The sequence below is a fragment of the Erithacus rubecula genome, assembly GCF_903797595.1.
Source record: "Erithacus rubecula genome assembly, chromosome: 11".
Lineage (NCBI taxonomy): Eukaryota > Metazoa > Chordata > Aves > Passeriformes > Muscicapidae > Erithacus > Erithacus rubecula.
The window spans coordinates 229,365-363,276 of NC_136663.1; the positions used below are offsets into that span (position 1 = coordinate 229,365).

General features: G+C 52.5%; 9 protein-coding genes across 9 annotated transcripts; 3 read left to right on the top strand and 6 right to left on the bottom strand.

Annotated features, from left to right (window-relative positions):
• Positions 1-36,437: 36,437 nt before the first annotated feature.
• TSC22D2 (TSC22 domain family member 2) lies at positions 36,438-61,259 on the top strand. The gene is given in 10 exon segments (XM_079315109.1): positions 36,438-37,752; positions 37,755-37,847; positions 37,850-38,650; positions 38,653-38,705; positions 38,707-38,779; positions 38,782-38,814; positions 38,817-38,874; positions 51,224-51,295; positions 58,362-58,413; positions 59,770-61,259. Coding segments are annotated over 10 exon segments (2,238 nt in total). The 5' UTR covers positions 36,438-36,962; the 3' UTR covers positions 59,983-61,259.
• A 2,113-nt stretch (positions 61,260-63,372) lies between these two features.
• On the bottom strand, positions 63,373-66,030 carry SERP1 (stress associated endoplasmic reticulum protein 1). The gene is made up of 3 exons (XM_079315142.1): positions 65,849-66,030; positions 65,685-65,760; positions 63,373-64,661 (listed from the first exon to the last, which is right to left on the bottom strand). Exons 1-3 carry the CDS (start codon positions 65,930-65,932, stop codon positions 64,621-64,623), a joined length of 201 nt encoding a protein of 66 aa, XP_079171268.1. The 5' UTR covers positions 65,933-66,030; the 3' UTR covers positions 63,373-64,620.
• Positions 66,031-66,069: 39 nt separating this feature from the next.
• EIF2A (eukaryotic translation initiation factor 2A) lies at positions 66,070-77,744 on the top strand. The gene is made up of 14 exons (XM_079315111.1): positions 66,070-66,171; positions 67,107-67,176; positions 67,433-67,507; positions 68,119-68,237; positions 68,842-68,941; positions 69,292-69,374; positions 71,023-71,096; positions 71,233-71,377; positions 72,358-72,474; positions 72,780-73,342; positions 75,320-75,436; positions 76,246-76,374; positions 77,157-77,222; positions 77,306-77,744. The coding sequence occupies exons 1-14, from the start codon at positions 66,144-66,146 to the stop codon at positions 77,369-77,371; spliced, it is 1,752 nt and encodes a 583-aa protein (XP_079171237.1). The 5' UTR covers positions 66,070-66,143; the 3' UTR covers positions 77,372-77,744.
• Positions 77,745-77,846: 102 nt separating this feature from the next.
• SELENOT (selenoprotein T) lies at positions 77,847-84,313 on the top strand. The gene is made up of 6 exons (XM_079315137.1): positions 77,847-78,061; positions 79,144-79,254; positions 80,134-80,260; positions 81,475-81,562; positions 82,234-82,385; positions 83,593-84,313. Exons 1-5 carry the CDS (start codon positions 77,901-77,903, stop codon positions 82,356-82,358), a joined length of 612 nt encoding a protein of 203 aa, XP_079171263.1. The 5' UTR covers positions 77,847-77,900; the 3' UTR covers positions 82,359-82,385; positions 83,593-84,313.
• An 848-nt stretch (positions 84,314-85,161) lies between these two features.
• ERICH6 (glutamate rich 6) lies at positions 85,162-90,813 on the bottom strand (the record flags this gene model as incomplete). Its single annotated transcript, XM_079314634.1, has 10 exons — positions 85,162-85,426; positions 85,821-86,046; positions 86,314-86,466; positions 86,852-86,937; positions 87,069-87,155; positions 87,246-87,616; positions 88,411-88,475; positions 89,406-89,563; positions 89,637-89,863; positions 90,576-90,813. 10 exons carry the CDS (start codon positions 90,811-90,813, stop codon positions 85,169-85,171), a joined length of 1,869 nt encoding a protein of 622 aa, XP_079170760.1. The 3' UTR covers positions 85,162-85,168.
• A 3,850-nt stretch (positions 90,814-94,663) lies between these two features.
• Positions 94,664-97,211, bottom strand: SIAH2 (siah E3 ubiquitin protein ligase 2). Its single transcript, XM_079315135.1, has 2 exons — positions 96,764-97,211; positions 94,664-96,281 (listed from the first exon to the last, which is right to left on the bottom strand). Exons 1-2 carry the CDS (start codon positions 97,142-97,144, stop codon positions 95,724-95,726), a joined length of 939 nt encoding a protein of 312 aa, XP_079171261.1. The 5' UTR covers positions 97,145-97,211; the 3' UTR covers positions 94,664-95,723.
• Positions 97,212-98,513: 1,302 nt separating this feature from the next.
• Positions 98,514-105,010, bottom strand: MINDY4B (MINDY family member 4B; the record flags this gene model as incomplete). The annotated part of the gene is made up of 11 exons (XM_079315277.1): positions 98,514-98,721; positions 100,009-100,189; positions 100,914-101,072; positions 101,508-101,577; positions 101,716-101,786; positions 102,316-102,381; positions 102,687-102,864; positions 103,118-103,209; positions 103,997-104,116; positions 104,754-104,879; positions 104,927-105,010. 11 exons carry the CDS (start codon positions 105,008-105,010, stop codon positions 98,579-98,581), a joined length of 1,290 nt encoding a protein of 429 aa, XP_079171403.1. The 3' UTR covers positions 98,514-98,578.
• A 3,498-nt stretch (positions 105,011-108,508) lies between these two features.
• CLRN1 (clarin 1) lies at positions 108,509-113,183 on the bottom strand. Its single transcript, XM_079315136.1, has 3 exons — positions 112,925-113,183; positions 109,761-109,940; positions 108,509-109,018 (listed from the first exon to the last, which is right to left on the bottom strand). Exons 1-3 carry the CDS (start codon positions 113,175-113,177, stop codon positions 108,753-108,755), a joined length of 699 nt encoding a protein of 232 aa, XP_079171262.1. The 5' UTR covers positions 113,178-113,183; the 3' UTR covers positions 108,509-108,752.
• An 8,183-nt stretch (positions 113,184-121,366) lies between these two features.
• On the bottom strand, positions 121,367-124,378 carry P2RY14 (purinergic receptor P2Y14). The gene is made up of 2 exons (XM_079315134.1): positions 124,289-124,378; positions 121,367-122,631 (listed from the first exon to the last, which is right to left on the bottom strand). The coding sequence occupies exon 2, from the start codon at positions 122,611-122,613 to the stop codon at positions 121,600-121,602; it is 1,014 nt and encodes a 337-aa protein (XP_079171260.1). The 5' UTR covers positions 122,614-122,631; positions 124,289-124,378; the 3' UTR covers positions 121,367-121,599.
• Positions 124,379-133,912: the final 9,534 nt, after the last annotated feature.

Sequence of the window (133,912 nt, forward strand, 5' to 3'; positions counted from 1 at the left end):
TGCTGTGACCGTGGAGAGGCTGGCAGGTGAAGCCCTGCAGGTAGGGCTGTCCAAACTGCATCTGCAACACCCTGCTGCATGTGGGGAGAGAGCAGCAGCACCAGGGAAACACCACGGTGTGCATGTGGGATTGCAGCACAGCAGAAACATTATCCCCTGCCTTAGGATGAGCATGGCAAGGCTAGAAAAACACTGAGAGTGGCACAAATCCAAGATTGAGCAAACCTGCTCTGTTTATCTACAAGATCTGGTTGTGAATCTGGGTTGATCTAATTTTGCATTTAGAGTTTAGCTTCTTCACATGAATTTGAATTGTAAAGCAGTGACTGATACTTATTTAATTTTACTTTGAGATAATTTGAATCTGCATCTCAGCAACAACTTGGGTTTTTGGACAGCACAAGAGACACTGCACTGTACACTTCTGTAACAGAAGTGAATAGAAATGCATTGCACCAACTGAGGTAGAGTTGTTTCACCTCTCAGCATGGAAAATGTCCCAGTGCTGCCATTGCATCCTACTGTGCCACCAACCCTGTGCTGGGCTCCATGGGGCCAGGCTGGCAGAGAGGTGGGGAGCAGGGAGAGGAGCCCTGGCTCTGGATGTTCCTGCCAGGCTGGCACATCTTCCACTTGCTAATGCAGCTGTGGGCTTTGGCCCATAGCATCTCTGCTTGTGAAGCTCTGCTTTACTTGCACAGTCAGAAAGGCAGAGCAGTCTCTGCTCTCTCTGGAGTGTGAGTCAGGTTTGCACAATCCCAAACCAGGCTGGCCCTGCAGTGCCTGCCTGTGGAGACAGGCCAGCAGCTGTCAGCCATGAGTGCAACAACTGGTGCTTTACACGAGAAAAGATGCCTTGCTTTTACTTGGCTTTGTCTGTCTATTTTCTGCCATTGAGTGGTTTCAGCCCCAGTTTTGGGCTCTTTGCCCTGGTCAGCCTGACAGCAGCAGGACCAGCAGCAGGGGTCTGTGGGGGTTGTTTGTGCCTCCAGTGGGATCCCCAGAGATCCCCCTGTGGCAGGAGCACTGCACAAGCACAGAGCAGGCACGAGGGCCACGGGAGGTGTCTGTGCACTGTGGTTTGCTCCCGGGCTGAGTGCAAGGCTGTGCTGATCAGACTTGTCCTGCAGCAGCTGCTCGTCTGGTTGTGCCTTTCCATCATCAACAAGCAGGTGCTGCCCATAGGAACAGGCTGTGCTTCATTGCCAGTTCCCTAAAAGCTGCCCCCTGAAAACCTGGGTTTGTATTTTAGCCATGGACTTACCCGTTGTTGGAAAAGAAAACGGGTACAAGTGCATGTCCCCCAGCTGGGCAGACTCGAGTGTCCCTGTTTGTTTTTCTGCTGCCCTGTTCATCCCATACTGTCCACAGAGCATTTCCAGCTCTTGCAAAGGGTCAGGGATGGAGCACAGATCAGCATTGACTGAGGGACGAGGGCTCAGTGTTTGGAATACACAAAAGGAGATCTTCACCTAACTTCCCTGGCTTCTGCACAACAGTAGGGACGGTGTTGGAAGAAGCACCTCTTCCTATATTGAAGATAAATTTATTAAGAAAAATATAGACTAAAATGAAGGAACACTTAAAAATATGAAAAAGCGAACAACTATGGAATCAGTGAACAGTGTATGCCAGGGCTTCAAAGGGTGGTCCCTTTGTGCAGCTCCTCAGTCTGGGTGAGGTACTCCAGTGGAGTTAATGGTGTGAGTGGCTCGTCAGAGAGCTTGTCCAGGGTGTTTGGTGACTGATCAGGGGTCAGGTGAGAAGATCTGAGGCTGCTCAGGGGCAGAGGGGAGAGTGAGTCACTGACATGTGCTCGAGTGGGATTAACGCGGTAAATGGAGAGCAAACACAAGTGATTATTGGCATTCAAAAGCAGCTAATCTTGGAACGTGCCAGTCTGCATCTGCCGTTTTTGCACCCTTGTCTCCCGCAGGGCTTTATTCTGTCTGTAAGATGGTGATGGCAGTCCCTGCTCAGCAGCCTTGCCATGCCCTGTGTTAGCAGTTCACTGCCCGTTTTGACGTGACTCGGCACCCTGGCTTTCCTTGGAATTGCAGCATTCCTGCTCAGCAAAGGCAAGCTAACCTAGAAGCAAAGGAGAGGAATCACCCATGTGAGATGATGTGGGGCACAGGAAGGGGAGGCAGCACATTCAGTGGAGCATGCAGTGGCATGTCGAGGTGGAGCTGTGAATCCAGGATGCAGTCTGGGATCTGCGGGGCTCTGTGGCGACTGAACGGCTGCCGTGTTCCCTGGGCTGTGGCTGGCAGTGCTCAGAAAAACAGCTTTGACACAGACATGCACAGTGATGACAATGGGCTTGTGAATGTGGATGCAAAGCAGCCAACCCCGAGCCCAGCACACAGCTGGTTTCAGCTCCTGCACACTCCCGTTTGCGGCAGGGAGGGCTGAGAGCAGTCTTACAGACCCACTGAAGTGTTAAGGTTGCAAAATTCTCTAGGATTAGATAGGCAGTTTCCAGGTGTGATCTGCAGTGTTCTGATCCTGAAGTGGGAGTAAGATGTGCAAACTGGAGCCTTCTGTGACAGAGGAAGGAGATCCTGCTGCGGCAGCAGAGCCAGGGGCTTCCCAAAGGAAAGCGCTTGTCTCTGGGCAGCGGCCGGGGCGATCCTGAGTGGCTGGCATGGTCCCGGGATAGCATTGCCCCGGGTTAGCATTGCCCCGGGCTGGGATTGCCCCGGGATAGCATTGCCCCGGGATAGCACTGCCCCGGGCTGGGATTGCCCCGGGTTAGCATTGCCCCGGGATAGCATTGTCCTGGGTTAGCATTGTCCTGGGTTAGCATTGCCCCGGGATAGCATTGCCCCGGGATAGCATTGCCCCTGGTTAGCATTGCCCCGGGATAGCATTGCCCCGGGCTGGCATTGCCCCGGGATAGCATTGCCCCTGGTTAGCATTGCCCCGGGATAGCATTGCCCCGGGCTGGGATTGCCCCGGGCTGGGATTGCCCCGGGTTGAGGTTTCTCTCGCCCCGCCGGTGTTTCCCTCGCCCCTCCGGTGTTTCCCTCGCCCCGCCGGTGTTTCCCCCGCCCCGCCGGTGTTTCCCTCGCCCCTCCGGTGTTTCCCTCGCCCCGCCGGTGTTTCCCCCGCCCCGCCGGTGTTTCCCTCGCCTCTCCGGGCTCTGTCCTGCTGTCGCGGGCGGAGCTGCGGTGACACTGCCGTGCGCATCCCCCGGTCTGTGGGAGTGTTCTACAGCAGCTCCAGACCCAACAGCGCTCAGCCGCCTCCTCCCCGTGCGGGGATGCTGGAGGACGGATCTCATCGGTACAGCAGCACCCAGACACCTCTCAGGCGTTCGATTGCAGCAATATCTGCCTCCTTCAATGCCGCAGGGATCAAATAACCAAGGGGATGCTGCTCCTTTTTGAAGCATTCTATTCTCTTTCACTCCGCGGGTTAGAGCCTTTGTTCCGAGCGCCCTTTGGAATCAGCAGTGTGACCGCATCCTCGGCGCTGCATCATTCCCTTCCCTTCCCTTTCTTGCCTTGCCTTGCCTTGCTTTGGCCAGCCCTGGCTGCGCTCCGCTGCCGCAGGAGGCTCGGGGTCGCCCCCACAGGCTGCCAGCGCAGCCCCCGAGGGTCCCGGCGCCCCGGCCCCTCCTTGGCGAGCGCGGCTGCTCTGCTGCAGCCCTGCCTCCTGCAGCCGCACAGATTGCAAAGGCTGAACCCCAGAAATTATATTTAACGGCTTATCTTATCTACAGATAAGTTATAAAATGCACTGACTGGTTAAAAATAGGTTTAAAAGTTCTTGGCAAACATCTCGGCCTTTTTATTCTTTGGTTTTTGCTGCAATACAAAAATACTGTTTCAATTATTTATTGGCTTTTTCTGGTCTTTTTGGAAAAGGACCAAATTATTGATGGGTGTTTTTTAGCTTTTAATTGTGCCTCAAGTGCTAAACTTATTCCTGCTATTTGTTTGCAATATGTTTAGGCTATGTTTAGGCAAATGCAAATGTAAGTGGTTATTCAGTGCCTTTGGCACTCTGAACAGAATGTACCGAACTCCTGGGGCTTGGTACAAAGCCTCAGCCTCCAGCACTAACAAAGCCTGTGCAGGCAGCAGCTAAAACGGGAGAACTACCTAGGCTTGGCAAGGGGGTTCAGAAGATCTGGGAAGACCATGAATCATTCTCCAGCTTTTGTCCTGTGGACTGGGTAGATGAAATAAGGGCGTTTTTGGCCGTGTCCTGTTGGCTGAGGATGCTCTTGGGCTCTGGCCGTGCTCAGCCTGTGGGGCTTGGGCTGTGCAGGGCTCAGCCTGTGGGGCTGGGGCTCAGTCTGTGGGGCTGTGCAGGGCTCAGCCTGTGGGGCTGGGGCAGTGCAGGGCTCAGTCTGTGGGGCTGGGGCAGTGCAGGGCTCAGCCTGTGGGGCTGGGGCTCAGTCTGTGGGGCTGTGCAGGGCTCAGCCTGTGGGGCTGGGGCAGTGCAGGGCTCAGTCTGTGGGGCTGGGGCAGTGCAGGGCTCAGCCTGTGGGGCTGGGGCTCAGTCTGTGGGGCTGTGCAGGGCTCAGCCTGTGGGGCTGGGGCTCAGTCTGTGGGGCTGTGCAGGGCTCAGCCTGTGGGGCTTGGGCTCAGTCTGTGGGGCTGGGGCAGTGCAGGGCTCAGCCTGGGGGCTCTGGGTCCTGGCAGCAGACAGGTGCTCCTGAGGCTCTGCAGCTTTCCCTGGACAAAGGCCAGCCCTGGAGCCAGCACTGCTGCCCTCCCACTGCCAGCAGCTCGGGACTTTCACATTTGTTTGCCTGTGACCCAACCTATTTCAAGCTGTGATGGAATAAGGATGGCATTTGATCACAGTGCAACTGCTTGGCTTTTATAACCCCTGGTTTAAATGGGAGGTTTTCCTATGTGTGCTTTTGTCTTCAAATAACTCCAGGCTGGTAGGTTTAGGCTTGGTGCTCTCTGCTGGCCTTTGCTGTGACTCTCACTGCAGAGGCTGCTGGGTTACTGAGGTGACAAACACCCAGAAAGGGCAGTGGTGCCTGTGGGGACACAGAACAGACCCTCCATCCTGGCCCTGGGTATCATGATGGAAATTAAGGAGGTCTTTGTAACTCTTTTAATTGGGCTTTATCTATCCTCTCTGCAGGTGTGTCTGTGTCTCCTGATCCTGGGTTTGTTGGGCAGGTGGCATCTTCTGTAAAGACTTTGACACCTGGTGCTTCAGGGCGAATCTGTCATGGCAGTGATCAGCTGCTACTGCTGGGTCTAACACAGTGCCATGGGGTGTGAGGCTTGCTGCTTCCTGCAGTGAGTGCAGCCAGGAGATGCGTGTTTGCCACCTGGGATTGGCACAGCAGGTAGTCAGACACTCATGAGGAAAGGTAAAAAGAGCATGTGGTGGAGGGAGGGAGGGAGGGAGGGAGGGATGAAGAACAGAGGCAGGGATCAGTCACAGATGTCTTTTGTCTCCTTACATCATAACCTGAGAAACTCTGGGAAGAAATGACCAGAGCTGCTGCTTTAGGCTGCCTTTGGGTGAAAGGAAAACCATGGGACATCCCTGCTTTACTCTGAGAGTTTTTCAAGGCCTCTGTAGGTAACTGACACCCATAAAGCAAACGTGTAATGGTTGTCATTTGAAATTAGATTTCTGCCCATATATTCTTTTGCTTTCCTGTTTCGATGGCCAAGTTTTAATAAATTCTCTGCCTTTTGATTTTATGTTTCCAAGCTGCACATACAAATACCAGATTTGGGGCAGCTGTGTGCCCCATGCATACACACAGACATCTGATAGCAGTGACTCCAGGGCTGGAGCCCTCTCAGCCTTGCAAGCCAGAGCCAGGGGCTGCTGAGCTGGGGCAGGCTGGTGCTGCCTGCCTGAGACAATCCCTTCTGCAGGAAGAGAGGTGACAGCTGGGGAAACCTCCACCTGTGTGCAGTGTAGGTTAGAAGGAAATCTGGAATGGCTGCTGTGCTGGATTGTTCGTGCTCGTGGGCCCCAGGGATTGCTCCTTGCTGCAACTGCTGTTTCCCTGGAAAACCTTCACTGGAAGCAAAGAGCAAATTGTAGCAATTTGGCCCAATGCAAGTACACCATGCCCCAAAATCTGACTGCAGCCACTAAAGAGAAGGCTGCTTGATTCAGCTTTTAGTGAAAAGCATACAAAAATTTGATCCCTAAAACATCTAGCTAATTCATTGTCTGATTTTGGAGTACAGCTCTCTACTACAGATGCTCTCTGGGGGACAGCTCAGAGCCATGAAGCCAAGGCTGACATCCCATCCTATCCTGGTTTTACTAAATCAGATTTAGGGCCAATAAGACTCAAAGGGTCTTATTCTTACATGTACTTAATTGCTGTGTCCTTTCTGTTGATTTCAGGGTTATGAACCTTTCTGCAGCAAGATTTGAAGCAGCCAGATTCCAGTTTAGATTAAAGTCCCTAGGATTCCCTTGTGATTTCTGGTAAGGCTTCTTTATGGTATTCCTGATTAACACTTTGAAGTTATAAGGTTTTATTGTGTCTGAAATGTCACAGGAACTTTCTGCTCTCAAAAACTTGTTACACTTCAGTGCCTTTTGCTTGTAATTTCCAAAACAACCTGTGTCCTGTGAAAGCAATTCTTCTCAAAGCTTTGGATGTGTTTTCCAGCACTTCCTGACGGTGTCCTTGGTCCAAGCTCTGCTTTGGTGTGAATTCATGAGAAGCTGAGAGACTGATTGCTTTCTGCAGCTCACCCCCATTTTTCTTCTTGTGTTAAGGGCCATAAAGCAGAAAAGTAATTGAGAAATGGGAGCATAAGATAGTGCTGTGCATGTACTTGTGGGAGCTGGTTGCTCTTCTTCTTCCTTGCCTCTTTACTCACTTGTTATGCATTTGGACTGAAAATGAGGATTTTTGTCTGGCTGAGGCTGGCTGGCAGCTGGTGGCCACTGCTGGCCCAGGGGCTGCTGGCCCTGGACAGGCCCTTGTCCTGCAGCCACTGGCTCTGGGTGGGCAGCTTGCTTTGCTGAGCAGGCTGATACCCCCATGGGCTGTGACACATAAACTGAGCAGCTGAGCACCTTGGAGCCTGCAGAGACAGCACAGGGTTGAGTTTTGTTGCATTTTGAGCCTGTGCAAGGCACAAGTAACACTGGCATTCTTTATTCATGTGGTCCCACTCATGTATGTGATGGGAGCAGACAATGTCTGTGCTGAGAGCAGAGGTTGAAATGTTTCCTGTCATGGAAAAGATGAACAAGCCAGTTCCACATCAGCTTTCTTTTCTGAGAGTTATGAGTACTGCCAGTGTGGCTGCTATTTCAGTTCCTGTGTGGGATTAACAGCCTTGCTCTGCATGGCCAGTGTCACCTTCCCAGGGATGGGTGAAGGAGTCAGGGGGTCCCTGCTCCTCCCCCTGCCCTCCACAGCCTGCTGTGCTGGAGCTGCCAAGGTGCAGCCCAGGAGAGCACAGAGGGACCAGGGAGACAGGAAATGCATGAGCCACAGATAGAGAAGGCCAGGATGCCATCCTTGGTGCCAAAATTCTGTATTTTGGCAATGGTCAGCCCCCTGTGCTGAGGAAAGAGCTCAGAGGTGCTCCCTGTCATGCCTGGCCACAGTAATCCTCACCTTGTGCAAGGAAAAAGCCATCCCTTCCTCTGAAGGTGGGAGAACCTGGCCAGTCCTGCAGGTGTCCATCCCAGGTGTGTTCCCTGCAGTCAGCCTGTTTTGGGGGAGTAAAGCAGTGTGTGCAGGGTTCTGCTGAGGGACCCTCCCTGTGCATGTGGCTGCAGCTGGTCCCCAGTGCCACCCTGCAGCTTGTCCCAGTGCCACCCTGCAGCTGGTCCCCAGTGCCACCCTGCAGCTTGTCCCAGTGCCACCCTGCAGCTGGTCCCCAGTGCCACCCTGCAGCTTGTCCCCAGTGCCACCCTGCAGCTTGTCCCAGTGCCACCCTGCAGCTTGTGGCTGTGCTGAGAGAGGATGAGCAGCTGGCAGGAAGGTAGCAAGAATGTGCTACTTAACCATGGGTTCAAATGGCTGTTCCCAGTCTGCAGGTATGGCTGCTCTGGGATGCTGGGCTCCCTCTGTGCTGTGCAGACAATTCCATTATTAGCTCAGTGGCAGCTTTCCAGATGCCAACACTCCTGACTGCAGGACTGTTTAATTTTCACTACTCTGAAGTATTTAATTTTGCAGCTGTTGGCTTCTGCTTTGTGAAGATCAAATGCCCAAGTCCTCACCTGGATTTTTGCTCAGGGCTGGGACATGGATCCTGTATGAGCAGACCATTATGTCTAGTCAGGATCAGAGGCAGCATGAGGTCTTGAATTCAGCAAGTCAGTCACTTCTAGGCTATTGAGTAGAAACCCCCTGTCTTCAGGGATGGATGTCTAATCTCCCTTCTTCTGTTAATTTCTATTTGGGGGAATGAAAAATCAGTACTGCTGGAAACACTGCCCACTCACATTTTGAAGCTGGACTGTGCAGATGAGGTGTGTGGTTGTGAGTGCCTGGATGAAGGTTCTGGTCCCTCTCTAAGGTGGAGAGCTGCTGCTGTGAGCAAATCATCCTGCAATTCACTGCTGGGGGCCTCTCTTTAATTATTGAGTGCCAGAATAGATGTATATTGAGTTACCTGGCTGGCAAAATATAATCTCCAGCATCTCATGTAACTCTACAATATTCTCAGTTTTCTTACCTGCATAACATGGTCTTTTCCAAAGAATTTAAATCAGGACAAAATGTAGTTTTATCTGCTGCTTGTCTAGCAGTGCCTGTTTCCAGAGAACAGCAGGTTGTGCCCTGGCTTTGAGGACAGCCTTCCCTGCAGCATTGGTTGCTCTTATTTACAGCCAAGCCTGCACTTGGCTGTGCAGCAGAATGGACCAGGATGTGCATGTGCATTTTTAAACCAACCAACCAAAACTAAAAACCAACCTTCAAAAGATTCAAAAAAAAGGGAGAGCAGTCTAAGCCAGCACAGCTTTGTGAAAGTCCTGCTTGCCAACCCTGATTTCCTTTTATGACTAAGTAACCCCCCTAGTGATGGAGGGAGCCACTTGATGTCGTCTTGGAGATTGCAGGAGAGCTTTCAGTTCTGCTTCTCATAATATCCTTCTGACAGACTGCCCATCTCACAGCTGCCTGACCATGGTAAATACTTTGGTCAGTCACAGTTTCAGCCAGTTCCATGAGCCAGGCAGGAGCTGTGAGCCCGGGTCCCCCTGTGGCCCCCAGCCCTGTCCCCTGCAGCAGGGCTGCCAGGTCCTGGATCCAGGATCTGCTGCTGCATGCCTGTGCTGGCAGAGCAGGGGAGCAGGGCTCCATCTACTGCTGTGCAGGGAGAAGGCAAAAATCCCTGTGCTGGCATTGCTGAGCAGGGAAAGCTGCTGCACACGGTGAGCAGCATGTGCTCTACACACTCTTCTCTCTCTCTTTTTATTTTTTTTTTCTTTTTCCTCTCTCTCTCTCTCTCCCTCTCTCTCTCTTTTATTTTTCCCTTTTTCTTTTAACTCTCTCTCTTTTTTTTTTTTTTTTTTCTCTTCTGTTTGTTTTTTTTTCCCCTGGCTCCCAGAGCCCTTCACATCCCATCCAGCTCCCTGACTGGGACATTGTGCAGGTCTGCAGCTGTGGACAGTCCCCATCACCTCATGTGAGGCTGGAGAAAGCAGCAGGGAAACAAAGTGACTGGCAAACACACACAGAGAATTGGAAGCAGAATCTGAAATGAACCCTGATTTCCAGTCAGTTTTGCTGACAGGATGGGGTTCATGCTCCAAAACACCTTGAGCCCAGAGAGTTCTCGGAGGGCTGCAGGAGCAGGGTCAGGACAGTGCTCAGCTCTGCAGCTTCTTACTTGATGTGCCAGGGCTCTGTTCATGAACCTCCTGCACCTGTACAGCCAGAGATGGTGGGTGTTTCTGGTCAGCACACCTGTACAGCCAGAGATGGTGGGTGTTTCTGCTCAGCACACCTGTACAGCCAGGGATGGTGGGTGTTTCTGCTCAGCACACCTGTACAGCCAGGGATGGTGGGTGTTTCTGCTCAGCAACCTGTGCAGCCAGGGATGGTGGGTGTTTCTGCTCAGCACACCTGTACAGCCAGGGATGGTGGGTGTTTCTGCTCAGCACACCTGTGCAGCCAGGGATGGTGGGTGTTTCTGGTCAGCACACCTGTACAGCCAGAGATGGTGGGTGTTTCTGCTCAGCACACCTGTGCAGCCAGGGATGGTGGGTGTTTCTGCTCAGCACACCTGTACAGCCAGAGGTGGTGGGTGTTTTTGCTCAGCACACCTGTACAGCCAGGGATGGTGGGTGTTTCTGCTCAGCACACCTGTACAGCCAGAGGTGGTGGGTGTTTCTGCTCAGCACACCTGTGCAGCCAGGGATGGTGGGTGTTTCTGGTCAGCACACCTGTACAGCCAGAGATGGTGGGTGTTTCTGCTCAGCACACCTGTACAGCCAGAGGTGGTGGGTGTTTTTGCTCAGCACACCTGTGCACAGGCATTTCTATGGGAATGGAGCTCTGCTCAAGCCATGGCTCCTCTCCTGCCAGGCCTGGGCATGCATGGGGGCTGTGAGCCTGCACCCAGGCCTGTGTGCAAGTTCTGCACACAAATTCAGCTCTCAGTACTTGCAGTAAAATCCCATCCTTGCCCTGCAGGCTGAGCAGGGAGCAGGTTCCCCAGGGTGGCTGCTCATCCCTGGCTGTTCAAGGCCACAGGGTTTGGGGCAGCCTGATCTGGTGGAAGTGATCCTGCTGATGGTGGGCTTGGTGGGCTCCATGGATTTTAAAGGCCTCTTCCAACACAAACCAGTGAACATTCAGTATTTTCCCCTGTCCTTGATCTTTGCAATCACCTGAGTTAACCCTGCTGTGCTGGGTGAGATAATGTTTCATATAGCTGGTCCTGCCCAGTTTGAATATCCTGGAGGATAATGTGTACAGTGTTGTTCTAGAAAAAAACAGATTTTAGGATTTAGAATACTAGAGAAGGTGCTAATTTTCCTTTGCAAGGGGTTTGCTGGCAGTGAGAACCCATCATTATTCACACTCACAGGGAACATGGGAAGTGTCTGCATTCCACAAAAAGCTGAACTGGGAGTTCTGCACTATGGCAGGAAGAGCTTGAGCTTACATTATTTGACTGGGAGAGCTTGTCTCAAGTTATATGAACAGATGTTTCAGATTTGAGTTCAGCCTGGCAGAAAAGGGAGATTAATCTAGTCCCCTGCATTTCCCATCTTTTCTTGGGAAAAAAAAATTCAGAAGTGGCTTTTTTTTTTTTTTTTTTTCTGTATTTTTCTTTACTGTGAAACCAAAATGCAAACTCCTGGAAAGGAGGAGAGATGCACTTTTATCCAACCCAGCACTTAAAGCTTTTCACCTGTTTGCTCAGCTGCCTTTTATTTGTCAGCATTTTCATGTGTGGAGCTGCAATTTTCTCTGAAAAACATCACAAACAGTTAAACCCCCAAAACCTGCCCCTCAAAGACATGGTCTGCTCTCCACATTTTGGTGCACGACACAGGCAGGCAGCCCTTTGTGTGGTAGCTCGTGTGCTGCAGCAAGAGGAACTAAAGGGATTCTTCTGACACAGCTGTCAGCAATTAAACTGTATGAAGCTTTGCTCACAGGGGTCAGGGAGAAGCCCAGGGAAATCTGGAAAACCTTTCAAGAGAAAGCTCTGAAAGCACTTGCCAGAAATCAAGGACTAGATTACAGATGAGAAATGCACATCCCCACAGCCTGGGAGGGAAGGGTTTGTCTGTCAGGGGCTGTGAGCTGTGCTGGGTCGGGCTGGACGTGGCAGGGGTGCAGATAATCCAGGCAGATGAGCATGGCCAGTGCTGGCTGCATGGGAGAATTCACCCCTGTGTTTGATGGGCAGACCCCACAGAGGGCTGGGGGTGCAGGGCCCTGCAGGGACAGGGCAGCAAAATGATCTGTAGGGGCTGGAGAGCAGCAGGAGGTGACAGTGCAGTGACACGCTGTGAGTGCCAGCCCTTGGCAAACCCCTGGAGGAGAGCAGCTCTGTCATGAGCAGGGGATGAAGAGAGAAAAGAGAGGAGCACACATCACCCTGAGAGCCACAGGGAGGCTCTGCTGTGGGCACCCCAGCTCTTGGCACTAGGAAATCCCAGGTTTGGGTCCAGCTCTGACCTGTGCTTGAGCTGCTGGCTCAACGTGGCCTCAGAGCCTCTCAGAGACCAGGAAACCTTTGGGGCTGGAGGGGGCAGAGCTCAACACCTGAGTGTTCTGCTTGGAGCCCCCTCAGGCAGTGCAGCAGGGCTGTGCCCATCTCTGCACAGCCTGGACCCACAGAGGAGCTGGTTTGTGCTCCCCTGTCCCCAATCTCTGCACAGCACAGAGGAGCAGGTTTGTGCTCCCTTGTCCCCACACCCTGCACAGCACAGAGAAGCAGGTTTGTGCTCCCCTGTTCCCCATCCCTGCACAGCACAGAGGAGCTGGTTTGTGCTCCCCTGTCCCCAATCTCTGCACAGCCTAGAACCACAGAGGAGCTGGTTTGTGCTCCCTTGTCCCCGTGGTAGCAGTCAGGCTGTGTGCAGACCCTGCAGGTTTGCTGCTGCTCCTGCTGCAGTGTCTGTAGCTCCTGCCCGCAGCTTCCCAGGGATTTTAGTGCTGTGCCATGTGGGACGGAGCTCACCCTTTCCTTGGTCACCCCTTTTTCTCACAAAGTGCCTGCTGAACTCTGCCAAATTAATAATTTGTTCAAGTCTCACTGCAGCCCATGGTGATGGATCCCATTGGCAGCAGCAGCTCTGGGGCTCCCCAGGTCCCAGGGGGAGGCTGGAATTGTCCCTGGGGAGAGGGGTGGGAGTGGGAGATGGGGATCTGCAGGGCACAGTGGGAGTCTGAAATCACATCTGAAATAGCTGAAATAGCTGAACTGTGACATTTTCTCTTGACAGAAGTGCTGAAAGGCCACAGACGGTTCCTTTCTGTGACTCAGAAGCTTGCAAATCTTTGATTCACACCTTATAAGTAAAATTAGCCTGTGCCTCACTGCTGCCAAGCTCCTTCAAAGCAGAGATACTTGTACAAAGGAATGCAGCAACAGAAATGCAATTCATTGTGGATAGATTACTGCTGTTTCTGACCTGAAGCAGAACCAGAAACGCTTGCAGGGATTTCCACTTTTGCTGTGAAAAGATGTGCATATTGTTGGTGGGAGAATAGCTGTTAGGGAGGATAATTGAGGCATGAGGGGCCAGGGAGCCCCGTGGAGCTGCTGTGCTGAGCAGGAGCTCAGCTGTGGCTGCAGCATCCAGACTCTGGAGCAGGGACCTCGAGCTGCAGCTCTGCTGCTCAGGGGACACTGCCAGCCTGGGGCTGGACGGGCTCATCCTGGGCAGCCAGAGAGTGCTGGGCACATTCCTGCACGTTGGGATTCCTCAGGTGGAGCTTGAAGGACTTCGCTAAGTCTTAAGGCAGCGATTGTCTGTGACACTGATGAGTGTGGAATAAAGCCAGGAGTGCTGTGATTTAGCCTGAAATACTGATATAAATAGGAAGGAATGGATGTCCGTAGTGTAATGCAGAGGAAGATCACATCTCTGGTACAATATGTATAATATACATGCAGACATTTTTCTTCCTGGCACACCAAGATTTTTAACCCAATTGAGTACAAAACCTATTTACTTAAGAAAAAGTTAGGCATGTTGCACAGGAAATAGAACCAAAATAATGTACTTGATGTCTTTGGGTGCCAAGTGAAGCCTTTCTGAACAATGAGGTGTTTTTGTGGCCATCCTGACCAGGTTTGTTCTTTCTATTGATGAGCTGTGCACAGGGAAGTGGATTTCCAGATTTCCATGGAGTGGATTTTTTTGCCCTTTGGAAATGTGTGCGGAAGGACAGCAGCATATGGTGTTGGCATGGCCCAGGCATGGCTGTGGGAGCCTGGGAACACCCTGTGCCTGCAGCAAGTGCAGGAAGGAGCAGCAGGAGCTGTGGGGATGGCACTGAGGTCCCCAGAGCAGCAGCAGAGGGACAGCCCTGACCCAGCTCAGCTCAGCTGAGTCTGGCACAGCCTCCTGCCCTGCTCCTCCCTGCCTCAGGGTCACAGCAGAGCTGGGAGAGCCTCATGAGGAGCCACAGGCAGACTGAGAGTGCCAACAGCATTGCCAGCCACAGGCAAGGCAAGGCACAAAAGAGGGGCTGGCTTTGGAACTCAGCTCTGCCAGCAGTCAGAGACTTCAGCTGTGAGTGGGGCAGAAGCATGCCATGGTTTTTCCAAATGTAGCACTGGAGCTTTTATGGATTAGAAAATGCACATGTTGTACAGAACAACGAACCAAAAAGGAGAGCACAGAGCTCTTGCACAAGCTGCAGGTGAGCACAGGGCAGGTGGCAGGGCACAGAGAGGCTGGGAGAGGCTGCAGGGGTGACACCTGCACAGCCCTGTGCATGCTGCCTGAGGCACAGGCACAGCAGTGCTGCCTGCAGCTCTCAGTGCTTTGGGTCCCTATGGATCTTGGGGAACAACCCCCTCAACCTGGAAACAGCATGTGCAGTTACAGGTGTGCTTTTCTCTGCCCAGATGTGTGAGGTGCAGGTGCCTTTTGGAAGGTGTATTGCCCACCCAACAGGAGATGTTCTGAATTAGCAGAAGTACTGGCAGAGGCTGGGCCTGTGACACTGACAGCTGAGCAGGAGATGCTCTCAGTCCCTCCCTTTGTGACCCTGGTGTGTCCCTGTCTGCTGCACTGAGGGAGGGGCAGGGCTCCACAGCTCTCACAGTTCCACTGGGCTTGTCCTGTGTGTGTTCAGGTCTGCTGCTGTGCCTGGCACTGGACATCCCATGGCTGTGAATGGTGCTGATCTGCAGACACACCACCCTCTCTGCCTGGCCCCTGGCTGCTGGCAGCCCCCAGGCCCTGCCAGAGAACTCCCCTGTGCCCGGCGTGCCAGGCTTGCTCCTGCAGCAGAGAGGCATGAATGGCAGCAGATCTGGGTTTATTCAGTCAAGGAAATCCAGGGATCTTAGTTACTGAGCTGTCATCAATTTCAGTGACTGCAGAACCCAATCAGCCTCTAATTTTAGTTTCATGCTAATGCCTTTTTCATCTCTTTCTGTACCTCAGGTAAGGCAGTTTTTGATGTGGCTCCACAGCTGCTTTGTGTGGGTGGCTGCTTCCTAGAACCTGACACCCAGCAGGGAAATTGGGGCAGCATTTGGAAATGCTTTGAAAGGTCCTGGAGTTTTTACACAATTTATTTTTTATTGCTGCCACACGTGTGGCTCACATGGGTACCAGCCCCTGGCTGACACCCCACCTGGCAAAAGGCAAGGCTCAACACCATCCTGGGCTCCCTCATCAGATCTGCATGGGGATCTCACTGCAGGATGCCACAGCATGCACCCTGAGCCTGCAGGCAAGGGAGGGCTGCAGTGTCCTGTGGGCAGTGGCCACTTGCTGGGACACACTGGGAGGGTGGTGGGCTCTGTCCACTGCTGCTGGCATGGTCTGAGTGCAGTGGGATGCTCTCCTGGCTGTGTGTGCTGTGCTCCCTGCAGCCCTGGCTCAGCCTTGGCTGGCACTGCCAGGGCTGGGAATTCCAGCTGTGCCTGCACTCTGTGCCATTCTTCTGCTTGCAGGTGTTTCAGCTCTGGTCTCCCCATGTTGTTCCTCAAGGATCTTGAACTGGTGTAGAAGTTCTGACAGAGTGGCCTGGGCTGTCTGCAAACACCTGGGCACAGCTGGTTTGGAGCACAGCTGGGAGGTTGGACCTTTTCTGGAAAATACAAACACATAGATGGGCACAAATGGGAGGAGAGTGCAGCATCCCAGCAGGAGCTCAGCACTGTCATCCGTGGTGTGGGAATGTCCATAGGATGCAGGAGTTTATTCAAACATGTGTTTAATGTTAACCACTGGCTCTCTGACTTGGAAGCCAGTGCTGGCACAGAGCAGCTGAGTTTTGTGAGCAGGGAATTGTTGCTCTCTGGTGGATTTGCAGGTGCAGCACAGTGACATGTTAACTGTCTGGGCCTCCCTGCTCTCAGCCATCCTGCAGGATGCACAGGAGAGCTGCAGGATGACTGCAATGCCACAACGAGTTTTCCACAAAGAATCTCAGTGAAGCTCCAGAAATCTCCACTGGCTCATCTGCTTCTGAGGCATGTCCAAGCCCATGGTGACACGAGTCCTTACAGCTCCTTTGCAAGGTTTGAAGAGCTTTTCTGGGCATTATTTGTGCTGGACTGACCTTCAAATAAAACTAAGACCTGGCAGCAGAGTAGGTATGACAGCCCTGTCAGGAATGGATAATCTCTTGTCTTTAAATACACTTTCTATTTATGTTGGCAGGGTACAGACAACTCAGGATTTCACCTGCTGTCCCAGACTAACACTTCAAAAGTGCCACAAGAAAACTTCTCTGCATATCTCTTTCTATTTCAAAACTTTTTAACTGGATGATGTGAGTTGGCAGACACATCACTGCCTGTTGAAGCTCACAGCTGAAGAATGTTCAAAAGTAAAAGAAAATATTTGGAAAGTATTTTTTACTATCAAATAGATCTGGAAATTGTATCAACTGAGGGGATATACCAATGGTTTCTGCAGCTTAATTTCTGCTGGTTAGTTTATTTTTCCTGTTTATCAGCATGCTTCAGTTCATACCTCAGACACCTCAATCTCTGCAAGTGTCAGGATCCCTGGAGGGGCCAGCAGCTCTCTGTGCCCCAGGTCACCTGTGGAAGGGGTGGGAGCAATATGAAACTGCTGCTTAAACCAGCACATTACCCAACATTTCAGAATAAATAAGCAAAATATGCAAAATAAGCTGTCTGCATTTTCTCAGGGAAAAAAAAAAAAAAAAACCCAAGAGCATTTTTGGGAAGAAATGCTGCTTTTCCACCCTTTGTAGAAGCTGCTGTGGATGCCAGGTGGGTTGTTACCCTTGGGATTGGCTGCTGGGATGGGCACAGAGGGATGGTGGAGCTGCCCTGGTTCCACCATCTGACTCCAGGTCTGGCTCCTGCCCTGCTCTGACAGTGCCAGTGCAGTCACCAGGGCTGGGCTGGAGTTAATTGAATTAAATGGGACACTTGCCAGGGACAGCATTTATCTCCTGCAGTCATTAGCACAAGAAGGGTGTAAGGATTAGCTCTTGTTTGCTGTCTCAGGTGTTAGTGGTAATACCAGCCAACACCTCAAGGTCTTGTCAGCAGCAGGTGCTCTGGAAGAGACAGCTGCCTCTTTAGCTGATAATACCTGGATCATTCCTTTTAAATGCAGGTATTCCTCATTGGAGTAATTTTATTTTAGTCCTCCCTTTGAATAGTTTAATGAGTTTCATTTCATCTCTCATTCCAGGGGGTCAGCAAATGAGTAAGACAGGCACACTCAGGCTGGTGACTGAAACACCTCCCAGAGTCAGTGTGCAGCCTGGGAGCACAGCCATGCTGAGGGGTGAGCCACAGGAACCACCTGGACTGATGCTTTCTGAAGGACATTGCTCTGAGAAATAAAGAACACAGTTAACTGCTGCAGCAAAGTGTGGGCATGTGCTCTTTGCCATTCTGGATGGGAAGTTCTGATCCTGAAGGTCTGTGCAGCTACTGAGGATGCAATGGGAGCATGGCCAACACTCACCCACATCCCACTGGTGGCAGTGCCTGTGTCCCACTGGTGGCAGTGCCTGTGTCCCACCCTGGCAGTGCCTGTGTCCCACTGGTGGCAGTGCCTGTGTCCCACTGGTGGCAGTGCCTGTGTCCCACTGGTAGCAGTGTCTGTGTCCCACTGGTGGCAGTGTCTGTGTCCCCCCCTGGCAGTGTCTGTGTCCCACTGGTGGCAGTGCCTGTGTCCCCCCCCTGGCAGTGTCTGTGTCCCACTGGTGGCAGTGTCTGTGTCCCACTGGTGGCAGTGCCTGTGTCCCACCCTGGCAGTGTCTGTGTCCCACCCTGGCAGTGCCTGTGTCCCCCCCTGGCAGTGCCTGTGTCCCACTGGTGGCAGTGTCTGTGTCCCCCCCTGGCAGTGTCTGTGTCCCACGGTGGCAGTGCCTGTGTCCCCCCCTGGCAGTGTCTGTGTCCCACTGGTGGCAGTGCCTGTGTCCCACCCTGGCAGTGTCTGTGTCCCCCCCTGGCAGTGTCTGTGTCCCCCCCTGGCAGTGTCTGTGTCCCACTGGTGGCAGTGCCTGTGTCCCACTGGTGGCAGTGTCTGTGTCCCCCCCTGGCAGTGTCTGTGTCCCACTGGTGGCAGTGCCTGTGTCCCCCCCTGGCAGTGTCTGTGTCCCCCCCTGGCAGTGTCTGTGTCCCACTGGTGGCAGTGCCTGTGTCCCACTGGTGGCAGTGTCTGTGTCCCCCCCTGGCAGTGTCTGTGTCCCACTGGTGGCAGTGTCTGTGTCCCCCCCTGGCAGTGTCTGTGTCCCACTGGTGGCAGTGCCTGTGTCCCACTGGTGGCAGTGTCTGTGTCCCCCCCTGGCAGTGTCTGTGTCCCACTGGTGGCAGTGTCTGTGTCCCCCCCTGGCAGTGTCTGTGTCCCACTGGTGGCAGTGCCTGTGTCCCACTGGTGGCAGTGCCTGTGTCCCACCCTGGCAGTGTCTGTGTCCCACTGGTGGCAGTGTCTGTGTCCCACTGGTGGCAGTGCCTGTGTCCCACCCTGGCAGTGTCTGTGTCCCACTGGTGGCAGTGTCTGTGTCCCCCCCTGGCAGTGTCTGTGTCCCACTGGTGGCAGTGCCTGTGTCCCACTGGTGGCAGTGCCTGTGTCCCACCCTGGCAGTGCCTGTGTCCCACTGGTGGCAGTGCCTGTGTCCCACTGGTAGCAGTGTCTGTGTCCCACTGGTGGCAGTGTCTGTGTCCCCCCCTGGCAGTGTCTGTGTCCCACTGGTGGCAGTGCCTGTGTCCCCCCCTGGCAGTGCCTGTGTCCCACTGGTGGTAGTGTCTGTGTCCCACTGGTGGCAGTGTCTGTGTCCCACCCTGGTCCTTGGTGGTGAGAACAGCCAGCACAGCCACCCTGACCTTGGCTCAGTCCTGGGTTCATCCTGCCACAGCCCCTACTGCCAGTCCAGACTCCACCAGCCCCTCTGCAGCTGCTTTGGGAGTCATCCTAAACTCACTTTGAGGAGCCTGAAAAATTGCTGAGCTTGCAAACCAAGTTCTTGTGATTTAATATTTATTGTTGAGCTCAGCATGAAATGTAAAACAAAGCCTAAAACCAGGGATGCTTTTGATTTTAGTGTAGATGCTGACAGCATTTTTAATTTATACAGTATTTTAGCAGTGAATGCTGAAAATGACTGTGGTGTTTTGTGTCCTCAGCTGTTTTTCTCTGCAGTGTGGTCAGCCCTGGAGCCTGTGCTGGAATGAGTAACGTGCAGAGATCTGAGGCTCGTGGCAAGCTCAGCCTGGAGTGGTTCCAGACCCAGAGCAGGGATTTGGTGGCAGTGCCAGGGGCTCCGGGCTGAGCTGTGTCCCTGTCACAGGTCAGAACTGCTGGTGCCTCCCCTCCTGCTCACAGGACTCTAATGGATCAACTTTCACCTGCATGAAGCTGCCAAGATCTCCAACCTGAGTCCATTCTGCCACTGGAAAATCGTTCATTTCCATGGCTGAGTCAGAGTTAATGTTGTGTGTCAGTGAGTGCAGTTCAGTGCAGGGTCAGTGAGGTGCTGGTGCCACTCTGGGGCTGCTGGCCCTGACCTTGGCACACCCCAGGGCCAGGGCTGTGCCAGGGCACAGCTGGTTATGTCTCCCCTGCTCTGCAGTAGTATCAAGAAATATAAATACACAGTACTTGGGCAAATCCAACAATCCACAGAATGTCTTTTGTTCTCTTTAACAGTCCCACCAATGTTTCTTTCATGTAAAATGTCCACTGGGCTTTGCTGCAGTGAGGTGCTTTCCAAGCAGTAACTGCAATAACCAGTGAATAGATGACAAGGCACAGGACAGAGCTGGGCTCTGCTGGGGCACAGGACAGAGCTGGGCTCTGCTGGGCTCTGCTGGGGCACAGGACAGAGCTGGGCTCTGCTGGGGCACAGGACAGAGCTGGGCTCTGCTGGACTCTGCTGGGGCACAGGACAGAGCTGGGCTCTGCTGGGCTCTGCTGGGGCACAGGGCAGAGCTGGGCTCTGCTGGGCTCTGCTGGGCTCTGCTGGGGCACAGGGCAGGGCTGGGCTCTGCTGGGCTCTGCTGGGCTCTGCTGGGGCACAGGACAGAGCTGGGCTCTGCTGGACTCTGCTGGGGCACAGGGCAGGGCTGGGCTCTGCTGGGCTCTGCTGGGGCACAGGGCAGGGCTGGGCTCTGCTGGACTCTGCTGGGGCACAGGGCAGAGCTGGGCTCTGCTGGGCTCTGCTGGGGCACAGGGCAGAGCTGGGCTCTGCTGGGCTCTGCTGGGCTCTGCTGGGCTCTGCTGGGGCACAGGACAGAGCTGGGCTCTGCTGCAGCTCTGAGGGTGGCCCTGCTGCACAAACAGCCCTCTCTCAAATACGTACATCACTTATTTCCTTAATTAACATTTCAGCTATTCCTGCCTCTTCTCCTGCCTCTGTGCAGCAGTGTCTGCCCTGGCCCCTGGCAGGTTTGGAGCTGGCTGGGGGCTGTTGTCAGAAGACAGGAATGCAGCCCAGGAGCAGAGCTCTGCACAGGCAAACTTGGCAGGAGCTGGGCAGTGAGGAATGTGGGGCTGGAGCTGACCACACTGTCCCTGCCTGCTCTGGCATTCCCAGGGGCACAGACCAGGGCCGTGATTGCCAGGCTTGCAGTTTGTGCTTCCATTCTTAGAACAAACCAAATTTATTTACTTCTGTGGTTGAAATTGCATTACTGAAGGACATAAAGCTTCTTTAATGTCATTTGATTTTTTTGTCTGGTTTTCAAAGGGAGTTGGGATGATGTGACCATCTCGTGGCTGTAACACTTGTCAGTTCATTTAAATTCATCTTTTTTTGTTTCTTATTTATTATCACAAAGTTTTCTGGTTTGTCAGGAACAGTACCCAAAGTGGTGATGCTGGGGAGGTCAGGCTGCAGCCTGAGCCCACCTGGGTCCTGCTCACAGGAGAAATGCACTGGGAGCAGCCATGGATGGGCAGGCTCAGCAGCACTGCAGTGCTCTGCCTGTCTGTCTGTCTGTGTTCTGTGTGTGTGTCTGTGTGCCTATCTGTCTGTCTGTCTGTGTATCTGTTTGTGTATCTGTTTGTGTGTCTGTGTCTATTTGTGTGCCTGTCTGTGTCTGTCTGTGTGTGTGTCTTTGTGTCTATGTGTATGTGTGTGTGTGTGTGTCTGTCTGTCTGTCTATCTGTTTGTGTGTCTGTGTCTATTTGTGTGCCTGTCTGTGTCTGTCTGTGTGTGTGTCTTTGTGTCTATGTGTATGTGTGTGTGTCTGTCTGTCTGTCTGTCTATCTGTTTGTGTGTCTGTGTCTATTTGTGTGCCTGTCTGTGTGTGTCTGTCTGTGTGTGTCTTTGTGTCTGTGTGTGTGTGTCTGTCTGTCCGTCTGTGTGTCTGTGTCTATTTGTGTGCCTGTCTGTCTGTGTGTCTCTTTGTCTGTCTGTGTGTCTCACCATTTTCAGGTTGTCCTTCATATCCTGGTGTAACTGCAGCCAGCCTTTGTCAGGAAGGTGCAGAATCTAATGAGTGTGTTTGAGAACCTGAGCCATTCCCAGGACACAGGTGAGTGATACAAACATGGCACAAGCAGGTGACACAAACAGGAGATGGGAAGAAGACATCCCAGGAGTCACACAGTGATCAGGGGTGGGCAAATCACAGGGAGCTGGGAACTTGTACAAAGGCACCCTGCTTTTCACCCAGTGCCTCTGAGCTTCAGTTCACAAAGAAAGTGGCTGGAAAAATTACCCAGAAATAGATGACCTTTCAAAAGGCCTCTAATACACAATTACCTGATTTCACTGAGGTGGTTCACGTGCTTCCCACTCTAAATGATTTTCCAGGTTCACCCATGTGTGAAAAGGGGTCTGATTTTATAGAGGAGGGCAGCGAAGGAAGGAAACTTCAGAAAGGAGAGAAATGCACCAGGGAATTTTACTGGTTGTTTGCTTCAAGGGAAGAAAAGGGCAATGGATGCAGCCACCTCCAAGTCACCTTTTGACTTTGAACTTTAAAAGAAAGGAACATGGGAGAGCTCTGAGGTATTGACAGCACTTGACAGAAGCTGTTCCATGGAGATAGGTAGGAAATTCAGGAATTTGCTTTCTTAGCCAAATAACAAGTTATTTCTTCCCCCCAGTAGACCAAAATTATTATAGCCCCTGTTTTCCTTGCTGCCTTTTCTCTCCCTGTGCCCTGCCACCTGGCCCAGCAGGTCCCTTGCCAGTGGCCACCAGGGCTCATCCAGGCTGGCCGTGCCCCTCTGCAGAGTCTGATCCTGTGCCAGAGAAGGGTTTGAGCTCTCTGGGCTGCAGTCCCTGCTGGGCTTTAGGTGTGAGGGGTGATTTCTGTGGTTGTGAAGTGCCAGCAGTGCCTGCCCTGTGCCCTGTGCCCTGTGCAGGGCAGGTGTGCCCAGGTGTCCTCAGCAGCAAAAACTCAGCAGCTCCCTGGGGAACCTGCCCTGCTCCCACAGGGACACAAAGGAACCAGGGAATGAGATTTCCACACATGATGAGAGAGCTCACCAGGCAATGGAAACGATATTTGTGGGGGAGACAATGATTTTAAATAACCTTGGAGCGTAAAGATTTTCATGGACAAAAGCAAGTGACAGTCCCTGCCCCATCTGCATTATCTGACAAAACAAAGTCCCTGGGACAGGTCAGACAGACACTGAAGCACTTTTCATTTGGTCAAGTATCTAAATATCTTTGTGGGGAAAAAACCCCAAACTTTGGGTTCAAAGCATTATACGTGCAATTCTACAGAATTTTGTGACTTTGGAAATGTTCTATTGTTTTCCAGTATGAGCTCATGAATCTAGAATTAAATTGTCCTTTGGGGACAAAACAAAATAGATGAAAAATAAATGCTGGTGTCAGGTCTGGAGACCAAGGGGGTCCTGAGCCACAGTCTTTAATGTTTCTTTTCCATCAGGTTCAGGAGCAACTTTGAGCAAGATTTGCTGCAGTTGAGGGAGACAGAAAAAAAAATATTAGAAATGAAAGAAGAGCCCTGAATGAGAATTTTCAAAAAGGCATTTGTTTTCCTCTGTGGAGCACCCAGTGCAGAGGTGAGGGGTGTGCCAGGAGTGCAGGAGGCTCTCAGCAGCAGCTGGGCTCTCAGCTCACGGGGTGGCTGATGCTCCTCTGCTCCTGCTCCTCCTCTGCAGTCCACTCCATGTGCACATGTTGCTCCTGAATTCACTCCTCTTCTGGCCGTTGGTTTGCCTGGTCCCTGAATTCCTGTGTTCATCTCAGGTGCTCAGGGCTGCTGGCAGCTGCCAGGCTCCTGCACTTCCTCAACCTGGGAGGAAGAGTGGAAGAAAAGTTCTGAGAGAAAATTCCATTTGTCTCCTGCCACCTGCTCATGGCATGTGTGAGCTGCTGCCTGCCATTGGCCGATGGCAAAGATAACATCAGTGTGGGGAAAATTGTGCAGTGCTGCCAATGGGGCTGGTGTTCCAGATGACCTGATAGCCCAGAGCTGCTGGGGCTGCCTGTGGGGCCAGCTCTGCTCACCAGCAGCACTCAGTGCTGGCCTTGGTGGAGCCCCAGAGATCTGATCTTTTAGGGCAGGCAAGAGGACAAAGGCTGAAAATCTTCTCCTGGCATGCAGGCTTTGGTGCAGGTTGGCCAGGCTGGTTTTTAGGGCAGGCAAGAGGACAAAGGCTGAAAATCTCCTGGCATGCAGGCTTTGGTGCAGGTTGGCCAGGCTGGTTTGCAGGAGGCAGGGCAGGGAGGCTGCAGGGAGCAGCTGCCAAAGCCCCAGGAAAGCTGCTGCTCTGGGCACAGTGCAGCCCTGCAGGAGCAAACATCCCTTTACTGCAGGGTCACAGAAACGTCTGAGGCTCCCAACAGCACAACCCTTGTGGCTTTTCACCCTTGTGCCACCTGGAGCTTTTGCTCAGTGAGGGAATTAAAGTGTTTTGTGTGAACTGAGGGTAATTGTGAGCAGCTACTTAAATAGCCCTAATTATATTTAGAGAAGGCTGGTCCCTGAAAGCAGCTAGGTCTGTAAATAAACATATTGACACAGGTGACCACCTGATCTATGCCAGGGGATGTAAAAACAGCCACTTTGCTGAGTTTGAATAGCTCAAAGTGAAGCAGAGGAGACAGCAGACGCCAGCAGCTGTGCCTGGCCAGAGCAGCAGGGCTGGGGCTCAGGCTCAGGGCTCTAAACTCTGGGCTGGGGCTCAGGGCTCTAAACTCTGGGCTTTGGGCTTTGTGGCCACAGCCCCAGGGGTCCTCCAGGGCCTGTAAATACCAGCCTGTAAATACCTGTGGCCAGAGAAAGGTAAAGGCACCGGGCCCCTGAGTGGGGGACAGACAATCCTGGCTTAATCCTTGGGCAAACATGCTCAGAGTCTGCTGTGCCCAGCACTGAGCCAAGCCCTGAGCACACCTGGGCCAGCACTGAGCACACCTGGGCCAGCACTGCCCTAAACAGCTTGGGGCCCCCAGGGCACAGGGGCACAGGGGACACAGGGGGCACAGGGGGCACAGGGGGCACAGGGGGCACAGGGAGCACAGGGGGCACAAGGACACAGGGGGCACAGGGACACAGGGGGCACAGGGGGTACAGGGGCACAGGGGGCACAGGGGCACAGGGAGCACAGGGGGCACAAGGACACAGGGGGCACAGGGGGCACAGGGGCACAGGGGGTACAGGGACACAGGGGGTACAGGGACACAGGGGCACAGGGGGCACAGGGGGCACAGAGAGCACAGGGGGCACAGGGGGTACAGGGACACAGGGGCACAGGGGGTACAGGGGCACAGGGGGCACAGGGGGTACAGGGGGTACAGGGGCACAGGGGGTACAGGGACACAGGGGCACAGGGGGCACAGGGGGCACAGAGAGCACAGGGGGCACAGGGGGTACAGGGACACAGGGGCACAGGGGGTACAGGGACACAGGGGCACAGGGGGCACAGAGGGCACAGGGGGCACAGGGACACAGGGGACACAGGGGCACAGGGGGTACAGGGGGTACAGGGACACAGGGGGCACAGAGGGCAGTGGGGGCACAGGGGCACAGGGACACAGGGGGCACAGGGTGCAGGGGGGGTACAGGGGCACAGGGGGCACAGGGACACAGAGAGCACAGGGGCACAGGGGGTACAGGGACACAGGGGGCACAGGGGCACAGGGGGCACAAGGACACAGGGGGCACAGGGACACAGAGGGCACAGGGGGCACAGGGACACAGGGGGCACAGGGGCACAGGGGGTACAGGGACACGGGGGCACAGGGGGTACAGGGGGTACAGGGACACAGGGGCACAGGGGGCACAGAGAGCACAGGGGGCACAGGGGGTACAGGGGGCACAGGGGGTACAGGGACACAGGGGCACTGGGGGTACAGGGGCACAGGGGGCACAGGGGCACAGGGGCACAGAGAGCACAGGGGGCACAAGGACACAGAGGGCACAGGGGGCACAGGGGGTACAGGGGCACAGGGGGCACAGGGGGCACAGAGGGCACAGGGAGTACAGGGGCACAGAGAGCACACGGGGCACAAGGACACAGGGGGCACAGGGGGCACAGAGAGCACAGGGGGCACAGGGGGCACAGAGGGCACAGGGAGTACAGGGGCACAGAGAGCACACGGGGCACAAGGACACAGGGGACACAGGGGGCGCAGGGGGCACAGGGGGCACAGGGGCACAGGGGGTACAGGGACACAGAGGCACAGGGGGCACAGAGGGCACAGGGGCAGCTGCTCCCAGCCTGGGGCTCCCTGGGAATGGAGAGAGCCTCTCCCCACCTGGAGCTCAGTGGGCTTCCAGCTTGGCTGTGGCCTCAGCAGTCACAATTTTTGGAAGAGAATTTCTGTGAGGGAGAGGAGCAGGTGAAGCTGCTGGACGTGTTCAGCCCCTCAGCACAGGGCTGAAATCTCAGTGGCAGCTGGGACAAGGCAGAGCCTGGTGCTGCTCCCCCAGCCCCTGCCCCTCCATCCTCCTGCTCAGTGAGCACCAGATCCTCTCCCCATCAGCCATGGCCAGCTTCAGCACAGCTCAGCAGCACGAGTTATGGTGTCCCAGGACATGCAAACGGGTCAGAACCAGGCTCTGTGTCGTGCTGTGTCAGCACAGGTGCCACTTCTGGCTCAGGTCTCACAGCCCTGAGATCTCTCTGCCTGTGACTTGAAGCAGCCAGCATCACCTCAGGCTGTATGGAGAAAAACTGCACTGAGACACGTTGTGTCTGTCCTGTACAAACCACAGGAAGATAACTCACTCCCAGAATGTCAGGGTTTCCTGGACACCTTCCAAACCATCCCTGCATTTCATGCTTGAATGCCTATCAGTGAATTTCCAGTACAAAATGTAAACAGAGACAACTGGAAATCAGTGTCTGGTGTTTCCTCTGCCCCTCCCCAGAAGAGAGGGCTGTTTGCATCAACGAATGTTCAATTCCTCAGCACCAGCAGACACAGGTCAGTGACCAGACAGGTAAAAGAAAAAGCCCTGAGGTCAGAAGAGCCTGAAGCTGCTTCCAGGAGCGGGGGCTGCTGCTCTTAAGGGAATAAAACTACTGCCTGGTGGCAAACATCTTCAGTCACCACAGACAAGAATGTAAAAAGCCAAACAACAGTCAGCTAGCCAAGGGTTTAGGGTGGGAGAATCCCCAAAATCAGGATGAGATGGGCATGGCATTTCCCTGCTGGGAGTGCTGTTGGTGCCAGGTGTTGGCAAGGGTCCCTTGTGCCCAGAGCCTCTTGCCAGCACACCCTCCAAACCTGCCCAGCACGGGGCACCTGAGGGGCTGAGAAAGCCCAGGGGCAAGTGAGGAATGCCCAAACTGTGGGCAGTCACCTGTGGGCAGTGTGCCCCCCCAGGCTGCAGCAGAGCAGGGCTCCTGCAGTTTGCTGCAGCTCCTGTGCAGTGCTCAGGGCACTCAGAGCCTCAGCCAGGCTGAGCAGGCAGGGCAGGTCCTGCCAGCTGTGCTCACAGCTGGACACAGCACTTCCCAACCTGCAGAGCCAAGCTTTTTGCATTTCAGCTACACAAATGCCAGTCACTGGTTTTGCTACTCCTCATCTCTTAAACTTCTTGGGTTTATCCATGCTCCAGCCAGAGTTCCATCCATTAAACTCTGTTTTTTCTGTCTTTCCTCACTTGTAAGTGGAGGAGGCCACCTTCAGAGAGGCTGGCTCAGAGGGTGATGGCAGCAGCCATGGAGTGCCCTGACCAGTGAAGTCTCAAATGATAGGATAGCTCTGAAAAGCACGATAAAGTCTTTGAAAATGAAGATATCACCAGTGCAGGCCCATACCTGCTGCTGTGTGTGAGTTCAGAAGTGCTGCTGCTGAGCAGCATTTCCATGCAGCAAATGGGAACCTCCAGGTGCTGTGGGTGCAGCTCCATCCTCCAGCTGATCCCAAGCACAGGGGCTGCCCTCCTCCAGTTCTTGGCCTCCTTCACCTCTGCATCAGCAGGATTTCTTCAGTGTGGTCATGAACAGCTCACACAGCTGCCACACCTTCCAGCACACGCCTCTGCATTCCTCAGCCTGCTGCAGGACATGCTTTGTGCATGGACTCAGCTCTCACTCACCTGTGATTCACATGGCATAGCTGAAATGAAGTTGTGGTCATGATGGATTTAGCCTGTCCTTGAAAGAACAGGTCCTGTCACACAAGCAGTACTTTTGTGAGGTATTTTACAATTTATATAAAGAAAAAATGTACTGGAAATACCTTATCTGTAGTGACAATGTCAGCACACACAGGAATCCAGCAGTGTCCAGTGTTTGACATGCTCTGTCTGTTCCATAACCTGGGATCAGAGTTCTCAAGCTTTGTCCCAGCTGTGCTCAGCCTGTAAAGCTCCTCCTGCCACCTGTGACATCTGCCAGGATCCCATTCCCTGCAGGAATTCCCCTGTGCAGGGAGCAGCCCCATGGAACCAGCACCCAGCCCTGCCCAGGCTCTGGGGCTGCAATGGAAAATGGTCCCAGCTGCCCCTTCCTTGCTCACAGGGCACAGCAATTCTAAACCTCAGCCAGCACAACTCCTACTGCTGCTTGCTCTGCAGTGTAGGGGGAGAAAAAAGAGAAAACCCAGCTCTTCATTTCCACATGAATGGAGAGCAGTAGTAGTTGGCAAATTTCTAAACTTGACCAAGGAAAAGATCTGAGCCCTTGCTTAATATTAAAAGCCTTGGCTTAACCTGATTTCATTTTCCATTTTTTTATTCTACTCTCAAATTTTACGTCTTTATTTTCAGTTTAATCCTTTATTTTTAAGGTTTGAACAGCATCAACTGATTCTCAAAAACCTCTGTCCCTTAGCTAGACTTATGAGCTGCACTTTAAGAGTGGACCCTGATCATCACAAAAATCCCTCCTCCTGCTGCTTTTGCTACCATCAGTCCCAGAACATGGCCCTTAACAAAGGGAACATATTCCCTACTGACGTGCCAGACAAAAGTTCATGGCTTTGTCTTGCTGAAAATGAAGTCTTGATTATTCATGCAGTTCCCAATGAGTCATTCCACACCCTTTAATTATTTCTGACAGATGTGAAATGCCTTCTGCTGAATTCCTACTCCAAGGAAACTCTGCATGACTGGTTTGTCAGTGAATGTGAGCAGAGTCCTGGTTCAGTGTTTCATCACCGTGGCTTGGGGAGCCCTGAGCAGGAGTGGGGAGCCAGACCCACCCCAGAGGTCACAGGCTCAGAGCCCCAGGGCTGCCAGCACCAGAGGGTCCCAGGGGCTGCTCAGGGACCCCAGCTCCCCTGGGCATCTCAGGGGGGATGGCTGGGGCGTCTGACTTCACTGCAGAACAAAACCACAGCACCCAAAGCCATGTTCTCATGGCAGTGATTCCAAAATCCATCATTGCTCTGGCTAATGAGAAAAGCTCCAAGCTCCCTCCAGGTTCTTACAACTGCAAATTTTGTATTTGCAGTGGTGGAACTCCCCTCTTCTTTTTATCCACAGATGGTCATGATGATAGGTTTTTGTTTAATAATTAATCATTTATGTGTCATGTTTGACTGGGTTTAGGGATTTAAATTGCATGCCTCACTGAAGGGAATCTGTAATTGAGATACAAGTCTGAGCACCTGTGAGAGACTCCAGGTTTTGGGCACACACCTAAGTATAAGTTTTTAAATGTATGTTTTACTACTTTAAAGGCATCTTCACTGGCTGTCAGGGGAGGTTGATCTGTGATCACTCTGTCTTGCCAGCAGCCCCACTGGATTCTGACAGCTGAATAGAGGCTCTTAATTAAACCTGCCGGGTTTGCCAGACCCTTGTCCTGCTCCCTAGGAATTCAGTCTTGTGCATTTCAAGCACCTGCAGCAGCAGCTGGACTGAATCTTTCAATATCCCTGCCCTCTCCAGGCCTCTCTAAGAAGGAGGATTTCTTCCTCAGCAATATCCCTCTGCATTTTGAGCAGGGTGCTGGTGCTGCACTGACAAGTGGCAGGTTTGTCATGACTCCTCAGGGGAGGCTGTGCAAAAGCTCTGGCAGTGACTCCCCACCTTCAGGAAGGTTACAGGGCCACAGCTTTTGCAGGAATAAAGAGCCTTTTCTTACTTCTCTAAGAAGGTGCTTTGCTAGAATAAGCAAACAAAATCAGTCCTGCCTGCAGGCCCCTCTGCTCCACAGCTGTCCCCACTGGGGCTGGCAGCTGCTCTGCAGGACGTGGCTCCCAGCCAGCCCTCCCCAAAGAGGAGTGCTAGTTTTGCATCTATCACCTATTTTAAAGTTTTGCTGTATATAAAATTTACTCTTTATAGCTCATCCAGGGACCCTTTGGAATGCACATGGTGCAGAGCCAGTGGCCAGCCCTCACACTCATGTTTGGAAAACACCACCTTTGTTTGTTTTACATGTTTATAATTGTCTCTGGCTGTATTATCCTTTGTGAATTTCCACAGTAGCATTCAAAGTAATGTTGGTTTGTCTGGATAGTAACATTGCTAAAAAACACTTAAAATGTCAAATCCAAGGGCAGTTGTTTGCTTCTTCTCATGCTGTGACCTACCACAGATGTGAGTCCTGGGCCCTGCTGCCACAGCTCCTGAAACCCAAGAAAAGCCAAATAACCTGCAGCCCAGCACAGACAGACACAGACACTGATGTGTGCAAAACAAAGTTATGGTTACGAGGGCACCATATCAAAGGTGCCATGTCATACAGAGATTTCCATAAGGGTGGAACTGCTCAGGGTTGGCATGGGCCAAGCTTAACTTAAATGCTGTTCCTTGGGCAGTATCCAAAGGATCAGGCTCCATCTTGAACACCTCTGCTCACTGTAAACTACACAGTACCTAGATAAATGCTGAATACACCATAGCCAGATTTTTATATCAATGGCCAAACACAAACGCCTACAAGTGACTGCAGCTATTGGGTATCAAACAAGTCAATTTCTGAAGACCTGCTTGGATAACACAATTATCCTTTTTGATTTATAAAACTGGAATAGGGCTCTGGGAATTAGCAACATGAAAATAATGTGTGAGATGAATTTAGAATGTTCCCCAAAGCAGGAATTATAAGGAAGCCTTGGAAGAGGTGTTGCAGTGAGTTAGATCTTTGCACAGTTTTTAATTCTGAATATTAGATCTTTCATAATCTCTGGGGTCAGTTGGCAGCTGCTGTGGGATACCCCATGTGGGCACAGAGCTCCTGCACAGGGCAGGGTCCCAAAGCTGCAGGAGGGGCACCTGCCTGACCCTGCCTGTGCTGCTCCTTCTCACAGCTGCAGACCTCAGACCATGAGCAGAGCTGAGAGCCAGCCTGGTTTCACAATGGGGAAAGTGTGATGCAATGGGATGAGGAAACTCACTCGACACCATTGAATCAACTGCTGTCCACCAGGACCAGACACATTTCCTCATTCCTGGGGCCACTTTAACCCCCCAGACAGAGCAGTAACCCCACTCCTCACAGGCAGGCAGCCCAGATGCACAGAGCCTGCTCAGCCCAGTGCCACTGGTGGCCACAGCACCAACCCAAACCAGCTCTGCTGTGCTGGCTCTGCCTCTGCTGCCTTTGGATCTGCCTTGCACAGAGCTCACCTGAACTGCCTCCAGCTCCCTTCAGAGCTGCCAGGTGGGACTGTGGCTGCAAAAGCACCCAACAATCCCCTCTCCTCCCTGGGAGGGAGTCCCTACATCCCACAGGGACCACAGCTCCTCTTCTTGGACACAATTCCATGCCCAGAGCCCTCAATGGCTTGCAGATGTCTTAACAGAACACAAGCCCCTGAAGAGAAAATGCCTAGCCCTGACTTGCAGAATTTATGAGATAATTTTTATCCATATGGAATTGTTTATAGTGCAACTGAGAGAAAAATGCTCCAAATGGCAATGCTGGGTACATCACCTCTTTGCAATGCATTGCTAACCAGTTCCCAACCACTTAACACCTACAGGACAATTCCTCTGATCAAACTTCTCATGAGAATCTGTTGGGGCTTGCCATGAAACAGGTAATTACTCTGGGAATCCTAGTGGTGTATTTTAATTATTGTGGTATTTTTCATTTAACCCAGTAGTTTGCATCACTTCCATCAGTTTACTCTGACAAATGTCAGACTATTCTTCCCCAAATGTTCTGTTTTCCCCAATTTTCTCAGTCTTCAAACCAGAGCTCTGAAAATGGTTTGAATTTGCAACCCCAGATACACACTGAGATCACTTCTTCAGCATTAATGAAGGACAAGTTGTGCCTGTTCTTTTAATCCTGTTTATAATGGAAGTGCCTAATTATAAAACAATAATAATAATAATACAAAATGCAGGTCCTCATAAAAAAAAACTATTATTTGTCTACCCCTGACACTTTAGTTTTGCTTAGTAGGCTCTCCATTTCACTGATGATTCTATTTCAGTGGACAGAATTTAGGTTTATATCCACAACAATCACTTTAGTGTCTGGCAGCATGAGTGATTCAGCAGAGCAGACACAGACATTGATAGCAGCTGCACAGGTGGATGACAAAAGCAAGAATTAGCTGCAGAAGTATTATTTTTATATATATATATATATATTGTGTACAGGTTCCATGTGGAGAGAGGAATCCATTAATCCACTGTCCTCTACAAACTCCACATTTGTGCTTTGTAGAAAAGGTAGAAGCTAATCCAGACTCTAAGTTTCTGAAGCATGTTTGTGCAAAAAGGCCAGGGAACCAGTTTTGGCTGATTGCTGTCTCATGTCCTACATGATCTGTCAAAAATTGCTCAGAACTTAAATATGTACAAGTTTCCCCACACCTTTATTTATCCAGCTCGGATCTTGCCTGTGAATTCCTGGCTGGCAGTGAAGGGGGAAGGAAGGGCATTGCAGCTCTGGAGGTTCCCCTTGGAGCCTCAGGATCCCAGCCCTGAACCAGGGGGATTCTGCCTGAGCTTAGCAGAGTCAGCCCTGCCCCAAGCAGCCAGGGCTGCCTGGGGCTCCAGAAACAGCCCAGTTAAATTGATATCGTGGGGCTGCAGTGCCCACACTGCAGCTGCTCTCTCAGCTTTAAAATTACCATCCTTCCTCTCCACACTTCCCCTACTCTTCTACCCCAAGCATCACATAAGTCCTTTAGGAACTCAGTCCTGAAAATGGATCTGTAACTACAGATCAAATTGTGCCACACACTTACAGTTTCTGACAAGCTCTCTGAAGTTGGTGTGTGTTCCCTTTTTTGCTTAGACAACACATTGAAAACAAATGCCCTGCCATAAGTCATGTTTTTGACACTGAGAGGTAATTGATGGAGCTGGTGAAAAGTCTGAAGAATGGTTAATACACAAAGCCAAGTGATTACTTACTCTTAAAGAAGAGGTTTCAAGAAACTGAGCAACCTAGATTTTAGGAAACCCAGCAATGAACTATCATAATGTCCATTAAAATAAAACCATCCCAAACAGAAAGATTTCCAACACGCCAAGTGGATTTTCTCCAATATTGATATCACACTTTACTCAACAGGAGTTTGAAATACATGAGAGAATTTGCTGCTACACCACATGAGCTATCTGAAACCATTCACATTTCTCTCTACTAGGTTAAATGAAATCTGATCTGGATTCCACTTGATCATAAGACTGGAATGCTGAAAATGCCATAATCTATTTATACATCAAATTGAAGAAACATTGCACTTCTTTGAATTTCACTGCATTCCAGTGTATTAGCTAAATAGCAGCAGTTTACAAACTGAGAAAGAAAAGACAGACCCACCTGGTTTATTTATCCTAGAGCCAGGATTGATTTTCTTGGAAGCAATGAGCCAGCCCCAGGTCTGCTCTGTGCCTCCCCTAAAAGCCTGGCTCTAGTAGCAGAATTCATCCCCAGTGCCAAAGCACAGCCTGGTGCTGACTCCCAAACCCACTGTCCCTTTCCAGCATCAAGAACACATTACAGCCCCAAACCAGACCTGCAGTCAGATCTGTTCACACTTCTCCTGCCCCTGAGCCCCAAAGGGTTCCAAATGCAGCAGACAGCAAGACTGAGAGCACCTGTGCAGGTAGGAGCAGCCAAATCCCACACTGGCATTTGGAGGGGTTTGCCATTGACTCCAGAGGGGTCAGGATCAGGCCAGCAGCAGCTGGAGGTATTTCATGACATTTATTCCTTTCTACTTGCACTTTCAATCTGCTTCAATGTGTGAAACTGTGTCCATTTTTCTCACTTGTCATTCCTATGATTTTTTGTAATTACTTGTTGGATTTAGTGTCTATTATTTCCCATGCAGAAGACTACAAACACTACAAAGACAAAAAGAGCAATTTTTTTTTAGAGTCAGGGGAAAGGAAAATTCTGTGCTCTTTGTCATATGAAACTTTAAAAGAGCCTGAAGCTAAACACTGCAGCTGCTATTCATGGCTCTCTGGGTAGCTAGTGGCCTTTATAAATGCAAAAATCCCACTTAGACATTCAAATAACTAATTTGCCATTTTCTGTGCCCTTCTTCCCTCCAGCAGTCTGTAACCTGGTATTTGTCTTCCAGGTCTTGTGTCAAACAGCTTGAAATTCAAAAGAACTTGAAATTCAAATTACAATTGCATCTCAGTTGGGTTTGAGACCATTTGGGCTAATTTAGAGTTTTAAATGCAAAGAGTAAATGTCTTACTGTCTAGAACCACAAGTTTCATAAAAAGGAAAACATACAGTTTACAGTAATAGAAAGGAAATGCTGATACTACTGTTTATTTTAAAATTATAATTTAATGCAGGATTTGATACAAGAGCAGAAAGGAAATGCTGATACTACTGTTTATTTTAAAATTATAATGTTAATACAGGATTCGATACAAGAGTTATCAGAAACAGAGTGCACTCTTAAAATACCCAGTTTTTAGTAACTCCTAAATTTCTCTTCCAATTTGAAAATACCCTAGGGATAATAATAAACTGCTTATCACTTTTTCATTACTGTGCCAGTGTGTTACCATTGCTAAGACAGTTTCACATGGCCTGACTGAAATTTAGGGCTCAGCACTCAACACAGAAAGGTGAGTGGAGCCCTCAACAGCTCTTTGAATCTGCAGAAAAGGCAGATGATGGGTGGCAGAGAAAAACAATGAAGATCAAAGAATGAAAAATGACTTGTACAAGCAGATCAATACCAACTGAGGGGTGAGACTGAAGCTAAAAACCAATCTCCTGAACTTTTCCTACTGACTTCCCCCAGACAGTCCCAGTCTGACCCGACTCTTGGGGAGATGCCCTTTGTCAGATCCATGGCATCCCCAGGCTCCAGTTTGGCATCCAGCAGCAATCACCTCCTGTTAGTAAAGGCTGAGATATCTGAACCCATGCTAGACACTAATAAATTGACTCCCCTCAATATTCCTACATCTTTCTTTTGAAAACATTGTCAAAGTTTACATCAGGGCTTTCGAGAGCTTAAATGTACACATACACCTATTAATAGATGATATATAATTAATATATGAATGTATCTTTATGCATGCATTGATTTGTGGGTGTGAGCACGTGTGTGACTGTGCACTCCACGAGCATTTAGGGATTCAGAGCACGCTAGGGACACACACATTCCAGTGGGAAGCACCACCTTTTGACCACTTAAAATTATACTAACAAACAAACAGGACATTATAGTGCCATTTCTACTGGATTCTACAACCACCACACTCCAGAAGAGCTGCCTTTCAGTCTTCTATTACATGTGGGAACATTTCTGCCCCCAGTCCGGAGGCTGAGGGACTGTGAGAGATCCTCCTGTCCCATGACGGTGTGCACAATCTTCAAATGGCAAAGTACAATATGTAAAATCACCTGCAGTGAGCACAGGAGGACCACAAGGAAACCCCCAAGGGTCTCACTGCCGCTGAAACCTGAATGGGGATGCTCCTGGGAACATGTGCACGCTTGACACTCAATAAAAACATACCGGAATATTGATCAGCACTAACCCAACGCCGCAGAAATATTCCGGGGTAATGCTGACAAAGCCGAGGTTTGGTTTACTGTGCGGATGGATGTTGGCTAACCTGGCCGTGGATTATAGCAATTTGCACACTTGACTTTGCAGAAACCTTTCTGGTTTCTTAGTGCTCCGTGCTCCCCGTTCCCGCTCGGCCCCGTCTCCTTCCCGTTCCCCGCTCGGTTCCCCCCGTCTCCTCTCCCCGTTCCCGCTCGGTTCCCCCGTCTCCTCCCCGTTCCCCGCTCGGTTCCCCCGTTCTCCTCTCCCCGTTCCCCGCTCGGTTCCCCCGTTCTCCTCTCCCCGTTCCCGCTCGGTTCCCCCGTTCTCCTCTCCCCGTTCCCCGCTCGGTTCCCCCGGTCTCCTCTCCCCGTTCCCCGCTCGGCGCCCCCGGCTCTCCTCTCCCCGTTCCCCGCTCGGTTCCCCCGTTCTCCTCTCCCCGTTCCCGCTCGGTTCCCCCCGTTCTCCTCTCCCCGTTCCCCGCTCGGTTCCCCCGGTCTCCTCTCCCCGTTCCCCGCTCGGTTCCCCCGGTCTCCTCTCCCGTTCCCCGCTCGGCTCCCCGGTCTCCTCTCCCCGTTCCCCGCCTCGGTTCCCCCGTTCTCCTCTCCCCGTTCCCCGCTCGGTTCCCCCGTTCTCCTCTCCCCGTTCCCCGCTCGGTTCCCCCGGTCTCCTCTCCCCGTTCCCCGCATCCGCAGCCTGCGCTGCCCAGCCCTGCCCGACGAGGGCGCTCTCCGGCACCCGCCGCGCACTCGCCTCCGGGCCGGGGCTGCGCGCGGCCGGGCGCGACCAACCTCCGGGGTGGGAGGGGGGAACGCGGCGCGCGCCGCCATGTCCCAACTGTCCCCCGCAGGCCGCGCTCCCCCGCCACCCCCGCGCCGCGCTGCGCCGCGCCGCTGTGCGCCGGGCCGTGACGTCACCCGCCGGGGGCGTGGCCGCGTCGCTCCCAGGGTGCAGCGCACAAGTTGAGCCCCATCTTGGGCGAGCGGAGCCGCGGCCCTAGCGCGCTCCGGGAGCTGCGGGGCCGGCGCAGCGCAGCGGGGCCGCCCGCCCGCGGCCGCTCAGCGCCGCCGCCCGGGCCGCCGCGCCGCCGGCACCCCGCCCGCGGCGAGGGATTGCCCGTGGGGCGAGCCCGCGGGCCGGTTGCGAGCAGGATGCGCCTGGCGCTGGTCTCCAGGTAGAGCGCGGAGACAGCGGGGGGGGGGACACGGGCCGCCCGGGCCTCGCCCGGCCAGCGCGGGGCCCCTCGCGCGGGGCGGGCCGCGGGCCCGCTGCTGCGGCCGCAGGGAGCCGCGGGGCGCTCGCAGCGGCGGCAGCGAGGAGGAGGAGGAGGCCCGGCCGCGGGAAGAGGGCTGCGGAGAGGGAGGAAGAGAGGAGCCCCGCCGCCCCCCGCCCGCCGCAGGAAGCCGCCGCAGGATGTACGGTAGCGCCGGGGGCCCGGCCGGCTCGCCGTGACAGCCCGGCCCAGCAGCCCGCTCGCCTCGCCGCGGCCGGCCGAAGCCCTTCCTGCGGAGGAAACATGTCCAAGATGCCGGCCAAGAAGAAGAGCTGCTTCCAGATCACCAGCGTGACCACGGCGCAGGTGGCCAGCAGCATCACCGAGGACACCGAGAGCCTGGATGACCCGGACGAGTCCCGCACCGAGGACGTGTCTTCTGAAATCTTCGATGTTTCCCGAGCCACCGACTACGGCCCCGAGGACGTCTGCGAGCGGAGCTCCTCCGAAGAGACTCTCAACAACGTGGGCGAGGCCGAAACTCCCAGCAGCGTCTCTCCCAATCTCGCTCTGGACGGGCAGCTGGCCGGGGCGGCCGCAGGCCCCAACGGGGGGGCCGTGCCCAAGAGTTCGGCTGCGCCCCTGCCCGCCCTTGCCCCCGGCACTGTTGTGGGGGGAGGCAGCGGTGCTCAGGCTGCCGTGCCCCCCGCAGGCCCCACCGCCCCCGGGGCCATGTCTCAGACGGCGGCTGCCGCCTGCAGCTCACGCTTCAGGGTGATCAAGCTGGACCACGGTACCGGGGAGCCCTACAGGCGAGGCCGATGGACGTGTATGGAGTACTATGACCGGGACTCGGACGGTGCTGCTGTTCTGGGCAGGACTGGAGATTGCATTAGGCACAGCAGCACCTTCGAACAGGCTGCTCAAGAGAGGGACAGTGGCCTCGGTGCCACAGGAGGTTCTGTTGTGATTCTCGGCTGTGCCGGCGTCAGCCCATGGCCCGATTCTATAGCTGACAGCTCCCTGGCTGCTGTGTCACAGCTGCTTCAGACAGAGAAAATAACCAGTCCTCTCTACAGCAACCCTAGTTTTGTCATGGGCAACAGCAGCAGCCGCAGCAGCCCGTAGGTGGGGCCGTGCCTCAGAGTGCTGCTCAGCCTGTGTTTTCTGGGGCTCTGGGAGCAAGTCAGCAATGATAGTGCCGCAGCAGCCACAGCCACAGGTAAATCCACAGGGTGTTTCGCAGGCTGGACCCAACGGGAAAGGCATGGCACCTCCAAATGTGACAGTAGGGCAGTCAAGCATTCCTGTGGCCCAGCAGCAGGTGCAGCAGGCAAGCATACCAGTGACTCAGCCTCAACAATTTGCTTATTCTCAGTCCCAGATTCCACCAGTGCATCTACTGCCGACGCAGCCTCCTGGGCAGGCTGAATACATGCAGCACATGACAATTATGCAGTCTCAAGGAGCTATTCAGCAGGCTGCCACAAGCTCTGCTCCCAGTACTGCGGCCTCCAGCCTTGCCGTGGGGCAGGTGGGGGGCCAGACGGCGCCCGCCATGGGAGCGGCGGCGCAGCCCGGCGAAGCGGGAGCGGGGCTGCTGCAGGGCGGCCAGCCCGGCGTCCCTCAGCCGGGCAGCGTGGTGCAGCCGGCCCTTGGGCACTCGGGGGTCGTGCAGCAGCAGTCTGCCGCTCAGCTCCCGATGGGGGGAAGCGGCCAAGTGCCGGCCATGCCCGGTGCTCCCCATGCCGTGCTCCCCGGAGTTCAGAGCGTGCCTGCGGCCGTGCCTGCTACAAGCGTGCCTAGTGTGTCCACCACCGCTTCTGTTACCCTGCCAAACGTCCCCGTTACGCTGGTGCAGTCCCAGCTGACGAGCCACCCTGCTGCCAGCAGAAGCCCTGGCGCGGCCCAGCAGCACGTCGCCCACTCGATGATGCAGGGAGCGCCCGGTGCCCCCGCCAGTCTGCCTCAGGCCAACCTCGGACAGTTTCAGACCAGGCCCAGTCCTTAGCAGGCCAGATCGATGAGACTAGAAGAAAATCGGAACCCCCTACCTCAGCCACCACTTTCTCTTATAGCTGAAAATAAACCTCTTGTGAAGCCTCCCATTCCAGACACTCTAGCAATCCTCTTCAGTTACCTGCAAGTACTCCAATGACAGTCTTGCTAGCTCTGTCTTTGGCATATCCATTCCTGTTGATGGTGATGAAGACAGGTATGAATTATTTTATAATGACATAAAAAAGAACTGTATTTTTAGTGGGAAACAAAGTCAACTTTCAAGTTATTTCAAGTTTTTTTTTGTAAATTCATATTTTCAGAAGGTCATGCTGAGGTTCACCTGGACTGTTTTTATTTTAAGGGCACAACCATAGCAAAGTATTTAGGCCAGCGGTTGAATTGTACTTGTATTTTGCAGGGTGCGAGTGCGATTACTTTTGTCACGAAATGGGGTACAAGGTATCCTGGAAATTGCTTAATGCACAAACAGTAGGACCTCTTCAAAATCAAAGACTGAAAGCTGTCTTTCTGTAGAGAGTGGCTCAGGATGTGGAAGGGCCGTTCTCTCCTTTTTCCTGAATGCATTGTAAAACACTTCAGTGACTGGGTTAAAGCGATACTGTATTGCAGTGTTCAATCTGTGTGGTGCTATCTCAGGGCTTTTAACCCAGATCCTTGATTTTTATCTTGCTGCGGGAGTTAACACTTTATAGTGTCAGTAGTGAGGAAAGTGCTTGGACTTTGATGTGTGTGCAAATGTGTATGCAGGGAAGCTGTGCGGAGAATGGTCCTTTGTATTGAGAAAACAGACACTACTTGGGCTAAGATGTGGACACGGTGGCAAGTCCTACCTTAGAGTGAGTTTTTTAAATTGGGAAGTGAATTGGAGCTGTGAGTTGTAGCAGAGGGGTTGTGTGTGAGCAGACTCCTGCGAGGGAGTGGGAGTGTGGCTGCTGTGCCACAGGACACATCAGACTGCTCTGCAGGCCAAAAACCACTGAGGGGAAGGAGAATGGAGCAATGCTGGAGCACTCAGCTGAAGTCCCAACATGACTGTCAGGATTGCTGCAGTTTGGAGGAAGGGAGTACACGTGTGGCACTTGTTTTTTAGAAATAGGCAATTAGGCCATGTGGAGCAGGTCTTGTGGCGAATTCTCTGTAGGTCTTTCCTCACCCTGGGACAGCACAGCCATTAAGGTGTATTCAGTGTTGCTGTGAGCACATTTTAGTGAAGCAGTTGTGTCTGTGGGGTTGGGCTGCAGTGGTGGAGAGAGCACCTCAAGAGTGGGTATTTGGAGAGTTCAGGCTGCTGGTCTAATGCAGGCCTGTGCTGGCTGGAGCATTGGCTGTGTCTGAGAAAGGAGCTGCTGTGCTTTTCTGCAAGGAAAAGCTGTGCTTTAGAAACCTGTGCTGGTTCTGATTAAAATGGTGAAGGACTGACAAGAATAAGTTTCAAAGTTGAAAATTTGCTTGAAGTTTGCCTACCTTAAGAGGATTGCTAACCTGGCTGACAAACTACCTTGTGCAATTAAGGTTAGGTTTCAAGGTGGTGGGTTTTTTCATCACTCAAGTGTTTTTTGAGATTATTTGTCCAGTGTTTAATCATTCTGTTGATTCATATATCAGAAAGAAAGGAATGCACTTTGCATTTGTTTTTCATAGCTTTTAATGCTTAATGTAAATTGTGGTAGTGAACATTATTATCTGTGGCAAGTGAATCACTTCTGTTTAAGACAGAGAAAAAACTCATCCTGCTTATTCACATCAGGGGCATTTAACTTTGTGTAGCACTCCAGTGAGTCAGTTCTTTGGTGCTCTTATCAGAACCGTGATTTTTAAAGTTAGTTTCCTAGTTTAGTCCTTGAAGTTGCCACCTTGCAGTGGTGCTTTACATGGTGTTCATGTCTAAAGAGGCATTTTCAGACACTTTGCTACTGAGAACAATGGGTAAGAAGTAGAAATGGTGTCTGGATGCAGTGTGCTCTTTTTGAGAGGCCGTGCTGTGGTGTTCAGTAGAGAAACAAATGTCTGGTTATCAGTGAAGGAGTGTCATTTGTCAGCTTCTGCACTCGGTGATAAAATTGCAGTGTGCTGGGCTGTCAGAAAGCCAGCGGCACTCGTATGGGAAGGTGATCCTGGTAAGGCAGGAAGGCTTCCCTGAATGGACCCAGACCTCATACATTCCCAGGAGACAGGTACAGGGAGTAGATCAAAGATTATTCTTTGCTTCTCTCGAGCAGTAGCCTGGCTTCCAATGGCTTCAGACAGAGAAAGGTGAGAATGAAAACCTAGCAGTTTGTTCAGGCTGTTTTACCACTTGGTTTTATTTGCTTTTCTCTCTCAGAAGGCTTTATTGTAAAGCTGTCTCCTGCTTGTCTGCTGTTGTGTTTTTGCTCCTCCTTTTTTCTTCTTTCCAGCCATTTGAATGTTGCCACTACTCCCATGGGCTTTGCCCAGCTGCCTTATCTGCTGGAATCAGTGGTGAAATAGTTAATGAAGCCCTTAAAGTGTCGTTAATGGGCTGGGGGTTGACACTGATAAAGCTATTAAGGCACAGAGGGAGCTGATACATCATGAGTCACGGTTTGTGCTGGCAGCTCCAGGAAGTCAGCACACAGCTCAGTTCAGAGAGGTTACTTGGTGGTCATAGAAGCTATAAATCTGTGGAAAGCATTTTCCTCTGTCTTCCTTACTGCAAATGTGTAACAATCCTGAAAGGGGGCTCGAGGTGTAGGCAGCTATTTTCTGGCACCTTCAGCTCTACTTCACTATTTGCACATACTTTGTTGAACAGTTGACTCTTCAAGGAGTAGTTTTTGTATAGCTCTCCATGCCCTGGATTTGTATGGAAAGTCGCTCACCACTCTGAATATGAAGAGGAACTATTTTAAAGGTAAAATAGTTAAGATGGAAATAATTTGAAAGCAGCATGTCAGCAATACAGTCAACATGATGTAAAAAGTCGGTCAGTTCATGTATTTCTGAAGAAAGGTGTTTTGTACTAGTTCTGTCTTATAGTCTGCTGTTTTAAATTAAACATCATCTAAGGTTATCGGGGTGGAGGTGATCTAGCCTGATATATAAAGAGAGCTATGCTTATAGATTACTTTCTTCCAAGCCATTGCCCAAAGACTTTTAATTTCCTGTTCCCATAGCCCAGTGCACTTTGACAGTAGTCTGTAAAAACCTGTGGTTTCTTGCATTGACCTGATGAATAATGAAGAATCAATTAATTGGGAAGTCTTGTCTGGGTGAGGAAGAAAGGGTGGATAGGTGGTCCAAAAGAATGAAAAAGAAAAAGCCTTTGGTGTGTCACACCTTCCTTGAAAAGCAAGCCAGTATTTCAGTTGATGTGTCCAAATTTCTAAGCTGTTAAAAAGGAAAAGTCGTTGTGTGAAAGTTATGAAATATTTCCAGCATAACGGAGTATTATTTTGTTTTTCTCTTTAAATGTGGCTGCAAATAAAGTAAATGTCAGCAGTATTAAAGGATGGAGGAACTAGTACTGAGGCAGTGTGGATATTGCTGCCTCAAACTGGGAGCCTGAAAAATACTAATTGCGTAAAACCACAATTAGAACTAGGTCTCACAATTGCTCTGACTCTTCTTTTGTTGAACTTCAGCACTAGTACTAATTATTTTGGAGGAAGGGCAGCTAGAGCACCTGAGAGGATTTTGCTATCTGTGTTTGTCAGGTGCTCTGCTTACCCTTATGCCCATGTATACACCAATTTTTAATGACAAGCAGAATTTTTCATCTGGCTTTAATAACTTATTTGGCTCTTGGGGAAAAGAAATATGTTGCTTCTGTTAAAGAATGTTACTGAGAAAGCTGTTCAAGCCCTCCTACATGTTTGGCAGGGTTTTGGGTGTAAAGTATTGCTGGGGCTGCTGGAAAAGGAGCAGAGTGTAGATCACTGTGCAGAGATAAGCGAGCCTGGCTGTGGGGCAGCGTTCCAGCAGCGCTGATGATATGGCTGCAATTGTGAGCTGGCCAGCAGAGCTGCCAGAGAGCCGATCTGCAGGGCCCTGCAGCCTGGCCAGCTCTGCTGGGGCAAAAGGGTGTGCAGACCTGCCAGCTGGGGCACTCGGGTGGGCAGCCTGCAGCTGGGGCAGCCCTGCAGCTGGGGCACACGGCGTGGGCAGCCCGCAGCTGGGGCACACGGGTGGGCAGCCCTGCAGCTGGGGCAGCCCTGCAGCTGGGGCACCGGGGTGTGCAGCCCTGCAGCTGGGGGCAGCCCTGCAGCTGGGGCACACGGGTAAACTCTGTAGGGGTTTAGCTGTCCTACACGCTGCAGTCTTGTTCTCAGCCTCCCCTGAAGGTCGGTTTGCCAGTGTGTGGAAGCAAGAGTGAAACCTGGACAGACAGGCTCCAGAGCCTGGAGAACCTTTGGTTTGACACACGGTTGGAAACCTGAGCTGGCACTCTGGAGTGGTGCTGCAGCTCGAGGCAGCAAACAATGGTTAATGCAAACAAACTCCAGTTATGTTCACTGCTTGCTGCACTTTCTATAAAATTAACTTAAAATTATCAAAGGCAACTGCAGCACTGCATCAGTTCTGGGTGGTAGAAAGCCTATTAAAGGGGAGGGAAAATGGGGCGGAAAACAGCTTAAAGAAATTCACAGTTGATAGAGTTTCAGTGTTGTTTCACACTGTAGTGACCAGCCCCTGACGGGAGAGGTTCACTGTACCTCAGACTCCCAAGTGTGTGCTCAGCTGCTGGGGGTTCCTTTTTTCCTCATGTCTATAGAAGAGTGCAAGTGTTCCATAGCTGATTCTGGATGCTGAGATCTCTGGCAGAAATAACAGCATATGTTTTATGGAAGCTGTTTTAAACTTCTTGTTCAAAACTGAATATGAAGTGTTTGGCTGTTTTGATAAGCAGGACTACCAAACTGTTCTCAGACTCCAGAAGGGCTGGAAGTCCTCTGAGGCTGCATTTTTATGGGAGATGCTGATAATTTTTATGGCTTCAGGTGACACTATAGTAAAGGGAAGTTGCTCCCTGTTGCTCTGCTGGATGTTTGAGTTATCAGCCTGTGGCATGTTGAGGCTGTATATTAATTTTCCTGCTTTAAAGCTGGCAATTGGCAGTTTCTGCTGCTCAGGAGAAGGGCAAACCTTGTTTGTGCTTTATGTGTCAGCAATGATTCCTTAAGAAACTTCTGTGAGACTCCTCCTGCTAAAGTGCATCTGGATGGCTCTGTTCAATAAATCAAGATTGTCAGGCACAGGTGTCTGCTTTTATTCCTGTATTTGACAAAGTATAAAGATAGAAGTATTTATAGTAACTGCTAAAGCCACTGTCTTCTGAGAAGATTGTCCAGACGCAAGAGGTCACTTGAAGTGCAGAGTAAGGTTGTACTTTCATTCCTCTTGAAAATTATTCTATCTTTAAACTTCACACTTCATAAACACAAATGTGTATTAAGTGCCAGGAAATCTTTGCCTTATGGGATAATCTATTTTTACTCAGGCAGGGCAGGTGAATTACTTGGCCGTGTGAAGGACAGCTGGATGCTTGTCTTAATTTTCTTTGTCAAGCAAAGCAAAATCAGTCCAAGAGTGTGATATCTGTTCTGCCTTTGAAGCTGTGAAGGGTGCATTTGATGGTGACAGCTTGCTGGAGTGCTTTTGTCAGTGCAGAGGGAGGATGGCAGTATTAACTAGTGCCTGGAGAGGTGTCAGGTGGCACTGTCAGCTGGCGGGTTGGTGCGCTCTGAGATTGCAGGTGCTCTGGCATGTGGCACAGCTGCAGGGGCGGCTGCCTGCAGCATCCCTCCCTGCTGCACTGGGGCTGCTGCAGCCCAGCAGCTCGCCCGGGCAGCGAGGGCAGAGTCCTGCCAGGGAGATGGGATACTGACGCTTCTGCACCCGTCTCAGGCACATTCAGGATCCCTTACAGGGTGCTCAGAAATCAGGGTTAAAACTCTGCTTGCTTCTCCATCGAGTTACTTTGGCTATTTTGTAGGGGTGTAGATGAGAGCTCCTGGAAGTGTCTCCTATGTAGGACACTCTTCAGTGGGTGCAAAGCCTCTAAATACCTTGACCAACCCCACAAATGCATTTGTAAAGATACTTTTTTGTAAACCAAGTGATGACCCACTCACTGACAGCACAGGCTGGCTGAAACTTGAGTGGTAGAGACTTTGTAAATGGTGTGGGAAGGCAGACAGATTTATAATATACTGTGTAAATAACCATGGCCTAGGAATCTAATATCTTTTTTAAAGCTAAGTGTAATTTGAAACGTTAGCTCATAGAATGCATTCCTGACCATTATCACATGAATAGGACAGGTGGGATTTGTCTGAGTCTGCTTGAAACTATTTTATCCATTCTTTTTTTTCCCCCCAAAGATACTGAATATTTTGCCTGTCAAAATACCAGGAGCCATTTATATTATAGATGACTGAAATAGCTGAAAGAGTTGTCACTGCAATTTAGTGGGAGAAAAAAAAAAAAATCTGGTTTTAGTGCGGTTTTGTTTGGGGATGAGTGTTCAAGCCTTGTTCCACTATGCAGGGCCACTTTCACCAGAAATCACAGGCAGCTTTTCCTTCATCCCTGTGTTTGATAAAATCAGGTGTTGTGGGCATCACTGGCAGCAGGAGCCTGATTATCTTCAATAACATGTTCATACATACAAATACATGCCTTTACCAGCCATGTTGTATAAAAGTCAGTATTTTTGAGGAGGTTTGCAGATTTTTGGATCTATAGTGCAATACTAGCAAATGTGGATCTTCTTATTTACTAAATACTGAATGTAGTATTTGTCTTCCTCCTTCATGCCAGCATATCAGGGCCTGCTGGGGAGGAGCCCTCAGAGCTTGCTCTCTTGAATGGGGATCATTTCCAGGAGAGCATCTTGGCTTGTTGAGACCATGGGTGTTATTCTCAATGAAACTTTTGGGGGGGTTTTGTTGGGTTTTTTTTTTTTACTTGTCTCAATTCACTCAGATGTGGATAATATTGGTGAGTTTTGCTTGGCTTTTTTTGAAAGCTGCTTGGTAGAGGCAAGAATCCCTGGCTGGATCAGGCAGACTTTCTGCATTGTTGTTATCGCTTGTGATCCTTAAGTTTCTCTCTGAAAATGTGATTAGCTGTAGATTTATTTTCCTGGAATCACATGCATCATGTGAACTGCTTTGTTCTCTCTCCTCCCTCGGAGAGCTGAAGGTTGACTGTATCCAGTGAGAAGACAAATCATCAGTACAAGAAACCTTACACTTGCTACATGTTTTGATTTAAGAACAGAAGCACTCACTTTAGTCCTCACACAGTTTGTGAGATGATGTAATTAAGGTTCAGCCTGACTGCCAGCCTTCACAGAAGGGCTGTGCTTCATTAGCAGGTGCTGTTAATTAATGTGTCTGCAGCAGTGCTGGGACAGGAGGAGCCTTGTGTGCCTGCCTGGGACAGGTGTGGAGGATGGAAAGGGTCATCCCTGTGTCCTGGAACCATAAAGCTGTTGTGGCCACAGGTGTGTGCAGCACTCTGAGGCTTGGGGGCAATCTCTGGGGCCCAAGAGAACTGCACTCCAGAGATCTGAGCTGCAGCTCAAATGGTGAAATGATGAGTAACAAGATACTTAAAGGATTGCTGTATTCTTTCTGTGATTAGTATTAACTAGTCATACTGGAATTCACTATTGAGCTCTTCAGCAAAGCTCCTTCAGAACTAGTATGTGGTTATTATCCAGTACAGTTAATAATGAAACATTTTTAATTATTTTTTTATTATTTATTAAAATCACATAATTACGTAAAACAAGTAATAGCATTGGCAGGGGTTGAAAAATACTCCTGGTGTTGTTTTTAAATACTCAAGCCCAGTGAGAGCAGGGGAAGGCTGATGCCAGTGATTCACAGAGCAGGCAAGTGATCAGTGAAATGCCTCTGCCAGACTTCATACTCTGTGTATTTGAGACAATTCTCTGCATTTCTTTCTCCATAGGACACTTCCAGTCTAGTCACTGCAGGAAGTTATTTGCCAAATCTTCTTTTGAGAGCAAGATGAAGAAGTATGGGCTGCTGCTTTTGGTTTATCAGTGAAGATCAGTTCCCTGCAGTGTGCTTTCTCTATGCTGTTAAAATATTTTTATTTTGTAGTAGCCTGTGAAATCCCTTTAAATTCATTCTGGTGTTAGAGAGCCACTGTCTCAAAACCTGTCATGTAGGTTGGTCCTTGAGTCAGCCTTTCCTCTTATCTGCAGCTAGAATGCACCTAAAAACTGGGTGTTAAAGCTTTTGAGTCTTGCTGATCTTTCAGGGTACATATAGCAAGTTTAGTGGCTTTAAGGAACAGAACATGCAGTCAAGCACATCACTTCAGAGCTTGAGATGTTCCCTCCCTTAATTTGCATTGACTCCCTCACTCAGTTTTCTCCTGCAAACTTTGTGCTCCAGTTACTGTTCTGTGGATTGAGTCTTATGAAAGAAAACAGTTGCAGCTGCTTTAAATAGAAGGTGCTAAAAATAAAGTGAAATATTTTTTAAAAGGAGAAGGAAGGAATTCTGTTATAGTGTAAACATCATCTCAAAATGCCATGAACTGTGCTGTGAGTTCCCTGATAAACTGTGATCAAATGCTCATCAAGTCCCTCATCCAGATGCCACGAGAACCCTGCCAAGTGCTGTAATTTTGGGACCAGCTGTGATGAGTCCCCCTTGCAGATCACAGCCAGCACCCCAGTCAGTAAACAGCCTTTTTTGGGGGAGCACTGGGAGCTGAAAACTACCATGGGTTTGAAGCACTTCTGGCTAGAGCTACATCCAGTCTTTTAGAAACCTCAGACCCTGAGGAGGGGTTAGTTTGCTGTCCTTTAGGACAGACTCACGGTGTGTGGTGGCAGTTCTCTTGAGCTCAGACTGCTTCCCTTACTGCTGGGTCTCTTACCTGTTCACTAGTAATTGTGGTATTAGAAAGGCTCAATGTGTTTGGTTGCTGATTCCCTCTTCAAGGTATCTTTGAATCACTTCTTTCTCCAAGTCCTTGATTCAGTTCTGTCTCTGCAGCAGTAACACAGATGCCCAAAGTTCCACTGGTGTGATTCTTTGATAAATGTGACTGGAGAGCACTTTGGGCAGAATGCTCACTGCTCCATCTCTGCACAGGATGGGAGCTGGGAGCTTGCTGTTGCCTTCCCCATCCTGCTGATGCATTGCTGCTAAGGGCTCAGGCTGAAGGAAGCAAGATTTGTAACTCTCTGCACCTCCTGTGTAGAGGTGTGACATCCTTGCAAGGCTTTTATTTTTTAATTCTGTTAGATTATTTTCTGTTGAATTGCAGTCAGCTGCTCATGTTTGTACTTGTGCAGCTGGTTATTGCTGCCAGAGCTTTCTGCTTCCCCCCTTATCCTTATTGAATTGCACCCTTTTTATTTCAGACCATTGCTCCAATTGAGCAAGATCTTCCTGAATTCTATTCCTGCTGTGCAGAGTGCTTGCAGACCATCTGCAGGTGTGGAGATGGTGTGTGCCCAGTGCCCAAGCAGTGGGTCAGAGTCTGCCATGCCACACTTGGAGGAGCCTGGGAGCCCTGCAGAGTGAGTGATCCCTCCACAGGGAGCCACCTGTGCTCAGCAGGTGCCACTGGGGGACTGCCTTTGCTGAGCCAGGCTCCTGCCAGCAAAAATGTCATGCAAGGTGGCATTAAAAGCTCAGCTCATGGCATGGTCACACCTCCTGGGGCTTCCTATATGAAACCTGTTAGTTGTTCTCAGAAGGAATTGTGGTTGGAGTGATCTTCTGTGAAGGTCACCCATGTGTGCTTGCTGCTGTCTGGGTAATAAATATGTGCTTGTATTCTCGTTTGGTTTTCCTTGGAGGCATTGAGCAGGGATTGTCTGACCTATTGTTTTCATGTTCTTCAAAGACAGGTGCTTAGGTCATGTGAATGTTTAGCATCATTTCAAACCTAAAGGAAGTAAAGTGAGGTTGAGAGAGAACTGTCTGAGGTGGTACAAATTCTATATTTGGGGGGAAATGGTGTATTTTTTTACTGTATTTTTCTTGTTGCTGTTGCCCTCAATTGCTGAGGTTGGTCAGTATTTTGAAGATTGAAATTGTTCATGAACAACGATGTTACTGTTTCTTTCAAAGGAGGTTGCTGCTAGAAAGGCATCTGTGTGGCAGCCACTGTCCGTGGGGCTGATAGCCAGTCCAAAGCCAGTATCATTACTTGAACCAAAAGGCATTTATCTGTATACTTGATGATTTGCCAGCTTTCACAGGCATGGTTTCTACCAAACAGAGCTCTCAAGGATGAAGTTTGTATTTGGCATATTGTCCTGAAGAATGGCAGTGGGAGGATACATTTCCTACTGTGACCTGAGCCTTGGGATGAGGTCTTAGCCTCCCTTTTAAAGGGACAGCTGGATCTCCTGGGCATTCAGAGAACTGAGTAAGCTCTTCTTTAAATTTGGATCAAATTTCCTGTTGCGTTAAAATTGTTCTTAGAAACCAGAGCATGGGAGTAAATAGTGAATATTGGCATTCATGAGCTTTTAAAGGACATAAATGCAGTGTGTATTGTAGTACTTGCTTAGACATAGAGGCACTTTTGGCCACTTGACAGACTTTGAATGTTTAAGTGTGCTAAACTAGTTGTCTGTCATAGTCTGGGAATGAAATGCAGCCCGTGTCCCCTTGGGGGAGGAGGAGGAGAAGCTCTGGGGTACCTGTTGTGGAAGGACAGGTGGTTGCTTTGTCCTGGCTCAGCATCTGGGCCATTCCTGCTCTGGGTTCCACTGTGCCAGCCTGCCCAGGCTGGGCTGACCTTGGCCTCAGGCTGGCAGTCAGCCAGGGAGGGGACAGGCAGTCTGCTTTGGTCCAGGCTGCCCCTGCATCCCCTGGGCACTGCCAGGAGGCTTTGGGGCCAGCTGTGGCACAGCAGCAGCAGGTGAGGTTTGCTGCTCCTGTAAGCTGTTTTCTCAGTTGTTTCTGCAAACAGAAAGGCATTTTTAGGCATTCTCTGGCCTCTCACTGTATCTTATGGTTAAACCAGATGCCTCAGCAGGCTGAAACTCAGTCTTACTAGTTTAGATCTGCGTGTGAGGCATCATTCATGCTGCCTCTGTGGATTTGCTTTTCCTGTTTAGGTGCACACACCCCAGTAATTATTTTTAAAATATATAGCTGTGGAGTAAAAAAGGTTCTCTTACTTGTTTGAAGTAATGCAAAAGCAATTTCAGCAGTAGGGGTTCCAAATGAGAATATAATAAGGAAAATTTGTCCATATCTTTTCAGATGCTTGTTTAAGAATAGTACAAAAATATAGAGGTTAGAGGGTATCAGTATAAAAATAGGCTATATGGAAGACATGCTGTATGGTTATAAACCACTTTTTATACCTAGCAGTAGCAACTTGGCTTTATATCTGCAAGTAAATTTGGACGTTTCTATTTTCAGCCCCATTCTGTGGAAGGGACTGTGCATGCTCTGCCAGCTGCACTGGAAAGGAGAGCCCTGGCCTGGGCCTTCCTTTCAGCACAGGAGTGTCTCTTGAGCTGCAGATGCCAGTTGTTTTCCACATGTGAACTCCTGTTACACAAATGTCCTTTAGCTATTGTGTTACCCTTCCTGTAATTGCTTGTTGAGTTGTGTGCAGGGCTTTAGGAAAAGTGGATGCTACCAGCATAGGAGGATGGTGTTTATCAGTTTCCATCAAGCAACTTCTCAGACAGGTTTTAAGCTAAATTCCAGACTCGCATTTGTTTTGTTTTGGTTTTTTTTTGAAGGGTACAGTGCTGAAGGTGGGAAAAGGGCTGACAGACTCTTTAAACTCGGATATTTCCTGATCATTGCTGATACACAAATACCAGTATCCTTGCAAGATTTTTGGTATACACCTGCTGTGAGAATTGAATTATTTCTGATTCTGTGGTGTTTTTGTTTTTTGTGATTTTTACTATGCAGTAATTGCACTTCAGTTGAAATAAAGTATCTTGAAGGCAGTTGTATTTATAAGTGGCCCCTGAGCTCTGCTCACCTGCCCTTGCCCTGTCAGGGGCTCTGAAGGTGCTCACAAAGGCAGCTGGCATTCCATTTTCTGTTCCTCAGCTGTAACTTGGTGTGTCCTAGTTTGAGTGTGGCACACTGAGCTCCCCAAGTCCCCTTGCAGGAATGATGTGTGTGAGTAAAAGCAGGAGCTGAGCAGGGTGGAAACACTGGCTGCTGTGTGCAGAGGGAGTGTGGGATGTACCAAACATGGCAAGGGTGTCTCTTGGGCTCAGGTGTGTTTGGCATTAGGGTGGGGGTCAGCTGAGCTGTGCAGCATTGCCAGCACAGCAAATGTCTCTTTGGTTGCCTTACAGTCTCATCTTTGTGCAGGAGCAGCTTGACATAGCCTGAAAATCCATAGGGCTGGAGAATTCCTGTTTTGTTTGGGATCCTCGTGTCCTTAATGCAAACCCATAAAAACAGTAGGGCCTTTCAGACATTAGTTTAGCCTGTCTGGACAGCTAACTCACTTTGTAATGCTGGTTGAATTAAGAGAGTTGGTATTTTTGCTCTGTACCCTGCTCAATGTGTCTGTCTGATTCTTGGATCTCATAGGAATCCGTCAGCTGCATTCTACCAAGCGTTCCATTTCAGCAAGTTCCAGGAGTCAAGGGCCCCCTGGGATAGGTATGGATGCTTGATATGGAATGCATACGTGCTCAGGTATGCATGAACTGCTTTGCACTATGCAAGTTTCTCATCATTTGTGTTTGCACAGAGCTGCTGCCTGTGTTCAGAACTCCACACTGGCCTTCTGTAGTTTGGAGAGGTGAAAGTGCTCATGGAAGTGAAGTATTTGTCCTGAAACAGAAAACTAAAATATGACATGACTTTTTTTCTTCCTCCTTCCATTATGCATGTATCATACATGATGTGTAAGCTCAGAGTTTAATGCTAGTTGGCTCTTAGCTGACTTTTGCCAAAATATTTACAGTTTCCTTTTCCAAAAGAGGAAACTTTTTGGCATTGAGTCCTGTATCAGAAAACACATTGTGAAAATATTACATTTAAACGCAATTTTGGCAAAGTTAAGATATTTCTATCTTTAAACCAGGAAAATAAGCTTTCTGGCTTACTTTCATTCTGCTCAAGTAAAGCTGGCTGGGGACCGTAGGTGAACTGTGACAAGGACAAAGTCATTCTCCAGAGTCAGCATTGAACTCGTGGTGAGAAACTGCAGTGAAGTGCAACAGTCTTATCTGGCATGGATAGGACTTGAGGGAGGTGCATTACTAATTCATCACTAGCTGCAAACTGTTTCTTTCTTGTGCTTTAATGATTTTGAAGGATTTTTTTTTGTCAGCATTAAGTCAAATCCTAGTGATAATGTGATTTAATGCCTTGTGCTGCTCTGGCTTGTCAAAACTTCTGCTTAACAAGCTGTGTAGAATGTAAATTTTGTTTGGCTGTTGAAGTATTGATAACCATTCCATCACTGTCCTGGCTGTATTTGACTTGAAAGGCTTCTCAACTTGCACAGCTCAACTGAACCCTTTAAAGTTTGCTTGGCAACAGTTTGTATACTGCACAATGATGTAGGTTATAAGTAATGCTGAGTGTCCTGCTCTTTTTAAAAAAATGATTTTGTATGCTGGGGTGCTGACGTTAAGCTCAGTTTCAAAGCACATCTTCCTTTTTCAGCAGAAAGTTGGACAAATGTATGTTTTTTGCTTTAAGCTCTGGATGATGCCACTTCCCTGTATTTATGGAACAGAGTTGGTAGTTAGGTTTCAAGGACTTTGTTATTTCACTGGAACAAACTTCAGGGCTTAGAATACACATTTGGTTTGTAGACCAGAAGGTCACTTTGTGGTGAGCCTTTAGCTGTTTCTCTATTTTCATGCCTCAAAATAAGTCTCAGGATGAGGAAGCTAATTAGAAAAACCCTGAAATCAAATGGAGGCTTCACAAATCCAAGGTTTATGTATAATGCCTGAAGCAAATGCTGGAATTGTGGGATATAGAAGAACATTAAATTCATGTAGAAGAATGTAAATGGTTGCCTTTAAAATAACCTTGCATCTTTGCCAGTGAACACCTTGTGGTAAAAACAGGTATTTGTGAGAACACAGAATGAAATTCATTGGAATTGATGCGTGTTTTGAACTTGTAATCCATTCAAATTCCAAAGTTTTTGATAAGATTTTGCAGGTTTTGCATTTTTAGCCCAGTTACTGGATTTTAAGGGCACATTAGGCATCTTTCCTTCACTGTATGGCTGAAAGTGAGGAGCTGTCAGCTCCAAAGTGCAGGTGGAAGCTGGTGGGGAGTGCCAGGGGCATCAGTGGGAGTGCAGGGCTGGACCAGGAGCAAGTCTGGGGCTTCCTTTGTCACCTGTGCTTTGGGAGAGAAAAAGCTCTGCTGTGCACACAGTCAGCTCATGCACCCTGAGTCTGCTGCTGCAACTCCCAGTTGCATTTTGCAGCTCCTTCAGGAGGGCCCTGAACCTGGGGGGCTTGGCTTAGGAGACTGGTGTAAACTGGAAATCCTTCTGTGTAATTCTAGCATTTTTCCTAACAAATATGGGTTATTCCCCTGTGAGTAACTGTCTCTGGGGGCCTGCTGAAGTCAGCAGAGCTAGCCACATGATACTGCAATAGAGAGCAAGAGATTGCTGAACTGCTCCAGTGAATAGAAACTCTTTTATTTTCACTGACACGCTGTGGCAGGAAGAGTGAGTTGTGCTGGTGGCACTGAAACCAGCCTCAGGGAGATCCTGGTTGTTACTGGCACTCTAGCAGGGATGTTTTCTGCACACTGCTCACACAGGTGCTGCTGGAGGCCAATCTTACCTGTTGGTCTTTCTGCATGTGCTTTAAGAAGGGGACGTCTGAGTCTGGGAGATTGCACAGTAAGGGTGCTGTACCAGCTTCAGTGATACATTTTATGGATCTAAAAAGCAAGAAAACTCCTGCATTCTGGGAGTCTTTTGAGGAGTAACGTGGTGTCAAGAAATTCCTTAGGACAGTCATGTACAGATAATGATTAATACAGCTGAACACAGATTTTTTTTTTGTTACTGAAAAGCTTCAGAATTAGCTTACATCATCCAGTCAGTAGGATTTCAGTCTCATTTTAGTGGGAAACACTATTACCTAGTCTAGTGCTTGTCTGTGCCAAAGTAGCTCTGTATAACTCATTCCTGGTGTATCCAGTATTGGCATAAAACACGTATAGCTGAGGTCTGTGAAATACCTAAAAATGAACCACTGTGCTTTTTCTAAGCATACAGAATGAATCAAGCTGCAAATAACCTTTGAAGTTTGATTCTTAATCTTTACCTAGATTTTGAGGTGAGTTTTGGAATTCAGAGCATGTCTCTGGAAGGGTGATAGTTGTATCTAATGACATTAATGGTGAAAACACTGCACTGAGTGCAGTAGCAGTTGCTGGATTAATAATTGAAATGGATCCTAGTGCCCATGAATATGAGGTGATGTTGAGGGTTAAATTTTCCTGTGGCCATTAGCAAGTTAACATTAAGACATGAGAAGCAGAAAAGGCCTTGGTGTTGTGCAAGCAAGAGCTTCTCAGCAGTAGCAAACACCATTTTCAGTGCAGGTCCAAAGCAGAGCCCCATGGCACCTGCAGTGGAGAAATGCCCTCTGTCCCAGCCCAGAGCACTGCTGTTATCAGGTGCTGCAGGCACGGCAGGGAGCTGATAAGAGCATGGCAGCACAGAGTGGCCAGGGAATGGGCTGTGACAGACCCAGAGCAAGCCCAGGGCAGCACAGAGTGGCCAGCAGCAGCAGGGACTGGGCTGTGACAGACCCAGGGCAGCACAGAGTGGCCAGCAGCAGCAGGGACTGGGCTGTGACAGACCCAGGGCAGCACAGAGTGGCCAGCAGCAGCAGGGACTGGGCTGTGACAGACCCAGGGCAGCACAGAGTGGCCAGCAGCAGCAGGGACTGGGCTGTGACAGACCCAGGGCAGCACAGAGTGGCCAGCAGCAGCAGGGACTGGGCTGTGACAGACCCAGGGCAGCACAGAGTGGCCAGCAGCAGCAGGGACTGGGCTGTGACAGACCCAGGGCAGCACAGAGTGGCCAGCAGCAGCAGGGAATGGGCTGTGACAGACCCAGGGCAAGCCCAGGGCAGCACAGCAGCTTGCAGGCAGGAGCTGCACAGGAGCAGCAGCTGCCCATTCAGTCTGGAGCATCCCAGTCACAGCTGCCCTTGCCTCAACCCTTGAGCCCTGCTGCTGCCAGAAAGGGCTGCCAGGGTTTGATCCTGCCAGCTCTGAGCCCCAGCAGCACCCACTCAGCTCCCCCTCCCAAAAGAGAAGTGAGAGAACTTCAGTGGAGAGAATTTAATAGGTGAAGCAAAAGTCACTGAGGTTTTTTTAAACCACTGAAATGAAGATTTCTCTGACAAAACGGAGTTTTGTCTCCCTGGTGTTTAAGATAGAAAAAACACTGGGTTCACCATCCATCTCTGGGAATGACAAACTGCTCGAGGGGTCTTGTGCTTTTGCTGACATAAATCTTGGCATGTACCTTGTGGGCTTAGTGTGAGCTTGCTGTACCAGTACAGCATCTCTTTGGGTAGAGCCTGCAGTGGCATGCCCTTAACTGGGGAGCCCCAGTCACAATGAAGTGTGCCCTGTTCAGTGTGTCTGTCTGGCACTTCGTGGGCTCAGAGCTCAGTGTGAGCTGGGGGTTTTGCTATTAAAAACAAATACTGCATGCCTAAAGCACCCTTTCATCTGCCCTGTGGTACTGATGTGGATTTTTTTCAGTTTTGACAGTAATTGTCAGACTTCTGTAGCTCTTGGAGCAATCACTAGATTTTTTTTACAAGAGCTAAATGGTCTCTCCTCTTCTAGTTCCAGGATTTGCAGATTGAGGCATTGGCTCTGCAGTGGATGGTGCACTCACAGGATGTGTCAGACTCTCCCCATTCAGTCATACAAAAAGACTTATTTAAGAAATATTTTGAGTTTCTTCCTGACCTTTTCATAAGGACTGGATTATGTTTATAAATGTCATTCTGCAGCCATGGGATAAAACATTTTTATGCAAACTGAAATTTGATGTCAAGAGTTTAGGATTTGAGAAAAGTACAAAATTAAGATTTGGCAGCACATTTGGAATATGCCATGAGAGTAGCTGTCATTGGGGAACTCTGCTCATGAATGTCCCACTGCAGCTGCTTGGTGTTAGGAGCACTGTCAGATGAATAAAGAACAAAATCATGTGGGACTTGTGCTGCCATAACATCAAATCCTCTTTTGCTGTTAGAAAGTGATGTGAGGTGTAGGCAGGCTGGGGCAGCCTGTGCCGGTGTGGAGCTTCTCTGGGGCTGGGAGTGGGGTCAGAGGTCCCAGCCCCTGCCTGCTGTGCTCGTTAATTCAACGTGGAAGGAACACTTCCCTTGGCATGAGTTATACACAGCTTTTATTCTGAGGTTTGCCATAGGTAGGGTGTAAAAGAGGACAGTAGGAGACTGCAACAAATTTCTTCTGAAGTGGGTGTTCAGCGCTTTTGGTTTGGGTTTTAAGATTGGTTCAGCAGAAAGAGAGGCTCAGTTACTCCCTCAGTGTGCAAACCTGGTGGCCTCAGCTTGCAGCAGCCCAGTGCTGGTGCTGACAGTGCTGTGGGAGCCCAGAAGTTAACTTGTGACCAGTATCACTGCTCAGGAGCTGAGCTGTGTTCCACATCTGTGACCAGTGCTGCTGAGCACATTGCCATACTCTGTGAAAAGCCCCGAGTGGGTGTTTTTGTTAACACTTGGTTTTGGTGAGTTGCACATTTGGGAGGCGAGTTTCCCAGCGTGGCTGCAGCCCCTGCATTGGCTGCACTGGGCTGATGGGCACGTCCACGGCTCGGGGTGTTATCAGCAGCTCTCACTCTGGGGCTGGCACAGCCCAGGGGCTGCCCTCAGTGCCACCTGGGCTGGCTGGGGAGCAGCACAGAGCCAGGCTGCTGTGCAGGGCTGCTGCAGCTCCTGAGCACAGGAACCAGAGTGTGGGCAGAGCAGGAGCCGCGGTGCTGCTGGGGAAGGCTGGTGTGTGCCCTGTGCCTGTGCTGGGCTCCGTGTGCCTGTGCTGGGCTCCGTGTGCCTGTGCTGGGCTCCGTGTGCCTGTGCTGGGCTCCGTGTGCCTGTGCTGGGCTCCGTGTGCCTGTGCTGGGCTCCGTGTGCCTGTGCTGGGCTCCGTGTGCCTGTGCTGGGCTCCGTGTGCCTGTGCTGGGCTCCGTGTGCCTGTGCTGGGCTCCGTGTGCCTGTGCTGGGCTCCGTGTGCCTGTGCTGGGCTCCGTGTGCCCGTGCTCCGTGTGCCCGTGCTCTCCGTGTGCCCGTGCTCCGTGTGCCCGGGCTCCGTGTGCCCGTGCTCCGTGTGCCCGGGCTCCGTGTGCCCGTGCTCCGTGTGCCCGTGCTCCGTGTGCCCGTGCTCCGTGTGCCCGTGCTCCGTGTGCCCGGGCTCCGTGTGCCCGGGCTCCGTGTGCCTGTGCCCGGGCTCCGTGTGCCTGTGCCCGGGCTCCGTGTGCCCGTGCTCCGTGTGCCCGGGCTCCGTGTGCCCGTGCTCCGTGTGCCCGGGCTCCGTGTGCCCGTGCTCCGTGTGCCTGTGCTCCGTGTGCCCGTGCTCCGTGTGCCCCGTGCTCCGTGTGCCCCGTGCTCCGTGTGCCCTGCTCCGTGTGCCCGGCTCCGTGTGCCCGTGCTGGGCTCCGTGTGGCCCGGGCTGCTCCGTGTGCCCGTGCTCCGTGTGCCCGGGCTCCGTGTGCCCGTGCTCCGTGTGCCCGTGCTCCGTGTGCCCGTGCTCCGTGTGCCCGTGCTCCGTGTGCCCGGGCTCCGTGTGCCCGGGCTCCGTGTGCCCGGGCTCCGTGTGCCTGTGCTCCGTGTGCCCGGGCTCCGTGTGCCTGTGCTCCGTGTGCCCGTGCTCCGTGTGCCTGGGCTCTGTGTGCCTGTGCCCGTGCTCCGTGTGCCCGTGCTCCGTGTGCCCGTGCTCCGTGTGCCCGTGCTCCGTGTGCCTGGGCTCTGTGTGCCCGGGCTCTGTGCAGACACACCCTGCCTGCTGAGGGCTGCGTTTCCAGCCTGCAGCACTCGGGGCTGTTTGGGGTGTTGATGGCACAGTGAATATCCTCCTCAGGGTGTGCTGGGATGTGCCAGTGTGCAGCAGGGTGTCTGTGCAGCAGGCCTGGCCCTGGCTGTGGCCCTGGGATGGTGCCCTGTCAGACAGTCCAGGAGAATTCATTCCCTGGAGCTGGGAAGTGGCCACAGGCTTGGGCTGTGCCTGGCCCTGCTGGGGCACCTGAGCCAGGAGCTCCTGGCCTGGCAGGTGGACTCAAGTGAGTCCACAGAACAAGTGTTGTAACTGGATTTTTTTCTTGATTGCTTTATAAAAACAGTCTGGAAGAAATAATGCTAGTGGTAAGAATCCCATTAATTCTTATTTTCTTCAGTAAAGAAAGCTGGAAAATGAGGCCAGGAATGAAAACAGTTGATTTAGTGCTTATTGTAATGCATTTTTATGGTTATGGATGCCATAAGCCCAGTATGAAATGAGTAAGCTGAGGGAGCAGTGTTTCTTGTGTGCTGGGCAGCTGGGTGTGGTGAGGGGCACACGGCGCTCCCCCTGGGAGTGTACACTGAATTCCTGACTCAGCCTCAGCCACAGCAGCATCCAGGAGCCCTGCAGGTGCACAGTGTTACCTGAGTGACACAATTCCACTCACCCACTTTTCTCTTTGTATTTACAGTGCATCTGGTGCAAGTGTTGTTGCCATTGACAACAAAATAGAACAGGCAATGGTAAGTAAAATATAAATTGTTTTTTCTAACAGGATTCATGTGGTTCATCACTGAGCATAAGTTTCCTGCTGTATTGTGTTTCTGTGAGGCTGTGATATCCCTGCAGGTGGCCCAGACTGAGAACATCAATTGAAAAAAGGATTTTCTGTGTCAGCCACTATTGCTATTTTCTGTGTCAAACCACTATTGCTTTTACTGTTAGCTCAGAGATATTTTTCAGTTAATTTTCTTACAAATTGCTATGAACAAGATGATTGAACTTGAAGGAGTGCTGAAAATGCAATGCATATTTCAGTCTGTTATTCTAGCCAAGATTTTCTGAAGGGTCAGGTGTGCCATCCTTACTTAGCATGCTGCTCAGCTGCAGTTAGAGCTGCTGGATTGTTGCCTCTGATGATGTAAAATCTTTGTTGTTGGTTTGGTTCTCGTACTCCTCAGTGCCCGTGTACAGAGCCATTCCCCAGGGCACAGCGTCAGCGCTGGTGCTTTCCTGAGCATGGTGTCTGTGCCAGCGGGGTGACAGTGCTGGAGACAGAGCTGCCAGCAAGGGCTGGTGCGCTGTGCTCGGAGGCTGCTTGATCCCAGCTTGGGGAGGAGGGCAGCGTTTCCAGACTCCTGCAGCAGCAGCGGCAGCGGCGGGTCCTGGCTGGGCTGTGCTCGGAGGCTGTTTGATCCCAGCTTGGGGAGGAGGGCAGCGTTTCCAGGCTCCTGCAGCAGCAGCAGCAGCGGCGGGTCCTGGCTGGGCTGTGCTCAGAGGCTGTTTGATCCCAGCTTGGGGAGGAGGGCAGTGTTTCCAGGCTCCTGCAGCAGCAGCAGCAGCAGCGGCGGGTCCTGGCTGGGCTGTGCTCGGAGGCTGCTTGATCCCAGCTTGGGGAGGAGGGCAGTGTTTCCAGACTCCTAAAGCAGCAGCAGCAGCAGCGGCGGGTCCTGGCTGGGCTGTGCTCAGAGGCTGCTTGATCCCAGCTTGGGGAGGAGGGCAGCGTTTCCAGGCTCCTAAAGCAGCAGCAGCGGCGGGTCCTGGCTGGGCTGTGCTCGGAGGCTGTTTGATCCCAGCTTGGGGAGGAGGGCAGCGTTTCCAGGCTCCTGCAGCAGCAGCAGCAGCAGCGGCGGGTCCTGGCTGGGCTGTGCTCAGAGGCTGTTTGATCCCAGCTTGGGGAGGAGGGCAGCGTTTCCAGGCTCCTGCAGCAGCAGCAGCAGCAGCGGCGGGTCCTGGCTGGGCTGTGCTCAGAGGCTGTTTGATCCCAGCTTGGGGAGGAGGGCAGCGTTTCCAGGCTCCTGCAGCAGCAGCAGCAGCAGCGGCGGGTCCTGGCTGGGCTGTTGTCTGCGCCGTGTGACCGTTCCCGCTTGTTGTTGCAGGATCTCGTGAAAAGCCATTTGATGTACGCGGTGAGAGAAGAGGTGGAAGTCCTGAAGGAGCAAATAAAGGAGCTGGTGGAAAGGAACTCTTTGCTTGAGCGGGAGAACGCGCTGCTGAAGTCGCTGTCCAGCACGGAGCAGCTGTCGCAGCTGCCGCCGCCCGGCCCCGCGCCGCCCGCGCCGCCCGCGCAGCCCAACGTGTCCTCGGCCTGAGCCCGCCCGGCCTCTCAGTATTAGACAATCAATCAATCGACCGACCGACCGATCGATCCATCAGCCCCGCGGGCCGGGCGTGCCCGCTGCCCTGCCCTGCCCAGCCCAGCCCTGCTGCTCTGCCCGGGCTGCCTGCAGCAACAATTCCTCTCCAGAGCCACTCTTCTGTTCATACAAGTAACATTTGCCTATGTTAGTTTCATTTATTTGTTTTATTTATTACAGGGCTGCTATTTTCATAATGTACATGAACAATGTCACAGAACTTTTGAATTTTTTTTTTTTTTAAATAAATGTCTGTATGGGTAAAGCGATAGATGGGATTGCGTTAATAGATACGACGTCTAGGCAATAATTGAACAAAGAATCCTGGCATATTTCTAACACTAATGGCGATTGACCTTTGGTATTTATTTACGGTAGTAAAGATCCAGCTTGAATGTAAATTTTGTATAGAGTGTAAGTATGAAGACCATAGTGCATCTGTACAGGTAGTCACCAGTCCTTGTGATATAATAAATAAGTGATGGGCTATTTTGATGAAGAAAACTTTGCTCATTTCTGTTTCTACTTTCTAATAGAGAGAAAGGGGCCATGATTCCTCTGCTTTTTGACATTTCGTTTTTGGTTTGGTTTTTTGGGTGGGAATAAAAAGCTGTGAAATTGTTCAACCTACTTTGTAACCAAAGAAGCAAAGCTGTATAATTGAGTTGGTTGTTGGTTTTTCCTTTTGTTTTGTTTTGTTGGTTTTTTTTTTTTTTTATTTTATAATGCACATTCTTTATGTATTTTTTATTTAGTGTTTTCTCATTCACAACTTTCTTTGCTGTCTCGCATGATCTGCATGACCTGTAATCTTTGAACCACTTCCGTACCTCATGTTTTTATCCAGCACTCTTAGTGTAATATGTACTAGTCTGTGAACAATGTCAATAAAGAGAAAGAACAGCTGGTGTTGGTGGAGCTAAGCTAGTGTGCTAGGCACTAGTTGTTAAAACAAATAAATGAAGTGAGCCATCTTTTGTTCATTTAAAATGGTGTTTTGAATTTCGTATGCAGAAAACGTTTTGTTACATTGCAGATTTAATGTATTTAATAAATGCAACATGCAGATTAAATGCAGTGTATACCGAGTATTTAAATTAAAATGTACATTTCATAAATACAGTTTCAGGAAAGACCATCATTTGTGTAAACTAATGCAGTGTGTCAAATTGATGTACAAATATATATATATATTTTAACACATTTTCTGAAATTAAACCAGTTTTGTTGAATTTTTTGGCTGTAGATGTTGTTGCAGTGTGACTAAACTCAGGAGCTCTTTTCTGAACCAAATGGAGAAATGCAGTTAGTGAGGCAGGAGCAGAGCAGTGCCAGGGTTACCACTTCTCATGCAACAGCCTGGTTTCTTCTCTTATAGGAGAAGCAGCTTGTGGTGCTGGCAGTGGCTGCCTGAGAGGTTTGGGTTTGCTCTGATTGCTCTAAATAAACGTCTGGGCTCAGTACCTGAGCTCTAACCCTGCTCAGGTTTATGTCTAAGGCCAAACACAAGAAACACTGGAAACTGAAGTTTTGGTGTCTTCAGATCTCAAAGAAGTGTCCATGTCCCAGAAACTGAGAAGCATCTCCTCCTCCTGGTAAGCATCAGTTCAGCTCAGTTTACACAACCATTTATTAAAATCTCACTGAAGGAACACCAACATGCTGTTGCCTTTAGGTGTGAATTGGTGTTTTCTGCCTGCTGTGAGCACTGCTGGTGAGAGCTCAGTGCACACAGCTGAGAAAGCAAAATACTCCAGCAGCTGTGTGTGCTTCCTCTCCAGTGTGATCAGTGGTTTGCTCCAGCTGTGCGGGGGGGGTGATGCTGGTGAAGAAAGAGAAAAAGGGACAAACTGGGGACTTCTGGGAACAGAGTCCCTCAGGTGAGTAGCTGATTAAAACATCTCTGGAGGACACACTGCACTGTCAGTTCACTTTGGAGTGAGACAGAGACATCTGAAGCTGCTTGGGCTGGTCACTGTTTCTGTGCTGGAGCAGAGGGTCACTGAGCCCGTGAGGACAGTCCTGGGCAGCTCTGCTCCCTCGGAACGGCTGCTCTGGCTGTGAGGCAGTGACAGGCACATCCTCCCCCGCCTGGAGCAGGGACCCTTCCCCATTTGGAGCAGGGACTTTTCCCCAGCGGGTCCGGCCGTGGCTCACGGCACCTGCAGGGCCCGTGGCGGCCGCGTGGCGGCGCTGTGGGGCGGGGCGGGGCTGTCCCGCTCCCGTTCCTCTTTCCGTTCCCGGTCCCGCAGCCCCGGATCCGCCGCCGCCGCCGCCTCGCACCGGTTCCGAGTCGCTCGGGCCCTCGCCCCCTCGCCTGCCCGCGCCGCCGCCGCCTGTCCCGGCCCCGCCCGGCTCGGGGGCTGCTCCGCCGCCGGACCCGCGTGTGCGCAGAGGGGCGGGACACGGGCACGGGTACGGCGGGGACGTGGCTGCCGCGCTTTGTGCGCTCCAGCCGCTGTGAAAGGACTGCAGGCACCTCTCGCCTCTGGAAGAAACCTTGTGCCCCTCCTGATGCGTTACTGAAAAAAAATAAAATTGAGGAGTGTGTTGCAGGTGGTTGATGACGTCACTGGAGCAGCCGCAGGTGCGGTCACGGGCAGTGCCCCGAACCAGCCGAGAAACTTCATCTCACGGGAATAAACCAGCGCCCCGAACCGCCCCAATACCTGCATCTCACGGGAATAAACCAGCGCCCCGAACCGCCCCAATACCTGCATCTCACGGGAATAAACCAGCGCCCCGAACCGCCCCAATACCTGCATCTCACGGGAATAAACCAGCGCCCCGAACCGCCCCAATAACTGCATCTCATGGGGAATTAACTCGGGCGCTGCTCTGGGATGCTTCAGGAAGAAACCAGCGTGGTGTTTGCAGCTTTCCTGCTTGGGTGTGTGCAGGAGGCCCCTGCAGCGCTGGAGCTGCTGCCGTGACCCCTCACAGGCGCCACTGCGGGCACAGCGCCGCACCAAACACCAATTTACTGACCTTGGGAGACGCAGCTTGTCCCGAGCACCCTGAACGTTCCCACAGCCCTCGAGTTCTGTGCTGGCACAGCCACGGAGTCCTGCAGCAACAGCAGGACTGCCCAGAGCCCTGAGCCCTTCCCAGGGGCAGAGAGGGAGCGAGGAAAAGGCACCTGCTGAACTCTGTGGGGGATGGCTGGCCCCAGAGGGAGGGCAGCAGTAGCTGGGGGTACCCAGAGCCTTGGCAGCCCCAGTGAGGCCCCGGGGTCCCAGCCTGGCCCAGCACCCCCAGAGCTGAGCAGGGGCTGCCCCTGGTAATTGACCCGCGCTTGGTGTGAATGGCCGAGTCCCCGCCCTGCCGCGTCACAGTGAACACAACTTGCGTTTGAAAAGAACTTTATTTAAAATCAGCGATTATACAGACTTCCCCTGCCACAGCACACGAGTTCCCAGCACAAGGTCCCCGTGCCCTGGTGGCCCCAGGCTGGGCTGTGCTGGCTCCCACCAGTCCCAATGGTTCCATATGGAAATACAACATGTACAAAAGATCTGCTCCCTCACAGCTAACAGGCATTTCATTAGCCTCAACCCATTCAGCTTTCTATTATTTCTAGGGTAACCAGACTTAACATTTGTCTAATACCAAGAAACCTGGAGAAATCTTCCTTTAGTGACTGCGTGCAGCAGCAGAGCAATTCCCACCACCTTTGTCACCACGCAGACAGCAGAGCCAGCAGGAGTCAGGGCCATCAGCAGGGAAAAAGATCAATAGCAGCATTTTCCATGTGATCTCAAGTTACAGTCATCTACAGAAGAAGGAATTGTGATCACCAGTAGGGAAGCAGTTAAGTACTGAATCCATCGTTAAAAGAAATCGAGTTGAAGACAGGTTTTACCTTAAATAAGATTAAATATATATTGCAAGACACACCACATTCTGCAGGGGCTGCACATACAGAAGCAGAACTGTGGGCAGGAGAGCAGCGTGTGCCCCCCACACCCAATATTCCCACACAACATTGTCAAATTTAAAACTATCACCACTGGTTGAAAGTTGTCCAAGGAGTATTTACAGCACGGCAGGGCCGGGAGAGGCTCGGGGAGCCGCAGGTCAGCCCCGGGAGCGGCTCAGCCCGGCCGTGCCGGCTACCCTGCACAGACAAGCATTGGGGCGGATTAGACACAGCTACAGGCGGAGCCGCGCGGGGACAGCCGAGCACTGCCACATGCTGCAGTGGCCCGGCCCGCACACACGGGGGATGCTCGGGCTGCGGGAACGTGCTGCAGTCGGGCTCCAGCCTGCGCGGGGATCCAGCGGCACGCCGGCCATGGCCACGGCGCTGCCGCCGCTCCGGGAGCAGCTGTCCGTTCCTACACACCTGCGTCGCGTTAGCTCCACGCATTACAGAGAGCAGGCTGGATCTTCAGCGAATAAGTAGGTCCACGATTGTAGATCAACAACAGACTTTTATTGCTTTATACATGTGGTGCTGTTCAAGGCACTGTGGCACGGGCTAGAAACTCGGAATGACTGGTGAAGAGACCTGGAATGCGACACGGCCGGCGCGGCGCGCCGCTCCTCGGCAGCTGCCGCCGCCCCGGCGGGGGCACGGCCCGAGCCCGGCCCTCACATGCCCATCCGGATGCTCTGGATGATCTGGAAGATCGCTGCAAGAGAGCGAAGGGGAGCGCTCGCCGGGCAGCGCCAGCAGCGCCGGGGCCCGGGGGCAGCACCGGGCACGGGGGCAGCACCGGGTACGGGGGAACAGCACCGGGCACGGGGGAACAGCACCGGGCCGGGGGCAGTACCGGGCACGGGGGCAGCACCGGGCCCGGGGGCAGTACCGGCCCGGGGGAACAGCACCGGGCACGGGGGCAGCACCGGGCACGGGGGCAGCACCGGGCACGGGGGAACAGCACCGGGCACGGGGGCAGCACCGGGCACGGGGGGCAGTACCGGCCCGGGGGAACAGCACCGGGCACGGGGGCAGCACCGGGCACGGGGGGCAGCACCGGGCACGGGGGAACAGCACCGGGCACGGGGGAACAGCACCGGGCACGGGGGAACAGCACCGGGCCGGGGGCAGTACCGGGCACGGGGGAACAGCACCGGGCCCGGGGGCAGCACCGGGCACGGGGGAACAGCACCGGGCACGGGGGGCAGTACCGGGCACGGGGGCAGCACCGGGCACGGGGGGCAGTACCGGGCACGGGGAACAGCACCGGCCCGGGGGAACAGCACCGGGCACGGGGGAACAGCACCGGGCACGGGGGAACAGCACCGGGCACGGGGGAACAGCACCGGGCACGGGGGGCAGTACCGGCCCGGGGGAACAGCACCAGGCACGGGGGAACAGCACCGGGCCCGGGGGCAGCACCGGGCACGGGGGAACAGCACCGGGCACGGGGGGCAGTACCGGGCCCGGGGGCAGCACCGGGCACGGGGGCAGTACCGGGCACGGGGGCAGTACCGGGCACGGGGGCAGTACCGGGCCGGGGGCAGTACCGGCCCGCACAGGCAGTACCGGCCCGCACAGGCAGTACCGGCCCGCACAGGCAGTACCGGCCCGCACAGGCAGTACCGGGCCGGGGGCAGTACCGGCCCGCACAGGCAGTACCGGGCCGGGCCCAGAAGCACAGCCCCGGGCCCGAGCCGCCACCGGCTCCGGCCGCCCGCGCGCGGCCGCTCACCTGATCCGCAGACCACGAAGATGAAGAGAGCCAAGAGCCAGGGCCCGACCGACGCCTTCTCCTCCGGGGCCGTTCTCTGCGGGCACAGCACCGCCGTCAGCGCGGCCCGGCCCGGCCCCGCCGCCCCCGCCCGCGCCCGCCCCGCTCGGCCCGGCCCCGCGCACCGAGGTCTTGGCGACGTTGCCCCGCTGGGTGATGTTCTTGCTGTGCTTCTCGTTGGCCATGCGGATGCGCTGCTTGGCCACCATGTCGGCGCTCGGCCCGGTCCGGCCCGGCCGCTGCCGCGTCAGCACCGCGCGCGCCGCACGCCGGGAGCGCGCCGGGGGCGGGGCCGCGCGCCTCAGCCACGGCCCGCGCACGCGCGGCGCGGCCCCGCCCCGCCCGCGAACGTGGCGCGCGCTGCGGCCGCCGCGCCGCCCCCGCCCCGGAAGCGGAAACACCGCTCCGCCGCGCGCCAAGATGGCGCCGCCCACGCCGCTGCTCGCAGGTGCGCGGGGCCCGGGCGGCGGCGGGGCCCGGGCGGCGGCGGGGCCGGGGGCCGGGGTGGGCTGGGGCGGCCCGGTGCCTCTCCGGTGGCGTCCGCCGCGCGTCCCGTCCCCAGCGTGCGCCGCCGCGGCGTGGCCAGGAGCGGCCCGGGTCGTGGAACTCCTGCCGGTGCCGCTCCCGGCGCTGGTCGGGGCTCCGCGCTTCAGCCGCGGGTGGTTGACGCGGGTGCCCGGGCAGCGGCTGCCGGGGCTCGGCGCCCCTGGCGTGCCCGCTGCGCTCTGGGCGCTTTGCGCTGCACTTTGGGAAGTTTCTTTTCGGCCAAAGTCGCGTTCCGTTCCGTGCCTCACTGCTCGGACGGTCCCTAGCGTAGCGATGCGTGCTTTCTGTGTCCGTAGCTCCGGGCAGCGCTGCCCTGGCTCGGCTGGGCTGTCGCGGTGGGTTGGTGTGCTGTGCCTGGATCCGCCTGGAGCGGGCCCGGGCAGCGGGGATCGGTTCGGGGGGCGGTTCGAGGGGCGGTTCGGGGGGCTCAGAGGCTCCCCTGGTCTCCGGGGCAGCGCGTTTGGGGTGGGCAGAGCCGCTCTCCCGGGCCGGGGGCGGTTCGGGGGGCGGTTCGGGGGGCTCAGAGGCTCCCCTGGTCTCCGGGGCAGCGCGTTTGGGGTGGGCAGAGCCGCTCTCCCGGGCCGGGGGCGGTTCGGGGGGCGGTTCGGGGGGCTCAGAGGCTACCCTGGTCTCCGGGGCAGCGCGTTTGGGGTGGGCAGAGCCGCTCTCCCGGGCCGGGGGCGGTTCGGGGGGCTCAGAGGCTACCCTGGTCTCCGGGGCAGCGCGTTTGGGGTGGGCAGAGCCGCTCTCCCGGGCCGGGGGCTGCGGGCGCGGCTCGGGGCTCGCAGTTAGAAGAGCCCGGGGCGGTTCGTACGAGCCGTTTGTGTCCCCCCGCAGTGCGAGGCTCCGAAGGGCTGTACATGGTGAACGGGCCGCCCAGCTTCACCGAGAGCACGGCGTTCCAAAGGTACCGCTGCCCTGCGCAGGGAATTGCTTCCGAAAGCAAAGGTGGACTCTGCAGATGAACGATGTCTGGATTTATAAGGGAGCTCAGGAAGCTGATGGTTTGGAGGGCTTTGCCAGGTGGCAGTCCTGGGCAAGGGGACTGCCTGTGGCACAGAGCTCCTCAGCAGCACAGCAGGAAAGTTGCTGTGCTCGTTTTTGTTAAGAAAACCTTAACCGTGGCACTGTTGGATACTCATGTGCATTTCTTATTTCTTTAGGGATTCTGGAAAAAATTGCAAAGCTGTTGCTTTTAGCAAGGATGGCTCCCTATTTGCCTGGTGCAATGGACAAAAGTGGGTGCATTTTATTATCTTCATTTTTAGCTTGTATGAAACAAGTGGAGTCAATTATGCCTCATTATTTTCTGTGTAAAGGCAGTTGCTGTTAGTGCAAGTGTTTGTATGTGCACTTTAAATGCAGTTCATTGTTGCATCAGTGGCTTTGTTTCTTGACTATCAGATAAGTATTTGCTGTTCTTCTCCTATTTGTAATGCACCTATTCCAGTGCAGTCTGGATATGCATTCCTTGTTGGGGTGGTTTTTTGTTCATGGCTCCCAGTGCCTGGTCTCTGGGGTTAATCTGTTATTAGAGTCCACAGAAAATGGTGGTTCTGCACAGCTTGTGAATGTTACAAGTTTCCTTTTTATGGATCAGGTGTCTTAGAGAGCTCATGCTCCATGTTTATGAGTTGCAGTCAAAAATACGTGTTATGTTTTGACCAGTGGTCACTTCTCTTAGTTTCTGTCATGCTTGGGTGTCTGGTTTTAAAAAATTGTGCTCTTGGAAAAATTTAGTAAAAATAAGGAGGGGGGAAGTGCTTCAGCCAAATACTTGAACAGTTCTCTCAGCTATTAATTGGCTATTGTAAGCATGTTTTATTGAAGTACTGTCTTTTGGTTCCAGAGTCAATGTTGTTAACATCACCAGAGCTGAATTACTGCATTCCTTTGATCTCCCAAAGACAGTTTGCCTTGAATTCTCACCAAAGAATAGTGTTCTGGCAACGTGGCAGGCCTATACAAGTGAGTATTGTAGGGCTGGGGAAGCACAGGGTGTGTGCATGCCCTAACCCCTGGCTGGTTAGGAGTGGCCTCTGTAGCACATTTACTGGTGAGTGAGCAGTACAGAGAGCTGCAGGGGGTTCTGTGGGCAGTCAGGGGCACAGTGCAGAGGGGGGGATGCCATTGTCTGAGAGCAGCTGGTGTTGGCCACCCTCAGGGCTCTGCCAGTGCTCCTGGTTGCTCTGTCAGTCAGTGTGTGTTTTTAAACTCTGCAGAGAGAGCTGTGACTGTGGTGGAGTGGACAAAATCCTGTGAGAGCAAAACACTGGAGTGCAGAACATGTGAGGATGGTTTTTGGTTTGGATAGAAAGCTGTGCAGGTGTTGGTGTTGCAGCCTGGCATGGGGAGCAGAAGCCCTGTGCTGCAGGTGTGAGTTCTTGCTGCAAACAGCCTGAGGCTAGTGGCTACAGCAATCAGCACTCATGGTCTGCTCCCTTGGGGCAGAAATTGCCTGCTTGCAGGGAGTTCAGGTGTGTTTGGGCACTAGCAGAACTGTGAGGTGGGATGGGGGTAAAGCACATTTAAGCCTCAAAGACTGCTATTTTAAAAATTTTATTTTTTGCAGCTGCTAAGGATGGCACAGCAGGGGTGCCCAACCTGCAGCTCCATGATCTGAGAACTGGAAAATGCCTAAAGTCTTTTATACAGAAAAAGATGCAGAACTGGTAAATAAGCCTTCCAGATGCTAATTGTTTACAAAGAAATGTGGTTTTAAGAATCTGATCCAGGTAAATGGAGCTGTTTGAGAGCAGTGCCTGCTGCTAACTGAAAGCCAGAGTCTGTGCTTGTGTCTGTGTGTAGCTGATTGTAAATTAACTCTCACTTTGCCCCACAGAGGAAAGCTGGGCAAACAATAATTAAGTCCACTTGTGTATTTTTTGCTATGCAGCTGTCATTTATCCACATTAAATGTATCATGTTTGAACTTACTGGGCTCCCAATAGAGGGGAAAACAATCCTGGGGTGCTAATGATGAGCATCATTTTGTATTTCTGACTTTTCCTTCCATGTGCAGGTGTCCTTGCTGGGCAGATGATGAAAGCATTTGTGCCAGGAATGTGAACAATGAAGTGCATTTCTTTGAAAACAACGACTTCAGTATGCAAGCATTTCTCTGCCTTTCATCCCTTCTGTAAATGCTGCTTCTTTTGAGGGGAGGTTTTTGTTTTCAGGCTTTTCTTTGGTTCTTCCTTTGCTTGCCTTTTATTTTAAATACTGCTTGCATTCTATTTCAACTTGGAATTCAGAATCATTGTGCTTTTATGAAGTGTGTTTTCACTTTCTTAATTATTTTTTCAATGACAGACATTATATGAAATGCATCTGATTCTCAGTTAAGGAGGCCTGATTCTATATTGTTTCTCATTAATGAGATGCAAGAAATTGTTGTTAGAAAATGTGATCTGATTACTTCCTTGGGTTGTGCATATTCTGTCAATAGACTATTAAAAACGGCTCCTTATAAAATGAAATAGTGAAGCCTGAAGATTTTTACCAAGGAGGTTTACTGTTGGTGGTAGAATATGTGGAATAAATAGATGTTGAAAAGGGAAGAAAAAAGCAGAAAGATAAAAATAAATTAGAACAAAAGTGTAAAGGAATTAAAGAAACCTGAGGGAAGAACAGCAGTATGTGGTTTTAGTTTTGCATTCTTTGTTTTAAATATAAAGTTGATATGAGAGTTATGGCTCTGAGAGATTGAGTGTCCTGAGAATTAGCCCAGCTGGTGTTGGCCAAGGCTGGAATGTCAGCCTGAGCAGCCCTGCTGGCCCTGCACATTGCTGGCTGCAGGGGAGCTGATGCTGTTCCCAGCAGGTGCTGTGGAAGGGGCAGTACTGAGCCAGAGCAGGCCAGGTGGGGAGAGTTATCCCATGGAGCTGGAGGGCAGTTATCCCATGGAGCTGGAGGGGAGTTATCCCATGGAGCTGGGGGGCAGTTATCCCATGGAGCTGGAGGGGAGTTATCCCATGGAGCTGGAGGGCAGTTATCCCATGGAGCTGGGGGGCAGTTATCCCATGGAGCTGGGGGGCAGTTATCCCATGGAGCTGGGGGGCAGTTATCCCATGGAGCTGGGGGGCAGTTATCCCATGGAGCTGGGGGGCAGTTATCCCCATGGAGCTGGAGGGCAGTTATCCCATGGAGCTGGAGGGCAGTTATCCCATGGAGCTGGGGGGCAGTTATCCCATGGAGCTGGGGGGCAGTTATCCCATGGAGCTGGGGGGCAGTTATCCCATGGAGCTGGAGGGCAGTTATCCCATGGAGCTGGGGGGCAGTTATCCCATGGAGCTGGAGGGCAGTTATCCCATGGAGCTGGGGGGCAGTTATCCCATGGAGCTGGGGGGCAGTTATCCCATGGAGCTGGGGGGCAGTTATCCCATGGAGCTGGGGGGCAGTTATCCCATGTGCTGGCACCTGAATGGGACTGAGTCCAGCACAGATCAGGGGAGGAATATCTGCTTCAAACACAAGCTGTGCTCACCTCAGGCTCAGAGGCTTCCTTTGCTTCTTGAATTTCCAAATACCAGGTGCTGGGTTTCAGACATGGGCTTGATTCCAGTTGGTTTAGTAGGTAAAATGATGTGAAATGGCAAACTAATGGTTGTTTGCCTAGAAAAATAGATTCTTTGTGATTGTCTTTACTGGTGTGTGTTATCCAGAGTACAGCCCCATAGAAGGGTGTGGTTAGGACATCCAGGTCATGTGATTTGTCATTAACATTACACATCTGTGGGCTTTTTCTTGGCAGATTCCATTGCAAATAAGCTGCATTTGCAGAAGGTCAGTGATTTCGTGTTGTCCCCAGGAGCACAGCCAACCAAGGTACTTCTGATCCAGCTTCCAGTCTTTACCTTGTTTTCTTAAAAAAGAAACCCACTGTGGCTTTAGTGCAGTGTACTGGTAGTAACTGTGCCCTGTGCTAACAAGGCTTTAAGCTGCAGTGAAATCTTTGTTTCAGGTTGCTGTTTATGTCCCAGGCAGCAAAGGTGCTCCATCCTTTGTCAGGCTCTACCAGTACCCCAACTTTGGGGGCCCCCAGTCTGCACTTGCCAACAAAAGCTTCTTCAAAGCTGACAAGGTGACAATGCTGTGGAACAAAAAAGGTACTGGAACTTCTGCATTGTGTTCATTTTGGATCGACTGACATGGTTTACTGTGTGGGATTTGTGTGTGATTTGCATGTGCTGATAAATCCTGAGGACACCCATTAATGCCTTGCTGAGGTGCATTTCTGCACACCCTGGAGTGCTCAGCACTTTCCTGTGACTTTCATCATTGTGTATTGTAATTGAAAATATTCTATACATGCTGGGAAATTCAGCAGTTGAATGACAAATTCTTATATAACTTTGCATTCAGGGTAGATAATATAGTTGGATTGTCAACATAAGAACATTCATGCCATGATATAATCTCAATCTGTAGAATTACCTGTATGCAGGCATGTCATACCTGGGATGAGTTGACAGGCCTCTGTGCTCTGCTCTTAGTTAGCAAAGAGCTGTTTCAGAATGATTTTGTGCAAATCATTTTACTTCAACCCACGTGGTTTGGAATGCAAGGAAGGTGTTACACACATGTAGAAACCATGCATGGGGACTGTGAGAGACAGGAAAGATTGATAGCTGGAGGCATTTTGGGGTGCTTGTGTCTGGGGAAGGGGCAGGTTGGGCCTTGCCCTGGTGAGACAGTGCCCTGCTCTGCACCCCCCACTGGCACACAGCTTTGGATAACAGAAGAAGTTGAGAAACATTTTATTCAAGGATTGATCAGGATGTTAGGTTTCTGCTGTTGTTTAATATTTTTTTAATAGCTGCTAAGGACGCAGCTGTGTTCACTTGCTTGTGATCTAATAGTAAATGAATAGACTGATCTGACATTTTCCATCTGAGAAAGGAAGGTTTTCAGTCCTTTAGTGTTGGCATTTAGGAAAAGCTCAGTTGAGGAGGGTTGATCCCAGCACTATTAGACAACACGCAGTAGGAGCTCATAGTGGAGCTGGGGTGGCTGTGTGTGTGGTGTGTGTGTGGTGTGTGTGCAGTGGTTCTCAGGGGCTGTGCTCACTCCCTGTGTCTGTTCTCAGCCACAGCAGTGCTGGTGGTTGCCAGCACCGAGGTGGACAAGAGTGGAGCCTCCTACTACGGGGAGCAGACGCTGCACTACGTGGCAGCCAGCGGGGAGAGCGCCGTGGTGCAGCTGCGTGAGTACCTGCCCTGGGCCCCTGCAACTGATTTTTTTTACATGTCAAGCTATCCTTACTGTTAAAGTGTTGGTGCTGGCCCTGCAGAGGTAATTTGGAATGACTGGAGTTATTGTTGCAGACTGCAACCAAAGTTATCAGATGATAGAAGGTTGTTTTTCCCTCTGTTGTTAGAGAATGAGTTCACTGTCAATAATTAGAACACAGCATTTTAGCAAAGCATGAAGAATGACTATGGATTTTATTTTGTCTTGCTCTGAGAAAACAGGGTCTCCCAGCAGCTGTGTGTTTTTCCTTTCCTGTAGCAAAAAGCGGGCCCATCTACGATGTTGCCTGGAGCCCCAATTCGGCCGAGTTCTGTGCCGTGTACGGGTTCATGCCCGCCAAGGCCACGGTCTTTAACCTCAAGTGCGAGCCCGTCTTTGACTTTGGCACGGGGCCCCGCAACGCCGCCTACTACAGCCCGCAGGGGCACGTGCTGGTGCTGGCGGGCTTCGGGAACCTGCGGGGGCAGATGGAGGTGTGGGACGTCAGGAGCTACCGCCTGCTGGCCAAGCCCGTGGCCTCCGACTCCACCTACTTCGCCTGGTGTCCGGACGGGGAGCACATGGTGACGGCCACGTGCGCGCCGCGCCTGCGCGTGGGCAACGGCTACAAGGTGTGGCACTGCACGGGCCGCGTGCTGCACGCGCACGAGGCGCCCTGCCAGCAGGAGCTGTGGCAGGTGTGCTGGCAGCCCTTCCCGGACGGCGCCTTCCCCGAGAGAGCCGTGCGCTGCCCGGCGCCGCCCCGCGCCGCGCCCAGCGCCGAGCCGCAGGCGTACCGGCCCCCGGCGCTGCGCCACCGCCCCGGGCCCAGTGCCAAGCTGGTGAGTGCTGGCGCTGCTGGCTCATGTGTGTCTGTGTGTGTCTGTGTGTGTGTGTGTGCGCTGCGCCACCGCCCCGGGCCCAGCGCCAAGCTGGTGAGTGCTGGCGCTGCTGGCTCCTGTGTGTCTGTGTGTCTGTGTGTGTCTGTGTGTGTGTGTGTGCGCTGCGCCACCGCCCCGGGCCCAGCGCCAAGCTGGTGAGTGCTGGCGCTGCTGGCTCCTGTCTGTGTGTGTGTGTGTGTCTGTGTGTGTGTGTGTGTGTGTGTGTGCGCTGCGCCACCACCCCAGGCCCAGCGCCAAGCTCGTGAGTGCTGGCACTGATGGCTCCTGTGTGTGTGTGTGTCTGTGTGTGTGTGTGTGTGTGTGCGCTGCGCCACCGCCCCGGGCCCAGCGCCAAGCTCGTGAGTGCTGGCACTGATGGCTCCTGTGTGTGTCTGTGTGTGTCTGTGTGTGTGTGTGTGTGTCTGTGTGTGTCTGTGTGTGTGTGTGTGTGCGCTGCGCCACCGCCCCGGGCCCAGCGCCAAGCTGGTGAGTGCTGGCGTTGCTGGCTCATGTGTGTCTGTGTGTGTGTGTCTGTCTGTGTGTGTGTGTGTGTGTCTGTCTGTCTGTCTGTGTGTCTCTGTCTGTCTGTCCGTGTGTGTGTCTGTGTGTCTCTGTCTGTCTGTCCGTGTGTGTGTCTGTCCGTGTGTGTGTCTGTCCGTGTCTGTGTGTCTCTGTCTGTCTGTCCGTGTGTCTGTCTGTCCGTGTCTGTCCGTGTCTGTGTCTGCGTGTCTCTGTCTGTCTGTCCGTGTGTGTGTCTGTCCGTGTGTGTGTCTGTCCGTGTGTGTGTCTGTCCGTGTGTGTGTCTGTCTGTGTGTGCGTTTTGGGGAGGGACATGTGCAGAGTGTCCAGGCTAACAGCATCCTGCAGCCTGGAGGGGTTTTGGTGCCCTTCTGTGGAACTTGGCTCACAGTTGTGTGCCAGACAGGTCTCATGTCTTTGGCACAAACACTGTCCTTCCACAGAGCATTTGCAGACTTGGGTAATACTCTTGGTGGAAACACTGAACTTCAAGTACAGCTCGTGGTGAAACTGAGTGCTCTGGTCAGGGCACAAGCCTCTGATCTGGGTGGCTTGACTTGCCAGTTCTGACCCCAGCCAGCCTGAGGCTTGGCTGGCCTCCCAACAGCCACTCTTTCTTGCTGGTTTTTGGGGTTTTTTAAGGTAAATGTGCTTACTAGAGATTGGATCATTAGTAAGTCAGCTGCAGCTTAAACACATTTCAGTACAGTGACCGGCTTGTATAATTAGTTTCTTTCTGCAGGTTTTCAAAGTAGGCTGAGTAGCAGCTAATTCCATGTAACAGCTGCACCCTTGATGCTTGAGTCCTGGAGAGTTTTGATTTTGAGCCTGGTGCTTTTGCAGGATCCTGAGCCTGCCAGCAGTCTGTGAGTGTGCTGAGGGCTCCTCTCACAAACTCCGTGAGCACAAGGGAGTAGGGAAAAGATAACAGTCAGTAAAATAATTCTGCTTGCTTGTATGGGCAGAAAATCTCATCACATGCATTAAAACAATGCAGTGCCACAGTTAAGAGTTATCTTAAACACCAAACAGCCCCCACTGCCCCCCAAGAATCCCCCATCTCCCCTCCCATCACTCAGCCTTCCTCTCTGGTCATCAGGAGCTTTACAAAACTGTCAACAACACCAAAATGCCAGGCTTCAGTTATTTTGTGCTAGATTATACCTCTTAGATTTTATTTTTTTCCTGAGATACAAAATGCAATGGTTTTGGTTTTTTATGGGAAATCTATGAAATCATTAGGGCACACATGGTAGTCCTATGCAAACTTGAGTGGATGAGTTTGAAACCCTTTTCACCCTTCCTTTCTTTCATTTTTCTTTCTGGTGCATCTTTGCATGTGTTTCCTTGGGTAGATTTTGGGCTTTCTGTGCCAACATGGAATATGGGGTTTAACCATTCTGTATATGCATTTTGCAGCATGAGGATGAGCCACCCCAGAACATGAAACCCCAGGGGGGAGGTGGTGATAAGCCAATGTCTAAAACAGCTCTCAAGAATCAGAGGAAACATGAAGCAAAGAAAGCTGCTAAACAGGTACTGCAAAGGTCATTCTTAGAGGGCTGATGTTAATTAGTTTCCCCAGAGGGCAGGGGTCAGTCTCAGCAGTGCTGGGAGCACTGAGAGCCCCCCACACGTGGCGTGGGCAGCAGAGTTCAACCAGAGTAAAGCAGCTACAAAAGGGGATTCAAAAGGAGCAGCTCTGCTGAGTCACTGCAAATGTTAGCTAAAGTCAGTGGAGACAGAGTGATTCTGACTCCTGGCATTCTGCAGAATGTGTTTTGGTTTTAGATAGCAGGTAAGAGCAGGCTGGGTGCTCCCAGCAGGTCAAGGCTGAGGTGTGTTTGTAGGGCAGGCCAGAGGCAGCCTGTCTGTCATTTCTGGACTTACTGTTCTTTGACTAGCTAGACAAAAGTCAGCTTTTGGTATTAGTTTTCCAATCTCTAAAAACCTCTGAAGCAACAATTTCTTTAAATGCTATTTTAAAAAATTTCTAGCACTGGTTTTGAGCCCTTTCTTTTGCTTCAAAGACAATGACCCAGTCTGCTTTGTAACATATTTGTGTATATGTTTGTCATATCACCTTTAAACTGATGTTTCCGTGTGCTGTGTGTGGTTGGGCTCTCAAGGAAGTAGAAATTAAACAAGAAACAGCATGTGAGCTGTTCCAGAAAGCAGATGAATAAATAATAGAGTACTTCAGAGAAAGTCATGCTCAGATTTTGGAATACACCAGCAAACTGGGGAAAGCAGGAATGTTGAATGGATCCTCTTAAAGTGATTAAAGATTTTTCATTCTCTTTGCAATCAAAGGTGTTTTCTAGATTGTGTTTATGTGTCTACAGGAAGCCAAAGCTGATGCACACCAAGGCCCTGCCCAGGACAAGCCCCCAGAGAGTGCCCAGCAGAACACTGTGCCTGCCATGACCACGGGAGACCCTGGACTGGACAAGAAGATAAAGAATTTGAAAAAGGTGTGAAGGGATTGTTTGTGTATCAGACAGTGTTTCTCCAAGGGCTGGTGTGTCAGACCTGGTGCAAGGTGAGCTGAGCTCAGGAGGGTGCACACACCAGTTTGTGCCCAGCTCCCTCTGCCCTCCCCTGGGCAGCACTGGAGGCCAGGGTGTCCCAGGTTCCTGAAGGGCCCATCATGGAGTTTTTAAAAGGAGCCCTTGGCCCCAGGCAGGACTGCAGCCAGCTGAGGGTCAGCACTGGCAGGTGCTGGGGCTCAGACAGGAGCTCTGTGCATTCTGTCCTTGCTGGGACCTGCACTGGCAGGGCAGCAGTGTCCTGGGGTGTGCCTTGTGAGGACAGAGTTTACTGCCAGTCTGGAGAATTCCAGAGCAGAAATGGTTAAGTTCTGGCTGGAGAATCTTTCCCATTTCTCTTGGCTGCCTCCTGCTGCTCATAGTCTCTGGATTAACATTCCAGACTTTCTGAGGAAAATGTGTGGTGGAGAGGGATGGTGATGGAGTAATTTCCAGGTTTGGACCTCCCTTCAGTGAGGCAATGCCTGGTGTTTTTTTCAGATGAAGTACTGCTGTTCTCTAGGTTCTGTTCTTGAAAGAAGTGTCTGTTATGGGTGGGAAATTCTGGGCAGAGCATCTGGAGATGCTTAAGGGATTGTCCCTTCCACAGAAGCCTGTCTCCAGATGTATCAGGTGATTGCAAGTGCAGCAACTTATAGGAGTTTTTTCCTATTCTTGTGTCACCAGTATTTTTGTGTTAGAGTGGCTTTTTGTATTTTGTTTTTCAGAAACTAAAGGCAATTGAGCAGTTGAAGGAACAGGCAGCTGCTGGCAAACAGCTGGAGAAGAATCAGGTATGGTTGAGATCTGTATAGTTTATTCCAGGTTCATTTTATAATAAGCTACATCTGTGACATTTTATGCTTTTCTGCTCTAGGTGGAGAAGATTCAGAAAGAAGCTGCCCTCCTTAAGGAACTGGAAGACCTAGAACTGGGTGTTTAAATCTTCCTCGAGCTCCAGTGTGGTGCTAATGCAAGTTCATGCAAAATGTAGTTTGTTAAACATTTCAGCAAATGACCAAGGGTGCAAAAGTCCGCAGATTTGCCGCTCATTTGCCTTTAAAAGAGAGTTTTCTAAGGATTTGTGCCCACGAAGCTGTAAGCAAGTGACGAGTATCAATCAGCCGGTTCTGCCGCCGCTCCAGCGAGAAGTGCGCTCCTTTCCTGAGCACGTACTGCCTGAACCAGATTGTTTTCCTGATTTGGAGGGAGAAGGGAAGGCGATAGAGACATTGGATAGCTTTATTCTATTTAATAAGAGACGCGGTCTTTATGCAATACGGGGTGTAGAAAACCATAAAGAGAATTTAATATCAGCGAGCTGTGCGAGCCGTGTGTGACCGCCAGGGGGCGCGGCGCTCCGCCGGCCCCGCCCATCCCGCCGGCCCCGCCCCAGCGCCGGCCCCGCCCATCCCGCCCGACCTTGGCGAGCGGCGCGCGCGCGGTGCCTCAGCGGCGGCTGCGGCGGTGAGATGCGAGCGGCGGGGCTGTGGCGGCTGCTGCCGCTGCTGCTGCTGGCGGGGCTGGCGGCGGCTCCGGGCGGCGGCGGCGCCGCGGCGGAGCAGGGCGGGCTGCCGGCCAAGAAGCTGCGCATGGCCTACGCCACCGGGCCGCTGCTCAAGTTCCAGATCTGGTGAGGGGCGCCCGCCAAGATGGCGGCGGCCAAGATGGCGGCGCCCGCCGGGCCGTCGCCTCTCTCTCCCTCCCTCCTTCCCTCGTTCGTTTTTCTTCCCCTCCTTTCCGTCGGCGCTGCGGCCGCCTCCTTCGCTGTTGTGGTCCGTGCAGGGGCCGAGGCCGCTCCGCCCCGGGCCGGCTGTCGGGGCGCCGGGCCTTCTTGGAGCGTGGGCGGCGGCACCGGGCCGCGGTGGCGGCTCCTTCAGTGGGGCCCACGCTTCGGCCACCCGGCAGAAATCCGCGCTTTTCGGGCCCTTTAGTGCCGCGTATGGCCTTGTGCTGGTGCGGGACTGACGTTTGGGAGGGCTCGCTGTCTCAGCAGTGTCTGTAATTCTGTGTTTGCTTTGGTGCAGTGCCCGTATGGCGGTCGGTGCGCTCGGGCAGCTTTGCAGCGTTGCGGCGGTGCCAGCAGCGCTGAGCCGCCCGGCGCACGGAGCCTGTGTGCGGGCAGAAGCCTCGGGAGCCCCGGGGCGCTGCTCGGCTCGGCCTCGGAGCGGAGCCTGGGCCGGGCCCGGCGGCTCCTGAGGCACCGCAGAGCCGCTCGGGGGTTCGGGGCCTTTGGCGCTTTACCGCAGTCTGATGGGGACGGCTCGGGAATATTAAACTCCTGCAGTCCGTGTCCTGCGGACGTAGGGGTGGCTGGGAGTGACATCGCCTGTCTGGGATCCCAGACAGTGCTCGAGGGATTCAGACGGCACTATGTGAAGATATTTTTCTTTTCTTTTTTTTTTTTTTTGGGCACAGAGCAAGGGATTGCTTTTATCGAGTTGCTGAATTAATCCCTACTTAACGGATTTTTCCAGGGAAAGCAAGTCATCTGCTGTGCAGGGGGTGTTTCCAGAGTTCTGTGCTGGGATGTGGAGCAGGCCATCCCGGCACACTCGGGGCTCACTGTTGGGATTTGCCTAGTGCCATTTCCCTGCGGGTCGGGCTTTCTCTGTGCCACAGTGTGGCTGTTTTAGGCGGGGCTCTGAGAGCTGCCAGCAGGGGCTGTGCCGCTGCCCTGTGACGGTGCTGTGTGACGGGGCTGTGTGTGTTCAGTGTCTCCTGAGGCTACAGGCGGGTGTTTGAGGAGTACATGCGGGTCATCAGCCAGCGGTACCCAGACATCCGAATCGAAGGGGAGAACTACCTTCCTCAACCCATCTATAGGTGAGCCTGTCCCTCCTGCGTGTCTGTCTGTCTGTCTGGCTGCTTTCCAGGGTAAGCACACGCCTTTGCACTGACATAATACTGACAGTGTCAACTTCAGGGGACTTGATGTTGTGATTCCATACAAGTGTGGTGGTTTTCTGCCTTCCAGGTAGCTGCCTTAGTTTTCCATGCAAGTATCACTATCTGGATATCTGTATGATGAGGCCTGTCATATCCAACTTAAAATAAATTACGTGACTGTTTTTTTAAACAGTGAATTTCCCCAGCTTTTCTTCATGCTGTATCTGGACATAAATTAAATTTGTTGCTCAGACTTACGCACTTAGTGCCAAATCCCTGTAATGGGTTAAGGACACAGATGAAAGCTCAATTTTACCATCTGAATCAGAGCTCACCTGGGGGGATGCGCTGCCAGAGTGGCTTTAGCTGCAGCTGTGGGGGAGAGCCCAAAGCAGTTCAGAAGGAGCTGAAGTGGTGCTATTCCTGTTCCCTAAGGCAGCGTGCCCACGCTGCAGGGTGGTGCCATAGTTCCTGGGTGGCTCCTGGAGCAGTGCTTGGCCCCCTTTCTGGCGGGGTTGTGGTGGTGGGAGGCTGCAGGGCCTGGGTGTGGGCTGACTGTGGGCAGCTCTGCATCTGGGCTGCTGTGCAAAACAGGGCCTCACTGGGAGTGTTGTTCATGTGTGTTGCTTTTTGGTTTTCTTTGTTTGATTTGGTTTGGAGTTTTTTTTACCTTGAGTAAACCTTGAAGAATTTTGTACTTCCTCTGAAACATTTGATTCTACACTATCAAAATTCTCCTAGTGAGGTGAATTACAGTCATGTATTGTGAAGTAGGAGCTGTACCTTTCAGTCACTGGTGTGTATTGTCTCCAACAGGCACATAGCATCCTTCCTGTCTGTCTTCAAACTAGTATTAATTGGCTTAATCATCGTGGGCAAGGACCCATTTGCTTTCTTTGGCATGCAAGCTCCAAGCATCTGGCAGTGGGGCCAGGAAAACAAGGTAAAGGACATACTTCTCTTAGCCTGAAAAAGCAGCTCCAGAGTTACTTCATGAGGGTGCTCTGTGAGTCCCTCAGTTCTGACTGATGTACCTTTCATATGCTACAGCCTTACAGTGGAATAATTCTTACCAGTTGTGCTTTATGCTTTTGACAAACCCAGGTGGTGCTTCTGTGATCTCCTTCCAAGCTGCTGCTACTGCAGGAGAGCAGCTGATGTTAACTTGCTGACAAAGATGATAAAATAGTTGTTTATTTTGTAGGGCTCAAGAGCAGCATTTCCAGCCAGTATTGTTGATGTTAAAATTACAGCTGCCTTCTCTGTTGTCTCTTAACTGTTTTTCAGTTGCTGCTTCCATCAGACTCCTGATAGATTAGGCAGCAATTAGAAGGGCGTTAGAAAAATGAAGTTGAAATGTTGTGGGTGTTTTTGGAGAGCAGGCTGGCATGACATTGTGGGAGAATATCCTCATGAGTCAGTACTGATGATGCCAGCAGATTCAGGGTGTTGTACTCTGATATAGAGTAACCTCATTCCAGATTTATTCCACTAAACTAAAGTAATTTGCAGAGCTTCGTGCCTAGCTGCCCAGTGCCCTGCATCTTTCACTGGCCAATTTGCATTTGGTAATATTTCCAGTTGGATGAAATGGGCCAACTCTGTGCCTGGCTGGGCTGGCTGCTGTCCCTGTGCCAGGCCCTGCAGTGTTGCAGTGACCTGTGTGAGTGTGCCTGTGAACAGGAAAAGGAAATTAGAGAGGTGCTGGTGTGAGGGAGGAGCTGCACTGCAGAAGATGCAATCCTCTCCTCCTTACCCACACGCACAGAAAATTCCCCATGAAGAGCTTGGAGGTGTGCAGGAGGGTCAGTGGTTCCTGAGCACGTGTGACTTGCCTTGCTCTGCAGTTTGTGGCTGGGCCCTTGGCTCTGGGATCTGGAGATGGCTGTGCCAGTGACAGGCTGTGTTCCCGTGTCACACTGCCAGCCCCCTGTGCTGGCACCAGGGATGGCAGGGGGCTGCAGATGGGTGGGTTTGGAGCTGGTTTGGTGCTTTTCTGGGGAAGGCAAGGTGCAGTCTGTGTGAAAAGAGGAAGGGGAGGTGTCTGTAGATGGGAACATTCCTTGAGCATCCTCAGAGGGAGTTCAGAGGCATCCATGAACAGCAGCAGGTGTGCTGGTATGGCTGAGGTCTCTGTGCATCTTTGTTCTCTTTCAGGTGTACGCCTGCATGATGGTCTTCTTCCTGAGCAACATGATTGAGAACCAGTGTATGTCCACTGGGGCTTTTGAAATCACTTTGAATGGTGAGCTGAGACTTTGTTTGGGGAGTGTCACATATACACATGTGAGAGTGGGGATGGGAGAATGAGAGATGGTGTCAGGAAATTCATATCCCAAGTGTGATCTGTGGAAATCGCCATCCAGGTGTTGTCTGTCACAATAAATGATGAAAATCACAGAAGTCAGATATTCTAGAATGGCTCTGTAAAAACTTACTCAGTGGGATATTTGGTCCCTTGGAATAATTGCATTAGATTCTTTCTTTGTATGTGATTTGCATTAAATAAGAAACCATCAGCTAGGGGTGTGTACTCTCCAATTAGATGCTTTCCCTGTCTGCTCTGCAGCATGCTTTAGCCTTGGAACCCTAAAGAATGTGTTACTAATACTGGATTATCGCTACTGGTGGGCAGCAGTACTGATTTTGCAGGTTGAGAGGAATGTCAGTGGATATTTTGCACCTCCATCAATATGATACACTTCTAAATGGAAGCATTAGACACTCTGCTCTCCTAGTTGGGCTGGGGTTCAGCATAGCCAGAGGTTTGGAAGCATTGTTGCTTCAGATGTTTCCTCAACATAGATCAGTACCAACTCAGCTTCCTAGAGCTTCTCAGTTCCATGTTTACACCAGCTCTGCCTGTGTTCTGATGCTCCCAGTGTAACTGTGCTTTTCTCCCGTGTTCTGTGCTAGATGTCCCAGTGTGGTCTAAACTGGAGTCTGGCCACCTCCCTTCCATGCAGCAGCTTGTACAGATCCTTGATAACGAGATGAAGCTCAATGTGCACATGGAGTCAATGCCCCACCATCGATCATAGCCCCATCGATCAGCACTGAAACTTCTCGTAAGTGTCCTGCAGTCACCAGTGCATTGCCCAGGTGAGGCAGGCACTGGAGTTCAGGACTGTGTGCTTGTTCAGTTCAGTGTTTCTCTGGAGAGCCAGCTGCCATCATGGGAAACTGCCACTAGTGGTGCAGCAGGCTCGCTGCAGGTGTGACCCTCCCTTAGTGCAGGTGTGCAGCAGGCTCGCTGCAGGTGTGACCCTCCCTTAGTGCAGGTGTGCAGCAGGCTCAGTGCAGGTGTGACCCTCCCTTAGTGCAGGTGTGCAGCAGGCTCAGTGCAGGTGTGACCCTCCCTTAGTGCAGGTGTGCAGCAGGCTCAGTGCAGGTGTGACCCTCCCTCGGTGCAGGTGTGCCCCAGCCCCCTGCAGGTGTGCTGTGGCACAGGTGTCCCTGGCTGTGGCACGGGCTGTTCCCTGCTGTGGCACGGGCTGTTCCCGGCTGTGGCACGGGCTGTTCCCGGCTGTGGCATGGCTGTTCCCAGCTGTGTCACAGGTGTCCCTGGCTGTGGCACGGGCTGTTCCCGGCTGTGGCACGGGCTGTTCCCGGCTGTGTCACGGCTGTTCCCTGCTGTGTCACGGCTGTTCCCGGCTGTGGCACGGCTGTTCCCGGCTGTGGCACGGCTGTTCCCTGCTGTGGCACGGCTGTTCCCTGCTGTGGCACGGCTGTTCCCGGCTGTGGCACGGCTGTTCCCCGCTGTGGCACGGGCTGTTCCCGGCTGTGTCACGGCTGTTCCCGGCTGTGTCACGGGCTGTTCCCGGCTGTGTCACGGGCTGTTCCCTGCTGTGTCACGGCTGTTCCCTGCTGTGTCACGGCTGTTCCCGGCTGTGGCACGGGCTGTTCCCGGCTGTGGCACGGCTGTTCCCGGCTGTGTCACAGGTGTCCCTGGCTGTGGCACGGGCTGTTCCCGGCTGTGGCACGGGCTGTTCCCGGCTGTGGCACGGGCTGTTCCCCGCTGTGGCACGGCTGTTCCCCGCTGTGGCACGGCTGTTCCCCGCTGTGGCACGGCTGTTCCCGGCTGTGGCACGGGCTGTTCCCGGCTGTGGCACGGGCTGTTCCCGGCTGTGTCACGGCTGTTCCCGGCTGTGTCACGGCTGTTCCCGGCTGTCACAGCTGTTCCCGGCTGTGTCACAGCTGTTCCCTGCTGTGTCACGGCTGTTCCCGGCTGTGGCACAGGCTGTTCCCGGCTGTAACCCAGGTGTCTCTCTGCAGGCGTTGGGTGGTGGTTCCCGGGCCGCGTGGCGCAGACCCATGAAGGCCTGCACTGAAGACAGCTGCTGTTGGTGCAGGCTGGATGCCTCTCCTGCAGCCACGTTGTGCCTCCTGGACAAACACTCAATGAGCCCTGTTTCGGTGCTGGCTGGTCCACACTGCACAGCCACGAGTGCAATAATACTGTATAGTTTTTTTAAGACTTCATTCGACCAGTTCATAGATCAGCAATGCAGGCATTACTAATGGTAACTTATTTTATATTCGTGTTTCACACAATGGCAGATTGAGTTGATACCTAATTTTTCCTTGGAAAAAGAAAAGTTTGTTTAATCTGTTGTATTTTATATGAATTTATGTTCTTTTTGTAGTTTAAAATGAAGTTATAGGAGTGTCTGATATTGTCCTAAATTGTTGAGTAATTGATAGTTGTCTATCAAATCTCTTTAATGTGGTTAAAACAGGTTTGTATATTTTTCAAAATCTATGGCAGAGTCGAACAGTACATTATATACTGAATTATATAAGCAAAATTATATGCAGAATAGTTACATCATTCGGTGACTTTGGTGAAAATTAAGATCAGCTATTCTTTAATCATGTGGGCCAGCTCCAGCAGTTCTTCCTTGGCCATCTGAGAGATGAGCTAGGCCCTCCTGCTGTCCTGAATAAGAACCCAAGAACATTAATTGAAATAAAGAGTTCCCATTTCCTGTGTGAAGTACCTTGTTTGTCACTGATGGACATTCTTGGACTGCAATTGAAAAACTGCATAAAAAGCCAACTTTCCAGTTCCTGACCTTGTATTGTCTTGTGTAAGCCCCTGAGAACCTCCAGTGCAGAGAAAGGGACACGTGGGGCTTGGCCTTATCCTCAGGCACTTACCACAGTTCCTGTGTGCCCTCCCTGGGGGCAGCTAGCCAGCTGAACCCCGAGTTTCAAAGGCAGCTCTGAGAGGCTTGGAGGTTGCTCACTGCAGCCCCACAGGTCTTTAAATACCCACTGCCAGCTCTGTGCTCGGAGTGCTTGAACCAAAGCCCATCCCAGGCTGCAGCTGGCGCTCCCTGGAGCCCAGCACAGGTGCTTGCTCTGGGCACCCAGGGCATTTGTCGCTCTCTGCACCTTGTCTTGTACCTGCAGCTGGCTGAGCTGCTGTGGGCACAGGCACCAGCAACTCTTGGGCCATTCCTTCTTGGCAGCAGTGGCAGAGCAGTACACCTGTACCTGTGTGGGTGACTTTGGCAGATACCTGCTGTGTACCTGTCTGGAGGCTTGGCTGTGCTCACTGTTTTTACCCAAGGGCTGAAGTGAGTCCTCGCCAGGGCTGGCGACAGGAGGCTGCTAGGAGCAGTGCACTGGAGCAGGGCACTGCTCTGCCCAGCAAAGCCCTCTGCTGCCTCCGTGACCAAGGTGTCAGCAGTGTGGGCTGGCACTGCCTGCCCTGAGCAGGACCCGTGTGGGGCTATGCCCTTCGCACCAGGGCAGAGGAGAAACCCTGCTGAGCACGTGCAGGTGCCACAGCATCAGAGACGTGTGTGACGCATTCTGCCTCACACCACACACACACTGGGCAGAGCTACTGTGCGTTTACTATGGCCTTGATGGAGCTGCGCAGCTCATCGCTGATGTCAGCAGCCATGCAGAGCTCCAGGATCTTCACAGCCTGGGTCATGAGGTACATGGGGGGCTGGATTTTGTTCCACTGCTCGCTGGAAGGGAAGTTGATGCATCCCCGCAACCTGTCGAAGAGCTGCAGGATCCTGATGCGGAAGGCAAGCAGCAGGAGCTCATCCTCTCCCAGGCGGGAGGGAGAAGGCTGGCTGCCAGCGCCGACCTGTGGAGCAGGGACAGCCCAGCTGGGACACAGCTTCTGTCTCCAGCACACCAACCTGCCCCTGTGACAGGAGCCCGCGGGGGAAGGAGCTGCCCTGCACCCTGCCACATGGATCGTAGCTCTTCTCCCTGTGGCAGAGCCAGGTGACCCTTGGGGATGTAGCCAGGGACTTGCCTGGGAGTGGAGTCCCACACTGTGGGCCCTTGCAGAGAGCTGGGGCTGGCAAGTGCCCCAGCTCTGTAGGGGTGGCAGGAATACACACGCGGCCTCAGCCTGCTTTTTGGGGAAGGAGCATGGGACAGCATAGGGAGCATGCACCTCGGCTAAGTGCAGATGGGAGCTTCCCTGGCTGCCCTGCTCCTGCTGTGCGAGTGGCTTGGCACAGGGACAGTACCTGCACTTTGGTTCCCATGTTGAATTTTGCTTGTCGCCCCTTGGCGAGGAAGGAGACGAAGATCTTGTCCTGGGCCAGGATCCTGACCCCCACGTGGCGGTTCAGGGAGACGAAAATGGGGCTCAGTGGCGCGTGGGGTCCTGGTGACAACTCTGGCCACATCCACCTTCTCACCCTGTTGCCTGCTTGGTCCAAATACTGCCCACCCTGGATACTCATGTTTATCCTAAAGAAAGAGAAATGGAAGCTCTGAACCCCATAAGCTCCTGTGTCAGGTGTCTCATTCCCCTGAGGGATGGCACAGAGGCACAGCAGGGGCAGGGTCTGTCCCCCACTTCTCAAGGCACAGCTGGGTTGCCTTGCTGCTCTGGGGACACTTGAAACAGGGCCCATGAGCTGCTGAATTTGTCTATTTTTGGATGCTATTAAAAATACCCTTTATGGCCTTTGAAATGCCAGTGCACAGGGGAGACAGCAAAGCTGCTGAACGCACCACTCAGCTCCGTTGGGGTAATAGCACGTGCTCCTGCCGTCAGACTGGAACAGTGCTCGGATCTTGGTTGTCTTCAGCTCATCTTCCTGTACTATGCAAATCAGCTGGTCCCTCCCTCGTATAATGATGATGGCCAGGTTTCCAGATGGATAGCTGCTGCCAGGTAAGGTGTTTGTAACCCCCTGCTTTGCTTGGTTGCTCAATTATTACACACTAAATACTTTTGGCTACTACTTTGGGGTGTAAAAACTGATGTATTACCCAGAGCACTGTGTTAAAGTGCTTTAAGGTGCTTATTAAAGTGCATTAAAGTACTAAAGGTGTGCTGTTCCCTTGGGCTGGGTCTTGGAAGCTAGTGCTCATTGGAGCTGCTGGCTGCTTTGAAACCTCAGCCCAGGAGCTGTGTCAGGTTGTACTGCTGCCGCTCCTCAGAGCGACTGGGAGCGATGAACCGGGTTGTAATAAAGTGGAGTGGGATACATTTAAAATTAGTAACAGCTCTGGACTAATGCAGGCAAGTGAACCCCGTGAAGGATACAATAGCTGCGAGGTTCCGTCTGGGAGCATGGTAAGGAATTTCTTTCCATTTTTGTAGTACTTCTGCACCAATTTAGCCTTCCCCACCTAATATTGGAAAGATTGAACAGAGGAGAGCAGTCAGGCACAGCTGCCCTGTGAAAACGGGCAGTGCTGGGCTCGGACCGCCCGGAGCGCTGACACACCCAAGGTGCTCCCGGCGCTGCCGGCCGCTGTACCTTCTTCCCCACAAGACTGAAATCGTGCAGGATGCCGTGGGATACGGGCTCCTTGTGCTTGGGCTCTTTCGTGGGCTGGGCCTCCGGCTGGGGCTCCTCCTCGGGACCCGGCTCCTTCTCCAGACCAGGTTCCTCCTCTACACCGGACTGCTCCTCGACACCCGACTGCTCCTCGACACCGGGCTCCTGCTCGACACCGGGCTCCTCCTCTGCACCGGGCTCCTCCTCTGCACCGGGCTCCTGCTCGACACCGGGCTCCTCCTCTGCACCGGGCTCCTGCTCGACACCGGGCTCCTCCTCTGCACCGGGCTCCTCCTCGGGACCAGGCTCTGGCTTGGGCTCCTTCTCGAGACCAGGTTCAGGTTCGGGCTCCTTCCTGAGACCGGGCTCCGGCTCGGGCTGCTCCTTGGGCTGGAGCTTGGCTTTGGGCTCGGTCTTGGGCTCAGGCTCGGGCTTGGCTGCACTCACAACAGGCTCTGGTGTCCCGCTTGTGGGAGATGTGTGTTCTGGGGATACCTCGTAGGAAATGGATGCAGCTTGCTGTGAACCTGCAGAGCACAGGGAGGGTTCTGTGCAGGGGAGGGGGTTGGCAGTGCCCACCATGGGGGCACCTCTGCTGTAACTGGGGGAGGGGGAGTTCCTGGCTGAAACACTCCATCCTGACTGTCTGTCTTGGGGTATTTTCTAGCAAAGGCAGTCCAAAGTGCTCAGCTATTCCAGAGCACAGGATTATGATAAATGGTAGCATTTTTTTCAGTTATGTCTATACAGACATCTATGTAAACAGCAAGTCTTTGGGCTAACATTTGGCTCCACACACTGGAACTGACCATTTGAGATCCTAGTGCCATAGAAACCTCAGTGCCCTGCCGTCCTCTGTGAAAACATGCCCATAGTGTAAATCTGGTTCACCTGTTGAAACTCCTCTACAGCAGACCCAAAGGCTGCTCAGTCATCCACAGCCTGGGCTAGGAATTGGTGGAGTATCCCTCTGAGGCAAGATATGGGTGAGCCTCATTCTGGCAGTTCCTACTTGCCAAGGGCTTGGCTTTGCAAGCTTGTCCTCTCAAGTCAGGTTCTGTGCATCTCAGCTGGAAACTTCACAGATACATGCTGAAAATCATTACAAACAGCCTCCCTGTCCAAAGGGGATGTGCCTACTCTTGTGCACATGTGTGAGGGATGATTTAATACGGCTGTATCTGGATCTAATTTAATGACACTGCATATTGGACAATGAATGGACATGCTGCTGCATAAAATCCTGCAGCTGGAAACCAGCAATTCCACTGAATGCATCGTTGAGACAAATGGACAAATCCATAAGAAAATACTAACTCACCTGCAGTGGCACTTGGCTTTAAAGACTGGTCAGCCAACTCTCTGGCCAGTTGTCTTTTCTGCTGCCTGGAAAATAGAAGTGTTGTTGACACCTCATGTATGGTGTTTGGAAAGCTGCAAGTAGTGAATATCCCTGCTTTAGGAACACAATTTCTGAATCTGTTTTTCTCTCTGCTCACAATTCCAAGTAACAGGCAGCAGAATGTCACCAAAATACACCTCAGCAGAAAGGAACTGCACCCACACAGATTCCAGTGAACAGACTGCCACTGCAGTGGCATCAGCTCTGCTGGCAGGAGAGCTGAATATGGGCTTTGCATCAGATTTTATGTGAAAGAGAAGGACAGATGCCCACAAGAACTCATCTCCAAGAATATTTTCACTATTCTTGTGTAGCTCCCTATGAAGCTGTTGGTGGGACAGTGGTTTGGTGTGTGCTTTGTACATAGTAGGAAGCACTTGCACCCTTGGGCTGTGAAGGATTTTCAAGGAGAACATGAGTTTACTTCCAGGTGTACTGGTTTAGTTTTCCTTTTCCCTGTGGCTTAGACTTTCCCTGGAGGCTTAAGTTTTGGGTCTCCTACTAAACAGCCTGAGAACTTGCAGAGCTCTTGTGAGTGACTCTGGAAACTCTAATCCAAACACAGTTTATGGAGTAAGACAGAAATACAACTCCAGCTTTGTTTCAGTGCCAGAGGTAGAAGCTACGCTCAATTACTGTCCCTTCCCACAGTTGTGGGTTTTTTTGCTCTACCTGTCTCTAGATCGTTCATCTGTCAGCACTGGAATTAATATTTCAGTCAGTACATGTTTCACCACCTCCTTATACAGCCTGGAAATAGAGGAGCCAGGAGGGACCAGAGAGAATCTGAACTTGTGGTGCCCAAAGCAAAGGTTTTTCTTCTTTCATCCCTCTCCCTGTGGTTTCTTAGCACTCCTTTCCCCCTCAGAGCTCCCTGTTCATTTCACAGCCCCGATCCCCAGTTCTCCCAGTACCTGCGGTTCTCCTGCTCCTTTGACAGCAGCAGGTTGGTGTCAGAGCCGAGTGACTCCTGACTGCTGACAGCTCCGGGAACGCTGCTGGCATCCTCCAGCCTCTTCCTCTCCTTGGCGATGAACTCGCAGAGCTCTCGGCTGCGCTGGCAGCAGAATCTCTGCAAGGCAGAGAGCAGAGCCGTGAGCGCCGCCCTGGGCAGCAAGCCCCGCTCGTCCCTCCCGCCTGCTCACGCCTGCCTGCTCCTCGGAGAGGGGGACGGCCTCGGAGAACGGGAACGGCCTCAGCAGGTCGCCACAGTATTCGCAGGTCGGCTCAGCATCCTCCTCTGCCTGCAGCTGTGGAGCGGGGAGGGGGAGGTGGGTGCCAGCCCCCAGATCCCGGGCCAGCTCGGCCAGGGAGGGCTCTGCTCGAAACGCAGCAAACGAGACAAAGCACGGGCACTCAGACAGATCCTCGTCTGCCGGGGACACCGCGGAACGGTCAAACTCAAAACGTCAGGCTCGGGAAACCGCCAAAACCAAAAGCAGATGTGTTGTAAATCAATCAGTGAATGGCCCCTTAGAAAGGGAATGATTGTGGCATTTATGAGCTCTGCTCCTTCCCGGGGAAGCTGAAAGCACAGAACACTCTAGCTGAGGATTTGAATGTATTACAGAGAGAAAAACTCCTGTCTGCACCTGTGGGAGTTTCTGAGGAAGCACCAGCAGAATTTGTGATACAGAGCTGGTCACATCTGACCAGATGCAAACCAGTTTGGCAGCAGGGTGTGTTTTAAGGATGGATACTGGATATTCTGGATATCCTGAAACAAAATTCCCCACCTCATGCCTTGGATTAACTCTTTGCTGACTTTCCTCTGTCAGGGGTTATGGGGAACTCTGTGCCCTGCTTGTATTCTGTGACTGTACCTATTTATTTATATTTTTAATCTGATTTAGACAAAATATTCTGCTGGGAAATTCTCAACAGAGAATCCTCCGGAGCGGGGAGAGGCTGCACGACCTCTTGCTGCCCGGTTGTGCACAAAGCTGTTTCAAGAGCCTCGCAGAAGAGAAAGGGGCTGACCCCTGTCACGCAGGGGCTCCTTTGTGAGCTTGGCGAAGGGCGTCGGTTCCGTGTTCCTACAAGGAACAGCGTGAATAAGGCAGCGGGGAGCCAACCGACCCAACTGACCCGGTGGTGCGCGGCTGCCGGCGGCGCCTCGGGCCTGTAGGCCAGCAGGGAGGGCAGGCCCGCGGGGGCCGGCTGCGGGCTGGCCGGCGGTGTTCCGTACAGCGGCTCTGCCGGGTGGACCGTGCCCTTCTCGAGGGGCCAGGGCCAGCGGGGCTCGCCCGCCGCATCGTCCGCGCCATCGTCCGGCCCCTCGTCGGGCGCCGCGCTGGGCTCGGCCCGGCCCGGCCCGTCCATGCCGGCGGCTGCGGCTGCGGCGCGTCTCCAGGGCAACGGGGGCGCTGCGGGGCACGCCGGGAGCGCGGGGGGACCGCCCGGCCCCGCCCCCGCCCCGCCCCCGCCCCGCCCCGCCCCCGCCCCGCCCCGGCTCCGGCCGGTACCGGCACGCGATAGCGGTACCCGACACCGGTACCTGATACCCGGTACCCTGTGCCCGGCACGGGCCGGCCGGTACCCCGCCACACGGGCCGCTCCGCCCGCTACCCTGTATCCGGTACCCGGCACGGGCCGGCGCGGACGGTGCCGATACCCGATACCCCGTACCCGGCACGGGCTGGGGTATCGGCGGGGCTGCGGCGCTGTGCGGCCGGGAGAGGAGCCAGGGCGGCTCTCACGGGCCAGCCGGGGGCGCCCGGGGTGCAGGTTCTGTCCCGGGTGCTGCCTGTGTCTCGGGGTGCAGGTTCTGTCCCGGGGTGCAGGTTTTGTCCCGGGGTGCAGGTTTTGTCCCGGGTGCTGCCTGTGTCCCGGGGTGCAGGTTCTGTCCCGGGGTGCAGGTTTTGTCCCGGGGTGCAGGTTTTGTCCCGGGTGCTGCCTGTGTCCCGGGGTGCAGGTTCTGTCCCGGGGTGCAGGTTTTGTCCCGGGTGCTGCCTGTGTCCCGGGGTGCAGGTTCTGTCCCGGGGTGCAGGTTTTGTCCCGGGTGCTGCCTGTGTCCCGGGGTGCAGGTTTCTGTCCCGGGGTGCAGGTTTTGTCCCGGGGTGCAGGTTCTGTCCCGGGGTGCAGGTTCTGTCCCGGGGTGCAGGTTTTGTCCCGGGGTGCAGGTTCTGTCCCGGGGTGCAGGTTTTGTCCCGGGTGCTGCCTGTGTCCCGGGGTGCAGGTTCTGTCCCGGGGTGCAGGTTTTGTCCCGGGTGCTGCCTGTGTCCCGGGGTGCAGGTTCTGTCCCGGGGTGCAGGTTCTGTCCCGGGGTGCAGGTTTTGTCCCGGGGTGCAGGTTCTGTCCCGGGGTGCAGGTTTTGTCCCGGGGTGCAGGTTCTGTCCCGGGTGCTGCCTCTGTCCCGAGCCGCCGCGCTCGCTCCTGTCCCGCTGTCCCGGCGCTCCGTGCCTGCCGAACCCCGGAGCTGCTGCTTCAGGCGTGGGGAGCTGGGGGTGACACATGTTACCAAAGCCAACATGACACGACCTGTCTGCACCTGAACACCTGCCCGAGTGCATTCCTTTCGCCTGTGTCACACGCTTGTCACACATCTTCTCCCTGATCTCTCCCGTAGGACCTGGCGCTGTCGAACCTCTCCAAGGAATCTGCACGTACGGCTTGGAGAATAGAAGAGAGAAAAGCATCGTGCACAAAGGCAGCCAGGTCTGCATTGCCCTCGGGAGAGCGGCCGTGCGCTGTGCTGTCGGGAACAATTCGCAGTGTCCTGCTAACACCTGAGTGCACAAGAAAGAAAGGCAGCTTCCCTTATTTTTCAGAAGGAAGGAGCGTGTTGAGGTGCAGCCCGTGGGTCACCCACTCGCCATAGCACTGCCAGGTCCCTCTCCTGGCCTGCCAGGACCTGGCTGTGGCACGGTGGAGCCGAGCATTGCCCAACAGCAGAGGCCACGGGCAGGGACCCCTCCAGCTGTGCTGTGTCTGCTCTAAACTCATCAGTCCCTGGGCACTTGCATTTCAATTTGTGTTTAAAGTGGAAATCCTTTTTAGGGAGAACTCTAGCGACAGAAAAGTTGCTTCCCAGGCACAGCTTTTGCTCACCCTGCAGCAGATGCTCCTGGTGGGTGCAGAACAGTCAAGGGGCTGCAGGGCACCTGCCCCCCTGCTTGGGAGTCTGCCTTGCATGCAGGTGTGCCTGTCTGGACCTGCTTCACCATCCCTGTCAAGGCTGGGGGCTTGAGAGGGGTCAGCTCTGTTCAGAGAACCAGGCAGGCCTCAATCACCTCTTCTGAATGTCTTGGGGAACTGTCACACTAAGTTGTATCAGCTGCCTTGGGAAGAAAACCTGAAACCTGAGGGAATCCTGAAACGGATGCCACCTGTCTACTTGCTGACCTGAACTGGAAACATTTCCCTTCTTGGCAGTGCCAGCTGAGGTATTCCTTATCCTAACTCTGTTTCAGTCAGAAAAGACACAAGGTGATGGTTTTGTTTGGGTTTTTTGAGGTGAAATCTAACAAGAGTTTGCCACACTGGAGTAATTAATTAATCCTGCTACATTCAAAGACACACTTCAGAGTTTTGCTTTGTGCAAAAATTCTCTTATGTCCCAATTGTCACTAAGAAAATTACCTTGCATTATAAGTTTTGCTGAATTACAAAAAAAAGAATCAAATCCTTAGGAATTCTTGCTTAAATCCTGATGAAAGCACAGGTGGTAACAGCTGCTGGGACCACGGCTTGACTTCAGTCCTGCTTATGCAGGAGGCAATTAGTTCACCGGGCTGATGCTGATGAGTTCAGCCAGCACAGTGTAAGTGAGACCAGACATAGAATCTTTAATTGTTGGTATTCAGTGCCTAGAGAGTAATTCCTTGGGAGGTTTTTTCCATGGCCACTTCCAAGTTCTTGCAGCCAGACTGAGCTTCCCTTGACTGAGGCCAAACTTGTTCTTGTGCCCTTTTCTGGCTGCTGCCAGGTGCTGCTGACATAACTCCAGCTCTCCCAGGAGGAGCACTGTCAGGACTGTATTTCCTCCTTTTGTATTTTATTTATTCACACCAAGCCTCACCTGTCCTTTCACCTGCCATTTTCCACTATTGTGAGGCTTCTCTCTGACAGTGTCACCTGGTGCCTCCTCCAAACCCTGCACAGGCCAGATTTGGCACAGCTGGAATTTGCTGTCAGTGACTCCAGCAGAAGGTTCCCAGGGCAGAGGGGGGCTGCAGGCAGTCAGTGGTGGTGGCAGCCCCGTGATTCAGTGGCACAGATCAGGCTGCCACTGCTGTCCCTGCAGCTCACATGCCCAGCAGCTCCTCTGCTCGTGCTGCACGGTGGCTGTGTCCCAGCAGGGCTGGGAGGGGGCAGGGACAGGGGCAAGGACCCTCCAGGGAGAGCTGATCCTCCATGGTGAACACTCAGAGTAGGTGTGGAGCAGTTGCCACACACTCCTGTGTTAGCACAGCTCCTCAGTGCAGGTTTTGCAAAATATTTATTGCAAAATAGAAGAAATATGGCAACAAAACTTAAATAGCAAATGACAAGACACTGGCCATAAAGCTCTTGCTATATTATGAATCTTTTACAATAATCAACAGTAGAGTGTGTCCCAGGGCAGCTGCACATGGACAGCCCCACGTCACTGGCTCCAGCCACCTGCAGTCTGAGACTTCTGCCCCTGCTTGCACCTGTGCCTGGCCTGATCCCCCTAAAGCAGACAGGTGCCAGCAATTCCATGCTCTGTGAAATGTGCCATATCCCTGCCCCTTCTCACCCTTTTCCTGTTAAAGCCACCACAGCTGACCCAGTGCCCTTCCCTTCCATAAGGTAGAAGGCAATGGAGAAACGTTGCTGAAGTATCTCCTGTTCCACTCTCAGCTTCTCCTGGGAGAGGTCACTTGGATTTCTTTCCTTTCTCAGCTACTAGGAAAGGACAGGCAGCCAGGGAGGAGTACAGAGATTGTGAGCAGCCAGGGATCAGGTTAGGAATGCCAAAGCCTGAAAGAATTACACCTGGCCAGGGACATCAAGGGGAGCAATCAAAGCACCTCTGTAGGTACACTGGTGATAAAAGGAAGACTTGAAGAACGTGGACTCTGTGTGGAAGGAAATGGAAACGCAGTTCCCTGGGAAGGTGAGGTGCTCAGCCTGGCTGACTCAGCCCTCATGGCAAACTCCAGCCACACTGCCTGAGGGCAGGAGGAAAGGAGAGTGGCAGCAAAGAACCTCCTGCAGCAGGAGAGGATCGGGGTGCAGAGGCCTGAGGGACCTGAAGGAGCTCAGTCCATGGGACCTGAGATACACCTGTGGATTCAGAGGGACTGATGCAGGAAGTGGCTTGGCCACTATCCATCATGTTTGAGAAGTTGTGGCAGTCCAGAGAAGTTCTCACTGACTCCAAAAGGGGAAACACAACTCCCCTTTTTTAGAAAGAGGAATAAGGAAGATCCAGAGAGCTACAGGTGGTCAGGTCTCACCTCAGTGCCTGGAAAGAGCTTGGAGCAGTTCCTCTTGGAAACTATGCTAAGGCACATGGAAAATTAGGAGGTGATTTGTGATAGCCACTGTGGCTTCACAAGGGCAAATTATGAGAACTTAGAGCCCCTTTCAGTGCCTAAAAGTGCTACAAGAGAGCTGGAGAGGGAATTTGGACAAGGGCCTGGAGTGACAGGACACAGGGAATGGCTTCCCACTGCTAGTGGACAGAGATGGGATATTGGGAAGGAATTGTTCCCTGTGAGGGTGGGGAGGCCCTGGCCCTGGGTGCCCAGAGAAGCTGTGGCTGCCCCTGGATCCCTGGAGGTGTCCAGGGCCAGGATGGATGGGGCTTGGAGCAGCCTGGGATACTGGAAGGTGTCCCTGCCATGGCAGGAGGATTGGAACAGATGATAGTCTCTTCCAAACCAAACCCTCATGTGACTAAAGCCTTTTATTAAAGCTCACCAGTGACAGAGGGAGTCTGTACTGCTGCTGAAAGGGCTTTTAGGTGTGCTCCAAACATGAGCCTCTTAAGCCACATATCTAATGGAAGCACTCTTTACATAAAATATAATTAAATTATAAAAGGTAACTCTGTGTGTGTGTAATCTTCCTAAGGCACCCAAAGATTTTAAAAGACCTTGTCCTGCTCATGTTACTTACAGCACACTCCTGTTCCTCTTCTGCCCAAAGTCACAAGCCTTGGCTAGTCAGAAACCTTAGCACACAAGATGACATAGCTGAACAGCATAAAAAACGGGAACCAAAACCAAACTCTGGTGAAGCTTACATCAGCCAGCAGTGCATCACGGGCAGCACATGGAAATGGTCACGTTGATGCCGAGGTTTCCGTTGTCAGCAAAGAGGTGAGCGGTGGCCGTGTCAAAAACCAGGCAGTTGCTGCTGCGGATGGCCACGGGCACGCCCTCGTGGATGGAGCAGGGCGACGCCTCCCAGGTGAGCCGGTGGCAGCTGCCGTGCAGCTCCAGTCTGTACTGAAAGCTCTCCGCCTGCTTGCGGGTGCCGATCAGCAGCACGGTGGCAAAAAACTGCTGGTGACCTTCACACTTCTCCTGCTTCTTCAGCACCAGCATGAAGTGGTGACCGAAGCACGACTGCATCATCACCCAGTCCACCGCCCCCGGCAGGTTAATGTCCGTGGCAAGGAAAATGATGTCTTCTCCCTGAAGGGTGGTAATGCTTTTGTGGGCGTGCATGAGGTGCGACATCACGGCTTCCAAGGAGCCCTCCCAGTCACAGGAGGTGCCCGGGCACGGGCAGGAGTAGGGACGGTACTCGCAGATGGCCTCGTGTTTTGGCTTTTCTGTGTGGTGGAGTGTCAGGGAGCAGCCTGTTGTGGCGTACTGGAAAGAGACCAAACACAAGCCGTCAGGAAAGGCAGCAGCACGAGGGTTCGCTGCTCCCAGCCGTCAGCTGGAAACACAGGTGATCAACCACAGCTCTCCTGCCAATTTTACATTATTGTACGTAGCCCTGGGTTCGAGCTGAGCTTTACTTAGTTTTTGTTTCCACTTAAAATGGATTCTTCTTGGCTTTTGTGGTTGTTTTTTCCTAAAGCAAGCACTTAGATAAAATGGGCTGCGTGGCTGAGTTGTAGTTAGATCTGCTGCTGCAGTTAGATCTGATCCGTCCAGATCAGCTGGAGAGGTCCTGGCTCGGATTTTCCTTTTCTTAAAAAAGAACAGAGGATTCTAGTTTCAACAACGGGGGTGGCGGGTGGGTGTCCTCTACAGGGGTATGTGGGGATAGGGATGCGGGGTGACGGGCGGGGGTTTTCCGCAGGGAGCAGGGACGGGGATGCCCCTGCCCGGCCCCTCATCCTTACCTTGCACGGGAAGAGCACAGCCGAGGCCACCTTCTCCATGGCCAGGTTGCGGATGTTGGGGGTGAGGGAGCCCCGGCAGGTGGGGCAGAGGCTCAGCTGCTGCCGGCATTGCTTGCACACCAGGTGCCCGGCCTGGCACTGCAGGATGGGCGGCAGCACATAGTCGAAGCAGATGGGGCACTCGAAGAGCGAGGTCAGCTCCTGCTGCTGCTGCTGCTGCCGCTGCTGCTGCCGCTGCTGCGGGGGGCGCGGCAGGGCAGGCGGCGGCGGCGGAGAAGCGCCTCCGGTGCCCGGCAGCGCCGCGCTGGGGGACGGGGCGTGCGGCGGCTGCTTCCCGCACGGTTTGCCGGCGCCGGGCCCGGCCGAGGACGGGCGGCTCATGGCCCCGCCGGCATCGGCACGGCACGGAGCGGAGGAGGAGAGGGCGAGGATGGTGATGGTGATGATGGTGATGATGATGATGATGGTGATGGGCGGGCCGGGCCAGCGGAGCCTGCGCGCGATCCCCGCCCCGCTCCCGGCGTGCCCCGCGCGGGACGGACCGACGGACCGGGACAGACAAACCGGGAGAGACGGAGCGGGACAGACAAACCGGGACAGACTGGGACAAACCGGGACAGACAAACCGGGACAGACAAACCTGGACAGACCAGGACAGACAAACCGGGAGAGACGGAGCGGGACACACCGGGACAGAGCGGGACAGACAAACCGGGACAGACTGGGACAAACCGGGACAGACAAACCGGGACAGACCAGGACAGACAAACCGGGAGAGACGGAGCGGGACAGACAAACCGGGACAGACAAACCGGGAGAGACGGAGCGGGACAGACAAACCGGGACAGACTGGGACTGACAAACCAGCACAGACCGGGACAGACAAACCGGCACAGACAAACCGGGACAGACCGGGAGAGACCGGAACAGACAGTGCGGGACCGGAACCGGGACCTGGCTGTGACACCGGGACCGTGCCCGGCGGGACCGGGCCGTGCCATCCCCCGGAGCCCTGGGCCCCTCTCCCGGTGTCACCGGGGCTCGGGTGCCCTGAACGGAGCAGGAACTGAAACCCCACAGCTGTGACCAGCCTCTCCTCGTCCTGGCCCAGCACAGTCTCAGGCTGGGTGTCAGGGCTTCTTTTTATTGTTTATTTATTGTAAATTCAATAACTTTGAACCAAGTTTCTGGGTCACTTGCAGAAGGTTTATTGTTCTCAGCTGTCGTTAGCAGCATACTAAGGGTGTGACTTACAGGTCGTTTTGGAGTAATGACAGTGAAAAGGGAAGTGGACAGTGGTTTGCTGAGCTAGAAGCAATGTGCCCTGCCCATGCCTGTCAGGCTAATGCAGGGTGCCAGGATCTGCAATGGCAATAAAATCACTGAATCACAGAACCCCAGAATAGTTTTGGTTGGAAAAGCTCTCTAAGACTTTACAAGTCCAACCCCAGCACTACCCAGGCCACCGCTAAACCACGTTCCCAAATCCCTCATCTGCACAGCTTTTAAATCCCTCCAGGGACCGAGACTCCACCACAGCCACGGGCAGTGGTGCCAGGGCTTGACTCCCTTTCGCTGCCAGCTGTGGTGGAAGCAGGAGAACCTGCATCCTGGCGCTGGAAAAGCAGTGCAGGGGCAGGGTGGCTGTTCCTGCTGATGCCCTTGCAGGGCTGTGCTGCCTTAGGGACAGGCTGTCCCCTCGGTCCCCAAGGGCTGTCTGACTGGGAGAGAGATGTTTCTCCTCCTGCAGAGACCAGCTGGCCGTGTGTGGCAGATGCCAGTTCCCTGCAGGATCGGGCTCCATCCATCCTGCTCTCAGAAGAAGGGGTCAGTCCCGTTCCAGCTGACGGTGGCCCCTGGCCACCTGCTCCTGATTGCCATCTCCAGGGCCGGGCGCCTCTGCCCCGGGCTGCAGGGCCCTTCTCTTGCAGCCTCTTCCCAGTGGTGCGAATGAGTGTCTGAAGAGGAAATGAAAAATAAATGTCTAAAAAGGCACTCAAAAAAGGCTTCAGTGGAGGTTGAAAGCAGAAGCTCTGCAGCTGCCTTGGGGCTGGTGTGCTGCTGTTCTGCCCCAGGGAGCTGGGGACAAGCAGGGCCTCCGGGCTGGGGACTGCTCCTGCACCTTGGCCCCCCGGGAAATTCCGGGGCTCTGAGTGCAGCTCTGGGCTCCCTGCACCCTGTGTTTGCATATTGCTTTTCTGAGTAGATGCACAGATACCATCTGTGACCACACCACCTATCGTGACAGTTGATCTCAAACCATTCTGCTTCCCTGCTGATTTATCCTATAGTTTCGAGGTTCTGACTTTGCTTTAAATGCTGCAGGGAAAGGAGAGCAATGAAGGAGGCACCCAGAGAGGAAAGTAAGTGATGCACAGCAGCAGACAAACAAAAACCTTGCACCCCAAGCACAAAGCCTGGTTCACAACCCAAGGAGCAGTTTGTCCCTCCTGGGAGGATGTGAAACTCGGTGGGGAGCACAAGGGCTCGGTGACACCTGGTGCTGAGCGGGGGGGCAGAGCTCAGCCTCAGTGAGCCAGGCAGGCAGTGCCCACTGCGGGCCAGCCTTGCCACCTTGGGATGGGGTGGAATTCATTGCCTCCCCATTGCCTGCTGTGTTTGGGTTTGTGCTGAGCACAGGTTGATTGTGTGGAGCTGGTTCTGTTATTTCTGGGCAGTGCCAGCACAGCCAGAGCCTTTTCTGTTCCTCCTGCTGTGCTGGGGGAGGTTGGGGGTGCATGGCTGGGAGAAGGCACAGCCAGCACAGAGGATGAAAGGGGTGAGCCTGTGGCATCCTGCTCAGGGTATAAAGTGGGGGGAGGAAGGAAAGGGGGGATTTTGAGTGTGGTGTTTGTGTGCCCAAGTCACTGCTGTGTGTGATGGGGCCCTGCTCTCCTGCAGGGGGCTGAGCACCTGCCTGCCCATGCAGGAAGTGCATGAATTCTTTCTTTTCCTTTGCTTGTGTGTGTGGTTTTTGATTCTTATTAACCTGTCTTCATCTCAAGCCACAAGTTCTTTGGCTTCTACCCTTCCAATGCTCTCCCTGATCCTGTTGGTGGGGGTGTGAGTGAGCAGCTGTGTGGGGCTGGATGGGGTAAAGCCACGGCACTTGGAGACAAGGTTATTATAAGTTTTGAATTACTCATGGAACAGTCCTGCTTCCTGGTGTGTTTAAATTTGTACCGAGTATTTAACAGAGGAACAGCAGCTGCATGTGACGCCCATACCTGTCCCTGGGTGCGTACCTACGGTCAGGTGTGCAGTGCGGGTCTGCTCCTGCTGCCCGCTGCAGAAGTACAGCTGGAAGGTTCTCTCGGATCTCCAGTGGGAGAGCAGCCGGCAGTCGGTGCCGAAGAGCACGCTGAGCCTGCCCGAGAGGCTGCACAGCCACACGGGCCAGCGGGGCCAGCGCAGGGCGGGGCTCACCTGCGCGGGGGGAGATCGCCAGGGCCAGGCTGTGCCGGGACCGGCTGTACCAGAGCCAGGCTGTGCCAGGACCGGCTGTGCCAGAGCCAGGCTGTGCCGGGACCGGCTGTACCAGAGCCAGGCTGTGCCAGGACCCGGCTGTGCCAGAGCCAGGCTGTGCCAGGACCGGCTGTGCCGGGACCGGCTGTGCCAGAGCCAGGCTGTGCCGGGACCGGCTGTGCCGGGACAGGCTGTGCCAGGACCCGGCTGTGCCAGAGCCAGGCTGTGCCAGGGCCAGGCTGTGCCAGAGCCAGGCTGTGCCAGGACCGGCTGTGCCGGGACCGGCTGTACCAGAGCCAGGCTGTGCCAGGACCGGCTGTGCCAGAGCCAGGCTGTGCCGGGACCGGCTGTGCCGGGACAGGCTGTGCCAGGACCCGGCAGTGCCAGAGCCAGGCTGTGCCAGAGCCAGGCTGTGCCAGAGCCAGGCTGTGCCAGGACCGGCTGTGCCAGGACCCGGCAGTGCCAGAGCCAGGCTGTGCCAGAGCCAGGCTGTGCCAGGACCGGCTGTGCCAGAGCCAGGCTGTGCCGGGACCGGCTGTGCCGGGACAGGCTGTGCCAGGACCCGGCAGTGCCAGGACCGGCTGTGCCAGAGCCAGGCTGTGCCAGGACCGGCTGTGCCAGGTCCCGTTTGTGCCAGGACCGTCTGTCCGTGTGTCCCGCTGTGCCGGGGCTCTCCCGAACTCACCTGCCGCTGCCCCGGGGCGCGTTCCCAGCACAGGAACCCCACGGGTCCCCGCTGTCCCGGCTCCGCCGCATCCCCGTGGCCAGCGCCGGGCTCCGGCTCCCGCTGGCCGCCGAGTCCCCGCGGGCTCGCCCGTCCCGTCAGCAGCAGGCAGAGCAGGGCCTGGGGAAACAGCCCCGTCACGGGTGGGGACACGGGGACACGGGCGGGGACACGGGCGGGGACACGGACGAACGCCCAGCAGGGCACGGCCCGCTCCCACCTCTGCCTGGCACAGGCAGGGCAATGCCGGCCTGCCAGCGGCTGTTTGAAAATTATCATTGCTATCATCATCATCATCGTCACCACCATCATCATCACCACCATCATCATCATCCATCAGGTTTTCAAAAATTATTGTTACTATCATCACCATCATCATCATTGTCATCATCGTCATCATCAGCTGTTTTTTAAGTGCACAGTCATGATTAAAATCGCAATTTTTAAAAAAATTAACTTATTTTTTCTTTGGATTAATTAACAGGTGATATTTTTTTTACTAAACTGGATGTGGGAATAGTAAAACCAGAGGGCCTGAGACGTGGCTGCTCCTACCTCTGTGCAGGTGACATTTCCAGAGCTGGCACTCAGCAGAGGAGCTGTGTCACCCAAATCCTCCTGGACCCTGTGTGGCCAAGCACAGAGGGTCAGGACAGCCCAGAGGCAGCACTGCCCCTCCTGCCTGACCAACACGACTGGGAGGGAGGAAAAGGCTCTTCTGATGTAACCAACTGCAGGAAAAAGTTTAAAAAACAAAAGATACCTTTCAAGTGTCCTAGAGAAAAGTAAACTGAATAAAAATAGGATCACTCCATGGCTCCCTTCACCTTCGAACTGGAAAAAGAAACACGGGATCACAAGGGAAGAATTATGGCTGGTAAATCATATTTAATTAAAACAATTCCTGGGCTTCAATACAGCCTTAGGTGAGTGTGTTGAGCTAGATGACTAAGGTGTCATTCCAGGAAGATTTTGTAACTGATTTTGTTGAATAGGATCAGGTAAAAATAGAAAAAAAGAAACTTAGAGTTATTGGCTAAATGGGTTTTGTACAATTTTCCCCATATTTTTGTGGAGGCTGCAAGGAATCACATCTTTGAATGATGTACAAAGCGCTGCCCTGTTTACCCAGTGTTTGTGGGATCAGAGAGCTGGAATAATGAGAAAAGTCATGGGGATTTAATGGGAGCAGGATCCCTTCTCATAGGAAAGGCTGGAAGGGATCCATGAACAAACTGTACATTAACTGTGTGAGTGTCCTGATGACAATGACACTGCTATGTCCAAAACGCACAATTGGAATGGGAACTAAGATGTAATTTAGCAAGAAAATAAGCTGGATAAAGCAGTTATCCCCACTTACACAGTTTATGTGATCAGAGATGAACTCCTGAGCTGCAGCTTTCTCTGAGAACTCGAACAGCCGGATCTGCAGGGTGTGAGCCCCGTGAGGGTGGTGTGAAGGAGACAGGAATTACACCAAAAGCTGAGCTTTGGAATCCTGCAGTTCCATTAGTCAAGTGAAAGAGCAGTGCAGGGGTTTGCTCTGCCCCAGCCCCTGCTCTGGCCCTGGCAGGGCTCGGGGCTGGCAGGATTCTGCTTTGTGCAGCAGAAGGAAGGTGGGCTCTGGAGGGGGGGTGGGTGTATCAGGGCAGTGCAGGGGAGGGGGTGGGTGTGGGGATTCCACATTTCAGCCAAGGGGAAACCCCCTGGCAGGAGAGGTTCCATACTCACTCTCTCTGCGAAGCTGCTGGCTCTGTAACCCTCGGGTGGCACCGCGGTGACAGGGGCGGTGACAGGGGCGGTGACGAGGCACACGGCAGCTCTGCCCCCTCCTCCTGCTGCCCACAGGGTCTGTGCCAGGGCCGCTGCCAGCGCCTGCCCCTGCTGCCAGGGCCTGAGGTGGCACAGCCTGCGCCAGGGGACAGCAGGGCTGAGCCCGGGGACAGCAGGGCTGAGCCTGGGACCCACGCAGGGCCACTGTCCCCAAACCAGAGCCCTGCTGGGGACAAGCCCTTCCTGGGGCTCAGCCAAGGGTCTCTCCCAGTGCATATCCCCACCTGTATCTGCACACCTGAACCTGCTTTGCCTGAACCCAGAGGCTGGCACTGACCAAGCAGTGCATGGGAATTATTTCCATGTGTCCTAGGGGCTCAGCAGCTTACCTTTCCAGGTGAGTGCATTCTGTGTCTCTTGTGAAGAGCAGGTATGTGATGATGTGTGCTTGAATGGCCGCCAGGATGGCTCTGGTTCCTCCCTGGGAACACAAGAACAGCCCCTGCCCTCTGAGGGGTCTGAAGGGGCACGTGCCATCCCCAGCCATCCAGGTGGTGCAGGAATAATTAGGTAAGGCTAATTCTCAGAAAAGAGACAGGCTTTTTGCAATTTGTACAGGTGTGCAGGTACAGGTGTGTAGGTACATGTGTGGGTGCTGCTGAGGTCCCTGCTCTGGCTGCCCAGTTCCCACAGGTGTCAGTGACACTTTTCCCTTTCCCCTGTGACACTTTTCCCTGAGTGACCTGTTTCCCTCTCCCCTGTGTGACCCCTCTCCCCTGTGTGACCCCTGTCCCTGTGACCCCTGTCCCTGTGTACCCCTGTCCCTGTGTACCCCTCTCCCCTGTGTGACCCCTCTCCCCTGTGTGACCCCTGTCCCTGTGTGACCCCTGTCCCTGTGTGACCCCTCTCCCCTGTGTACCCCTGTCCCTGTGACCCCTGTCCCTGTGGACCCCTGTCCCTGTGTACCCCTCTCCCCTGTGTGACCCCTCTCCCCTGTGTGACCCCTCTCCCCTGTGTGACCCCTGTCCCTGTGTGACCCCTCTCCCCTGTGTGACCCCTCTCCCCTGTGTACCCCTGTCCCTGTGACCCCTGTCCCTGTGTGACCCCTGTCCCTGTGACCCCTCTCCCCTGTGTACCCCTGTCCCTGTGACCCCTGTCCCTGTGACCCCTCTCCCCTGTGTACCCCTGTCCCTGTGACCCCTGTCCCTGTGACCCCTCTCCCCTGTGTACCCCTGTCCCTGTGTGGCCCCTGTCCCGGTGACTGTCACCTTTCCTGCCCGCAGGGCGTAGGACAGCTGGCCGTGTGCTGGGTGGAAGCTGAAGCTGGCTGCTGCCCACTCGCAGCCAAACAGGGCAGCCGAGTTCCTGAAGAGCAGCTGCTGCAGCCTCTGGGGAGGAGCAGGAGAGGGGCAGGGTCAGGCCTCTGAGTGTGGGGGGTCTGTCCCGTCAGGGCTCTCGGGGTGTCCCTGTGCCCTGTCCCTCAGCCAGAGCAGTGTCACCCTCTGCCCAGAGCCAGCCCTGAGCTCCAGAGCAAAGATGACTCTTTGAGCTCAGTGCAGGGACCTCACTCAGCACTCAGCCACTCTGCTGAAGCTTGGCTGTCCTGTAATAACCTACATTTGGGAACAATGCACATTTTGGGCACGATTGCACTGGGGCCCATCCTGCCATTGCACCTGACAGCTGTGCTTTGGGGCTAGGCACTCCACAGGAGCTGAAATCCCTCACTGATGGTCTTAAAGGCTCTTTCCAACCCAAACCATTCTAAGATTCCATGATCCTGCCTCCTGTCCTGCGGCTGTTTGTCAGGGAAGCCCCTGAGTACAGGCAAACGTTGCCTGCTGTCTTCTGACTGGTTCTCTCCTGGGAATTACTGAGGATCAGCTTTAAGGCTGAGTTGCAGCCACGTTTGCTGGGAGTGTCCTAAAGAATCCATCCCCGCTGCACACGCTGCACAGCGGCAGCAGGAGGGGCCGCCAGCCTGGGGGATCCCATTGCAGTCATGGTTCATTCAGCAGCACTCACCATCGCCGTGTCCGCCGAGACGGGGCGGCCGCCCGGGGGGAGCAGGAGGGGCCGGGGGACACTGCGGGGGGGCTGCGACCCCGGGCACTCCGCAGCTCCGGGGTCTCCGTCCCCGCCGTGTCCTGGCTGCAGGGAGAGGAGCAGCAGAGCATCAATCCCCAGGCTGGACGCACAGAGCCCCGCGCTGGGCTGGGGGCGGGGGGCGGGGGGCACACGCTGCCCTTGGCTTCCACTGCCGTCAGACACTCCCAGAACATCCCCACGAGCTGATGGAAGGAGCAGTCACTGCTGTGTTTGCCTGAATACAGGGAACACCCTCCAGGGCACAGCAGGTTTTCCAAATATTTACATTTTGGAGATCTTAGTTTGTTTTCTAAAACTCATCATCAAAACCGTTAGTTTTTTGTGGAAAGGTTAATCAAGGGATGGACTGGCCTGTCCCTTTGGTTTCAAAATATCTGAAGAAAATATTTGTTTCTAGAAGACTCAGCATAAGAAATGAATCTCCATAGAAACCTGTGCTGCAGGTGTGGATGTGTGACCTCAGTGTGCCAGCCAAGGACAGCCCAAAACTCACCAGACAAACAGAAAATGTTACCTTTGGAAAAGGAGTTACCTGATGAGCTGTGTTGCTGATCTCCAAGCTGAAAATGTAAAATAAAGTACAAATGAAAAGACCCAAGAGGTATTGCTAGCATGTGGGGAAACCAGAGCCCAGCCAGAAGAGAACCCCAGAACAAAGGAAGAGTGAGAGCTGTAGCTTTAAGTTACTGAGCGCACCAGGACCTTTTGTCATTGTCACATAAATTTTGTAATAAAACATAACTTTAAAACTGACATTAAATAATCACCTGTAACCGAAACTGTGTTCAAGGAGCAGAATAAAAATCTCACCTGCAGAAACTGAAGATTTCTCTCCATTTGCTGAGATCAGAGATACTGCTGGTGATCTCCTCCAGCTCCGTGGGTGCAGTGTGATCAGCGCGGGCGCTCATGGCAGGAGCTGCTGACCCCGGGGGATGCTCGGGGGGATGCACACGGTGTCACTCGGTGTCACAGTGTCACACAGTGTCACTCAGTGTTACTCGGTGTCACTCGGTGTCACACTGTATCACACGGTGTCACACGGTGTCACACGGTGTCACTCAGTGTCACTCGGTGTCACTCGGTGTCACACTGTATCACACGGTGTCACACGGTGTCACACAGTGTCACTCATTGTCACTCGGTGTCACATAGTGTCACTCAGTGTCACTCGGTGTCACTCGGTGTCACACTGTATCACACAGTGTCTCACAGTGTCTCACAGTGTCCCACGGTGTCACACAGTGTCTCACAGTGTCCCACGGTGTCTCACGGTGTCACACAGTGTCTCACAGTGTCCCACACTGTCCCACGGTGTCTCACAGTGTCCCACGGTGTCTCACAGTGTCTCACAGTGTCTCACAGTGTCCCACGGTGTCACACAGTGTCCCACGGTGTCTCACAGTGTCTCACAGTGTCACACAGTGTCTCACGGTGTCCCACAGTGTCCCACGGTGTCCCCGGTGACTGAGCCGCCCGCAGAGCCGGCCCCCGCGCTGCCCCGCCGGCAGTGTTTGATGCCACATCAATGTTTAATGTCACATCAATGTTTAATGTCACATCAATGTTTAATGCCCCAGGATGGGGGGTGATGGCAGCGGTGGCTGCTGGGGGGGCTGGGGGCGGCAGGAGAGCGGGGCTGGGGCTGGGGCGGGGGTGTTTTCATGGGTACAGGCAGGTCCGGGGTCCTGCCGGGGCTCCCTCGTGGTTTGCACCGGGCAGATCATATCTGCTCCTCCAGCCAGCCGAACACACAAAGCTCGTCCTAGTTTTATTTTGCTGGTAAGAAGTTGTCTGCCTTAGGAATATCTGGGCTGATGCTGGGTGCAGGGGGGATGTGGGGGTGGCTTTGGGCACAGTGACCCCCGTGAGGGCTCCCAGAGCCCAGGCTGGGGCTGCTAAAGGAATGTGCTTGGGTTTGCTATGTAGTAAGCAATACCATGAGATGCAATACAAATTATGCTTTAAGAACATACATAAACATTAGGAGCAACATGCACATAGATTAAGAAGAAAATGATGAAAAACATTGGGAGTTGTGCTGACTCAGAGAAACCCCCATTATAAAATCCAGGGAGATGCAGAGGCAGAGCTACCTTGGGAAAGGATACAGCTGACAAACCTTTACAATAACCCAGCAGTGTTCTGCCTTTCACAGCAAAGGTACAAAAAATGACAGTCAGAAAGACTTTGTGGGCTGGTGAATCCTGAAGCACAGAGGGCTCTGGTACCTGGTCCTGGGTCTGGTCTGTGCCTGTGGACTGGATGCTGCTGGCAGGGATTGTTCCTGACCCACAGCTGGCAGGGTTTGTTCCTCAGTCACATCTTGCAGGGATTGTTCCTCACTCACATCTTGCAGGGATTGTTCCTCACTCACATCTGGCAGGGTTTGCTCCCCACTCACAGCTGGCAGGGATTGTTCTCACCCACAGCTGGCAGGGATTGTTCCTCACTCACATCTTTCAGGGATTGTTCCTGATCCACAGCTGGCAGGGATTGCTCTCCACCCACAGCTGGTGCAGCCCCCACAGGTAAATGGGGCAGGGGCTCCCCAGCCCTGTTTGCTCTGAGGATTTCCTGTGTCCTGTGAGGAGCAGCTCATCCCCAAGGCAGCCAGGTGACCCTGCAGAGGCTGTGCTTGGTGGGGTGATGGGGAACATCTGGGGAACATCTCTTGCTTTGGCTCACTGGGGGATGTCCAGGGGTCCTGTGTGTTCTGTCATTCTGTGCCAGACCCTCCCTGCTGGCTCCTCAGCCCCTGCTGAGCTGCAGCCTGCACGGGAGCCTGCCTGTTGTGCTGTGGCTGTGCCTGTTGAGTTGTGCCTGTAGTGCCATCCCTGTTGTGTCATGCTGTGCCTGTTGAGTTGTGCCTGTGCCTGTAGTGCCATCCCTGTTGTGCTGTGGTTGTGCCTGTTGAGTTGTGCCTGTAGTGCCATCCCTGTTGTGTCATGCTGTGCCTGTTGAGCTGTGCCTGTGGTGCCATCCCTGTTGTGTCATGCTGTGCCTGTGGTGCCATCCCAGCTGTGCTGTGTCTGTTGTGTGTCACTGCCACCCTTCTCCAGGGGTTCCCATTGCTTGGTGCAGTGCTGGGTGGGAGCTGGCAGGGCTGCTCTCTGGAGGGGCAGTGCAGGGTGGGTACCTGGGCTCTCTCCCGTGGCTCTGCCCTGGCATTGCCCCTGCCTGCTGGGCTGCAGAGGGTTTGCTCAGCACTGCCAGGCCTGGCTGCCTCCCTCAGGAAAGCCGGGACAGGTGGCTCTCCCTGCAATGTGCTGTGCCAGCTCTGCTGGGGACACCAGGGCTCCCAGGCTTTGGCTTTGGAGCACGGTTTGGTTTGGTAAAAGGAAAAAGCCCAGAGAGTTCCATGGATAGAAATGCTGCCGTGGCCATGCCTGTGGAGCCAGAGCAGAGTGCAGGAGTTTGGGCTGTGCCCTCTGAGCACTGCACAGTGAGCTGGAGCCTGGGGCTGCTGGGGCAGAGCCTGAGCCTGCTCCTGTCCCTGCTGGGTGTCCTTGGGCCCTGCTGAGGTCACAGCTCCATCCCTGCCCTCACCAGGCTGGGGGGCAGAGCTGCTGCTGCTCAGTGTCTGTTCTCCTGCAACCCATCGACTGGACTTTCCAGGCTCTGGGCAACGTTACTGAAATTCTTGTTTTTCTTCATAGCAGCCATTTTTAAACAGTTTACAGGAAAAATAAAAGTCCTCATAAGATCTTAGCCCAAGAAAGAGAGCTTTTCCACCCACTCATTACCATACAGCACATCTCTTTTGTTCACTGCTTACACCATACTGACACCTATTTGAAACTTCCCTTTTTTTACCTTCTCTAGAGCTAATCATTCACAAGTTGGCACATCTGGTGGTTGTTGATGAAATAGTGACACATTTCTTTACTGGAAAAATTCTTAAACGCCATAATTTTAATACATCAGGTCAACTGCTCCTGTGATTGTCCCCGAGTCTTTTGATTTTGAAAAGGGAAATTCAAACCCAGCGAATCGGATCAGCAGGGCATTGAGGAAGTGCACCAGGGAGCAAACCAGGATGGTCCAGAAGGAGTTTGCAAACTGCTCACTGTGAGTCTTGAAAATGAAAGTTCCCTCTTTGAAATTAGCAATTTTCTCTGAAAGGTGGTGGATCTTCACCTCTGAGGAGAAGAGAATCAGGATGAGGCAGCCACAGGAACCTGAAAGGGAGGGGGAGATGCTCATCACCTCAGCAATCCTCAGCCCTGTGTGTGTGTGTGCTGCAGCCAGACACCCATGGACAGTGTTTGTGTGGCCACTTAGCTTTAACAGGGGTTGTTTTTGGAATCCAAGCCCGTGGCTATAGAAATGGGTGAGGTTTTCTAATTGAATTTGGCTCAGGAGCAGGAATATCTGTGCTCATGCTCAGCTTTAAGCTGCTCATTGTCCCGCTGAGCAGAGCAGAGCTCCCTGTGTGCCTGAACAGAAACTCACCCTGAGTCCTCTGTTCAATTGTGATGGCAGAGTGTGACACCCTGCAAAGCCAGGGAAGATCTGCCTGCCAGCCAAGCCTCTCCCAGCGAGGGCAGAGGGGGCTCTGGCAGTGGCTCTGCCCCTGCTGCCCCCTGTCCTTGCAGGGCTGTGCAGCCCTGAGTGCTGCTCTCACACTGTCTGCACCCCCGGCTGCTTTGGCTCTTTTCCCCTTTTCCCACTCTGCTGTGGCTCCTGCCCCTTGCTGTGTGGGTGCTGCTGGTGCCACCCCAGCCCTGAGTCCCTGTTCCTGCAGCTGCTTGTCCATTCCCTCCCTCCTGCAGGATTGCCCCAGGGCATCTCTCAGCTCCAGCCTGGAGAAGGTTCTGGAGTGGCAGAGCTGCCCCTCCTGCCTGGCTTTCACCAGGGCAGGTGGGACAGGCACACCTGGCTCTGTGCCCTGCTGGGGCAGGTCCTGGCCTGGGCACTCACAGCAGATGAAGCTCCACAGGTAGAGCCCCACGGGGCCGTGCAGGGTCTCGTAGGGGCTGCCAAAGGCGTTGAGCATGAAGAACCCTGCTGCCACCAGGGCAAAGACAATCAGGACTGTGCAGAACAGAATGACACTGACGTGGATGCTTGCAGGGATAGTTCTGAGCAGATCTGGAAAAACTGAGAACAAAAAACCACAGCATTATTACACACATTAGCTAAAGGGGTCTCTGATGTCAGGCTGGGGGTTCCTGCTTGTTTGTGATGATTGTTTTAATCCTGCTCTTCCAAATGCAAACAGGCAAAATAATTAACTAGAAATGGTTTTTCATGGATGTTTGGAGCAGAAAAATTCTGTGAAACTCAGAAGCATAGACTGGCCAGGAGAGAGAGATCAGCTCCAGGGAAAGCCTCTCCTCCCCTCCTGAGGGTGCATTTGGTCCTTGATGTGCAAAGCATCTTCTGGGGACAAACCAGGAGGTTGTATTTGTGGGGGCAGGTCTGGCACTGGTGTCACTGAGGCCAGGGCCAGGGTTACAGGCTGAGGCTTGGCCATCCACTCTTCTCTGGGACTGGAAATCTCCCTTGAGACTTTGTTTTCATTTATGTTCATGAGGTGCCACAAAGGCTCATGATGTGGGAAAGGAAGTGATGCTGTAATTATGGATGCACAAATTCAGGAATAATTTATTCTAAATATTTTTATGGGGCTTTTAAACTACTGTTTGTGTAGGACACAGGGATCATCATTCAGACAGCAAGAGAGATTGATTATTAAACATTCCCATTTGTTTGGCAGAACCAGGTGTTTTGGAAGGAGCTGTGGAATGCACTTCAGTGCCCCTGGCCCATGGGGACATGGTGAGGTGACAATGCCAGGTGCTGCTCTGCTGGGCTGTGACCTGTGGAGGGGAAAGCAGCCCCAGTAACACCAGTTACTCCTCCTTGTCAGCACCAGCACACTGCAGGAGCACAGAGCAGCAGCTGGGGATCAGCTCCATTTACCTCCCTGAGCAAATGAAAGGGAAATTAATGAAACCCATCTGAACTGCTGAAGCTCAGCAGGGCCAAGTGCAGGGTCTGAGTGTGGGTCAGGGCAGTCCCAGCACAGCCTGGGCTGGGTGGGGAAGGTGCTGGGAGCCCAGGGAGGAGGAGGATGGGTCAGAGTGTGGGAGAAGCTCCAGGTGCTCTGGCACCCAGAACCTCCCTGGGCTGGTCCCAGGTGTGAGGGGATTCTGCCCCTCTGCCCTGCTCAGGCTCCATCTGCAGAGCTGCCCCCAAAATCAAAACACCTTGAGCTGCTGAGGGAGGCCAAGGAGCCAGGCTGGCAGAGCTGGGGGTGTTCAGCCCCTTCCAGTGCTCCCCCGTGCAGGATTCCTGCAAGGAATAGCATTGCTGCTGTGACACCCTCTGGTGTTTTGGGAGAACATGCAGAACTCTATATTTAATAACACCATTTTGTGTGGCTTGTTTTAAGGAAACAAGTGATGGCATGGTATGGAATCCTCCCCTGGGCACCTGCATCTATAGCTGGCTAACATTTTATATGTGATGTATCAGGAAAAATCAATTCCAGAAGTAATGCTGTCTTGAAAGGAAAGCATTCCTTCATGGTCCTGAATGAACCCATGTGTGCTGTGCATGGCAGAGACCTTTAGAAAATGAACCACTGACCTAGAAACTGATGGGAATGAGTGGGAACAAATGGAGCAGAAGTTTTCCCCAACTGAACAGGGTTTGCTGGCAGACCAAATTCATATTGCAATTAAAAGAGATATAGTGGTCAGAGGGGAGCATTTAATGGGGACAGACACAGAACTAAATCTTTTAGTCTATTTTCCATGTCTGTTCTCCTCAGACATGCAGAAGTGCAGTGAGTGCATTGTGGCTGTGTGTTTTATAAACTTTTATAAACTTAGTTCAGGAATGCCCCTGGTACCTTCCAAGGTACTGAGGGAGGGGAGGGGGCTGCTGCAGCCCCAGGGCAGGATCAGCACCTTGTTCTCAGTGCTCCTGACCCCTCACTGCTGTCCTGGCTGACCCTGGTGCCAGTTCCAGAGCAGAGGGACCAGCCCTGGGTCACAGGTCTCACCTACAGCAGTAAAACAAACCCTGGGATTGCACAGAGCCCTCTGAAAATACATCCAGGGTGCAGTAACTGCACACTGGGATGGCACACAAAGCAATTGAGAGGGAACTTCAGCGGTGCAAACAGACTGGTAATGGAATTTAGAGAGAGCAAGTACTGTATTAAATTAGCTTGGTTTACTATTTTGGGAAAATGCTACACAGTAAATAATTCCTGGTACCTTGTTTGGCAACCTTCCCTTGCATGAAATCAGAGATGTGAACAATTTGTGTGTGCTGGTGTAGCAGAACAATTATGAACTGTGTGCTGTGGGAACTCCAGGAGAGCTGTTGTACACACAGCTTTTACTGTGTGCTGCTGGTACAAAGGTGTCCCACTTCTCAATTTTTTATTGATCTTCTGATCCTTGAAGATTAATAGGTTATGAATGTAGAGTGAAGCCACTGCTAACACTTTGATATTCTGTGTCAGGTACCAAGTCACCCAGCACTCCCCAGACAGCCTCCCCAGTCCTTCGAATTAGTGCCACAGATTGCAAACTTTTGGGCTGCTTTGTTTCCCAACAGCAGCCCCAGCTCTTCCCTGAGGCTCTTGCAGGTTTAGTTCATTCTTCTTAACAGCACAGAGGAAGATGACAGATTAATTAACCCCAAAATATTCTTTTAAAAGTAATGGTATAAATCTTTTGTAACGTGGCTCTCTGTGTAATTGTGTTATAGGTTGTTGAAGGCATGAGCCAGGCTGCATCAGTGCCATAAAACGAGTTACTGAGGAAAATCAGAGCAGGGCAAGGCTGAGCTGGCCCCGGATGGGAACAGCCTGAGCCCCCCGGTACTCACAGGAGAAATGCGGGGGTCTGAGCCTGAGCCCCCCGGTACTCACAGGAGAAATGCGGGGGTCTGAGCCTCAAACCCATGGGTACTCACAGGATAAGTGTGGGGGTCTCCCCCCAGCCCCAAACCTGTCAATATCCACAGGAGAAGCTCTGGGGCCGCCTCCCGAGCCCCAAACCCATGAATACTCACAGGAGAAGCTCTGGGGGCCGCCCCCCAGCCCCAAACCCGTCAATACTCACAGGAGAAGCTCTGGGGCCGCCCCCCCAGCCCGCACTGCCGCACTCTCTGGCCCGAGAAGAGCCCGTACTGGATGTCGCCGATGAACTTGTGCAGCTCGGGGCCGCTGGCGTTGACCAGCAGCGCTCCGGTGGAGCAGAGGACGGAGCCCCGCACCCAGAGCTGCGAGCCCACGGCCGCCGCCGCCCCCAGGGCGCAGGCGAAGCTCAGCACCCCAGCCGTGCAGAACAGCATCTTCTTCTGCTGCCCTGGCATGGTGGCACCGGGCTGAGGGCGACCGGCGGCGCCTGAGGAGCTCGGGAGGCTGCAGAGCCCGGCAGCGGGCCAGCGGTGTCCGGAGAGCCCAGTGCCCGGCCAGCGGTGTCCGGAGCGCCCAGTGCCCGGCCAGCGGTGTCCGGAGAGCCTGGTACCCAGCTGACCCTGTCCGGAGAGCCCCGGCAGCGGGCCAGCGGTGTCCGGAGAGCCCAGTGGTGTCCGGAGAGCCCAGTGGTGTCCGGGGAGCCCAGGGTCCAGCCAGCCCTGTCCTAAGAGCCCAGTGTCCGGCTGACTCCGCCCTGAGACCCCCAGCCCCAGCTGACCCCGCCCTGAGACCCCCGCCCCGCCAGCCCTGGCTGTCCCCCGAGCTCTCCTTCCCGTGCCTCCTGCTCAGCTTTGCAGCGGTGTCGGTGCATCCCCTGTCACTCGATAGCGAGGGTTTAGGATGACAGATCTCTGTAATTCGATGAGTGCTCTGCTCGTCCCAGCCCTCGGGGAGTGCACGAGTTGGGGGCTCAGGCGATGGACTTGGCTGCTCTATCTGATTATCTGCTCTCCACAAAAGAAGCTTTCAGAGGGTTTATTTTTGCAGGTTTTCTTCTAAGGCCAGCAATGCTGAGCTGCTCTCCTCTATTTTTTTTTTGGTTGTTCTGTTTCCTTGGTTGTAGGCTTTGGATTTTTTCTCCATCTGGGTGAATTTCTTTTTACTGTTTTTTAAGGTGATGCCCAGGTACAATACAACACCCACCAAACCAGGAGGCCCCTCTTCAGTATTCATCTGTATTTGGGCCCTTGCTGGCTCTTGCTTTCCCTGTTCAGGGTGTTCTCTGGCAGGGCAGTATGTCTGCTGTGTACAGTGCTTTGTTTTGTGGGATGCTCAGGAGAACTGTTCAGTCCAGGTTTCAAATACACACAAATACATTTTCTCTTACAGCTTGACACAAGACCCAACCCACCATCACTTATGGACAGCAGATGCAGCAAAGAGGCCGTGCTGTGCAGGTGTGCTGCTCGTTTGACAGGTGCCAGGAGTCCCCTGCAGGTAAGACAATTCCAAACAAACGTTGGAGATTTAGGGTTTGTATCTGCTCTTCCTTGAACTGTACAATGAGTGTAATTCTGTTGTGTCACCACTAATCCCAGCAATAGATTGCCATGCCAGTGTCCTCCCGGGTAAATCCTTTTCCCCCCTGCTCCTCTGTCACTCCCATCTCCAGAGGTGACATCAGCTGGGTTCTGCACACCTTGGAAGTGTTGGATCAGCACTGTTCTGATAGATCAGATTCCAGCAATTTCATAGACACACTTTATCATAAGATCTGGGCAAACAAGAGTGAGGATAATGAAGAGGTAATGGCTGCAATCTCCCCTCAATTCATAATCTGTAGACAATGGATTTAATTTTTGCTTACATGAATTGTGTGTGTGTATTTGTTAGAAAGGCTTTGGGTTTAAATTACTTGGCTGTTTAGTATAGGAAAATATTCTAACACTACATACTCTTGGAGTTTTTTATATTCTGCCGCTGGTCGTTAACCCATTTCCAGAGATCAATGAAAAATATAACCAGAAATCCTTGGCATTTTAAAGTCCCTTTTTTCTAGTGTGTGTGTAGTGCAGATGATAATGGCACTGGGTCTGTATATAACGTCAAACTCCTGAATTTCCCTGGAAAGTGGTTGGAGAAAAGGAGAAATATCTGACTTTAAAAATACACTCTTGGAGTAAAATTTGGAAGCAGAGAATATAAGTGGGTCTGTTTTGTGACTCCAGCACTGGGAGGGCGTTGCCGAGCCCCGGGGCGGGGTCGCCCCATTGTCCCCCCCGGGCGGGGTCGCCCCATTATCACCCCCGGGCGGGGTCGCCCCATTGTCCCCCCCGGGCGGGGTCGCCCCATTATCCCCCCATCACATCAGCCCATAACACAGTCTCCTGTTGTGCAAAATACAGCTTGGTTAAGAATAGCCTGAGATCCACCCCAGCAGAGGGGAAACACCTGTAACCTGCAGCTTGGTAGCAGGATTTTCCAGCCAGTGAGTGGGGGACAGAAGAGATTCATTGATTGATTTTTAACGAGTGATGATGAATTTCTTGGAACCACTGTGTAGAGTCCTGAAACTCCACGGATATTTATGCACTTAGGGCTCTGCACTTGTTTCTGATGTTGTTTTTGAAGTCCATCTGAATTCTTGGGATGCCAAGATGTTTTTCACATTTGAGTGAAAAAGTCCTGCTTAGAATGTGGTTCTCACGAGCAGCGTTTGTGACAGATGCAGAGAGTTGATATTTGTCTTTCTGAGATCACTGTTCTGGAAATGAAACACAAACAAAACTCCCCACCCCACTGTGGGAAAGGAGCTCTGACAGGTCTTGGACTCACAGAGATTCGATTCAATATTTGTAACCATGAGAAATCTGAGTGTGTGGAAAGAGACAAGATGAGCAAAACAGTATCTGCAGAACCAGTCTGTTTCCCAAGCATTGATAAAATAGAGCAGGTTCTGGGCAGTCTTGTAACAGTTTTAATCATGCAGTTAGCATTGCTCCTGTTGCTCACATTGCTCAGTTACCTGCCTGGGGGTTTTCATCCTCACCTATTTTGGGAAATCCAACACAAGCTCATCTGAAGGGGCTATAGTACAAAACCTCTCTGGAATGAAAAAAATCTTCTGTGGCTTAAATAACTGATAGTGACCATAAGAACACACAGCTTCAAGCTTGCTTTTTCTTGTGGCCTTCATTGGGATAGCAGTTTGAGCCCTCTGGAGCATGGTCTGCTCTCATCCAGGACCTGCTGCAGATGCAAGACCCCAGATGAGACACATCCAGAGCCTGATTATTCTGGGAGGTTGGTGCATTCTGAGCGTGTGAGTGGATGTGGTGCAGGAAGGGAGGGAGCCCTGAGGCACAGCCCTCGTGGGACAGGAAGTTTTGTGGCTCCACATTTGTGATTTCCAGTTAAAAGCAAAGCAACTTATTTGATGGCCAGACCTTTAGACTTGTCTCAGCTGCTGCCAGGGCTCTGTGTCCCAAGAGTGGGAATGGCTCTGGCAGTGCCAGCTTGCCCAGCAAACTCTGCAGCAGAGTCTTTGGGACTCTGCATTGTCTCCAGCAATCAGTAGCATCCCTGGTTCTGTTGGCAGCTGTCAGCATCTCACCACAGCAGTGCTGGTGTCACCAGGTTGCTTTATCTGGGGAAGAGAAAAGCATTTCCCCTCCTCTCCCCTGCCCTGGCTGTGTGCAGCAGCCCAAGCTCAGTTCTGTTTTTCTGAGCAGGGAAGTTGGGACAGCTGTGAAGCAGGAACCTTCAAGCTCTTGGGTCTGTAATTCCCAATCACTCTGAGGGAACTGTTCCCCTGCTCAGGGTGCTGTGAAGGGTTTTGTGAAGCAGCTTTACCATAAAGTAAAATTTTGGTTTGAGTATCAGCAGTATGAAAACTGGGGATGTGAAAACTTTCTCTCTTTGCCTTCCAGCTGATATTTCATGTGAAAACACTGCAAAGAAAGCAGATGTGTGCACTGACAGACCAGCCCCAGCTCCTCTGGCCTCTCCTCCTGCAGAGAGGCTGCTGGAAATGGTTTGCCCAGAGATCTGTGGGCTGGGGAGCTGCTGGCTCTGCTCTGCCCTGCAGGTAACATTGTAAATTCCTTGTGTGAGTTGGCTTTGCTGACAGGAGTTATCAAGGACCTACAAAAAGAGCTTAGAGAAAGGACATCAATGACATCAGCCTTTCCTGGATAGCACTATTATTTTCTTAGAATTTTTTTTTTATTAATTATAAAAAAGCCAAAACAATTAGAAATATTTTTCTCTCTCTTCATGCTGCTTCCCAAATATTCAGGAGGGCTTTGTTGTCATGCTGGAAGAATCAGGAATGTATTAGGATTTGTTTCTGAAGACATAGAGCCCTCTGAGCATCATTTCCACCACAGCAGCTTTTCTGCCAGTGCTTGGTTCAACACCCTCCTCCAGCCAAAATGCTAGAGAAAAAGGTTTGAATCTATTTAAGCATCTGGCTAATAATAGTCATACTAAAACATCTTAACTTTTGAAGGATTGAAGCTTTTATTTTAATGAAAAAAGTAGTATTTGTAGCACCCTTGCTCTGTAAAGATGCATTGGGAGTTCTGAGAGAATGCACTGTCCAACCAATATACAATATACAGATATGTCAGATGGGTGAGCAAATGGTCCTCAGCAGCCCTAAGGTTTGCAAACTGCTCTCCATTCCTGCTTGAACACAGAACAAATTAACTACATTTTTATGAAACCTTTAGGAAAAGCACATTTCGAAAGAAGCAGATAATGAATAATTTTGCTCACCTTCTTTGTAGGCTTCAGTAGAAAGGAAAGTAGAAAATTTTGGTCCTAATTTAATGAAATACCCCCGGAAGACTGAGGGTCTTTTCTTTGCTATGCTGTCAGTCTGCTGTAGAGAAGGTTTGTGGGAAAGGCTGTTCCTTTGAATTTCTTGGAACCCAGACACCGATGTCTTGATTAGCACCAGACTGCAGCACTTCTATTTCTACCTATTGCACAGAATATTTTATGCAATATAAGAGAACTACGGCATGTATAATTTAATCTGTTAACTGTGCCAGGTTTGCACAGTTTGTAAAGCACAATGAGGGCAGGTGCTGCAGTTGCTGACAGTGCTGGGGGCAGCAGTTTGGTCCCTGCAGTCTGTGCAGGTGTCTCCTGCCCTGAGGAGCTGCAGTGGGGCTGGGCTGGGCTCCCAGCCTGTCCCCAGCCCTGGCTGTGGGGACTGGCACTGGCACTGCTGAGCCCAGAGCGTGTGCCACTCAGATCTGGGGCTGCAGCTTCATGGAGAGCTGGACAGGCTGGGACAGACAAACTGCAGCCACCTACCTGTGCTGGAGGCCTGGGCTGTGCAGAGCATGGTCTGCCCAGGCTGCTGTCCCAGGGCTGTGACCTCCTTCCCAGGGCTGCTGTCCCCCTGCTGTGTCACCTGCTGTCCCCTTGCTGCTGTCCCCTTGCTGCTGTCCCAGGGCTGCTGTCCCCTTGCTGCTGTCCCCCTGCTGTGTCACCTGCTGTCCCAGGGCTGCTGTCCCCTTGCTGCTGTCCCGGGGCTGCTGCCCCCTTGCTGCTGTCCCCTTGCTGCTGTCCCCCTGCTGTGCCACCTCCTGCCAGGCTGCTCTGCAGGCTGCACAGGGCTGTGGTTTCCAGATGAGCTGCTGACGCAGTTTAACTCAACCTTCAAACCCTACATCACGTGGAGGTGACCCAAAAGGGCAGGGATGGGGGAAATAAGAGAGAAGTGCTGAGGGAGCAGCCCAGAGCCCTTTGCTGCTCCTGGGGAGAGGCAGGAGGGGGCTGTGGTGTGTGACAGCACTGGCTCTTCCTTTGCTTTTGTTTCCATAAGTCTGAAACCCTGTTCCCCCCTTCCCTGCATACATCTCACATTTAAAACCCATCTGAAATCAGGATTTTGCCATGTAGTTGGTCCTTGTTAATTTTAATACTCCTGCATGAAATTCTAGGCTCTGGGAATCTCATGGTGCTCGTTTTAGAGTTCCACTTTAGCTGGCAGATTTGACGACACCTAGGGACTCTGCTGATTGCAATGAATGAATTCTAAATCCTTTGGATATTTTCCAAGCACTATTAAAAGTAAAAACTACACACTAGGGAAGTTGGGGAAATATTTTTTGTTGTTTGGTTGGTTTGGGAAACCATGAGAAAAGGTCTGACACCATGGGGGGCGAGGTACTGACAGCAAAACTGAAACTCCAACTGGTGGCCCTTGGCTGTAATGAGAGTCCACAGGAGTTTGCAAACCCTGCACCAGAGATTTGTGGAGGAGCAGATGGAGAATGTCTGGTTTTGGGTTTAGTCATAAACTGAAAGTTCAGACAGTATTTGTCAAAATGTTTGCAAAGCTTCAGAATCTGGAAAGATCCTGTGTCCAGCTGTGAGCAAACAGATTAATTAATTTTATAGTGTTAATTTTAGAGTGTTCTGCTCGTGCCAGCTGGCCTTCCTGTGCTTGTAGGGTTTTTTAACCCCAAGCTGCAGCACAGAGAATTGTTTCTGTCTGTGTATCTCTGTCAGTCAGTTTCTCCTTTGCTGCAGGGTCAGTTTAGAGCTCAGGGAACTTTTCCAGGTCCAAAAGGACCAAGTGATGGCTCGGTGAACCTTAGCTGCAGGGTGGTCTGCAGAAGGGTTATGGGAAGAGAGCAGATGCTGGAATGTGCATTCCCTGAGTGTGTGGGGAGCTGCCTTGGGGTGCCTGAGGCTGATGTGTTGGGAAAGATGAGAGAGGAATAATTTGGCCAGTGCTGAAAAAGCCTGGCCTCAGCTGGGGCAGCCAAAGGAGGCTGAGCAGAGGCTTGGCCTGACACGGGTGGGACCTGGGACCTGTCACCCACGGGGATGGCAGCAGGACAGGCCCTGGAACCATTTCCTGGCTGGGGAACCTCTTGTAGGAGGATTTTTCAAACATGAATGAAAAGCTGGAAATGCAGCATCCCTTTAGAACAGAGGTTTTGATCACCACCCATTCCCCTGTGCCTGCATGTAGACTCCTGTTCTAACACCAGTAAGCTGGTGAGGTGTGAAACAACTGCACAATATAAATATAAAAAATAATTTTTTCAAAGCTTGCAAAGCAATCAAGAAGTTGTTCAAATTTATATTGTGGAAATGTTTTCATCTGTCTATGCCAGTGATTTTTCACTGCTGCAATAATGTAAATTTATGTAGGCAAATACCAAGCCCTGCCATGTAGGGAATGGAATGTTTTTGCCATAAATGACCAAAGATCTCCCACCAAGCACCAGGTTCCCCTCCCCAGCTGGTTCCCTGTCTTGGAGGGCAGAGCCTGCAGAGCCTCAGTTTGACAGAGTCAGGCAGCTCTGAAAGAGCCATATAAATATCTTTAATGTATTTTCTTTAACAAACACAACCCCTGCAGTCCCTGTGGGCAGGTTCAGCTCCCACAGTCCAAGGGACACCAGGCTGCCCCAGGCACTGGTGGGGAACTGGTGCCCACTGGGATCAGGCTAGAGCTGCTCTGCTGCTGGCTGGGAAGTGCACGGAGCTGAATTTGCTCCAAAAACTCTGTGTGAACCCAGTGGAGCTGCCCAGACTTAGCTGGAGTACAATCCTGTGGGATGGCAGAATCCTGCTGCTGACCACTGGTGTTGGATAAGAGAAGTTACCCACAGCCTTAGAGAAGGTGCAAGGATGAAATGTTTAAACATTTTTCACCCTTAGATCTGTTTGGGCTAAAATGAAATGCAGTGGCAGAAAGATGAAAGACTTGTTATTTCTGTTCTTGAAGCTTCTTTAAGTAAAATGAAGATATTCAGTTCCAGAGCCACTGTCTGAAAGCTTTAGCAGATACTTTAGGCCCTGATATGTTTTCCCAGTACAATAATAAAATCAATTAAAAAAAAAAGCTGCTGTGAAAAATAAAGTCACAAAAGAGATTATATGTGTATAGAGCAGGGTGGTGGCTTTCAGCCAGAAATGCTTTACTGGTATAGTCAGAAATGCTTTACTGCTGTGTAAAAATCACAGGAAAACCAGCAAAGCATTCTCAGTGGACTGAAGTGTAGCAGTTTTTAGGCAGCTGTACTTGTGTGCTCCCAGCTGGGTCTGTGATGTTCTTGCTCCTTCTGCCCCAGCAGGGGCGAGTTGCTGCAGTTGGTGTGGACATGTTTCTGTTCAGGTAATTCCAGAGCAGCAGCTGGTGTGGTTTGAGGGTCCTTTCAGAGACTGCACCGTTCTGGACTCCAGGATGTGCTGCTCCAGGTGCTGGTGCTGCTCTGGGATCCAGGGTGGTGCCACAGCCCAGTGCAGCACAGTGGATATATTGGGATCTGCTTGGATATATTGGGATCTGTTTGGATATATTGGGATCTGCTCTGGGATCCAGGGTGGTTTCACACCCCAGTGCAGCAGGGCACAGCTGAACCAGCACATGGATATATTGGGATCTCTTTGGATATATTTGGATCTGTTTGGATATATTGGGATCTGCTCTGGGATCCAGGGTGGTGCCACAGCCCAGTGCAGCACAGTGGATATATTGGGATCTGCTTGGATATATTGGGATCTGTTTGGATATATTGGGATCTGCTCTGGGATCCAGGGTGGTTTCACACCCAGGTGCAGCAGGGCACAGCTGAACCAGCACATGGATATATTGGGATCTGCTTGGATATATTGGGATCTGCTCTGGGATCCAGGGTGGTTTCACACCCAGGTGCAGCAGGGCACAGCTGAACCAGCACATGGATATATTGGCACGTGCAGTGCTGGCTTTAGCCAGAGGAGCAGCACCTGTGCCATGCTGAGCCCCTCTCCTGTTTGCTGCTGGCTGTTGTGTGCTCTGTTTCTTTGGGACATTTGTCATCAATAATTTCCTGAAATGTCCATTTCTGTACAGACACAAACCTACACAACATTTATACTTTCCCGAAGCGTATTTGATCTTCTGCATTTAGAAATTTCAACTTGACATGAAGCTTTTGGCTTGAGATGCAGTTTTTGATACAGCTTTTCTCTGAAGGGCAGGCAGAGGAAGAAATAAATAATAGGATCCAGGCAGACATTTGCAGCAGAGAGCAGCAGAGTGAACTCCTTGGCGTAGAACAGTGACTTTTGGGACTGGCAACTGAAGTGGGGGCTGGTCTGGCTCAGGGTGTAGGGGGTCCTGCAGAGGTGGTAGGGCACAAAGCAAATGACAAACACTAACATGATGGTGAATATGTTCCGGCTGGTTTTCCTCTTGGCCATGTCTGAGCTCCTCCGGAATTTTTTGTAAGAGCTGTATATTTTTTTGGATATAGAAGTGTAAAACACGATCAGCAGAAAAAAAACAATCCAGAAAATCCCTGTGCAGATATAGGTTGTTGCTTTGTGCCACTGTCTGCCCAGCTCGCTTTTAAGACCTATACATTTTGTGGAGTAATTGTCTTTAGTGATTTCATTAGTCAAAATCATATTTGGAAAGGACATAGCCATTAGCAGCAGCCAGATGGTTACAGAGACCACCTTGCTGTAGCTGACTGTGTGGATGAAGGAGGTGAGCAGGGGCTTCACGATTTTGTAGTACCTGTCAAAGCCAATGAGGCCGAAGAAGGAGATGCCGATGTACATGTTCATGTAGAACAGCACCGCCGAGTACCTGCACACAAACAGGCTCAGCCCGGGGGCAGCCAGCCCAGAGTCAGCCAGGATCTTGAAAGGAAAGGTCAGGCTCATCAGGAGGTCGGCCACAGCGATGTTCTTGAGGTAGACAATGAAGCTCTTGGTGCTGGGGACGTGCAGGAAGACCCAGGCTGCCAGGGCGTTGAGCGAGAGCCCCGCCAGGAGCAGGAGGCAGTAGAGCAGGGGGATGGCCGTGCTGCTGACCACCGTGCTCAGGCTGCAGCTGCTCCCTGACCAGTTGCTGCTGGAGTTGAGCATCTTGTGCTATCTTCATTCCTAGAAGCAGGGGAAAGGGGAGCTCAGCAGGGCAGGGTGGTGCTGGGCTTTCTGCTGACTGCCCAGAGTGTTCTGCCCTCACTCCCAAACAGGCTCAGAAGTGCCAGGCTCCCACACCCCAGCCCTCCCAGCAGGGAATGCAGACAATGCTCTCAGTGGGGCCATCTCCCTTTCTGCTGATGCTGTTGCTTTGAACAGAGGATCCATTTGCTTCTCTCTCTGACCTCACCTGCTGCCTTCCAGCCCAGGGCTGCAGGTGTGAGCCCACCTGCTGTCAGCTGGGCTGACCCACAGTGACTCAGGGTCAATGAGATGTGCTCAAGGATGGTGTCTTTAACACTGATTTACCATGAAACATGAGTGATGTGAATATTCCTGCCCAAATGTTCAGAGAGCTCCTCTTCTGCTGCTCAGGGGAGAGGATACCCAGTGTGTGGTAACACACCCCAGAGTTCCCCTGCAAGGAACTCACACGTGCAGCTGGTTTAAAGAGTTTGCTGTGAACTCCCAGCAGCCCAGCACACAGAATGTCTGTGGGTTAGCTGGTAATGTGGGAGCTTGAGCTGGCTTCTCAAGCCTGTCAGATTTACATTTGAAAGGATTTCCAAGAAGAAATCACATCTGCTGCCCGCTTTTCTTTGCCAAAATGTGGGGGTGGATTATCCTCTGTGGGGAGGGCAGAACAAATTATATATAAATATAATGCAGCTGTATTTGGCAATTGAAACCCTGGGCAACTGGAAAATACATGCCTTGGAGCTGGGAAAAAACCCCCCTCGTCTTTTAGAAAATGAGGAATTTCCTTTTATCCCCATTCTGAGTCAGTAACTGATGTCTCTGTGGAGCAGACTGGAACCTGAATGCAACCTTGCAACAGCTAGAAATGGACATTTCTCCTCAAACAGGTTGAAAGATCTCCTTTGGTGTATTGTTTTCTGTGCCTCCTGCAGATGGTGCAAAGGCTGATGAGCTCAGGTGTGCTCTGGAGCCTGCATGGATGGGAGCAGCCAGTGTGTTACCCTGGGCACACCAAAACCTGCACCTAACCTCCTGCTGCTCATTGTCCCAGAGCAGCCACCCTGGTCAGCAAGGCATTTGCTCCTGTTTGGCTGAGTTTTAAAAGAAAAGGAAGGTTTGGAGAGCAGCTATTAAAACACCACGTGGACAGGTGTGTTAGAGCTGGCAGGTGTGGGCAGAGCTTGAGATGATAGTGCTGAAATTAGCAAATGGCATTTTTATTTAAATAGTGACACACTGTATTTAAAACCTGCTCTCTTCTGCTGTGTCTCTGTTCACTTTCTCCCTCCAGGCTGCTCAGCAGGACCCTCTCTCTGCACATGGTGTGTTAAGAACTTGTTCCTTCTCTGTAGGGTTTTCAAGAACCCTCAGTCTTTCTGTGCCTGGACTTGGGGGCAGAGATTAAATTGTTTAGAAGTTCATGAAGTATGTTTTGTGCTGAGGCATCACACAACAAAGGATTCTTTCAGAACTGTGTGACTAAAGGTGTGAACATCAAATCTTTGTAAAGCCCGTTGTGTCTGTGCAGCACGGAGAACACCCTGCACAAATTTTACATTTGATACATCAGATTTATCAGCTCTGTCACTGAGAGGGAGCCACAGGATCTGTACATTTTCCGTCATTGGTGTGTCCTTACCTCCCCTCAGCTGCCTGCTGTGGAACTCTGCTGAGGCTCCAGAGCTCTGTCCATTCCCGGGCACCCCGCTCCTGCTGGGACACCTGTGGGGGACACAAGGACAGTGTCACCTCCTCACACTCAGCTCTGTCTGTTCTTTGTGCCACCCTCTCACACTCAGCTCTGTCTGTTCTTTGTGCCACCCTCTCACACTCGGCTCCTTTTGGAGGGTCTTGTCCTGTTGCTGTGACTAGATCAGCACTAGATCAAGCTGTGTCACCTCCCTGGCCTGTCCCTGTCAGCTGGGGGCAGAGGCACAGGTTGGTGCCAGCATCTGGGCTGGGTGGCACGCAGCCTTTGGTACCCAGCAGCTGCTCTTGTTGGAGTGCTTGGGCCAGCATAAATTACTTTGGTTCTGGGAGAATAACCTCAGCTCGTTGTGCAAAACCAGCAAACTCGATTCACCAGATGACCAAGATTGATTGGGTAAAACAGAAAAATGTTCTGAACTTTCTTAGCATGCAAATCATGTTGTCTTGGCACAGCACATGAAAGGGAAGCTGCATAAATCATTAGAAATGCTTGGTCCTTTCAGAGATCAGACTCTTATGCTGTCCCCTGTGACTCTTCCACAGCAACATTAAGACAATTCTTGACTTCTGTGACATGTGTCATCTTTCAAAGTTCACCCTGCTTCACTGAACATGAGAATAATATTTATAAGTTATTTTAGTTATGTATTTATTACCCTGAACTTACCAGAAGTCATGTAGTTCCAAGTACACATTTTAGCTATTTATGGAAACTAATGTAGCTGTTTAATAAATATTTCCTATTACAGTTACAGTAATACAGTTACTGGGCCAGTGGTCACTATTACCAGAAATATTTTTTGAACTGCAAAATGGAGTAAATAGGGGAGGTGATATCACTGGATGGTACCTCTGATGTTAGGAGGAAGCTGGAGAAGGAGGAAGCACAACACAACACACCACAACCACTGCCAGTTGTGCTGAGTGTGCTAAAAGAAGAATCTTATTTTAAGATGTCCTCTCTGATGTGGCAGGAATGCTGCTACTGGCGGAACTTGCAGTGCTGTCCATGCTGGTGTGGTCCAGTGGGAAAGCTGCTGTGGGTGTCCCCGTGGGGCAGAGGGATGCTGAGGCAGGGGAATGGGGTCTGGGAGCTGTGCTGGGCACTGTGGGGGGCTGAGCTGAGGAAACCCCCCTCCCCAAACACTGAGTGTGGTCAGGGCTGCTCTGAGCCTTCTCTTGTGCCCAGCCTGGGGTGCATGCTGGGGGAGACACGCAGGGGCCCTGCTGGAATTGCTGGTCTCCTCCAGCAGGCACTGCCTGCACTGACTGTGGAGATGTGTTGGTGCATTTGACTTGTTGCAAGTTTGCCAAGAGACTAAAATTTTGCTATTTACTGCTCTTTTTATGACGTTTGTCATAGGGCAATGCTGGGTTTTAATCCTTAAGAGAATAAAAGTATGCAAAATACACAGATGGGCTATTTTAGCCTCTGGGGGTGGCACGTTGGGTGGCAGTTCCTGTTTGTCACAGGATGCAGTGGAGGAAAACGGGATGAAGGCTGGAAATAGGATGGCAGAAGGAAGGGGTGGCATTGCAGGAGGGGGGGGTCTGCCGTGGTGGTGCCAGTGCTGGATTTGGCAGTGCCAGTGTCAGATGTGGCAGTGCCAGTGCTGGATGTGCCAGTGCCAGTGCTGGATGTGCCAGTGTCAGATGTGGCAGTGTCAGATGTGGCAGTGCCAGTGCTGGATGTGCCAGTGCCAGTGCTGGATGTGCCAGTGCCAGTGCTGGATGTGCCAGTGTCAGATGTGGCAGTGTCAGTGTCAGATTTGGCAGTGCCAGTGCTGGATGTGCCAGTGCTGGATGTGCCAGTGCCAGTGCTGGATGTGCCAGTGTCAGATGTGGCAGTGCCAGTGTCAGGTTTGGCAGTGCCAGTGCTGGATGTGCCAGTGCCAGTGCTGGATGTGCCAGTGTCAGATGTGGCAGTGCCAGTGTCAGGTTTGGCAGTGCCAGTGCTGGATGTGCCAGTGCCAGTGCTGGATGTGCCAGTGTCAGATGTGGCAGTGTCAGTGTCAGATTTGGCAGTGCCAGTGCTGGATGTGGCAGTGCCAGTGTCAGATGTGGCAGTGTCAGTGTCAGATTTGGCAGTGCCAGTGCTGGATGTGCCAGTGTCAGATGTGGCAGTGCCAGTGTCAGATGTGGCAGTGCCAGTGTCAGGTTTGGCAGTGCCAGTGCTGGATGTGCCAGTGTCAGATGTGGCAGTGTCAGTGTCAGATGTGGCAGTGTCAGTGTCAGATTTGGCAGTGCCAGTGCTGGATGTGGCAGTGCCAGTGTCAGGTTTGGCAGTGTCAGTGCTGGATGTGCCAGTGTCAGATGTGGCAGTGTCAGTGTCAGATTTGGCAGTGCCAGTGCTGGATGTGCCAGTGCCAGTGTCAGGTTTGGCAGTGTCAGTGTCAGGTTTGGCAGTGCCAGTGTCAGATGTGACAGTGCCAGTGCTGGATGTGGCAGTGCCAGTGTCAGGTTTGGCAGTGTCAGTGCTGGATGTGCCAGTGTCAGATGTGGCAGTGTCAGTGTCAGATTTGGCAGTGCCAGTGCTGGATGTGCCAGTGCCAGTGTCAGATTTGGCAGTGTCAGTGTCAGGTTTGGCAGTGCTAGTGCCAGATGTGACAGTGCCAGTGCTGGATGTGGCAGTGCCATGTCAGATTTGGCAGTGCCAGTGTCAGGTTTGGCAGTGTCAGTGCTGGATGTGCCAGTGTCAGATGTGGCAGTGTCAGTGTCAGATTTGGCAGTGCCAGTGCTGGATGTGCCAGTGCCCCTCCTCTGGCTCCAGCAAGGCTCCCTCAGGGCACTGCAGTCCCCCCTTCCTGCTCTCTGGAGCCCCCAGGTGCAGGGGCACAGAGCTGGGTCCCCCCTCTGCTGCTCCTGGGCTGCAGTGACGGGCTGGGGACACACGTGTGGCCTGTGGCTGTCACTGGCTGTGGCCCCCAGAGCTGCAGTGCCCCCGAGAGCCTGTGCCACTGAGCTGGGCTCTGCCTGCAGCTGCAGGGGGTGAGGGGGGACAGGTGGGTGAGTGACTCTGTCCACATTAAGGGACAGCCCACTGGTGATCCCAAAAGGCCAGATTCAGGATGTTTTGTGAGGAGGTGGCAGTGGGGGACCGCAGGTTCTGCATCTCTGAGATCACCTGTGATGTTCTTCTGCACCTGCAGGGAGCTCTGGGCTCTGAAGGGCACGGGGGGGGGAGCTAGCAGGCACTCAGAGCAGGAGATCCAACAGGTACACACAGCAAAGATAAGGTTCTGTACTTCCCATTAAAGCCTTGGGCTCCTTGGGGCACAGTGTCAGGACACCTCAAGGGCAGAATTCCATTTCTGTCTTGCAAAAACCACCAGTAACCAGTTTCATTTCTTCTTCCTGTCCAGCAGACTCCATTCTCTTTTGAATCAGAAATTTAATGGTTTTGTTTTCCTGATAAGCTAAATTTTTCATTCTCCTTTTACTTCTGATTTTTAGACATGAGTGTTCATTATTCTTAGCACTCTTTTAGCCTTAGCAGGTTGTAGTCTCTGAAGTATCTGTGCAAATCCTGATGCTCAGATGGAAACTTGGGCAATGCTTTGAGCTCATTGCACACAGAATAATTTTCAGATCTAACTCAAATATTCCATTTTCTAAATGAAGCCTCAAAATCCCCCTTCCTGGCGTGCCCCTCTGCACTGGCAGGGCATGAGAAGCTGGTAAGTTCTTAGCTTGGCGCAAGCCCTGCTCATCAACAGCTAAACCACCAGAGTGTAATCATTCCCATCCCAAACCCAAATACATTTCTGTACCAGCTACCGGGAAAAAATTAACTCCATCCCAGCTGAAACCAGAGCCCTGGGTCAATAAACATTGTAAGGATTAATAGTTTCACTGTCTGAAAACTGGGGTTTTAAAATTAATAAAATGTGGCTCAAGGGAGTTTTTCCCTTTAATATGATATATTAATATTAACATCTGTAATTCAAATATTTAATTTTAAATTCTGTTTTCTGATGTTTTAAACTATGATTTTCATATAGTTACATTTACTCAGTCATAAATTGAAACAAAAGTAGCCGCTTAAAAAGAATGTAATTTTTAAAGGCAGATGAGAAGAGTACTTGCCTGAGGGTGCTCTGTGTGCTGGCACAGCTGGAGCCGAGCAGCAGTTTCTGTACCGCTTTCCGTCCAACCTGCTCGTTTGTGCTATTAGCTGGCAGCGCTTTGCAGAAGAACGCGAGGATGCTCACCTTATCCGCCAATTTAAAAAGCAAAATTGCAGTGGCAGTTGGTTAAAAATGCCCAAGGATGGTCGAGAGCGTTTTCAGGACAGGTGATGGAGGCGGTGTCTCACCTGGACAGAGGGACGGATGGCGGGCGGGTCCCGCTTGTCTCTGCTGTGCCCGCCGAGCCCTCGAGCCCCGGCAGGGACGGGGAACGGCCGGGGGCGATCGGGGGACGGGGAGGGATCCGGGCAGAGATCCGGGCAGAGATCCTGAGGACGGGGAGTGGATCTGGGAAGGTTCTGTCCGTTCGGAAGCGGTCCCGGTGCTGTCCCCGCCCGTTCCGACCCGATCCCGGGATAGTTCCGCCCGTTCGGAGCCGCTCCCGGTGCTGTCCCTGCCCGCCGTGCCCGCCGCTCCCAGCGCAGCCCCGCGCGGTTTCGGGGCAGAAAGGGGAAGGGCTAGTGAGGCGGTGCTGCCCTGGCCAGCTGTGCCGGGCTCTCAGCCCAGCTGTGCTCGGTGCTGCCCAGCCCAGCTGTGCCCGGTCCTGCCCAGCTGTGCCCGGTCCTGCCCAGCTGTGCCCGGTCCTGCCCAGCCCAGCTGTGGCCCCGCTCCCAGCCCAGCTGTGCCCGGTCCTGCCCAGCTGTGCCCGCGCTCCCAGCCCAGCTGTGCCCGGTCCTGCCCAGCTGTGCCCGGTCCTGCCCAGCCCAGCTGTGGCCCCGCTCCCAGCCCAGCTGTGGCCCCGCTCCCAGCCCAGCTGTGCCCGGTCCTGCTCAGCCCAGCTGTGCCCGGTCCTGCCCAGCTGTGCCCGCGCTCCCAGCCCAGCTGTGGCCCCGCTCCCAGCCCAGCTGTGCCCGGTCCTGCCCAGCTGTGCCCGCGCTCCCAGCCCAGCTGTGGCCCCGCTCCCAGCCCAGCCGTGCCCAGCAGCTCCGGGAGAGGCACAGCGCGGCTGGCACAGCGCGGCTGGCACAGCCGAGCGCTCCGAGCTGCCGCAGTTGGATTTTCCCGAGCTGTTCCGCTGCTGCCGCCTCCCCGTGACGCGTCCCGCCCGGAGCTGCGGCTCCGAGCCTGGCTTTGAACCGGGGCCACGGCCGAGCGCTGCCTGCTGGGACTGGGACACGATTCTGGGAATACTTGATGGCTCTTCGGTGTTTCTCTTTCCTTTCTCTTCTTTTTCGTGCTATTCTTTCCTTTTAACCTTGAACACCCGCTTGGCTTCCTCCCTTCCTGTTCTTCCCGTAAATATCCCGGGAGGCTTTGAAACCAAGCACAGAATTAGCAGCGATGTATGGTAATAGAAGAACTATTATTTCCTCTGTGGCTGTAGGAAAGGAGTGTATTCTGAGAGAGAGCTGAGGTTTGGGGAGATAAATCGAGGTTTAAATGCTTATTTTAAAATGGTGAAATATGTACATTGTGTACCTTAGAGCAAGTAAACATTTAGTGCAGGACTTGAGCTCTGCTTGACAGCGTGTCACCTAAACCCTACAGAAAATACACAATTCCTCCTGGACTGTGCTTCTGTGAGGGTTTATCTGTGTAGGAGAAGGGCCCAAAGGCACGGGGAAACACAAGTACCTTCTCCCTGTGTGCTGCTGCCATGTCCACATCCTTTACCTGGGGCCACTGAACTACCCTGAACATGTAGTCCCTTCTCCACCCAAATTTCACTGAGTATCTCTCTGTGCAGTAAGGGGGTAACCTGGGAGGCAGAATGGTCTGTGCATTCTTGTCAGTACTTCTGCCCCTCTCTCCACCCTGAGACTCACAGCCCAAAGCTGTAGTGGTCAATCCATGGCTTTGGGGTGACGGTTTGGGTGCTGCTTTCATTGACAATTTCAGTTCTGGTGCTGCTTTCATTGACAATTTCAATTCTGGTGCTGCTTTCATTGACAATTTCAGTTCTGGTGTTGGTTTAATTGACAATTTGTGCTTCCCCTCTGGATCAGGCAGAACAAATGGGGCTTCCCAGGTGTTCCCCAGAAGACACCACTCAGCCAAGCTTTTCCTCTCCTCCCATGCACCTGTGGTCATTTCTTGAAGCAGGGATGAGAGCAGTGAATCAGGTAAGGCTTTGGTTTAAAAGCTGTGGTTTCTCTAAGAGGAAGGAGCACAGGAAGCCCCACAGAAGAGTTTGTGCAGTGCTGTCCAGTGTAAGATGCCAGTCTGTGACGGATTAAATGCTGCAGCACAGATAATTTTCTGCAGTGAGAAGTAAGCAGTTGTCCAGGGCAGAGGATTAAAGGCTCAAAGAGTGGGTGGGGTGCCTGAGCTCTGAGTACAGCTTCACCCCATTGGAATGACTCTGGCCAGCAGGGCACACCAAGAGGCTGTTCTGTTATACAAACATGGGTATTTTTCCAAAATGCCAGCCAAGCCCAGTGTTTAAAGATCTCAAGATATGGCTGCTGTTTGTGAAGGTTGGAACACAGGCACTGAGCACAGTCACCAGCAGGCTCTGCACCCCACCATGCTCTTCAGGTGGCTTAAGAACAAACTGATGGTGTATTTTACCTTTAGCCATCCAAGTCTGCTTCTTCCCCCAAAATCCAAAATTCCCTGCTACTGGTTGTTTTGTTAAGAGAAGCTGTTGACGTTTTGTCTGAGCTCAGGGCCTAAGAAGGGAATCCTTCTGGATCCTGCTGGTGGATTTCTGTCCCAGAGCTGGAGAATGCAGAGCCAGAGAGGGGAGAGCTCTGCTGATGTCCCAGCATGTTTGGGGACAGGAGCACTGGGGGTGGGCTGGCTCTTCCTGAGGCTGTGGCAGCTCTGAGTCTTTGCTGGCAGGGTGGGGCTGGGGGCTCCTGGCCCGAGCTCTGGAGCAGGATCTGAGCACCAAACCATTGCCATGAGGAGGGGTGTCTGTACCAGGGTCACTGTGCCCTTCCCAGACCTGCTGAGAGCTGCCAGTGCTTCCAGCCTGAACAGGAACTGGTGCAGACCCTGGTACCAGTGCCCAGCCCTGGGAACTGCTACAAGCAGGATGAACAAGACAAATATTTTACTGGGATAATCCCCCTAGAAGCCAGCTCATTAAAAAACTATTGCAGGACTTCTAGTTGGGTTTTTACCCTGTCGAATGTGCCAGGAAATGCTCTGTGCTGGGCTTTGTTTGGGTGGTGGGGGGATGTGTGTGCCTGCCCTGGAGCAGCCCCTGGGGCTTCCCAGGGTCTGCCTGGAGCTCACCCATCACCTTGGCCATGCTCAGGTGGCACCACTGCTGCTCCCAGCAGGTGTTCTGCCTTGTGGGGTGCAGGAGAGCAGTGCTGATGGAGGGACTGTGCTGGACTGAGTTAGAAATTATTAAGGAATTTTCCTTACTTAGTCAAAGTAGGCTTTTCTGCAGATGGGTCTCTTGTCTTTCAGCCACAGACAGCACTTTTTCTAGTTGCACATTTGTACTTCAAAGACATAATTTTTGCAGTTTCTCCCATGTCACTTTTAAGACAGCTGTTTTTAAAGCACCTCATTTTCTGACTTCAGAATCACACACTCTGCATCTGTAACCTTTCCAGGAAATGGGGAGCTTTTGATTTCTTTTTGCATGCAAGATAAACTCTCCTCAAAAACTGCACAAACAACTCCTTTATCTTTTCCACTTTAATGTGGACAAAAAACTTCTCAAGTGGTGCCTCTTCTGGGGAGGGTGAGGAGGACAAAGCCATTGATCTGCCCCTGCAATTTTGTGTTGAACTCTCACCCCCCAGTTAGATGCAGAATTGGGGTGTCTTTCATCCCTTGGTAACCCCTGATGTGCAGAGCTCTGTGGGTGGGACTGCAGTCAAACCTTGTGTTGTTTGTGGGTGCATTTTACAGAACAGAGGTGTAGGAGGGGGTGGGCTTGGTTTGCAGAGCATTTCTGGCTAACACAGACCACAGGACCCTCATCCTGTTTGGTGCCTGCACTGTGGGCTCCACTGCATGCCCAGTTTTGTCATTTCTTCAGTTTTGTGCTTCCAGCCCTGAGCACAGCTGGGTGAGCCTGTCACAGCCACTCTGCCCATCTCTGCTTCCCCTGCTCCATTCCTGCTGCTGGGTGCCAATGCAAAGGCAGATCTGCAGACATTTAGGTGTGTTTGGTTTCCTTTTTTAGGATTCCTGTGAAGCTGCACTGGTGTAAAGTCACAGGAAGGGTCATTACCAGAGAAGCCACAGAAGAAAAATTCCATGTTAAATCTGGGTAAGTAGTTATCTGGTATCTGGGGATTGGGATATTGTTGTATAGTTCATTTTTAGCCCTGGGAAAATACTTCACAAACAGCATCAGAGAGCTGTCCTGCATGTGAGTGTGTGTCCCAAGCAGTGCTTATCACAGGATTATCACAGGATTATCACAGATACCCTGCCAAGGGAAGTGAGCTGCCCTCCTCCAGTGTCCTCTGCCTAGGGACCACCAGGGCTGCTGCCCCTGAGGGGCTCTTTGGGCTTTGCTGGGCTTGTGGGGCAAGTCCACGTGGGGAAAGGTCACTGTGGCCTTAACACAGCAATTGTCAGGCACAGTTTAACCTTTAAACCTTGTGTTCAAGCCACAAACCCTTGGTGATTTGCCCTTGTAGAAGGGAGACCAGAGCACTCACTCTTGGTTTGCTTTAAGCATACAAGACCTTTGAGGACAGTCTTTGGTTAGGAATGTCTGCACACAGAGCTGATCTTTCAGTCCTAAATATTTTCATCTGATCTCATTTGGTGATTGTGAGAATTAAAGCTATGTAGCCCAGTCCCCAAAATGTTCTCTCAATATGGTTTTTATGTGCATGGACTGTTTAGGGTGCAAGATGGCAGATTTGGTCCCAAACTCGTCTGCTGTGTGTGAACAGTTTTCTACAGAGCTGGTTGGTAAACAGGGTTTGTCTGTGGTATTTTAGCCATTTAAAGTATTTTTATTTAAATACCCAGAGTATTCTGTCTTCCTTTCCAGAAATGTTCTTCCGATCATGTAAGCAATTTCATAATACTTGCATTAATCCAAATATTATCATACTTACATTTCAACTTCTTAATTATTCATAAACCAAAATCTAAACCTAAACCAAGTGTTTAAATTAAAAGAAATAGAAGAAAGAAACCCGTCTTTCAGTGGAAAACTTTATGAAAAATGTTCTCATGCAGAACTTAATCTTGTTATTGGAGTGCTGCATTTCCAGGGTTTTCCTGTCAAAGCCTTTTTGTTTTTGTGTACTAGAAGGCGAGTCCTGCAGTGTGTGAGGCCGTGGCTGCCGGGCTGTTGCCCTCTCCTGCTGGTGCAGCTGCACTGCAGCCCGGGCTGGCAGCGAGCACAGAGTGCCCAGGGCACTGCAGCCCCGCCAGCCTTTCTTGGCTCCCTGGCCTTTGGCCGAGCAGTTTATGCTCTTAAATGTGATTTAATGCCC

What these genes read in the sequence shown, in the direction of transcription:
- SERP1 (XM_079315142.1), bottom strand. Translation starts at nt 65,932, where the DNA reads ATGGTGGCCAAGCAGCGCATCCGCATGGCCAACGAGAAGCACAGCAAG. An exon ending in GCAACGTCGCCAAGACCTCG is followed by an intron (nt 65,761 to 65,848) that starts GTGCGCGGGGCC and finishes CTGTGCCCGCAG; the next exon opens with AGAACGGCCCCGGAGGAGAA. An exon ending in CTTCGTGGTCTGCGGATCAG is followed by an intron (nt 64,662 to 65,684) that starts GTGAGCGGCCGC and finishes GCTCTCTTGCAG; the next exon opens with CGATCTTCCAGATCATCCAG.
- EIF2A (XM_079315111.1), top strand. Translation starts at nt 66,144, where the DNA reads ATGGCGCCGCCCACGCCGCTGCTCGCAG. An exon ending in CAGAAAAAGATGCAGAACTG is followed by an intron (nt 68,942 to 69,291) that starts GTAAATAAGCCT and finishes TTCCATGTGCAG; the next exon opens with GTGTCCTTGCTGGGCAGATG. An exon ending in CAGGAGCACAGCCAACCAAG is followed by an intron (nt 71,097 to 71,232) that starts GTACTTCTGATC and finishes TCTTTGTTTCAG; the next exon opens with GTTGCTGTTTATGTCCCAGG.
- SIAH2 (XM_079315135.1), bottom strand. Translation starts at nt 97,144, where the DNA reads ATGAGCCGCCCGTCCTCGGCCGGGCCCGGCGCCGGCAAACCGTGCGGG. An exon ending in CTGTGCTCTTCCCGTGCAAG is followed by an intron (nt 96,282 to 96,763) that starts GTAAGGATGAGG and finishes GTCTCTTTCCAG; the next exon opens with TACGCCACAACAGGCTGCTC.
- CLRN1 (XM_079315136.1), bottom strand. Translation starts at nt 113,177, where the DNA reads ATGCCAGGGCAGCAGAAGAAGATGCTGTTCTGCACGGCTGGGGTGCTG. An exon ending in GCGGCCCCAGAGCTTCTCCT is followed by an intron (nt 109,941 to 112,924) that starts GTGAGTATTGAC and finishes TTTTGTTCTCAG; the next exon opens with TTTTTCCAGATCTGCTCAGA. An exon ending in CCTGTGGAGCTTCATCTGCT is followed by an intron (nt 109,019 to 109,760) that starts GTGAGTGCCCAG and finishes CCTCCCTTTCAG; the next exon opens with GTTCCTGTGGCTGCCTCATC.
- P2RY14 (XM_079315134.1), bottom strand. Translation starts at nt 122,613, where the DNA reads ATGCTCAACTCCAGCAGCAACTGGTCAGGGAGCAGCTGCAGCCTGAGC.